At 45.3% G+C, this 144,179-nt stretch overlaps 3 protein-coding genes and 1 pseudogene across 5 annotated transcripts; 2 read left to right on the top strand and 2 right to left on the bottom strand.

Annotated features, from left to right (window-relative positions):
- Positions 1-36,564: 36,564 nt before the first annotated feature.
- LOC115119541 (carbohydrate sulfotransferase 2-like) lies at positions 36,565-39,581 on the bottom strand. Its single transcript, XM_065019266.1, has 2 exons — positions 39,110-39,581; positions 36,565-38,587 (listed from the first exon to the last, which is right to left on the bottom strand). Exon 2 carries the CDS (start codon positions 38,543-38,545, stop codon positions 37,148-37,150), a length of 1,398 nt encoding a protein of 465 aa, XP_064875338.1. The 5' UTR covers positions 38,546-38,587; positions 39,110-39,581; the 3' UTR covers positions 36,565-37,147.
- A 12,752-nt stretch (positions 39,582-52,333) lies between these two features.
- LOC115119542 (short transient receptor potential channel 1-like) lies at positions 52,334-59,852 on the top strand (annotated as a pseudogene).
- Positions 59,853-65,644: 5,792 nt separating this feature from the next.
- LOC115127232 (procollagen C-endopeptidase enhancer 2-like) lies at positions 65,645-86,988 on the bottom strand. The gene is made up of 9 exons (XM_065019265.1): positions 86,801-86,988; positions 86,289-86,397; positions 83,808-84,063; positions 81,467-81,591; positions 80,716-80,852; positions 79,861-80,024; positions 70,519-70,602; positions 68,414-68,572; positions 65,645-66,804 (listed from the first exon to the last, which is right to left on the bottom strand). The coding sequence occupies exons 1-9, from the start codon at positions 86,887-86,889 to the stop codon at positions 66,674-66,676; spliced, it is 1,254 nt and encodes a 417-aa protein (XP_064875337.1). The 5' UTR covers positions 86,890-86,988; the 3' UTR covers positions 65,645-66,673.
- Positions 86,989-91,856: 4,868 nt separating this feature from the next.
- LOC115125528 (U2 snRNP-associated SURP motif-containing protein-like) lies at positions 91,857-141,220 on the top strand. 3 transcript variants are annotated; one of them, XM_065019262.1, is made up of 25 exons: positions 91,857-91,945; positions 92,706-92,804; positions 93,125-93,236; positions 96,095-96,234; positions 96,343-96,413; positions 98,418-98,509; positions 114,935-114,970; positions 115,069-115,151; positions 115,341-115,506; positions 119,984-120,195; positions 120,689-120,732; positions 123,845-123,949; positions 124,062-124,128; positions 125,579-125,745; positions 127,035-127,197; positions 127,587-127,666; positions 127,810-127,897; positions 128,077-128,217; positions 128,466-128,712; positions 128,865-128,951; positions 137,046-137,248; positions 137,571-137,681; positions 139,561-139,694; positions 140,117-140,344; positions 140,548-141,220. In XM_065019262.1, exons 1-25 carry the CDS (start codon positions 91,901-91,903, stop codon positions 140,684-140,686), a joined length of 3,060 nt encoding a protein of 1,019 aa, XP_064875334.1. In that variant the 5' UTR covers positions 91,857-91,900; the 3' UTR covers positions 140,687-141,220. The 3 variants fall into 3 exon arrangements, with proteins under 3 accessions (XP_064875334.1, XP_064875335.1, XP_064875336.1); XM_065019263.1 differs by lacking the exon at positions 114,935-114,970; XM_065019264.1 differs by lacking the exons at positions 91,857-91,945; positions 92,706-92,804; positions 93,125-93,236 and adding an exon at positions 95,124-95,154.
- Positions 141,221-144,179: the final 2,959 nt, after the last annotated feature.

Raw genomic sequence — 144,179 nt, 5'->3', positions numbered from 1 at the left:
ATAAAACCCCTAGTAACAATGTTATTCAACCCAAATGCAGTGCTCCACGTTGAATCTATCACTCAAATTCAAGACCCTCAACTTAGCACACACCAATACAGTTGGAATGTAAATTTGCAAACGGGATCACATATAGACAGTTTTTACTACTTATGATCAGTTTTAACAATTTATCATTTGGGGCGGCAGGGTAGCCTAGTGGTTAGAGTGTTGGACTAGTAACTGGAACGTTGCAAGTTCAAACCCCCGAGCTGACAAGATACAAATTTGTCGTTCTGCCCCTGAACAGGCAGTTAACCCACTGTTCCTAGGCCGTCATTGTAAATAAGAATTTGTTCTTAACTGACTTGCCTGGTTAAATAAAGGTAAAATAAAAAATAAAAATTACAGCCCCCGTTTATCCCTGTCTTACACTGTCGTGAGTTTACACTGTCGTGAGCGGCATGTTAATGACAGATCGGTATCTCAATGCATGATAACATGCCTAAAATAACTATAAATTTAGCAGTGTGTAAACCTCCTCAATCAAACTGATACCGCAAAATAACAAATTTATACAAGTCTAAATCAATTACGGGCACAGTTGACAACCCCCGCCTTCCCCGGCATTCAATCTTCTGCCAATTCTTAATTTCTCTTCTTCAGATAGCTTCAGAGTTCAAAGTGGAAGACCCCACCACAACTCTCACCTGTACCCCATCGCAACTCTTACTATGTCTTGTCCATTTTCCAAACAGTATACCAGCAATATGAGAGAAGTTTTGGATCTCTCTCCATGCTCACTCTACGTGGACTTCTGTTGCACTCCTGAGAGAAAAGGCGATTGATAACTGCAACTGGATGCTGTACACCGGTGGCTCGCTCAGACTCGTTGAAGGTTGAAGGTTGTTGTGTGATATATAACAATAGGTTGAATGAGTCCGAACCACACAGTCAGGGCGTATTGAATGCCATTTCTTCAGCCGGTTAGAGGGGGTTTTGAGGTCCACGCCATTCGGTCACGTTATAACCCTTTCATCCATCTAGATACCATCTCCACCATAAGCTCGAGAAAGGACAAATCAGAACAACAATTCAGTTCAGTTCATATCTGATTCAGGAAATCCAGACAAATCTAATACATGACAAATTACTACTTCAGACCAATATTATTAATACAAATCTCAAAAACAAATGTCAAAGAGAATAACACATTCTGTTGATTGGTTATACTCCTCTTATCACACTGTCAACCTCATCGCAGGGTCAGGAAATGTTCCCGATCATCCACCAGACCCAATCTGGTGAGATTTATCGAAACAAAATGTAACAAACAACGCAACAATACAGTCCTTCATATATCACTCTATACATCCCTACATATCACTCAAGGTGTGTAAACTTCAATCCAAAACCCACATTTTCACATGACTCACCATAGTGACTAATGTGTATAAAAAAAACACTACTGGTTAAGAAATAAAATAGAACACATTTTAAAAACAAAATCGAATTAAAATCATTAGCCATAATAACTCCATAAAGAAACTTAATTGTGCCCATATCTTGATTCAAGGAATATAAAAATAGACTAGATAGGACTATCCATCTCGTGTTCCGAATTACACATAGAGATATTCATATTAAATATATTATAAATGTATTATAATATAATATAATACCTCCGTAATTATCATCATTACAAATGACCTTAAATCATCAACCAACCATCTCTCTGAGGGCGATCAAACCACACTAGAAAGTCAGGACAGAACAGGTCAGAGGTCATTAAAACCCTTCAAATAAATGTTGCTTTCTGTATTAGATTAATTATTTAAAAACAGTCAAACCTGTCATACATTTCGTATCCCAGGTTCCAGTTTCTTCAGTACATCCCTGATCAAACGAATACACATTTTCAATTAAAACTCAGAAAATAAAACTTCAGAAAATTCAATTTCTGTACCCCTTTGAAGATACCTTGGCTCTAACCCTTGAAAACCCACTGAAACCAAATAAAATAACCCCACACAATAAATCAAACATGGTATTGAAACACTAACAAACATTCATGATGTAGGGTAAAAACAAACAACATTTCCCTTATTTAATGTGGAAGCATCCTTAACATACTGTACATACTGTAGTGGACTTCCATCAAATCAAAGTTAATTTGTCAAGTGCGCCGAATACAACAGTGAAACGCTTACTTACAGGCTCTAACCAATAGTGTGTGTGTGTGTATGTGTGTGTGTGTGTGTGTGTGTGTGTGTGTGTGTGTGTGTGTGTGTGTGTGTGTGTGTGTGTGTGTGTGTGTGTGTGTGTGTGTGTGTGTGTGTGTGTGTGTGTGTGTGTATGTAGGTAAGTAAAGAAATAAAACAACAGTACAAATACATTTTGAAAATAAGAGTAGCAAGGCTATATACAGACACCGTTTAGTCAGGCTTATTGAGATAGTATGTACATGAATGTACAATTAAAGTGACTATGCATTTATGATGAACAGAGAGTAGCAGTAGTTTAAAAGAGGGGATGGCGGGTGGTGGGTGGCGGGACACAATGCAGATAGCCCAGTTAGCCAATGTGCGGGAGCACTGGTTGGTCGGGACAATTGAGGTAGTATGTACATGGATGTATAGTTAAAGTGACTATGCATATATGATAAACAGAGAGTAGCAGCAGCGTAAAAGAAGGGTTGAAGGGGCACACAGTGCAAATAGTCCGGGTAGCCATTTGGTTACCTGTTCAGGAGTCTTATGGCTTGGGGGTAAAAACTGTTGAGAAGCCTTTTTGTCCTAGACTTGGCACTCCGGTACCGCTTGCCATGCGGTAGTAGAGAGAACAGTCTATGACTGGGGTGGTGGATGTATTTGACAATATTTAGGGCCTTCCTCTGACACCGCCTGGTGTAGAGGTCCTGGATGGCAGGCAGCTTTGCCCCAGTGATGTATTGGGCCGTACGCACTACCCTCTGTAGTGCTTTGCGGTCCGAGGCCGAGCAATTGCCGTACCAGGCAGTGATGCAACCGATCAGGATGCTCTCGATGTTGCAGCTGTAGAACCTTTTGAGGATCTCAGGACCCATGACAAATCTTTTTAGTTTCCTGAGGGAGAATAGGCTTTGTCGTGCCCTCTTCACTACTGTCTTGGTGTGTTGGGACCATTCTAGCTTGTTGTTGATGTGGACACCAAGGAGTCTGAAGCTCTCAACCTGCTCCACTACAGCCCACTACTACAACTGACTGAGTGCGGTTTTAGTGCCAGCATCTGTCTGTGGTGGTAAATAAACAGCTACGAAAAGTATAGCTGAGAACTCTCTAGGAAGGTAGTGTGGCCAGCAATTTATCACAATATACTCTACTTCAGGCGAGCAAAATCTAGAGACTTCCTTAGATTTCGTGCACCAACTCTTGTTTACAAATATGCACCCCCCCCCCCCCCCCCCCCACGTTCTATCTTGCCGGTGCAGCGTGTATCCCGCTAGTTGAATATCCATGTCGTCATTCAGCCACGATTCTGTGAACCATAGGGTATTACAGTTTTTGATGTCCCATTGGTAGGATATTCGTGGTCGTACCTCGTCTAGTTTATTGTCCAATGATGGCACGTTGGTAGGATATTCGTGATCGTACCTCGTCTAGTTTATTGTCCAATGATGGCACGTTGGTAGGATATTCGTGATCGTACCTCGTCTAGTTTATTGTCCAATGATTGCACGTTGGTAGGATATTCGTGGTCGTACCTCGTCTAGTTTATTGTCCAATGATGGCACGTTGGTAGGATATTCGTGATCGTACCTCGTCTAGTTTATTGTCCAATGATTGCACGTTGGTAGGATATTCGTGATCGTACCTCGTCTAGTTTATTGTCCAATGATTGTACGTTGGCGAGTAATATTGACGGTAACGGCAGCTTTCCTAGTCACCTTCTGCTGATCCGGACGAGGCATACGGCTCTACTTCCTCTGCGTCGCTTACTTATGCAAATAATTGGGATATCTGCCCTGCAGGGTGTTTGATGAATATCGTGTGAGTCCTGCTTGTTGTTGTTGTTGAAAAAATCTTTGTCTAATCCGAGGTGAGTGATCGCTGTCCTGATATTCAGAAGCTCTTTTCTGACATAAGATACGGTTGCAGAAACATTATGTACAAAATATTTTATAAACGTCGCAAAAAAACAAACACATAATAGCACAATTAGTCCTGGAAGAAAGAATCTCAAAACAAAACAAAATCAGATAATATAGTTTCATTACGAGGACTAGACACCTTCCAAAGTAAACAATCCCAGAGCCCCTTTCTGGTAATCCTATCATTTTAACCTATTGCATTAGTTTAGTCAAAATATAAAACCTGTTTTAACAAATCTTGGACCTTCAAAAAGTTGGCACCGTCAGCTCAATATTCATCAGCTCAATATTCAGTACCAAAACATTCACTCTAGATACTTGCCACTGTTCCACATAATGGAAACAGCTTATCGTTTTAAATTACATTACCTTCCTGCTCAAATTCACTGGTGTTACCTAAACTACAAAACTGAGCAACAATAATCAGTAACTGTCAAAGAATGTTTCTGATTCAACTATTCAGACCTCTGCTTCCAATGTCCCACTGGGTCCCTTACAGCCTGCCCAGCGAGCACGACTGGCTTTCACCCACAGAATTAAACATGGAAATATTAGAGTCTATCCAAAAAAAACACGAATAAATAATAACATATTTCCATTCACATTATTAGAAGGCATTGTCTTAATTTCAGGCAACCCTAACAATATTACTCTGTATTTTTAATACCAACCTCCACTGGATATTCCCTTTCTACTTCACACTTATTAAATCTCTATTATTATATGGTTAACATGTAATGTGTCAAATCCACAAAATACTTCAGCCAATTCCTAAGGGAAAAGACACATTTCAATGTGAGTTAAAATAGTTCACAATACTTGAGCCTCTTTCTGCCCACAACTACAATTCAGTCAGTAACATGGACCCAATGCTATTGAATTGACCAGTATATCCCGCAAATATCCCAGTTATAATAGTTTGTGGTCTTGACATCTGGCACATAATAGCGATACAATTACCACAAAATAGCCTTAACGTTCATCCAAGTGTTTCTTTCCAAAGATTTCACATGTGCAAAGGGGATTTAGGAATCAATGAGTTGAATCGACATTCATTGATTTCGAAACAGATCTGGCAAGGTGTCAGATTCTCCCCAAGGAGATGGGGGTGTGGAGTCAGGTGCAGGAGAAAGCAAGTTCTGAATAAGGGTGTTTATTAAACAAGTCCAAATAACAGGAAACCGGACTACAACAGTAGCCTCAAAAACCACTCAGACGCAGTCCAGGGGAAAAAACACCTGTTAATAAACAGAACCCAAGAAAACGCAACCCAAAACTAACTGCCAGCAAAACGAAACAATCCCGCACACAACCAGAGGAAATGGCGAGATTAAAATATCCCCCTAATTAACCAAATAGAACACAGGTGAAACACAAAACAGACAAAAAGAAAAGGAAAAAGGATCGGTGGCAGCTAGTAGACCGGCGACGACGACCTCCAAGCGCCACCCGAACAGGGAGAGGAGCCTCCTTCGGTGGAAGTCGTGATTATATTTTCCCTTGCGACATCACATTTACTCCGTAATGATTTTGAATTTGATGGTAACCCTAATTTGGTTTCTTACGTCTTGACAAGTAACGTCTACATTCAGTGTTAATTCTCCCTAACTCTTACTGTGGAAATAAAACCACTTTTCAAGCCGTATGTGCTATTTAATTTATAGCTATTAACTGGGCCGAGAAAATCCCATAGTTTCATTGGTTAAGGTAAGTGAATTCCCCATACTTTCCTGTTATAAATGTAACAAATATTGCCTCTACACTCACTTTTCGAATGGCCCCACTACGCTTCGGTATTTTTCCGCTATCTCCGCAATATCCATGTTGATAACAGTTTTCAAACCTGCCATCAAAGCAGACGTACACATTCTATCAATATACTCACATACCCAAGTTGTGTTCAAATACCAATACTAATATGCTATATACTACATGCTTAATGAGCATATACTTCATACTATATACTATTAGTTCATTTTAGTATATTGTAACCAAACGGTAACCTTTCAGTTCAAATCAAAATCAAATCAAATGTATTTATATAGCCCTTCGTACATCAGCTGATATCTCAAAGTGCTTTACAAAAACCCAGCCTAAAACCCCAAACAGCAAGCAATGCAGGTGTAGAAGCCCGGTGGCTAGGAAAAACTCCCTAGAAAGGCCAAAACCTTGGAAGAAACCTAGAGAGGAACCAGGCTATGAGGGGTGGCCAGTCCTCTTCTGGCTGTGCCGGGTGGAGATTATAACAGAACATGGCCAAGATGTTCAAATGTTCATAAATGACCAGCATGGTCAAATAATAATAATCACAGTAGTAGTTGAGGGTGCAGCAGATCAGCACCTCAGGATTAAATGTCAGTTGGCTTTTCATAGCCGATCATTAAGAGTCTCTCTACCACTCCTGCTGTCTCTAAAAGAGTTGAAAACAGCAGGTCTGGGACAGGTAGCATGTCCGGTGACGTTGAGCTTTGCATGTCTACCAGTCTACTTTGCATGTCTACTGGAAGTTGATGCTGTTGCTATGCAACCTTTTTCTAGCTTGTTAGCATAACAAATTACTAGTTAGACATTTTACGATCATTGTTCATTGAAAACGCACAACGACTATACCATTTAGCTAAGCTAAGAATGACGTGAATAATCACATCAATAAACGTTGGATAGCATAGTTAATATACTGACAAGTTCAATACATTAGTAGCCAACTAACGTTAGGTAGCTAGGTAACATATATTACGGGTACATACTGCTGTAATGATACGCTATGCGGTTCATAAGGATAGTGTAACTAACAAATTGTCATAATTAATGCAATGGATTTGTATCCACTCTCGCATATTTCCAGTCAGCAGAGAGATGCTGCCCAATTTTATCCATGATTGGATTTTTTTTTCATATTCAAGCCGAATTGTTAGAATACCTTTGTGCTCCCTTTAGTGCCTCTATGGTTTTGCTATACTTGACCTCTTCCTGACGGTGGCCAGATAGTGCCTCTATGGTTTTGCTATAGTTGACCTCTTCCTGACGGTGGCCAGATAATGCCTCTATGGTTTTGCTATAGTTGACCTCTTCCTGACGGTGGCCAGATAGTGCCTCTATGGTTTTGCTATAGTTGACCTCTTCCTGACGGTGGCCAGATAATGCCTCTATGGTTTTGCTATAGTTGACCTCTTCCTGACGGTGGCCAGATAATGCCTCTATGGTTTTGCTATAGTTGACCTCTTCCTGACGGTGGCCAGATAGTGCCTCTATGGTTTTGCTATAGTTGACCTCTTCCTGACGGTGGCCAGATAATGCCTCTATGGTTTTGCTATAGTTGACCTCTTCCTGACGGTGGCCAGATAATGCCTCTATGGTTTTGCTATAGTTGACCTCTTCCTGACGGTGGCCAGATAATGCCTCTATGGTTTTGCTATAGTTGACCTCTTCCTGACGGTGGCCAGATAGTGCCTCTATGGTTTTGCTATAGTTGACCTCTTCCTGACGGTGGCCAGATAGTGCCTCTATGGTTTTGCTATAGTTGACCTCTTCCTGACGGTGGCCAGATAATGCCTCTATGGTTTTGCTATAGTTGACCTCTTCCTGACAGTGGCCAGATAGTGCCTCTATGGTTTTGCTATAGTTGACCTCTTCCTGACGGTGGCCAGAGTGTTTAGATGTCCTCACTCACTGCTCTCACCGCTCTACAGTTAACCATTTTCTAACGTAGTGATACTCACTTCCTGGAGAGTAGTTATGGTATTTGTGCCTTTTAATGATGTTTTACCAGTACACTGATTAATACATTTTCTTTAACAATGTTTATTTAGTTTTATTTTATTTTATTTTTTACATTTTACTTGCAGGAATAAATATATATATATATATCATAACTCGTAAACGTGTCATAACATCCCATGGCTGCTTCTCTGCTTCAACAGAGAAACACTGTCTCTAACCAGGATACTTCTGCTTCAACAGAAAAGATCCCAATCGGAGATGTCCGCTGCTCCTACAGGGTCTGTTTCTAACTAGGGGTGTCATTGCTACAACATCGTTTCTAACTAGGGGTGTTGTTGCTACAACATTGTTTCTAACTAGGGTTGTCGTTGCTACAACAAAGACATAAGGTGCACAACCTGTTCTTAGAACAGGATTTTCTATGTTCGAAAGAGAATCAGTCTCACCTAGAATTTATCTTATCTGTCCGGAATGACATATCCACTCACTGACACTCCCAGCAGGTCCGAGGTGGGTCCCCCTCTGCTTCGTTTTAGTTTGAGTGTGTGGTACCCTGAGCCACGTCTAATGCCTCTGCACGCAGTCTAGCCTCGGTCTCCTGGGAGAAATCAACAAGCAGAGTTAGCATCCCACAGAGGTCACCAAACTGTAGTGGAATATCTAATCAAAGGGAAGGGAGACTGCAGATTCTTTCAAACAACACTTTATGAAAAAGATTTGCAAAAATGGAGAATCAACTATCCACTCAACAGTGCATGGTTGAAAATGGCTATTTGTAAGTGCTATTTGACCAAGAAGGGGAGTGATGGAGTGCTGCATCAGATGACCTGGCTTCCACAATCACGCGACCTCAACCCAATTGAGATGGTTGGTCTGCAGAGTGAAATAAAAGCAGCCAACAAGTGCTCAGAATATGTTGGGAACTCCTTCAAGACTATTGGAAAAGCATTCCTCGTGAAGCTGGTTGAGAGAATGTCAAGAGTGTGCAAAGCTGTCATCAAGGCAAAGGGTGGCTACTTTGAAGAATCTTAAAATATACTTTTTTGGTTACTACATGATCCCATATGTATTATTTCATAGTTTTGATGTCTTCACTATCATTCTGCAATGTATAAAATAGTTTTAAAAATCCCTTGAACGAGTAGGTGTGTCCAAACTTTTGACTGGCACTGTACATTTATATCTTTCATATGTCTCTACTCCCTCATTTCTCTCTATCTCGCTTTATTTTCTCTTTCTGAAAGCAACTCTATGTTTCTGTTTTGTTAACTCTACCTTCTCTTCTCCCTCCCTGTTCTTTGTTTCAAATTAAATTCAAATTATTCAAAGCAGCTTTCAATACTGTATACAGTTCCAGTTTGACTAGCTAGTTGTAGCTAGCCATTACTGACGCATCTGTTCTCTGCAAATTGTCTTTCTCCTTCTCTCCTTCTCTCCTTCTCCCTTCTCTCCTTCTCTCCTTCTCTCCTTCTCCCTTCTCTCCTTCTCTCCTTCTCCCTTCTCTCCTTCTCTCCTTCTCCCTTATCTCCTTCTCTCTTTCTCCCTTCTCTCCTTCTCTCCTTCTCTCCTTCTCCCTTCTCTCCTTCTCTCCTTCTCGCCTTCTCTCCTTCTCTCCTTCTCCCTTCTCTCCTTCTCTCCTTCTCCCTTCTCTCCTTCTCCCCTTCTCTCCTTCTCCCTTCTCTCCTTCTCTCCTTCTCCCTTCTCCCTTCTCTCCTTCTCTCCTTCTCTCCTTCTCTCCTTCTCTCCTTCTCTCCTTCTCTCCTTCTCCCTTCTCTCCTTCTCTCCTTCTCCCTTCTCTCACATTAGGGACACACTCCATTAGGGAAACACTGAGGATTACCCCATTAGGGTTATTGTTAACCCATTAGGGTTATGGTTACCCCATTAGGGACATACTGAAATATATAGCTACTCTCTCCCTCCCTCCCTCTCTCTCTCTCTCTCTCTCTCTTTCTCCACCCTCCCCTCCCCTGCACCTCAATCGCAGTTCTAACAACGCAGTTAATTTTCAGAAGGCGAAGAAGAGGAGAGATGAAATTATGGTGAGCTAAAAATAATACCTCCATAAATAAGGGAGGCCATTAAGAGTGATTGGGAGGCGGAAGATTCATGTTGGGAAGGGAAGATTCATTAGTGCTCCCCACTGTCTTCCAGGGAGCTACTCCCAGTTTGTACACAGTCTATGGTCTACACAAACAGTCTACACAGACAGTCTACACAGACAGTCTACAGACTACACAAACGGTCTACACAGACAGTCTATAGACTACAGTCTATATTCTACACAAACTGTCTACAGTCTACAAAGTACCCACAGTCTAGAGACTACACAAATAGTCAACACAGACGGTCTACAGACTATACACAGACCATAGCCTACATAAAAAGTCTACATAGACAGTGGTGGCCCTCAGTGGTATTTCACCCAGTAGATATGGGAGTTTGCCAAAATTGGAATCGTTTTCAAATTCTTTGTGGGTCTGTGTAATCTGAGGCAAATATGTGTCTCTAATATGGTCATACATTTGGCAGGAGGTTAGGAAGTGCAGCTCAGTTTCCACTTACTTTTGTGGGCAGTGTGCACATAGCCTGTCTTCTCTTGAGAGCCAGGTCTGCCTATGTCGGCCTTTCTCAATAGCAAGGCTATGCTCAATGAATCTGTACGTAGTCAAAGCTTTCCTTAATGTTGGGTCAGTCACAGGGGTCAGGTATTCTGCTACTGTATGCTCTTTCTCTCTCTCTCTCCCTATCTCTCTCTCTCTCTCTCCCTCTCTCTCTCTCTCTCTCTCTCTCTCATGTGGAGAGATAACATTTCAGGTCTGATCAACATCAGAATAATAATACCCTCCCTCCCTCTCGTCCCCCCTTGTCCTCATCTTCCCCCACCTCCTCCCTTTCTTCCACATCCTCATATCTTCCCTTCTCCTCCTCCCCCCTCTTCCCACGTTCTTCCATATCTTCTTCCTCTCATTCCCTCTCCTCCTCCTCCTCCACCTCCACCTCCATCTCTCTCATTACATACCCCCTGGCAGGTGCAATTAGAACACAAGCCACCCAGGGAATAGCCTTGTTTACATCCAGCTGGGTTTATACTGTAGTGAACCCTCCGACGCCCTGACAACTAGATTTAAAAGATGTCTCCTTCGTGAATGTAACATGACTGAAAGATATTGTAGAACCAAATATCTTTAGAAATCTCGTTAAGTCTCTAAGTTAGGTCCCTCCTGTGAGGAAAGAGGGGTTTTATTTATTCCCTACCATCTCAAAGCAAGCCGTGCCGTAAATTGCTTTTCTAATGCACAAATAAATGTTATTGTGAGAAATCAATCACTCTGACTGATAATATGAGAATAACTAACTAGACTGACTGGTCTGACTAGACTGACTGGTCTGACTTACTGACTGGTCTGACTGAAATGACTAGACTAACTGGAATGACTGGTCTGACTAGACTGACTGGTCTGACTGGTCTGACTGACTGGAATGACTAGACTGACTGACTGGTCTGACTGGAATGACTAGACTGACTGACTGGTCTGACTGGAATGACTAGACTGACTGACTGGTCTGACTGGAATGACTAGACTGACTGGAATGACTAGACTGACTGACTGGTCTGACTGGAATGACTAGACTGACTGGTCTGACTAGAATGACTGACTGGTCTGACTAGACTGACTGGTCTGACTAGACTTACTAGATTAACTGACTGGTCTGACTAGACTGACTGGTCTGACTAGACTGACTGACTGGTCTGACTAGACTGACTGACTGGTCTGACTAGACTGACTGGAATGACTAGACTGACTGGTCTGACTGGTCTGACTAGACTGACTGGTCTGACTGACTGGAATGACTAGACTGACTGACTGGTCTGACTGGAATGACTAGACTGACTGACTGGTCTGACTGGAATGACTAGACTGACTGACTGGTCTGACTGGAATGACTAGACTGACTGACTGGTCTGACTGGAATGACTAGACTGACTGACTGGTCTGACTGGAATGACTAGACTGACTGGAATGACTAGACTGACTGACTGGTCTGACTGGAATGACTAGACTGACTGGTCTGACTAGACTGACTGACTGGTCTGACTAGACTGACTGGTCTGACTAGACTTACTAGATTAACTGACTGGTCTGACTAGACTGACTGGTCTGACTAGACTGACTGACTGGTCTGACTAGACTGACTGACTGGTCTGACTAGACTGACTGGAATGACTAGACTGACTGGTCTGACTGGTCTGACTAGACTGACTGGTCTGACTGACTGGAATGACTAGACTGACTGACTGGTCTGACTGGAATGACTAGACTGACTGACTGGTCTGACTGGAATGACTAGACTGACTGACTGGTCTGACTGGAATGACTAGACTGACTGGAATGACTAGACTGACTGACTGGTCTGAATGGAATGACTAGACTGACTGGTCTGACTAGACTGACTGACTGGTCTGACTAGACTGACTGACTGGTCTGACTAGACTGACTGGTCTGACTAGACTTACTAGATTGACTGACTGGTCTGACTAGACTGACTGGTCTGACTAGACTGACTGACTGGTCTGACTAGACTGACTGGTCTGACTAGACTGACTGACTGGTCGGACTAGACTGACTGACTGGTCTGACTAGACTGACTGGAATGACTAGACTGACTGGAACGACTAGACTGACTGGTCTGACTGGAATGACTTGAATGACTAGACTGACTCACTGGTCTGACTAGACTGACTGACTGACTGGTCTGACTAGACTGACTGGAATGACTAGACTGACTGGTCTGACTAGACAGACTGGAATGACTAGACTGACTAGACTGACTGACTGGTCTGACTAGACTGACTGACTGACTGGAATGACTAGACTGACTGGTCTGACTAGACTGACTGACTGACTGATCTGACTAGACTGACTGGTCTGACTGGAATGACTAGACTGACTGACTGACTGATCTGACTAGACTGACTGGTCTGACTGACTGGTCTGACTAGACTGACTGGTCTGACCAGACTGACTGGTCTAACTGGTCTGACTAGACTGACTGGTCTGACCAGACTGACTGACTGGTCTGACTAGACTGATTGGTCTGACTAGACTGACTGACTGGTCTGACTAGACTGACTGACTGGTCTGACTGGTCTGACTAGACTTACTGGATTGACTAGACTGACTGGTCTGACTAGACTGATTGGTCTGACTAGACTGACTGACTGGTCTGACTAGACTGACTGGTCTGACTAGACTTACTATATTGACTAGACTGATGTAACCCTAAGTGTGGACTGACGTAACCCTAAGTGTGGACTGACGTAACCCTAAGTGTGGACTGATGTAACCCTAAGTGTCGACTGATTTAACCCTAAGTGTGGACTGATGTAACCCTAAGTGTGGAGTGACGTAACCCTAAGTGTGGACTGATGTAACCCTAAGTGTGGACTGACGTAACCCTAAGTGTGGACTGATGTAACCCTAAGTGTGGACTGATTTAACCCTAAGTGTGGACTGACGTAACCCTAAGTGTGGACTGACATAACCCTAAGTGTGGACTGACGTAACCCTAAGTGTGGACTGATGTAACCCTAAGTGTGGACTGATGTAACCCTAAATTTGGACTGATGTAACCCTAAGTGTGGACTGATGTAACCCTAAGTGTGGACTGATGTAGCCCTAAGTGTGGACTGATTTAACCCTAAGTGTGGACTGATGTAACCCTAAGTGTGGACTTACGTAACCCTAAGTGTGGACTGACGTAACCCTAAGTGTGGACTGATGTAACCCTAAGTGTGGACTGACGTAACCCTAAGTGTGGACTGATGTAACCCTAAGTGTGGACTGATGTAACCCTAAGTGTGGACTGATGTAACCCTAAGTGTGGACCGATGTAACCCTAAGTGTGGACCGATGTAACCCTAAGTGTGGACTGACGTAACCCTAAGTGTGGACTGATGTAACCCTAAGTGTGGACTGATGTAACCCTAAGTGTGGACTGATGTAACCCTAAGTGTGGACCGATGTAACCCTAAGTGTGGACCGATGTAACCCTAAGTGTGAACTGATTTAACCCTAAGTGTGGACTGATGAAGGCAGTGTGTTTTCTGTTTCATTCCCTTCCATTCTCCTCTCCTCTTCCTCTCTGCTTGGCTTGTTGTCCGTAGATAACCTGTAACTCAGGAATCGGGGGCAGCAGGGACAGCAGGGACAAAGTGTCTAGCCAGCAGCCTTAGATGATCCCTAGAAAAGTCCTGAGGATAATAAGCTTTTGTCTGAGTGTGCGTGCACGTGTGAGAGAGAGAGCGAGAGAGAGAGAGAGAGAGAGAGAGAGAGAGAGAGAGAGAGAGAGAGGGAATGTGTACAGGTGTGTCTGTACTCCATGTGTGTGTGTGTGTGTGTGTGTGTGGTCTTTGTATAGCCTGACATTGCACCTCTGCTATTGCCCAATTAAAGCTATCATAATCCTTGCCTCCCCTGAACCAACAGCCTTCCCTCACTTTCATCACAGTCCCTGTGGCAGTGCACAGCCTGGGATCAGGGGAGAAGACATTTATATTTTAGTCTCATAGGGCTTGGAGGCCATTGAGATTGTATCGAGCCACACAGAATACCTACTGCCCGAGCCACGCGGAGGCCCTGCTAACAGAGCCAACCAGAGGCCCTCTTAACAAAGCCAACCAGAGGCCCTCCTAACAGAGCCAACCAGAGGCCCTCCTAACAGAGCCAGCCAGAGGCCCTGCTAACAGAGCCAACCAGAGGCCCTCCTAACAGAGCCAATCAGAGGCCCTCCTAACAGAGCCAGCCAGAGGCCCGCCTAACAGAGCCAACCAGAGGCCCTACTAACAGAGCCAATCAGAGGCCCTACTAACAGAGCCAATCAGAGGCCCTACTAACAGAGCCAACCAGAGGCCCTACTAACAGAGCCAATCAGAGGCCCTACTAACAGAGCCAATCAGAGGCCCTACTAACAGAGCCAATCAGAGGCCCTACTAACAGAGCCAACCAGAGGCCCTCCTAACAGAGCCAGCCAGAGGCCCTGCTAACAGAGCCAACCAGAGGCCCTCCTAACAGAGCCAGCCAGAGGCCCGCCTAACAGAGCCAACCAGAGGCCCTACTAACAGAGCCAGCCAGAGGCCCTGCTAACAGAGCCAACCAGAGGCCCTCCTAACAGAGCCAATCAGAGGCCCTCCTAACAGAGCCAGCCAGAGGCCCGCCTAACAGAGCCAACCAGAGGCCCTACTAACAGAGCCAATCAGAGGCCCTACTAACAGAGCCAATCAGAGGCCCTACTAACAGAGCCAACCAGAGGCCCTACTAACAGAGCCAACCAGAGGCCCTACTAACAGAGCCAATCAGAGGCCCTACTAACAGAGCCAATCAGAGGCCCTACTAACAGAGCCAATCAGAGGCCCTCCTAACAGAGCCAGCGAGAGGCCCGCCTAACAGAGCCAACCAGAGGCCCTACTAACAGAGCCAATCAGAGGCCCTACTAACAGAGCCAATCAGAGGCCCTACTAACAGAGCCAACCAGAGGCCCAACTAACAGAGCCAATCAGAGGCCCTACTAACAGAGCCAATCAGAGGCCCTACTAACAGAGCCAACCAGAGGCCCTCCTAACAGAGCCAGCCAGAGGCCCAGCTAACAGAGCCAACCAGAGGCCCTCCTAACAGAGCCAGCCAGAGGCCCGCCTAACAGAGCCAACCAGAGGCCCTACTAACAGAGCCAGCCAGAGGCCCTGCTAACAGAGCCAACCAGAGGCCCTCCTAACAGAGCCAATCAGAGGCCCTCCTAACAGAGCCAGCCAGAGGCCCGCCTAACAGAGCCAACGAGAGGCCCTACTAACAGAGCCAATCAGAGGCCCTACTAACAGAGCCAATCAGAGGCCCTACTAACAGAGCCAATCAGAGGCCCTACTAACAGAGCCAACCAGAGGCCCTCCGAACAGAGCCAGCCAGAGGCCCTGCTAACAGAGCCAACCAGAGGCCCTCCTAACAGAGCCAGCCAGAGGCCCTACTAACAGAGCCAACCAGAGGCCCTGCTAACAGAGCCAACCAAAGGCCCTGCTAACAGAGCCAACCAGAGGCCCTCCTAACAGAACCAGCCAGAGGCCCGCCTAACAGAGCCAACCAGAGGCCCTACTAACAGAGCCAACCAGAGGCCCTGCTAACAGAGCCAACCAGAGGCCCTCCTAACAGAGAGGAAGACTTCTAATAAGGAGCTGCTACTTTAGTTTTAGGACACAAACATACACAAACACAGATGATTTGATTAGATTGCAAACCACAGCACAATGTGCACATCATGTTGTTCTACCGAGATAATGGGTTACTCCAGCGTGTGCCTTTTTTAATTTTTCCACCATAGAGAAGGGTGTGATTCTGTTAACAAATAGGTAACTGAGCCTTTATTATGAGTGTATGTGGGCTATGGGAGTCACGACAATTGTGGGTCATTAATTGTGTCCCAACTGTCCAACAAAGGCTGTTTGTGTTTCCTGGAGTAAACTGAAATTATCTGGAGGATGTTAACTGTCCTCCCCCAACTCCACGGCACATTTCATTATTCTACACACACACACACACACACACACACACACACACACACACACACACACACACACACACACACACACACACACACACACACACACACACACACACACTCTTTCTTTGTTTGGTTCCTTCTATCTCTCTTCTGTTTCTTTTCTATATAGTTCTCTTTCTCACACACACACAATGTATGTCACTCTTATCTCACAGCGTCTCACCCAGCAGTTCAGTCAGGAAACTGGAGCTCCTATCTCTCTGTGTTCACTCTCTCTCTCTCTCTCTCCATAGACACAAAGGATTAGGTTTCACAGGGAAAGCTTCTGTTTGACCGCACTCACCTTAGTCCCTTCCTCCCTCACTCTCCCCTCCTCCCTCACCCTCCCCTCCTCCCTCTCTCTCCCTCGACTCCAATCAGTGACACAGCCTCCCTGCCTTCTGTTCTGCACTGTTCTGCTCTGTACTAAACCAAATGGGAACCAGCATGAGAGAGAGAGAGAGAGAGAGTGAGAGAGAGAGAGAGAGAGAGAGAGAGAGAGAGAGAGAGAGAGAGAGACAAAGGTGGATTTCATCTGTAGTATATTGCCATGCGAACTTGATTCATCAACGTTACAGTTTTTCTCAGTCGCTTCGGTGCATTTCTTAAATCAAAAGTGCAATTCTTGAAACTACTTGTACAAATTCCAAATCATCTCGTCACTTGTGCACATCATTAAAGCAATTTCTTATTCCTTTGGAGCAAATTGCAATTGATAATGTACACGTGTCAGCTTTTTTCCACATTATCAATTGCTCATGTCATGTTGATCAAAATGTAGTAGATGGTTCTCTGTTGAATAGTCTTACCCCTCAAAACATCTAGGCATTAGTTCCTTGCATAAGCCATTACATGCAAAATTGTTGAACTATTTGTCATAAACTGTCAAGCATAGTTTTACACATTTCTATTAGACCTTTTGTACAAAAACGTGAATTGATGAATCGTGCAGGTGAAATTGACCCTCACTCATGAAGGAATGTAAAGTGTTAGTTCAACCAACAATCAACCAGTTGTCTAAATTTCTCAAAGGTGCATCTCATGAAGAATCAATTGGCAATATATAGACAGACCAAAAACACAGAGTTGCAATTTTCCAATAATGGATGGACCAGGAAATGAACAGGGTCAACAGCCAAGAGGAGGAGGAGGAAGAGGAGCAAGAATGCATGGTGGCAAAACAGAGGAAGAGGCAGAAGAGGACATAGGCTCCACCCGGCACAGCCAGAAGAGGACTGGCCATAGCCTGGCCACCCCTCATAGCCTGGTTCCTCTCCACCCAGAACAGCCAGAAGAGGACTGGCCATCCCTCATAGCCTGGTTCCTCTCTACCCAGCACAGCCAGAAGAGGACTGGCCACCCCTCATAGCCTGGTTCCTCTCTACCCAGCACAGCCAGAAGAGGACTGGCCACCCCACATAGCCTGGTTCCTCTCTACCCGGCACAGCCAGAAGAGGACTGGCCACCCCACATAGCCTGGTTCCCCTCTAGGTTTCTTCCTAGGTTTTTGCCTTTCTAGGGAGTTTTTCCTAGCCACCGTGCTTCTACACCTGCATTGCTTGCTGTTTGGGGTTTTAGGCTGGGTTTCTGTACAGCACTTTGAGATATCACAGTTACATTGACAACATGCCTAAACATTTTGACGTCCTTGTTCGTGAACAATGACTCAATGACTTATCATTCTGATGACACTGACATGATCATTGGCATGAATATTTACTTTTGAGAGATGTACTAAGGATTTTTAGTGACTGACTAGCTTTAGAAACATATCTATTGTATATTGCAGTTTGTACATATTGTTCTGAGAAATGCACTTATTATTTTGCACATGTTAGGGATGATGTGAAAAATGCACCAAAGCGACTGAGAAAAACTGTAACTCATATCCAGCTGACTTGCTAGCTAAGTAGGATAGCTTACTTGCTAGCCCTGACTGTTGAGCTAGCTATCTTTTGGTGTTGGATAAAAAAAAGTTTAGCGGGAGATAAACTGACTGATTGTAGACATCAACCTGTACTTTGAGTGACGAGGGGGGTGGAACACGGTCCGGGAGGTTGGGAGGGAAAATACCGGGGGACCACGGCAGAGAGCCGCGGTTGCTGATCCGAGCCAAAGACCTGGGATCAGGCGGAGGATCAGGCTGCATGGTCACCTCCTAGGGTGCTGGTATGAACCCCAAAGCCAAGGTGTGGAAGGAAGCCACTGAAGCCACGGAGCACAGTGGCCCCCGGCTGACATCACTGATGGTTATTCAGAGTTTGTGCCCTCCACCGGTTGTTTTTTTTTCATATAGAGATCAGACAGACAGACAGACAGACAGACAGACAGACAGACAGACAGACAGACAGATAGATAGATAGATAGATAGATAGATAGATAGATAGATAGATAGATAGATAGATAGATAGATAGATAGATAGATAGCCTGAACAAAAGGCTTGTGCATCAGCACATTCAGAACACATACTGGGTGCAGGATATGACAAGTGGTGGGATGTTATAACAGTAATTGTGTGTTATTAGAGCTTAGTGCTGGCCTGGAGGAGTCAGCGGGAGTTGAAGTGCTCTGTCTCTCCATAGCTCAGGCCCTCACTGTGACGGTAAAGATCGGAGTGCTTGAAAAGAATATGTACAAAAGGAAACAGACGGGAAAAAAATATTGTATTAAATAAGAGAATTAAAGAGTATTAACAAAGTATCAGTGGATTCGTGTAGGATGAAGTACTTTTGAAGTACTTTTGACCAGAGCATTACAGAATGTTGTTAGAACTCCTACAATTCTTACTACTAAATAGCATGTCCAATGACTAAAAACAGAGGCCTTTAGCTTTGATGCTAGTGGTGAGACAAGGAGGAGAGTGATCATGAGAGCGAGCACTGTATACCTTCATAAAGCAGGAGTGAGATACTACCGCACACAGATACTAGAAAACTCTCATTTGTAAATGAGGCAGCTCACTGGCCTGTCACAGAACAACGGAGAGACGAGTAAGCCAGCCACTCAAGCTGAGGCTGAGCCACACCTCCAACAGTAAACATCACTGGCAGAACAAACATCTAGGGTTCTATTCAATCAAACATCTAGGGTTCTATTCAATCAAACATCACTGGCAGAACAAACATCTAGGGTTCTATTCAATCAAACATCACTGGCAGAACAAACATCTAGGGTTCTATTTAATCAAACATCACTGGCACAACAAACATCTAGGGTTCTATTTAATCAAACATCACTGGCAGAACAAACATCTAGGGTTCTATTCAATCAAACATCTAGGGTTCTATTTAATCAAACATCACTGGCAGAATAAACATCTAGGGTTCTATTCAATCAAACATCTAGGGTTCTATTCAATCAAACATCTAGGGTTCTATTCAATCAAACATCACTGGCAGAACAAACATCTAGGGTTCTATTCAATCAAACATCACTGGCAGAACAAACATCTAGGGTTCTATTCAATCAAACATCACTGGCAGAACAAACATCTAGGGTTCTATTCAATCAAACATCACTGGCAGAACAAACATCTAGGGTTCTATTCAATCAAAAATCACTGGCAGAACAAACATCTAGGGTTCTATTCAATCAAACATCACTGGCAGAACAAACATCTAGGGTTCTATTCAATCAAACATCACTGGCAGAACAAACATCTAGGGTTCTATTCAATCAAACATCACTGGCAGAACAAACATCTAGGGTTCTATTCAATCAAAAATCACTGGCAGAACAAACATCTAGGGTTCTATTCAATCAAACATCACTGGCAGAACAAACATCTAGGGTTCTATTCAATCAAACATCACTGGCAGAACAAACATCTAGGGTTCTATTCAATCAAACATCACTGGCAGAACAAACATCTAGGGTTCTATTCAATCAAACATCACTGGCAGAACAAACATCTAGGGTTCTATTCAATCAAACATCTAGGGTTCTATTCAATCAAACATCATTGGCAGAACAAACATCTAGGGTTCTATTCAATCAAACATCACTGGCAGAACAAACATCTAGGGTTCTATTCAATCAAACATCACTGGCAGAACAAACATCTAGGGTTCTATTCAATCAAACATCACTGGCAGAACAAACATCTAGGGTTCTATTCAATCAAACATCACTGGCAGAACAAACATCTAGGGTTCTATTCAATCAAACATCTAGGGTTCTATTCAATCAAACATCTAGGGTTCTATTCAATCAAACATCACTGGCAGAACAAACATCTAGGGTTCTATTCAACCAAACATCACTGGCAGAACAAACATCTAGGGTTCTATTCAATCAAACATCACTGGCAGAACAAACATCTAGGGTTCTATTCAATCAAACATCACTGGCAGAACAAACATCTAGGGTTCTATTCAATCAAACATCACTGGCAGAACAAACATCTAGGGTTCTATTCAATCAAACATCTAGGGTTCTATTCAATCAAACATCACTGGCAGAACAAACATCTAGGGTTCTATTCAACCAAACATCACTGGCAGAACAAACATCTAGGGTTCTATTCAACCAAACATCACTGGCAGAACAAACATCTAGTTTATTCAATCAAACATCTGGTTCTATTCAATCAAACATCACTGGCAGAACAAACATCTAGGGTTCTATTCAACCAAACATCACTGGCAGAACAAACATCTAGGGTTCTATTCAATCAAACATCACTGGCAGAACAAACATCTAGGGTTCTATTCAATCAAACATCACTGGCAGAACAAACATCTAGGGTTCTATTCAATCAAACATCACTGGCAGAACAAACATCTAGGGTTCTATTCAATCAAACATCACTGGCAGAACAAACATCTAGGGTTCTATTCAATCAAACATCACTGGCAGAACAAACATCTAGGGTTCTATTCAATCAAACATCACTGGCAGAACAAACATCTAGGGTTCTATTCAATCAAACATCACTGGCAGAACAAACATCTAGGGTTCTATTCAATCAAACATCTAGGGTTCTATTCAATCAAACATCACTGGCAGAACAAACATCTAGGGTTCTATTCAACCAAACATCACTGGCAGAACAAACATCTAGGGTTCTATTCAACCAAACATCACTGGCAGAACAAACATCTAGGGTTCTATTCAATCAAACATCACTGGCAGAACAAACATCTAGGGTTCTATTCAACCAAACATCACTGGCAGAACAAACATCTAGGGTTCTATTCAATCAAACATCACTGGCAGAACAAACATCTAGGGTTCTATTCAATCAAACATCACTGGCAGAACAAACATCTAGGGTTCTATTCAATCAAACATCACTGGCAGAACAAACATCTAGGGTTCTATTCAATCAAACATCACTGGCAGAACAAACATCTAGGGTTCTATTCAATCAAACATCACTGGCAGAACAAACATCTAGGGTTCTATTCAATCAAAAATCACTGGCAGAACAAACATCTAGGGTTCTATTCAATCAAACATCACTGGCAGAACAAACATCTAGGGTTCTATTCAATCAAACATCACTGGCAGAACAAACATCTAGGGTTCTATTCAATCAAACATCACTGGCAGAACAAACATCTAGGGTTCTATTCAATCAAAAATCACTGGCAGAACAAACATCTAGGGTTCTATTCAATCAAACATCACTGGCAGAACAAACATCTAGGGTTCTATTCAATCAAACATCACTGGCAGAACAAACATCTAGGGTTCTATTCAATCAAACATCACTGGCAGAACAAACATCTAGGGTTCTATTCAATCAAACATCACTGGCAGAACAAACATCTAGGGTTCTATTCAATCAAACATCACTGGCAGAACAAACATCTAGGGTTCTATTCAATCAAACATCTAGGGTTCTATTCAATCAAACATCATTGGCAGAACAAACATCTAGGGTTCTATTCAATCAAACATCACTGGCAGAACAAACATCTAGGGTTCTATTCAATCAAACATCACTGGCAGAACAAACATCTAGGGTTCTATTCAATCAAACATCACTGGCAGAACAAACATCTAGGGTTCTATTCAATCAAACATCACTGGCAGAACAAACATCTAGGGTTCTATTCAATCAAACATCTAGGGTTCTATTCAATCAAACATCTAGGGTTCTATTCAATCAAACATCTAGGGTTCTATTCAATCAAACATCACTGGCAGAACAAACATCTAGGGTTCTATTCAACCAAACATCACTGGCAGAACAAACATCTAGGGTTCTATTCAACCAAACATCACTGGCAGAACAAACATCTAGGGTTCTATTCAATCAAACATCACTGGCAGAACAAACATCTAGGGTTCTATTCAACCAAACATCACTGGCAGAACAAACATCTAGGGTTCTATTCAATCAAACATCACTGGCAGAACAAACATCTAGGGTTCTATTCAATCAAACATCACTGGCACAATGAACATCTATTCAATCTGTATTGCTGAACTTCCGCGATATGGACTGAATAAAGCCCCAAGTGTAATTGTTTTGCGGTTTGTACTTTATCAGGGTATAAAGAGTGACATTTGTTGATGTGACGGAGGAACACTGTGACTTTGATGAAACCTTTGGAAAGGTCAGTTCCAGATTGGGGGAGTTTCAGGTTTGTGTACCAAATGGCCACGTATTCCCTACATAGTGCACTACTTTTCATCAGAGCCCTGTGGGCCCTGTGGGTCCTGTGAGCCCTGTGAACCCTGTGGGCCATGTGCGCCCTGTGAGCCCTGTGAGCCATGTGAGCCCTGTGGGCCATGAGAGCCCTGTGGGCCATGTGAACCCTGTGAGTCCTGTGAGCCCTCTGGGCCATGTGAGCCCTGTGAGCCATGTGAAACCCTGTGGGCCATGTGAGCCCTGTGGGCCATGTGTACCCTGTCATGTGAGCCCTGTGGGCCATGTGAACCCTGTGGGCCATGTGAGCCCTCTGGGCCATGTGAGCCCTGTGGGCCATGTGAACCCTGTGGGCCATGTGAGCCCTGTGGGCCATGTGAACCCTGTGGGCCATGTGAGCCCTGTGGGCCATGTGAGCCCTGTGGGCCATGTGAAACCCTGTGGGCCATGTGAGCCCTGTGGGCCATGTGTACCCTGTCATGTGAGCCCTGTGGGCCATGTGAACCCTGTGGGCCATGTGAACCCTGTGGGCCCTGTGAGCCCTGTGGGCCATGTGAACCCTGTGGGCCATGTAAGCCCTGTGGGCCATGTGACCCCTGTGGAACATGTGAGCCCTGTGAGCCCTGGCCAAAAGTAATGCACTATATAGGGAATAGGGTTTGGGACTTAGACACTGAGTTGATGATCAGAGAGCTGTTTTGCAACAGGGTTGCAACCAGAGTGCTGCTGTGTAAACAGCTTCTGTCCACATTGACCAACCTTCTGCTGTGTTTAAACATAACATTTGTGGATAAATAGAAAATAGAAATAACAGGGAGTTTAAAATGATTATGTGACTGTCGCAAACTCACAAACAGATGCTCTCTCTCTCATGTAAAGCATAGTGAGATTAATTGCCTAATGTTTAATTTACACAAGGTTTCCCACTGACCTGACCCCCTCTATGCTCCTCTAGATCAGATGAACCTCTATGCTCCTATAGAACAGATGAACCTCCCCCCTCTATGCTCCTCTAGAACAGATGAACCCCCCCTCTATGCTCCTCTAGAACAGATGAACCCCCTCTATGCACCTCTAGAACAGATTAACCCCGCCTCTATGCTCCTCTAGAACAGATAAACCCCCTCTGTGCTCCTCTAGAACAGATGAACCCCCCCTATGCTCCTCTAGAACAGATAACCCCCCTATATGCTCCTCTAGAACAGATAAACCCCCCTCTATGCTCCTCTAGAACAGATAACCCCCCCCTCTATGCTCCTCTAGAACAGATAACCCCCTCTTTGCTCCTCTAGAACAGATAACCCCCTCTATGCTCCTCTAGAACAGATAACCCCCCCTCTATGCTCCTCTAGAACAGATAAACACCCCCTCTATGCTCCTCTAGAACAGATTAACCCCCTATGCTCCTCTAGAACAGATAAACCCTCCCTCTATGCTCCTCTAGAACAGGTGAACCCCCCTATGCTCCTCTAGAACAGATAACCCCCCTATATGCTCCTCTAGAACAGATAAACCCCCTCTATGCTCCTCTAGAACAGATAAACCCCCTCTATGCTCCTCTAGAACAGATACCCCCCTATGCTCCTCTAGAACAGATGAACCCCCTCTATGCTCCTATAGAACAGATGAACCCCCCCCTCTATGCTCCTCTAGAACAGATAACCCTCCCCCATGCCCCTCTCTCCTCCGTCTCCCCACTCTTCTCTCCTTTACCCTCCATCTTCCTCCTCGGTCTCTCCTTCCCCCTCTACACTCTCCATCCCCCTCTCTCCCTCCCCCTCTCTCCCTCGTTCCAGACAGTTATAAATAAATCCTGTTAGCTCACAGAATGGTGTCCGTCATTTCTCCTCCTTGTAGATTCAGTGTCTCTTTTTAAATCCCTGCTGAAGAAACACTTTTATAAAGAAGTTTTTAATGTATGACTTCAATGTATGATTTTAATTCGATATGTTGTTTCATTTTCCTTCCTCCTGTTTTTGTTTGTTTTGTTTTTGTCAGTACTTTTCTTTTATTAATTTGTGACGTGAAGCTCTTTGTTACCTGCATTGAAAAGCACCATACAAAGAAAGTTATTATTATTATTATTGATGTTGTTGTTGTTGCTGATAACAATAATGGAACGTGTGAAATGGCACTAAGGAAGCATACGGGATCAGATATATTTCTCTGTTAATTGTTGAGGTATTGACACTGCAGCCACAGCACAGCGTGAGGCCAGAGTTGACCTCTCCCTCCGATGCTCCCCATAGCCACACATTCATTATGGTGTCCACAGAGAAAATGTTTGTCCCAGCCTGACATTACAAGGGGAGCAATGTTCCTCTTTGTCTGTTTTATCCTTGATCAGTTGAAAGAGAATACAGCAGGTTTTAGTACCACCCAACTCTGTACTTCTCTATTTTCCACCAAATTCCTCCTAGGTTTTTTTGTTTTTTAAATTTAAAACTCTGTCTGCATCTCTGCTCTTGGCTTAGCTCTCCTCCCAGCGCATAGCTACACTCCAGAGTCTTCATTTGTGCCATATTTCTCATCGGTTATTAGATTTAGAGCCTTTTATTATTGATAAAAACCAGCAGACAGGGGGCAGGAATGTTTCATTAAGTTATGTATTTAGAGAGTCAGGGAAACGAGCCAGAACAGCACAATGCCTAAAGCCTTGTCTGTCTGTCTGTCTGTCTGTCTGTCTGTCTGTCTGTCTGTCTGTCTGTCTGTCTGTCTGTCTGTCTGTCTGTCTGTCTGTCTGTCTGTCTGTCTGTCTGTCTGTCTGTCTGTCTGTCTGTCTGTCTGTCTGTCTGTCTGTCTGTCTGTCTGTCTGTCTGCATGTCTGACTGACTGACTGACTGACTGTAAAACCCATTTTCTCTGCACATTCTGGATAATTGTAAAACCATGATGGAAGTCTGTGAACCCGGGGATCTCTGTGAACCCGGGGATCTCTGTGAACCCAGGATCTCTGTGAACCCGTTGATCTCTGTGAACCAGGGGATCTCTGTGAACCCGTTGATCTCTGTGAACTCTGCTGCTAGTTGGTTTTAAAGCGGGAACAACATTCAAGTCATTGTTTCTGCAAGGTCATTGTTTCTGCAAGGTCATTGTTTCTGCAAGGGCTGAGGCACAGTGGGAGAAAGAGATCTATTTATTGTATTGTTTATAGTGTTCCTCTTCCAACGTAAGCAGGAAGCGTAGGCAGTCTCTCAAAAGCAAATAATTATGTCGAAAATTATGTTTGATATGAGAAGGGAGATGTCTCTCAGTGTCTTGTACCAGTAACTCTGTAGGTTCTGGCAGTCGCCCTCCTTGTTCCTGTGTCTCAATGATTGAAGCTGATTAACCAATTAAAAGACCACTAAGACTTTAATCATCTATGACAATGTAGCAACCTGTAGAGAACCTACAGATGAAAGTCCTCGCAACTTCCTCTCTTCTAACAGACACACGTCATACACACACACACACACACACACACACACACACACACACACACACACACACACACACACACACACACACACATATCTTACAGTGCATTCGGAAAGTATTCAAAACCCTTGACTTTTTCCACATTTTCGTTACAGCCTTATTCTAAAATGTATTAAATTACATTTTTGTCCCCTGATCAGGCAATGAGGGTGAAGGAATTGTCCATAGAGCTCTGAGACAGGAATGTGTTGAGGCACAGATCTGGTGAAGGGTACCAAAATGTTTCTACAGCATTGAAGGTACCCAAGAACACAGTGGCCTCCATTAATGGAAGAAGTTTGGAACCACCAAGATTCTTCCTACAGCTGGCCACCCGGACAAACTGAGCAATCGGGGGAGAAGGGCCTTGGTCAGGGAGATGACCAATAACCCAATGGTCACTCTGACAGAGCTCCAGAGTTCCTCTGTGGAGTTCGGAGAACATTCCAGAAGGACAACCATCTCTGCAGCACTCCACCAATCAGACCTTTATGGTAGAGTGGCCAGACGGTAGCCACTCCTCAGTAAAAGGCACATGACAGCCCGCTTGGAGTTTGCCAAAAGGCACCTAAAGGACTCTCAGACCATGAGAAACAAGATTCTCTCATCTGATGAAACCAACACGGAACTATTTGGCCTGAATGCCAAGCATCACGTTTGGAGGAAACCTGGCACCATCCCTACGGTGAAGCATGGTGGTGGCAGCATCACGCTGTGGGGATGTTTGTCAACAGCAGGAACTGGGAGACTAGTCATGATCGGGGGAAAGATGAACAGAGCAAAGTACATAGAGATCCTTGGTGAAAACCTGCTCCAGAGCGCTCAGGACCTTAGACTGAAAATAGTCAAAAGTCAAGTATGACATGTGAGTTCGGGTTAGAATCATTCAGCTGTAGCTGTTTTCAAAATACTTGTTTCATAGCTGCTAATCGCACAAAGAAATACGAATCCTATATCCCACCTCGCGCAGCAACACTACCTGGCATGGTAGCTGTGCTCACTGAGTGTGCTGTTGATAGATTCATTTTTGTCTCATTCACTCGAAAGTCTACAAAGTGAGCCTTTGTCCTCATGTTTCTTGGCTATTTACATTGTTTCCGAACAGACACCCTACTCAGATCCAAAATCTCCCACACACACACACACACACACACACACACACACACACACACACACACACACACACACACACACCCGGGTTAACAGGTCTAGTTAAAATGTCCAACCCTATGACCACTCAAAACCTGCCCAAAATGTCACGCCCTGACCTTAGAGAGCCTGTTTATTTGTCAATTTGGTTAGGTCAGGGTGTGACTTGGGTAGGAAAATCTATGTGTTCTATTTCTTTGTTGGCCGGGTATGGTTCCCAATCAGAGGCAGCTGTCTATCGTTGTCTCTGATTGGGAATCATACTTAGGCAGCCTGTTTTCCACCTGAGTTTGTGGGATCTTGTTTTTGTACAGTTACTTTGTAGCGTTCAGAACGTTACATTCGTTAATATTTTGTTGTTTTGTCAGTCTTTTCAGTATTAAACATCACAAACACTTTCCACGCTGCGCTTTGGTCTCATTCATTTGACGACGGACGTAACACAAAAGGCCTGAAAACTAGCTATTCATTTGCACAGCAAGAGATTCCCGCATTTATACAATAAACCCTTTTGACGACATTACTGAGCTAATCACGATGGAATATCGACGTAACTTGTAACGATGTTAGAAGCAAGATTAGTTTGTCATCAAAATAATAATTATTGCGAGCTATGACATGACGTAATAAAGGCATTTGAATATGAGACAAGAGAAAATATCATTTGCCCTTATTTAACTCAACAGATCATTTGCCCTTATTTAACTCAACAGATCATTTGCCCTTATTTAACTCAACAGATCATTTGCCCTTATTTAACTCAAAAGATCATTTGCCCTTATTTAACTCAAAAGATCATTTGCCCTTATTTAACTCAACAGATCATTTGCCCTTATTTAACTCAACAGATCATTTGCCCTTATTTAACTCAACAGATCATTTGCCCTTATTTAACTCAACAGATCATTTGCCCTTATTTAACTCAAAAGATCATTTGCCCTTATTTAACTCAACAGATCATTTGCCCTTATTTAACTCAACAGATCATTTGCCCTTATTTAACTCAACAGATCATTTGCCCTTATTAAACTCAACAGATCATTTTCCATCAATGAATGTCGATTTAACCCATTTGACTACTGTGATTACGCAATAAGGCACAAAGTGGGGTTGGCATATGGCCAATATACCACGGCTAAGGGCTGTTCTTAAGCACGGGGCAACGCTGAGTGCCTGGATACAACCGTTAGCCGTGGTATATTGGCAATATACCACAAACCCCCGGGGTGCCTTATTGCTATAATAACCTGGTTGCCAATGTAATTAGAAAAGGGGGAAAAAGTTCATATTTGTCATACCCGTGGTATACGGTCTTATATCTCTAACCGGATGGAAACTACAAGTATAATGGCTGTGCTCAATGCAGTGGCACTTACAAATGTAGAGCCTTCAAACGTCCTCAAACATGGAAACAGATCCCAATCAAATGTGTTACCACCACTAAGGCAGGGATTTATCTTAGAACTTGTCCCGGTGGTTAAAACGATGTGGGTAACACAGTGTGGGTAACACGATGTGGGTAACACGATGTGGGTAACACGATGTGGGTAAAACGATGTGGGTAACACGATGTGGGTAACACGGTGTGGGTAAAACAGTGTGGGTAACACGATGTGGGTAAAACGATGTGGGTAAAACGATGTGGGTAAAACGGTGTGGGTAAAACAGTGTGGGTAACACGATGTGGGTAACACGATGTGGGTAAAACGATGTGGGTAAAACGATGTGGGTAAAACGATGTGGGTAACACGATGTGGGTAACACGATGAGGGTAAAATTATGGGGGTAACACGATGTGGGTAAAACAAAGCACAAATTAAAATTAACAATCTCTGAGCATCAAGAGACACCAAGTCGTGTCCCACTTTTTTGGAAGAGAACCACTTTATTTCGACCCTTTCCCATAAACGGCATCGAACACGTCACCCTCCCTAGGACTGGGTGACCTTGACAATTTATTTTTCACAACGAGAGCTCGCCTGGATCTCTAATTTAAAGAACCTTGCTCCCTCCGGGTCTCAACGTAGACTTTGATCTGAAGCCATTATTGTGATTCTACACCTGCATTGCTTGCTGTTTGGGGTTTTAGGCTGGGTTTCTGTACAGCACTTTGAGATATCAGCTGATGTACGAAGGGCTATATAAATAAATTTGATTTGATTTGATTCTTGTGATGTTGCTATTCATTGTAAATGTGTGTAGGTCTATGTAGCCACATTGTATCTATGGTCATGTGTTATCCATTCTTGTGATGTTGCTATTCATTGTAAGTGTGTGTAGGTCTATGTAGCCACATTGTATCTATGGTCATGTGTTATCCATTCTTGTGATGTTGCTATTCATTGTAAATGTGTGTAGGTCTATGTAGCCACAGTGTATCTATGGTCATGTGTTCTCCATTCTTGTGATGTTGCTATTCATTGTAAGTGTGTGTAGGTCTATGTAGCCACATTGTATCTATGGTCATGTGTTATCCATTCTTGTGATGTTGCTATTCATTGTAAATGTGTGTAGGTCTATGTAGCCACAGTGTATCTATGGTCATGTGTTCTCCATTCTTGTGATGTTGCTATTCATTGTAAATGTGTGTAGGTCTATGTAGCCACATTGTATCTATGGTCATGTGTTCTCCATTCTTGTGATGTTGCTATTCATTGTAAATGTGTGTAGGTCTATGTAGCCACAGTGTATCTATGGTCATGTGTTCTCCATTCTTGTGATGTTGCTATTCATTGTAAATGTGTGTAGGTCTATGTAGCCACAGTGTATCTATGGTCATGTGTTATCCATTCTTGTGATGTTGCTATTCATTGTAAATGTGTGTAGGTCTATGTAGCCACAGTGTATCTATGGTCGTATGATTTTGATATGTTCTATTTATATCTGTACATGAACCAATGAAATCAAGCCTCAACCGGCCATGATGACAGACGCCTGTGTGTCCTTTCAAACTATATAAACTAGAGTCCCGCAGTGTGTATCATTATATCCTGATGAAGACAGCTTGTCTGTCCAAACGTTGGTTATAAATGATTGCCACTGAGCTCCTAGAGTGTGAGGCTCTCCTTTTCATATGGTCTGATATAATACCGCTGTCAGCCAATCAGCAATTCATTTTTATTTGTGTACCTTTATTTAACTAGGCAAGTCAGTTACAAACAAATTCTTAATTTCAATGACGGCCTAGGAACAGTGGGTTAACTGGCCTAGGAACAGTGGGTTAACTGGTCTAGGAACAGTGGGTTAACTGGCCTAGGAACAGTGGGTTAACTGGCCTAGGAACAGTGGGTTAACTGGCCTAGGAACAGTGGGTTAACTGGCCTAGGAACAGTGGGTTAACTGGTCTAGGAACAGTGGGTTAACTGGTCTAGGAACAGTGGGTTAACTGGCCTAGGAACAGTGGGTTAACTGGCCTAGGAACAGTGGGTTAACTGGTCTAGGAACAGTGGGTTAACTGGTCTAGGAACAGTGGGTTAACTGCCTGTTCAGGGGCAGGACAACATATTTTTACCTTGTCAGCTCTGGGATTCAATCTTACAACCTTTCGGGTTAGTAGTCCAACGCTCTAACCACTAGGGGCGGCAGGGTAGCCTAGTGGTTAGAGCGTTGGACTAGTAACCAAAAGGTTGCAAGTTCGAATCCCCGAGCTGACAAGGTACAAATCTGTCGTTCTGCCCCTGAACAACGCAATTAACCCATCATTGAAAATAAGTATTTGTTCTTAACTGACCTAGTAAAAATAAACTACGCTACCTGCCTGGTTTGAGCATTCGGGGCTCAAACATGGTTTATAATTGTAAATAAATCTCTTTTGAGCATGTGCATAACTATATATTTTCAACAGGAGAGTTTGAGTGATTAAAGTTGGACAGAGGATCTCGAAATCACTGAGCAACTTGGAGGAATTCATTTTAAAAAAAATGAATGTCAAACTATTTTCTGACAATTGTGCTGTTATTATGTGCCAGCTGTTAAGACTACAAAGGGCCAATTTGCGAGATTGACGTGATGTTTCAATAGGCTACAGACTAAAATCTGGGCTTTATAAATTGCAAATTCAACTTTGCCATGGTTTGCTGAGCAAGGTGCAGGTAGCCTATAACCCCTGATAGGACATATCTCATTTCAGGGAAAAGTCCACAATGAAACTGACATTAAACGTGGATAATGATATATTGGCGATAGAACTGTAATCATGGTCATAATTGATAACTTCCAAGTGAATTAACTAAACATGAAGTTATAGGCCATTTGCCAGCTCCAGGTAGGCTACACAAGTGGTACAAAATCGATTTACAATGACTCCAGTGAAATCGTTTCAACATATTTATTGTATCAAATGGTAGGCTAAGTAGCCTACAATGACATAAATTAATAGCCTACTCGATGGCCAAACAGATGCAAATATATCATTCTCCACATTTAAAGTTAGTTTCATTGTGGACGTCATCCCATAACGGAAGCACGAGAGAGAGTTCCATAACTTTAATTTCAAATTAATTCTGCGCAGTGCTCGAGACCCAAGAAGTGAGCTTGCGTAAAACTATTCGCTTGATACGGTTTAAATTCGACATCAGAATAGTTTACATTAACCATCTGTGAACGAATGTATCTAAGGCTCTCTATTGCGCCTAAAGTCGTTTTCCAGTGCTTTGTTGACGTTATATCAGGTCTAGTGCGTTAATGTTTTATGGGGGGGTCTCCATGACGACCTATCTAAATAGCCTTACCTACACCTGGTAAAAAGTTAGCACGACGTACGCGCCTGCTGCTCTGTCTCCGTGCCGCAGCTGCTTGCTGAAGCGCGCTCGCAACCAGCGCTCACGACAGACACAAACCTCCGGCCCTCTCTACCACTCACTTAGTAACAGCCTGCTCACTGCCTGACAGTCAACAGCAGCACGTAACAGTTAAATATATATTTTTTGACTGGAATATTTTTTCATCTACCTGACACAGTGGCTAGCGGACCAAAAAAGTACATTTAGGCCCTAATGTTAACATTGTCCATGTATTACAATGAGCGACACTGTCTGTCTAACCAGTAATAACCCATACAGAATGTGGCAAAACCCATAGCCTGCCCAACACGTTAAAAACATCCTGTTGTGTTTACAGTCACTTACTGGCATCTAGTTACCTGTAACTTCTTGTAAAAAAAAAACAGTACATTACTGTGAAGTTTACAGTAATGTATACCAATGTTTCTTTGGAATTTACAGTAACATACTCTACCTATTTTAATTGTTTTCCATTGACTTACAGTCAACTGGCTGCCAGTAAGTTACCATTAAAAAAAACTGGATAAAAAAATTAAAAATAATTACAGTGTACTCATAACCTTTCACGTCCCTCTTTTCCTTGAGGACAACAATGCTTGTATACCTTTACTATACAATTCCTTAAATTAATATTGTATTATATTCTATTTGCAAGATCTAATTGTAGCAAGCCTGGTCCCTGATGTTTCTGCGCTTGCCATTTCCATTGCTGTCATTGTCAAGCCAAACATGTTCGGTAAGGAGCTGACAAGAGAGCAAAAGCAGACAGGCACCCAGGCTACCTTGGGACTAGCCATCGGGAAATTACAAAGAAACTGCACAATGTCTCTCTGACAGTGTAAGAGGATAAGATAAGGATATTATACCCATGACCACTGTGTTAAGGACCCAGACCCATGACCACTGTGTTAAGGACCCAGACCATGACCACTGTGTTAAGGACCCAGACCCAAGATCACTGTGTTAAGGACCCATGACCACTGTGTTAAGGACCCAGACCCATGACCAGTGTGTTAAGGACCCATGACCACTGTGTTAAGGACCCAGACCCATGACCAGTGTGTTAAGGACCCAGACCAATGACCACTGTGTTAAGGACCCAGACCCATGACCACTGTGTTTAGGACCCAGACCCATGACCACTGTGTTAAGGACCCAGACCCATGACCAGTGTGTTAAGGACCCATGACCACTGTGTTAAGGACCCAGACCCATGACCACTGTGTTAAGGACCCAGACCCATGACCACTGTGTTAAGGACCCATGACCACTGTGTTAAGGACCCAGACCTATGACCACTGTGTTAAGGACCCAGACCTATGACCACTGTGTTAAGGACCCATACCCATGACCAGTGTGTTAAGGACCCAGAACCATGACCACTGTGTTAAGGACCCAGACCCATGACCACTGTGTTAAGGACCCAGAACCATGACCACTGTGTTAAGGACCCATGACCCCTGTGTTAAGGACCCAGACCATGAACACTGTGTTAAGGACCCAGACCCAAGATCACTGTGTTAAGGACCCATGACCACTGTGTTAAGGACCCAGACCCATGACCACTGTGTTAAGGACCCATGACCGCTGTGTTAAGGACCCATGACCAGTGTGTTAAGGACCCATGACCACTGTGTTAAGGACCCATGACCCCTGTGTTAAGGACCTAGACCCATGACCAGTGTGTTAAGGACCCATGACCAGTGTGTTAAGGACCCATGACCAGTGTGTTAAGGACCCATGACCAGTGTGTTAAGGACCCATGACCACTGTGTTAAGGACCCATGGCCACTGTGTTAAGGACCCAGACCCATGACCACTGTGTTAAGGACCCAGACCCATGACCAGTGTGTTAAGGACCCATGACCACTGTGTTAAGGACCCATGACCACTGTGTTAAGGACCCAGACCTATGACCACTGTGTTAAGGACCCAGACCCATGATCACTGTGTTAAGGACCCATGACCACTGTGTTAAGGACCCAGACCCATGACCACTGTGTTAAGGACCCATGACCCCTGTGTTAAGGACCCAGACCCATGACCACTGTGTTAAGGACCCAGACCCATGATCACTGTGTTAAGGACCCAGACCCATGATCACTGTGTTAAGGACCCATGACCACTGTGTTAAGGACCCAGACCTATGACCACTGTGTTAAGGACCCAGACCCATGACCACTGTGTTAAGGACCAAGACGCATGATCACTGTGTTAAGGACCCATGACCACTGTGTTAAGGACCCAGACCCATGACCAGTGTGTTAAGGACCCATGACCACTGTGTTAAGGACCCAGACCCATGACCACTGTGTTAAGGACCCAGACCCATGACCACTGTGTTAAGGACCCATGACCACTGTGTTAAGGACCCAGACCTATGACCACTGTGTTAAGGACCCAGACCTATGACCACTGTGTTAAGGACCCATACCCATGACCAGTGTGTTAAGGACCCAGAACCATGACCACTGTGTTAAGGACCCAGACCCATGACCACTGTGTTAAGGACCCAGAACCATGACCACTGTGTTAAGGACCCATGACCCCTGTGTTAAGGACCCAGACCATGAACACTGTGTTAAGGACCCAGACCCAAGATCACTGTGTTAAGGACCCATGACCACTGTGTTAAGGACCCAGACCCATGACCACTGTGTTAAGGACCCATGACCGCTGTGTTAAGGACCCATGACCAGTGTGTTAAGGACCCATGACCACTGTGTTAAGGACCCATGACCCCTGTGTTAAGGACCTAGACCCATGACCAGTGTGTTAAGGACCCATGACCAGTGTGTTAAGGACCCATGACCAGTGTGTTAAGGACCCATGACCACTGTGTTAAGGACCCATGGCCACTGTGTTAAGGACCCAGACCCATGACCACTGTGTTAAGGACCCAGACCCATGACCACTGTGTTAAGGACCCAGACCTATGACCACTGTGTTAAGGACCCAGACCCATGATCACTGTGTTAAGGACCCATGACCACTGTGTTAAGGACCCAGACCCATGACCACTGTGTTAAGGACCCATGACCCCTGTGTTAAGGACCCAGACCCATGACCACTGTGTTAAGGACCCAGACCCATGATCACTGTGTTAAGGACCCATGACCACTGTGTTAAGGACCCAGACCTATGACCACTGTGTTAAGGACCCAGACCCATGACCACTGTGTTAAGGACCAAGACGCATGATCACTGTGTTAAGGACCCATGACCACTGTGTTAAGGACCCAGACCCATGACCACTGTGTTAAGGACCAAGACCCATGACCACTGTGTTAAGGACCCATGACCACTGTGTTAAGGACCCAGACCCATGACCACTGTGTTAAGGACCAAGACCCATGACCACTGTGTTAAGGACCCATGACCAATGTGTTAATGACAGTGGCGCATAGCCCTTTCCTGCAGTCAAATGACCTAGTGGCCTCATGGTTGGAATGTTACTAATATTTTTCATAATTCCATAATTAATTAACTTTTTTTAATTTTTATAACACAGAAAATCTGATGTTTCTATGTCAAACAGTTGTGTTATATTTCAGACTTCTATGTCATATAAAGTGTAATATTGGGTAGTAAAGTCTAAATGAAATACATTCAACTCTATATGTGTACAGGTGTCTTCTTTATTTAAGCCCATAACCACGTGTGTGAGGTGTATACTTTTGTTTCCAATTAGATTTGTTTAAAACTACCAAGAAACACACTGTGTAACCCGGATTTATCCCACTGCAGTAAAAGGTTAAATTGATTTTATATGATCTATTCTATTTTCCAGATTTAATTGTAGCATAAGTGCCATTAAACAACATTGGTCATGAGCTATCCCTGTGTTACATGGGTCAAACTTGTGACAAGACATGCTGAAATGTTTTTATTTTGTTCAAAGGGGATGCTAGAGCAACTCTGCTTCTGCAGCAGACGTTTTTTTTCAAAGCAGTTTGGCTAAATCACCTATTTGCATCAAAGAGATCTAGTCCTGTAAAAATGTCAAATGACCCCAGGCTACACTTTCAGTGACACGGATGAGAAATCCTTCCACAACTGCTGAGTCGACATGATTTACTACGAGTGTGTCAACATCAATCTTCATCTGGGATGTCCCGCTGTTATAACTAATAAACCTGAAACCTTCCTTAGAGCAACATTATAGTTATAACAGACCAGTTTAATGATTGTCTCTGAGTCCATCCATTAATCACAAAGTAACATAACCTGCTCAAACAATTACATTTTTTAATGTATTAATACTTCTTTTTTTTGCAATTTCTTCTCTCACTTTTACAGACAGTATGGATACTGGAAAACCAAGTATTTTCTCAGGTTAAAGGAACATTCAAAATAAAACGTTTGAAGTGTTTTCTTAACAATATATATGAATCATACACTGTTTGTTTCTGTAGTTGTAGTTTCAATATTCAAGTCATTGTTTATAGTTCTTCTTGATTTGTTAATAACATCCAGTTGTCCAAACTGACAAGTAGTGGTCCTGTCAAATACAACTGTCTGCAACTTAACTGACAAGTAGTGGTCCTGTCAAATACAACTGTCTGCAACTTAACTGAAAAATACAAATAAGATACATTCCAATGTGCCCCAAAAAAGTAGATTTCCTCAAAAAAACACTGATTCAAAGCGTTTTAATTTCCACGATTAACTGAACGGCACTAGATGCAACATGTACAGTCTTTGGTGGAAAAGGGAGAAGAAGAAAAAAGGTGTTTTTTCTGTCACAGTTTGGAGACAGTCAGTAAAGACTTCCTGAGGTCCTTGGCCTCCCCGGCCGTCCTGACTCTGTCGTAACCCAGGACAACCATGGAGTGATGACAGTAGTCCTCCACCTGTTTGATCTGCTGGATGCTGAGCACTGTTCTCCATGCGCTGGCAGCCTGAGTGGCGTTCCTGGAGGACACTATGAACGGCTTGGAGGACGAACTAGACCCGCCTGTCATGTTCAGAGCAAACGACTCAATGTCGTGGTTGGTGGTGAGGTTGACGAAGCTGTAGATGTTCCTCAGGATCTTCACAGGGTTCTCCACCAGGTCCTCGTAGCGCACGGCCATGTACTTCCCTTTGAGCCAACTGGGAGGGTTTAAGGCCGTCCTCAGGGTCCGCGAGGTGCGGTCACAGATCACCTCCATGGCTCCGATGGAGTGGTAGTCCGAGCCCTCCTTCTTGTTGGCTTTGTGGTTGGGGTCGACGAAGGGGATCCTGCGGAGCTTAGGGTCCCTGCTGCGGACCACCTGCAGGTTCTCCCGGATCAGCCCGTGTCGGGACTTGATCCTGGAGTTGGCCACGGCCCGGGGGTCCCTGACCAGGTGAACTACCTTCACATCCAGCGACGGGTCCTCCATGAGGGGGGCTAGAACGTTCACGTCCAGGATACGCACCCCTTTAATAACGATAGTGCTGTACTTGAGGCACTCCTCCTCCAGTAGTCTAAGGCTTTGAGGGGGACACTTTTTACACACCTTGTCGTCCACCATCCCCACCACCTCTTTCCTGTAGGCGGAGCACAGAGGGTAGGAGCACACCACTTTATTCAGGGAGGCCCCAAAGAGTCCTAGGGAGGTAAAGTTCTTTCCACCTGGGCTGTTGTACAGCTGGAACACAGAGAGATCACAGCGGTATAAAGAGCTGAGCATGTCCCTGGCTGCTCCTTGCAAAGACACAGCGTCTCCCGGGTACAGCTTCTGCCAAATGTGCCACATGGGTTCATACAGGAAGAACACTTCAGGATGTTGGTTAAACAGCTCCCCGAAAAAGGAGGACCCAGACCTCCATGTGGTCAGAACATAGACCAACTGTCTCTTCTTAGCCAGATAGGGTCTGTAGAGGTACCGGATGTCTGACCTGCCTTGATAGGAAGCGCTCCTCATCTGGTGATTGCACTGCTGGGGCACTTTAGTCCATTTGTAATTGGCCAAGTTCAGCATGGTCAGCACCAGCAGCAAGAAATAGGCTATAAACAACACAATCCGCTTTCTGCGTAGCACCTTCATCACGATGCCGGGCTGAGCTATTATCTTTGTATGGTTCCTGTGCGTTCTGAGCTTTCTCCCGTAGCCAGCATCCTTCTCCCAAGGCGCTGTCAACTTCAGTTGTCCATGGTATTGTTTCCCTCTCATCTGTAACCTAGGAGTGAGTGGCTCTGACCACTGGGCGAAAACCTATTACATTTACAATAGGCAAAGATATATGGTTATTGAATATCTCTGGTGGGAATTGGTACTCGAATCGAATGTTAAATCATGTTCACTGGGCATAGACGTTAATTCAACGTGTACTACACCTTGGTTCAACGTAATTTCATTTAAATGACATGGAAACAACGTTGATTCAACTAGTGTGTGTCCAGTGGGTTAGGTAACACATATTCGATATCCCAATCCAATTCGCAATCCAAAATAAGATAACACAGCAATGATTTTACTGCAGTGCGCAAGGCTCTTCACATGAAAGAACGATGCCATGAACATTTTTCCATTGCGGGTATTATTACAGTGCTTATTGCGGTTGGCCTGCCATCAAAATAAAAATAGTATCCCTTCATTCAAACAATGTATGCCTTCCTTGACAACATTCAGCGTAGGCATCTATGCGCAGTTAAAAACTGATTCGCCACAGTATGGATGGAGCCTGTAGGTCCACTGAACAACAGCACACAAGTACTAGCCTACGTTAGTAATTACGTTCTCCGGCTTCTTCTTGGTTCCTTTTGCCAAACGTCCCCTAGTATATCCAGAGGGGCAGTCTAATCGTCCAAATATATTTTCTTTCTTCCTGATGTGCCGTAGTTTGTATATGTAACTAATTGAAACTGGACTGATTCAATCAGAGACTACAGAAAGAAAGACCCTCCCTCCCCCAGACGCCATTGGAGCGTGATAGGATATTTGGGTTAGCGAGTCGCGCCCTTGGCTCTTCCGCACGTCTGTCAACAACGCACCGCTCTGGAGACGCCTACATTTGAAAACAATGGGCGCGTTCGAGCGTATCACCTTTACCAATGTCTGTCACCGCCTTTGAAAGTGTATACAACTTGTCCGAATTGCGACTACATGTCGACTGCATGACATTTACAACAACATTGTGATCAATGGTCATGAACGTTCTACTGCGGTCGACTGGAAATCTCGGCAGTTGCTTCTCAACAACTGCAACTTGAAGTACGAAGCAAAGCATTGTGGGAGACAACGTTTGGGTCTTTTTGGAAGCAAAATACACTACATGCTCATACACGGTTGATGTCGCCACCTATGATTGGTTATTGTCAATGCATGTTTACTTTACTTTACATAGGCCTACATCTGATCCAGATTTCTAACAGAAATAAATTATATATCTTACTTGCGACAATATAGCTAATATTTTTTATCTAAATGTTACTGTAATTGCTATTGTTATGTTGTGTTGATACCATACTGTGTTGTGATGTTGTGTTGCTACCATGCTGTGTTGTCATGTGTTGCTACCATGCTGTGTTGTCATGTGTTGCTGTGGTTGTCTTTAGGTCTCTCTTTATGTAGAGTTCTAGTGTCTCGTTTGTCCTGTTTTGCGTTTTGTCCTATATTTGTATTGAATGAATGTTTTATTTTGAATCCCAACCCCGTCCCCCTCAGGAGGCCTTTTGCTTTCTGGTCGGCCATCATTGTAAATAAGAATTGTTTTTTAACTGACTTGCCTAGTTAAATAACGCATCAATAAAGGTCAAATACATAATGTTGTCTCATGTTATATCCTACAATTTCTTTTGTCTGTTTTATTGGTGTCACCTAATTCTAATTTGTTGATGGTCTATTCAGTGTGAATATACATACTACAGGCTACACATGGTCTATTCAGTGTGAATATACATACTACAGGCTACACATGGGCTATTCAGTGTGAATATACATACTACAGGCTACACATGGTCTATTCAGTGTGAATATACATACTACAGGCTACACATGGGCTATTCAGTGTGAATATACATACTACAGGCTACACATGGTCTATTCAGTGTGAATATACATACTACAGGCTACACATGGGCTATTCAGTGTGAATATACATACTACAGGCTACACATGGTCTATTCAGTGTGAATATACATACTACAGGCTACACATGGTCTATTCAGTGTGAATATACATACTACAGGCTACACATGGGCTATTCAGTGTGAATATACATACTACAGGCTACACATGGGCTATTCAGTGTGAATATACATACTACAGGCTACACATGGGCTATTCAGTGTGAATATACATACTACAGGCTACACATGGGCTATTCAGTGTGAATATACATACTACAGGCTACACATGGGCTATTCAGTGTGAATATACATACTACAGGCTACACATGGGCTATTCAGTGTGAATATACATACTACAGGCTACACATGGGCTATTCAGTGTGAATATACATACTACAGGCTACACATGGGCTATTCAGTGTGAATATACATACTACAGGCTACACATGGGCTATTCAGTGTGAATATACATACTACAGGCTACACATGGGCTATTCAGTGTGAATATACATACTACAGGCTACACATGGGCTATTGTAGGGGATTACTACACTGGCAATTTTAGAAGCTTAATCTGTGACCGGAAACCGGCCCTTAATGAGCAAGTACCCCAGACACCAGTGGTGGGGTCAATACCAAGTACAGTTGACCTCTTTGCATATTGTTTACGGAGTAACTTATATGAACACATGTACATGTAGTATAATCAGTTTTTGTTTTTGCACGGTGACTGTTTTGTTCTTCATGTAAATTCATCTTCATCTCACTTGCCCGAGATGGCATAGCAGTTCAGACGTCTTTTGTCCTCGTCTTGTCGTGTCGTGTATATATATATATTTACAACTTTTTTCACATACATTTTATTTTTATTTTCCATCAACTCATCTTCAATACACTCTCCTGCAACCTGCCTCACCAATTGATATGTATAAATACGTATTATTTACCTCAAATCTGCAATCCTCCAAGAAGCTAGCCAGAAGCTAGCCAGAAACTCCAAGAAGCTAGCCAGAAGCTAGCCAGGAGCTAGCCAGAAGCTAATCAGAAGCTAGTTAGCTTCTTTACTGGCAACTCGTTAGTATTCAGCTAACCACGGTTTGTGGTCATCAGCTATCCTTTAACTCGAAAATCTATCGCCAGTTTTGTACGGCGCAGCGCGGCTCGGAACGGAACATAACGGACCGATTTTTCTCTCCATGTCCCTGGATTTCAACTGCTCTCTGGACATTCACTCCCGGATCTCACAGCTAGCTGGCTGCTATCCGTGTGTCTATCTGCTTTCGTCGATTCCGGAGCAAACATCAATTACTCCGGAGCTAGCCAGCTCCGTCAATCACTCCTGAGCTCCGTCAATCACTCCTGGGCTGCAGTCACCTATCCGGACCCGTTTTACTGCCTACGCGGAGCCCCACCGGGCCTTCACAACTGGACTGCCGACGTTATCTACCTGAAGGAGATCCGGCTGGCTCCTCCGTCGCGACGTTACCTGAACGCCCATCTGCGGCCTGCTAACCGTTAGCTGTCTTACCGGCTGCTCTCAGAATAGACAATCGGACAATTTATTTATTTTTATTATTATTATGTTTCTTCTTGGGCCTCTATAACTATATCTATTGTTTTTATTTTGTTGTTGTTGTGTGATTTGGACTAATCCCCTCTACAACACGGAACTCCACTAATCTACTGACGGAACGCAAGAGGTGGCTAACAACAGACCTCCATCCTATGCTAGCTTGCTACCGATGTCCTGGCTAGCTGTCTAAATCGCCGTGACCCCCAAACCAACCTCTCCACTCCCTTGACCCTTTTGATCACTCGACTAAGGATGCCTCTCCTTAATGTCAATATGTCTTGTCCATTGCTGTTCTGGTTAGTGTTTATTGGCTTATTTCACTGTAGAGCCTCTAGTCCTGCTCACTATACCTTATCCAACTTATTAGTTCCACCACCCACATATGCAATGACATCTCCTGGTTTCAATGATGTTTCTAGAGACAATATCTCTCTCTTCATCACTCAATACCTAGGTTTACCTCCACTGTATTCACATCCTACCATACCTTTGTCTGTACATTATACCTTGATGCTATTTTATCGCCCCCAGAAACCTCCTTTTACTCTCTGTTCCAGATGTTCTAGATGACCAATTCTTATTGCTTTTAGCCGTACCCTTATTCTTCTCCTCCTATGTTCCTCTGGCGATGTAGAGGTGAATCCAGGCCCTGCAGTGCCTAGCTCCACTCCTATTCCCCAGGCGCTCTCTTTTGATGACTTCTGTAACCGTAATAGCCTTGGTTTCATGCATGTTAACATTAGAAGCCTCCTCCCTAAGTTTGTTCTTTTCACTGCTTTAGCACACTCTGCCAACCCGGATGTTCTAGCTGTGTCTGAATCCTGGCTTAGGAAGACCACCAAAATTCAGAAATTTTAATTCCAAACTACAACATTTTCAGACAAGATAGAACTGCCAAAGGGGGCGGTGTTGCAATCTACTGCAAAGATAGCCTGCAGAGTTCTGTCCTACTATCCAGGTCTGTACCCAAACAATTTGAACTTCTACTTTTAAAAATCCACCTCTCTAAAAACAAGTCTCTCACCGTTGCCGCCTGCTATAGACCACCCTCTGCCCCCAGCTGTGCTCTGGACACCATATGTGAACTGATTGCCCCCCATCTATCTTCAGAGCTCGTGCTGCTAGGCGACCTAAACTGGAACATGCTTAACACCCCAGCCATCCTACAATCTAAACTTGATGCCCTCAATCTCACACAAATTATCAATGAACCTACCAGGTACCCCCCCAAAGCCTTAAACACGGGCACCCTCATAGATATCATCCTAACCAACTTCCCCTCTAAATACACCTCTGCTGTCTTCAACCAAGATCTCAGCGATCACTGCCTCATTGCCTGCATCCGTAATGGGTCAGCGGTCAAACGACCTCCACTCATCACTGTAAAACGCTCCCTGAAACACTTCAGCGAGCAGGCCTTTCTAATCGACCTGGCCGGGGTGTCCTGGAAGGATATTGATCTCATCCCGTCAGTAGAGGATGCCTGGATATTTTTTTTAAATCCCTTCCTAACAAATAAACATGCCCCATTCAAGAAAATTAGAACCAGGAACAGATATAGCCCTTGGTTCTCCCCAGACCTGACTGCCCTTAACCAACACAAAAACATCCTATGGCGTTCTGCATTAGCATCGAACAGCCCCCGTGATATGCAGCTGTTCAGGGAAGCTAGAAACCGTTATACACAGGCAGTTAGAAAAGCCAAGGCTAGCTTTTTCAAGCAGAAATTTGCTTCCTGCAACACTAACTCTAAAAAGTTCTGGGACACTGTAAAGTCCATGGAGAATAAGAACACCTCCTCCCAGCTGCCCACTGCACTGAAGATAGGAAACACTGTCACCACTGATAAATCCACCATAATTGAGAATTTCAATAAGCATTTTTCTACGGCTGGCCATGCTTTCCACCTGGCAACTCCTACCCCGGTCAACAGCACTGCACCCCCAACAGCAACTCGCCCAAGCCTTCCCCATTTCTCCTTCTCCCAAATCCATTCAGCTGAAGTTCTGAAAGAGCTGAAAAATCTGGACCCCTACAAATCAGCCGGGCTAGACAATCTGGACCCTTTCTTTCTAAAATTATCTGCCGAAATTGTTGCCACCCCTATTACTAGCCTGTTCAACCTCTCTTTCGTGTCATCTGAGATTCCCAAAGATTGGAAAGCAGCTGCGGTCATCCCCCTCTTCAAAGGGGGGACACTCTTGACCCAAACTGCTACAGACCTATATCTATCCTACCATGCCTTTCTAAGGTCTTCGAAAGCCAAGTCAACAAACAGATTACCGACCATTTCGAATCTCACCATACCTTCTCTGCTATGCAATCTGGTTTCAGAGCTGGTCATGGGTGCACCTCAGCCACGCTCAAGGTCCTAAACGATATCTTAACCGCCATCGATAAGAAACATTACTGTGCAGCCGTATTCATTGATCTGGCCAAGGCTTTCGACTCTGTCAACCACCGCATCCTCATCGGCAGACTCGACAGCCTTGGTTTCTCAAATGATTGCCTCGCCTGGTTCACCAACTACTTCTCTGATAGAGTTCAGTGTGTCAAATCGGAGGGTCTGCTGTCCGGACCTCTGGCAGTCTCTATGGGGGTGCCACAGGGTTCAATTCTTGGACCGACTCTCTTCTCTGTATACATCAATGAGGTCGCTCTTGCTGCTGGTGAGTCTCTGATCCACCTCTACGCAGACGACACCATTCTGTATACTTCCGGCCCTTCTTTGGACACTGTGTTAACAACCCTCCAGGCAAGCTTCAATGCCATACAACTCTCCTTCCGTGGCCTCCAATTGCTCTTAAATACAAGTAAAACTAAATGCATGCTCTTCAACCGATCGCTACCTGCACCTACCCGCCTGTCCAACATCACTACTCTGGACGGCTCTGACTTAGAATACGTGGACAACTACAAATACTTAGGTGTCTGGTTAGACTGTAAACTCTCCTTCCAGACCCATATCAAACATCTCCAATCCAAAGTTAAATCTAGAATTGGCTTCCTATTTCGCAACAAAGCATCCTTCACTCATGCTGCCAAACATACCCTTGTAAAATTGACCATCCTACCAATCCTCGACTTTGGCGATGTCATTTACAAAATAGCCTCCAATACCCTACTCAACAAATTGGATGCAGTCTATCACAGTGCAATCCGTTTTGTCACCAAAGCCCCATATACTACCCACCATTGCGACCTGTACGCTCTCGTTGGCTGGCCCTCGCTTCATACTCGTCGCCAAACCCACTGGCTCCATGTCATCTACAAGACCCTGCTAGGTAAAGTCCCCCTTATCTCAGCTCGCTGGTCACCATAGCATCTCCCACCTGTAGCACACGCTCCAGCAGGTATATCTCTAGTCACCCCCAAAACCAATTCTTTCTTTGGCCGCCTCTCCTTCCAGTTCTCTGCTGCCAATGACTGGAACGAACTACAAAAATCTCTTAAATTGGAAACACTTATCTCCCTCACTATCTTTAAGCACCAACTGTCAGAGCATCTTACAGATTACTGCACCTGTACATAGCCCACCTATAATTTAGCCCAAACAACTACCTCTTTCCCAACTGTATTTAATTTATTTATTTATTTTGCTCCTTTGCACCCCATTATTTTTATTTCTACTTTGCACATTCTTCCATTGCAAAACTACCATTCCAGTGTTTTACTTGCTATATTGTATTTACTTTGCCACCATGGCCTTTTTTGCCTTTACCTCCCTTCTCACCTAATTTGCTCACATTGTATATAGACTTGTTTTTTTTTTACTGTATTATTGACTGTATGTTTGTTTTACTCCATGTGTAACTCTGTGTCGTTGTATGTGTCGAACTGATTTGCTTTATCTTGGCCAGATCGCAATTGTAAATGAGAACTTGTTCTCAACTTGCTTACCTGGTTAAATAAAGGTGAAATAAATAAAAATAAAACATCTAATTCTGTTATTTACATGCTTACTGGCAAAGGCAACATAAAGGTTGAGAATGTAAGGAAATACACTGCGATCTGTAGTGACGCTGATGTGAAATCAGTTACCATACAGTAAGAGCCTTTGTGGACTTTGGCTCCCGAGTGGCGCAGCAGGCTGTATCATAACCGGCCGTGATTGGGAGTCCCATAGGGCGGCGCACAATTGGCCCAGGATGTGCCTCCCCCGATTTTAGTTGTGTTACCACTCAAAGGTACCCAAAATCTCACAGCAATGGTCGAGAATCATGCCGTTGTAATAGAAATGGAAGGGCTTCTGGTCTCTCCTCTGCCAGTGTAAGAGCGTTGTCTTGACACAGCTCCAGTCCATTCAATTATAGACTTGCTTAGCGCACTGTTATGCAACTATTAGTACAAATCTGTTACATTGTTTCTGTAAAAAAACGGCTAGCTGGAGCTCGTCTGAGCTTTCGGCTGTGAATGCCCTCACCCGCTAGCCTGCTCACCTGCTGATAGTTCAGATTGTGACTCGCTACAGGCTGTCCGGATAGAACAAGTCAGACGTGCCCACATCCAGAGTTGTATTGGCTCTTGGTCAGTACCGCACATATAGTGATCTTTGTGATACATAGGAATGGATTTGTGGTTCTCCTCAGGTAAGATACATATGACAGTATTAATATAGTTGCACAAGCAATAGGAATATATAACACGAATGAAAAGGATATTCACATGGCAGCATATACACAACAACACAAACATATGTACTGTATTTAAAGATATCTTTGGAGAGAGAGAGAGAGAGAGAAACTAATTACTATTGACGGGCTAGATTTATGGCCCACTCTCCCCCGACAGGTGGAGATCTTGTCTTATCTGCCCTGGCGACAGCAGGCCGTAAATTATTCTGCACATGCTCGAGCACCAAGAAGGGTCTCTGAAACTTCCATTAAGTTCTAGAACTCGCTATGGCATAGCACTAGCGCGAACTATGAACGCGCAGTGGTAGCATGTGCATCAACTACATGCCATACAATTACAATCTATAAACGAACATATTGATGCCTAAATAATCATGCAATTAAGGCAATGCTGGCATAGACAATATAAACAATATGCAGATGTCTGAAATATACACAAACATTAGATGCATGTTACAAACAGGTAGTGATGGAAAATGTACCCAATTGTCACACTTGAGTAAAAGGTGATACCTCAAGTAAAAGTGAAAGACACCCAGTAAAATACTACTTGAGTAAAAGTCTAAAAGTATTTATTTTAAATGCACTTGGCTATCTACTCCGATTTCAGAGCACTCTCGTCTGTGTATCAGAGCGCAGAATAAATTATGAATTTACAAACGCGCAACCACTGGTGATTATGGCCAGTGTCAGTAAACGTAGGGGGAAAAAACGTAATTAAATCGTTGCCAGCAGCACAGCAACACAGCAACATACACCAACGCTCTAGACAACATGAAAACAGCCTAACCACTTCTGCTAGGGCGAATAAAATAGTCAGAGTAAGGTATCTCATTTGTGTCTGGAAGTAGCCAGGGTACTTGACTGCCGTCGTGAGGTCAAAACGCTCGGATCAACTCCAGTCCTCAACCAAAGCGTCCAGTGTGGGCTCTGAACGCTCCTAGAGCGAAACGCTCTGAATTTATGAATGGACAACCTGACAACAAATTGACAATCTGAGAATTTAAGAACTCCCAGAGCGCACTCTGAGTGCCCTCTGACACTCCAGGCTGCAGTTAACCCAGTGGTTAGAGAGTTGGGTCAGTACCGAAAGGTTGCTGGGTCGAATCCCTGAGCTGACAAGGAAACACATCTGTCGTTCTGCCCCTGAGCAAGGCAGTTAACCCACTCTTCTCTGGGTGATGTGGATGTCGGTTATGGCAGCCGCACCCCGCACCTCTCTGATTCAGAGGTGTTGGGTTAAATGCAGAGGATGCATTCAGTTGTACTGACTAGGTATCCTGATTTGCCAACATCTGAAAAGTAATTGCAAAAATATACTTAACTTTCAAAAGTATACATCATCTCAAATTCCTGATATTAAACAAACCACACTGCACAATTATCTTGTTTTTTAAATGTATGGATGGACAGGGGCACACTCTAACACTTAGACATCATTTACAAACAAAGCATTTGTGTTTAGTGAGTCCACCAGATCACAGGCAGCAGTTATGACCAGAGATGTTCTCTGTTTAGTGAGTCCACCAGATCAGAGGCAGTAGGGATGACCAGGGATGTTCTCTGTTTAGTGAGTCCACCAGATCAGAGGCAGCAGTTATGACCAGAGATGTTCTCTGTTTAGTGAGTCCACCAGATCAGAGGCAGCAGGGATGACCAGAGATGTTCTCTGTTTAGTGAGTCCTCCAGATCAGAGATAGTAGGGATGACCAGAGATGTTCTCTGTTTAGTGAGTCCTCCAGATCAGAGATAGTAGGGATGACCAGAGATGTTCTCTGTTTAGTGAGTCCTCCAGATCAGAGATAGTAGGGAGGACCAGAGATGTTCTCTGTTTAGTGAGTCCTCCAGATCAGAGATAGTAGGGATGACCAGAGAGGTTCTCTGTTTAGTGAGTCCTCCAGATCAGAGATAGTAGGGATGACCAGAGATGTTCTCTTTCATTAGTGAGTCCTCCAGATCAGAGATAGTAGGGATGACCAGAGATGTTATCTTTCATTAGTGAGTCCTCCAGATCAGAGATAGTAGGGATGACCAGAGATGTTCTCTTTCATTAGTGAGTCCTCCAGATCAGAGATAGTAGGGATGACCAGAGATGTTCTCTGTTTAGTGAGTCCACCAGATCATAGGCAGCAGTTATGACCAGAGATGTTCTCTGTTTAGTGAGTCCACCAGATCAGAGGCAGTAGTTATGACCAGAGATGTTCTCTGTTTAGTGGGTCCACCAGATCAGAGGCAGCAGGGATGACCAGAGATGTTCTCTGTTTAGTGAGTCCTCCAGATCAGAGATAGTAGGGATGACCAGAGATGTTCTCTGTTTAGTGAGTCCTCCAGATCAGAGATAGTAGGGATGACCAGAGATGTTCTCTTTCATTAGTGAGTCCTCCAGATCAGAGATAGTAGGGATGACCAGAGATGTTCTCTGTTTAGTGAGTCCTCCAGATCAGAGATAGTAGGGAGGACCAGAGATGTTCTCTTTCATTAGTGAGTCCTCCAGATCAGAGATAGTAGGGATGACCAGAGATGTTATCTTTCATTAGTGAGTCCTCCAGATCAGAGATAGTAGGGATGACCAGAGATGTTATCTTTCATTAGTGAGTCCTCCAGATCAGAGATAGTAGGGATGACCAGAGATGTTATCTTTCATTAGTGAGTCCTCCAGATCAGAGATAGTAGGGATGACCAGAGATGTTCTCTTTCATTAGTGCCTAAATTTGACAATGTCCCTGTCCTATTAAACATCCATAATGTAACGAGTAATTTTGGTTATCAGGGGAAAAGTATGGAGTATAAAGTGCATTCTTTTCTTTAGGAATGTAGTGGAGTAAAAGTTGTCAAATATATAAATAGTAAAGTAAAGTACAGATGCCCCCAAAAAACTACATAAGTAGTACTTTTAAGTATTTTCACTTACAGTGAGGATGAGGAGGGCCGATTTATTTTTCTCATGAGCATGTCCTTATTTCTATTACAGCATATTGGATGACAGTCATTCATATTCCATTCACCCAGTTCAATGTAACATCGATAGGTTTAGATTACTACATGATACTCTAATTTGCATTCTGACACTCCTAATTGGTGGAAACCAGGAGGCTGTGATAGACACCTGAAAAGGGGAGACATCACCCTAACTGGACTGAAGGTCAGGTGCACATACATGGTCTTTTTTTAAAACAGTTTCAAAGTTACATTGCTTCTTATCAAGTATGTGTGGCACTATTTTTCAAATCAGATGTTTTGTTTCAATCTTTTTTGGGGGTGTTTTGTTTTATTGTCAGAGAGAACAGACAATAGCATACATTCAATGTCAGTCATTCATAATATAAAATCATGTGTCTCTCTACCATGTCTGTCTTTCCTTCTAATTGAAGTAATCGATAGCTCCCATGACATACATTTGTTTTGCCCGCAGTCTCAAAAGGTTACTCTAGACGCGGTTTAACGGTAGGCAATAAGCAATTCCGGTTGAGAGCCGGTCAACCCGCTACGTGAACAACCAATCCTGACCTGTCCTTTCTCTCACCGGGCAAATTGGAATCCCCGGTAATGCGACGGCTATCAGCATGGAATTGACAGAGCTGGGAAGCGATAAACCCACATGCTCAACAGACTGAAAATCATCTGCTCACGTGTGTAAACTCATGTATTATTACAACAATGGAAGCCACGAAGGGGAAGGTTTGATCATCTCTATTGGGAGTCAAGCAAGTCCTGCAGAAGTCTCAAGATTATATATAGGCGATTTTAGTTCAGTGTTAGGCTACTCTTTTCCTTAATGGATTTCCTCATGGTAAGTGTTTACTTTCATTACTCTAGGATTTTGGATATAGTCACTGCTCACTGTGTGTTCTGCAGTTGCTTTGCAAAGATTGCCATCTGTTTGTTTTTTTATAGAAAAAATAAAATGAAGAAACTGAATTGATTCATTGTGAAATGTATTCTTTGTTCTCCAGAACTAGGCCTACAATTATTCCACGAGATATGTTCACCCAGACTAGAAAAATAACAACTTTTACATGAAATACACCCAAGATGCATGTGTGTGCACCATAAATCATAGCCCCGTGTAATTTGACCATCATGAATCCCTAGTCTTCCTGGGTTAAATGGTACAATAGCATGTCCATTACCTAAAAGCTGTCTTGTATTAAATGGTGCAGTGTAATGAGTGCGTACTGGCGGCAGAGAAGTCAGGAGCAGGAGAGCGAAGACCGTGTTACAACGGTGCAGTTTAATAATACAATCACAGTGAACAAAAACCAATAAATATATACAATAGAGGGGGTGGAAACCCTTCGCACGCCAGACATAACGTGCACAAACACTACAACAAACCATTCTGGACAAGGCTATGGGGGAAACCGAGGGTTAAATAAACAACATGTAAATGATGGGATTGGAACCAGGTGTGTGGGAAGACAAGACAAAACAAATGGAAAACGAAAGGTGGATCGTCGATGGCTAGATTTCGGCGGAAGTCGTGACAGTGCAGTATTTATACCTATGTGATTTAAAAGCAACATTTATCTGTAGTTACATTATGTCCTCAAAGTCAGGCGGCTCCTACACACAGTGTTATTATATTGATCTAATATATACATATATTTTTTTAAATATTTAACCTTTATTTAACCAGGCAAGCCAGTTAAGAACAAATTCTTATTTACAATGACGGCCTACTCCGGCCAAAACCCGTCGACGCTGGGCCAATTGTGTGCCACTCTATGGGACTCCCAATCACAGCCAGATGTGACACGGCCTGGATTCCAACCAGGTAGTATAGTGATGCCTCTTGCACTGAGATGCAGTGTATTTCATTGCATTTCTGTGAAGGAAGATGCAGGACACATCACGTATAGGCACACACACACACACACACACACATGTGGTCATATAACTCCTGTCATATGAACAAATTAGAGGAAGGTTCGTTGAGATTTTATGTTATGAATGGGCAAATTGAAACATTGAGACACTTTTTTTCCAAATCTAACTGCGTATTTTATTTAGCATTATGTTTGCAGACTATGATTGTATTACTGTATTTTGGAAATACTTCAGAAGGGACCTTTTGAACTAACTGTATATCTTTGTCTCTCTAAAATATGATTATGAAATAGCCTATCCTAAACGTTCTCAGCTCTTCATCATCTGATGTAGCCTACATTCTGTGTTGGATGTAGATATTTTTTATTTCCTGAAGAATATCTCAAACAAAATGTAGCAATGGCAAAAATAGCAGCCAAGCTTGTTATGTAATTGTGGACCACTGAGGATGCTGCCTGCGCCGGCGAGATGGGAAAGCAGGTGGCTAATGTGCATGCGCAGTACCAACACTATCAGGCACATTGCGCTAAGATCCTGCGAAGCCATAAAGAAATCAGTGCTTGTATACACGCTGATGGAGATGGCTAATTATCTTTACATTTGAAGAAGAATAGCATGTGGAAAGTAAATTACGAGGAAACAACTGGAAGGTCTGTTACGCGCGCCAAACGCCGACGCTGCGTAAAAACGGAGGAAACGTTACCAATACGAATGCAAAAACAATACATGTTATTGTGCACAACTGCCGTTCTTTAGCGGGAAATAAAGTAAAAGTCTTTGTGTAGTATATGTCATACGGGCTTTCATGGTTAAATGGTCGTGGTCGCCTTGTGTTCTTCCCTACTCCTCAGTCGAAATGGCTGCTCTTTATCAGGGCACTGACGTGTCCTCTCCGGATACATTTCTGGTCCTGAAAGACACGCGGGAGGTCAAGGAGGTCACTACTCTAGACGAGAAGCTCTTCCTAATGGCCAGTGAGAAAGGTGAGTTGTTACAGGCTTTTGGGTCGATATTTATTTTTTAAATCCCAACATTTTGTAGAGGACATGGCATTGGCTAAACATGTTATGTATTACATAGAACACTGGTGTATTTAATAGTTGTAATACATTTAATAGTTTTAGGCCTCCCATAATCAATTATATTCAGTACAATCAATCAAATTAGAACCATTATGTTATTGATAGCGGTAGTAAATCATCTGTTGCAAATAGCATAATAATAACGGTGTCGATTTGCGACAGTGTGATCTAAGGTACTCTAATAGCATAATAATAACGGTGTCGATTTGCGACAGTGTCATCTAAGGTACTCTAATAGCATAATAATAACGATGTCACTTACCAGAATGCATGTAGTCCTTGGCTCAGACAGTGTAGTAGTGTGGGCTCAATAGCATCTCATTAGTGTGCAAGATCTTGAGAATCAGCTGTACATGTGATGGAAGAATGCACTGTGCATGCAGAGGGTTACAATTCCATTGAATTGGGGATAGTTCAACCAAAATATGCCACAGGACCTAGAATTGCCTTATGTGTATCCCACAGAAAAAGGTTCACTGTTATTAGCTAACTTTTTTTAATGCATTTAAGCAAACTTCCCAGGCTTAACTTCCCATTGAACATTTCTGGAAAACCCTGATTACGTTGTCTGTGTCTTGTTTGTTCCAGGCAACAGATGCTCTGTTAGTGGCCATAGCTGTTAGTGGCCATAGCTGTTAGTGGCCATAGCTGTTAGTGGTAGCTGTTAGTGGTCATAGCTGTTAGTGGTAGCTGTTAGTGGCCATAGCTGTTAGTGGCCATAGCTGTTAGTGGCCATAGCTGTTAGTGGTCATAGCTGTTAGTGGTAGCTGTTAGTGGCCATAGCTGTTAGTGGTAGCTGTTAGTGGTCATAGCTGTTAGTGGCCATAGCTGTTATTGGCCATAGCTGTTAGTGGCCATAGCTGTTAGTGGCCATAGCTGTTAGTGGCCATAGCTGTTAGTGGCCATAGCTGTTAGTGGCCATAGCTGTTAGTGGCCATAGCTGTTAGTGGCCATAGCTGTTAGTGGTCATAGCTGTTATTGGCCATAGCTGTTAGTGGCCATAGCTGTTAATGGCCATAGCTGTTAGTGGCCATAGCTGTTAGTGGCCATAGCTGTTAGTGGCCATAGCTGTTAGTGGCCATAGCTGTTAGTGGTCATAGCTGTTATTGGCCATAGCTGTTAGTGGCCATAGCTGTTAGTGGCCATAGCTGTTAGTGGCCATAGCTGTTAATGGCCATAGCTGTTAGTGGCCATAGCTGTTAGTGGCCATAGCTGTTAGTGGCCATAGCTGTTAGTGGCCATAGCTGTTAGTGGTCATAGCTGTTAGTGGCCATAGCTGTTAGTGGTAGCTGTTAGTGGCCATAGCTGTTAGTGGCCATAGCTGTTAGTGGTAGCTGTTAGTGGCCATAGCTGTTAGTGGCCATAGCTGTTAGTGGCCATAGCTGTTAGTGGCCATAGCTGTTAGTGGCCATAGCTGTTAGTGGTCATAGCTGTTAGTGGCCATAGCTGTTAGTGGCCATAGCTGTTAATGGCCATAGCTGTTAGTGGCCATAGCTGTTAGTGGTAGCTGTTAGTGGCCATAGCTGTTAGTGGTAGCTGTTAGTGGTCATAGCTGTTAGTGGCCATAGCTGTTAGTGGCCATAGCTGTTAGTGGCCATAGCTGTTAGTGGTCATAGCTGTTAGTGGCCATAGCTGTTAGTGGCCATAGCTGTTAGTGGTAGCTGTGGACATCCTCCTCAATCATTTCCCCAGGAGGTCCTCCAAGCTCTCCATCGCTGATAGTCTGTTCTCTTCTCCGCCATTTTATTACTTTATATAAAGTAATGAATTCATATTTTCCCTTACGGGATCAATTGACACATTAAACAAATAATTAAAATGAGGCTTACAGGGAGTCCTCCGGTATACTACACAGTACACACCGCATACAAAGAATGACAAATGTCGACATGATAATTATCAGTGCTTGACCTGGACTGAAATAGGTTCCTGGTACTCATTTTGGGTGCTTGTACTGTTTATATTTAGGTGCAGGAGTTCCACAATACGTTTGAGATAATATTTTATAAGAGGCACAGGAGATGAAGCAGTAGAACGTTTGAGGTGCCGGTTCTCAGCTCCGGTGAGCTCCTGCCCAAGTCAAACACTGCTAATAAATAATGTTATCCAATCAATAAAGGTAATAAATGGATCATTACCTGTTCCAACCAAATGACCTGCTGTCCTTATCCTGATCATGTTTCAGGTTTTCATCAATAATGCAACAGTCCAAAATATGTTGGAGAGCAGAAAATACTTTATTGGACAACTAAATATTTTTAGCGTATTAAAGGGGAAACATCAGGATTTAAAACGCCAGCTAACTTACTTTCTTAAAGTGTTTCCATTCACCTTTAAAGGCTGCATCAATAAAAACATGCCTATTCTCTGTGCCTCTCTCTCTGTCAGAAACGGATGCAGTGTATCCAGAACCCAGGGTATTACACCACCATCGACGTGGCTCCAGTGATCCTGGCAACTATGAGATCCTGGCTGTGTCGCTGAAGGATATCTCCCTGCCCAGGCCTCACGCTGTGGGCCGTGTTGCTGAAGCAGGATATATCCTCTCCCAGGCCTCACGCTGTGGGCTGTGTTGCTGAAGCAGGATATATCCCCTCCCAGGCCTCACGCTGTGGGCTGTGTTGCTGAAGCAGGATATATCCCCTCCCAGGCCTCACGCGGTGGGCCGTGATGCTGAAGCAGGATATCTCCCCGCTCAGGCCTCACACTGTGGGCCGTGTTGCTGAAGCAGGATATATCCTCTCCCAGGCCTCACGCTGTGGGCTGTGTTGCTGAAGCAGGATATATCCCCTCCCAGGCCTCACGCGGTGGGCCGTGATGCTGAAGCAGGATATCTCCCCGCTCAGGCCTCACACTGTGGGCTGTGGGCTGTGTTGCTGAAGCAGGATATCCCCTCCCAGACCTCACGCTGTGGGCCGTGTTGCTGAAGTAGGATATCTACCTATGGGCTGTCTCTACTCTCTGTAACACCAAGAACAAGAAGGACAGCCTTCAACACTCTAGGTAAGATCCTATAGACACACACACACACACACACACACACACACACACACACACACACACACACACACACACACACACACACACACACACACACACACACACACACACACTTTTCCAGCTAGGAGGTTCTCTGTGTGGGGTATTTCCTCTGTAGAGAAGTGAGTTGGCCTTTCTGGGAAGAATGGAATAACCAGGCAAGTGTTCATTAATACTCCTAACCACAGTATAACTTCAGTCAATACTCCTAACCAACCACAGTACAGTCTGTGGTGGGACCACTAAGAGGCTGTGTCTGCCATGTGGTCATGAGTGTGTGAGGCAGTGGCAGTCAGTGACGTTTAACATGAGGGAGGACAATTTTTTCTCCATAAGCTAGGCCTTGTTTCTATTACAGCTTATCGGATGACTCTATGCGCTCTCCTCCTCTCACCTTGTTCTTTCGCTTGAGGACTTCAATGCACAACACATCAGCTGTATGTGACCAGGAGAACAGACCTTTTCCAAGCCAAGCTGCTACACACAGACCAAATCGTTGTCCCCATTTTAGCTAGAGTAATGTTATAGTCAACATAGCTAATAGAACTAACGCGTTAAGTAAACCTGCTACAATCATGCAGTAACGTTAGTGTACAGTCAGTAAGCAGTTTAACACTTACACCAGCGGGTCCAGGTTCCAGTGTTGTGTTGGATAGTTATAGCCAGCTAGCTAACATCCCTCTGTTTGAGCAGGGTGTTTCACTAGGCTAAACTAGCTAGCTGCATTTGCTGAAAATGTTTTCGAAATCTCTCTCTATATTTCTCTCTTGCTTCTCCTTCATTTTGGAATAAATGAATTTGTTCAAAACTACTCACCACATTTTATTCACTGCAGTGCTAGCTATCTGTAGCTTATGCTTTCAGTACTAGATAATTCTCTGATCCTTTGATTGGGTGGACAACATGTCAGTTCATGCTGAAAGAGCTCTGATAGGCTGGAGGACGTCCTCTGGAAGTTGTCATAATTACAGTGTAAGTCTATGGAAGGGAGTGAGAACCATGAACCTCCTAGGTTTTGTATTGAAGTCAATGTACCCAGAGGAGGTCGGAAGCTAGCTGTCCTCCCTCCCTCCTTACCCCAACTACCTTTTCTCTCTCTTCCTCCCTTTCCTACCCCTCCCTCCTTACCTCACCCCTCCCCCAGGTTTCGTCTGGAAATCTACAGCTGCCTGGCCAGCCCATCTCTGTTCATGCTGACTGTGGAAGGCCCCATCCTCAGGGCTCTACAGCTGTCTGGCCAGCCCATCTCTGTTCATGCTGACTGTGGAGGGCCCCATCCTCAGGGCCTTTGAGCTGAGTGCTGACCGAGGAGGGCTCAGCCTGGTGGAGATCGAGTTTAGGTATGCTACAAACACACACACACACACACACACACACACCCTCAAAGCCTGGGGGTGGAGTTCAGGTGAGAGCTTATATCAGGACACTGAAAGGCCCTCTTCCGTAGCCTTCTACAACAGCTTGTTCATTTTGTTTCTGCTGGTCTATGGCTGGTTTCTGTTCTATATGACTGGTTTCTGTTCTATATGACTGGTTTCTGTTCTATATGACTGGTTTCTGTTCTATATGACTGGTTTCTGTTCTATATGGCTGGTTTCTGTTCTATGTGACTGGTTTCGGTTCTATGTGACTGGTTTCTGTTCTATATGACTGGTTTCTGTTCTATATGGCTGGTTTCTGTTCTATGTGACTGGTTTCGGTTCTATGTGACTGGTTTCGGTTCTATATGACTGGTTTCTGTTCTATATGACTGGTTTCTGTTCTATATGACTGGTTTCTGTTCTATATGACTGGTTTCTGTTCTATGTGGCTGGTTTCTGTTCTATGTGACTGGTTTCGGTTCTATGTGACTGGTTTCTGTTCTATATGACTGGTTTCTGTTCTATATGACTGGTTTCTGTCTATATGACTGGTTTCTGTCTATATGACTGGTTTCTGTTCTATATGACTGGTTTCTGTTCTATATGACTAGTTTCTGTTCTATATGACTGGTTTCTGTTCTATATGACTGGTTTCTGTTCTGGTTTCTGTTCTATATGACTGGTTTCTGTTCTGGTTTCTGTTCTATATGACTGGTTTCTGTTCTGGTTTCTGTTCTATATGACTGGTTTCTGTTCTATATGACTGGTTTCTGTTCTATATGACTGGTTTCGGTTCTATGTGACTGGTTTCTGTTCTATATGACTGGTTTCTGTTCTATATGACTGGTTTCTGTTCTATGTGACTGGTTTCGGTTCTATGTGACTGGTTTCTGTTCTATATGACTGGTTTCTGTTCTATATGACTGGTTTCTGTTCTATATGACTGGTCTCGGTTCTATGACTGTTTAATGAAAGGCTGGATGGGTATTGAACACAAAGACTGTTGGTCTAAAAATAAAGGAAATTCACATGAGCACCAGAATGCCTACTCCACCCATACTCTACCAAGGGTTTCCAGCAAACAGCTTTGACCTACTACAGTAGCTATGGTGGTACTGTACTTCAAACTATGTAGGCAGGTTGCATAGGATTCAAACCTTCTCAAACAGCCTTGACCTTGGCTAAATAAATACAATTAAATGCTAACCACTTAAGCTGTTTTAATCATTCTCTTTGACACCCACACTTATCTTCCTCCTCCTCTTATCTGCTCTCCTTTCCTCTCTTCTTCTCTCATTTCCTCTCTGCTCTCCTCTTCCCCCTCTCCTCTCCTCTCCCCCCTCTCACCCCTCTCCTCTCACCCCTCCTCTCACCTTCCTCCTCTCCTTTCCTTTTCCCTCTCCTCTCCCCTGTCTCCTCTCATCTTCCCTCCTCTCATCTTCCCCCTCTCCTCCCCCTCTTCTCTTATCTTCCCCCTCACCTCTTCCTCCTCCCCCTCTCTGCTTCCTCTTCTCTCCTCTTCCCCCTCTCCTTTACGCTCCTCTCCTCTTCTCTTATCTTCCCCCTCTCCTCTCCTCTTCCTCCTCTCCTTTCTTCTTCCCCCTTTCCTCTCCTCTTCTCCCTCTCATTTACTCTCCTCTCCTCTTTCTCCTCTCCTTTACTTTCCTCTCCTCTTCCCCCTCTCCTCTCCTTTACTTTCCTCTCCTCTTCCCCCTCTCCTTTACTCTCCTCTCCTCTTCCCCCTCTCCTCACCTCTCTTCTCCATAGTACCAGGAATGACTATGAGGAGTTAGCTAAGCAGTGTAAGATGTTTGCTAAGGACCTCCTGGCCCAGGCAAGTAACTCCAGGGAGCTGGAGGTGATCCTCAACCACACGGCCAACGAAGTCACGGTGGACAAGAGAGGCTTGATGGAGGAACGCATGAACCTCAGCCGACTCAAACTGGCCATCAAGTACAACCAGAAAGAGGTGATGCCTCATCCTCCTCCCTTCACCCTCCTCAACCTCCTCCCTTCACCCTCCTCGACCTCCTCCTCACCCTCCTCTATACCACCCTATGTGGTACTGTAACAACAGTCTGCTATCACGAGGACATAATCCTTCAGGAGAGTCAGAACATCAGCTGTTTTCATGGGGGTGATGGAGCGACTTCTAGAGTCATAGATAGCTTTAATTGTCGGCATAAATGTGGATTTCCTGTGCCTTATCCGTCCAGCATAAATCCTGTAGTTTCAATTTTTCCCAGGAGCCTCTCTGTGGGGTAATTTACGGCATTCCATGTTCAATCTTGAAGTCATTGTGAAATGTCAGAAATTAGAACATTCCGGGGGTGAACACAACATTCCTTTCCCGTTCCTCTGTTCATGTCTCTGTATGGTTGTTGTTACTTCCTGCCCTCCCGGACGTGAAGACTCTATGGTACTTTCCCTATAGTCTGTTTGGTGACACTAAATTCCTTCCTGAACCTCTAGGTGTGGTGTGGTCGGACGTGAAGACTCTATGGTACTTTCCCTATAGTCTGTTTGGTGACACTAAATTCCTTCCTGAACCTCTAGGTGTGATCGGACGTGAAGACTCTATGGTACTTTCCCTATAGTCTGTTTGGTGACACTAAATTCCTTCCTGAACCTTTAGGTGTGGTCGGACGTGAAGACTCTATGGTACTTTCCCTATAGTCTGTTTGGTGACACTAAATTCCTTCCTGAACCTCTAGGTGTGGTGTGGTCGGACGTGAAGACTCTATGGTACTTTCCCTATAGTCTGTTTGGTGACACTACATTCCTTCCTGAACCTCTAGGTGTGGTCGGACGTGAAGACTCTATGGTACTTTCCCTATAGTCTGTTTGGTGACACTAAATTCCTTCCTGAACCTCTAGGTGTGGTCGGACGTGAAGACTCTATGGTACTTTCCCTATAGTCTGTTTGGTGACACTAAATTCCTTCCTGAACCTCTAGGTGTGGTGTGGTCGGACGTGAAGACTCTATGGTACTTTCCCTATAGTCTGTTTGGAGACACTAAATTCCTTCCTGAACCTCTAGGTATGGTCGGACGTGAAGACTCTATGGTACTTTCCCTATAGTCTGTTTGGAGACACTAAATTCCTTCCTGAACCTCTAGGTGTGGTCGGACGTGAAGACTCTATGGTACTTTCCCTATAGTCTGTTTGGTGACACTAAATTCCTTCCTGAACCTCTAGGTATGGTCGGACGTGAACACTCTATGGTACTTTCCCTATAGTCTGTTTGGTGACACTAAATTCCTTCCTGAACCTCTAGGTATGGTCGGACGTGAAGAGTCTATGGTACTTTCCCTATAGTCTGTTTGGAGACACTAAATTCCTTCCTGAACCTCTAGGTGTGGTCCGACCTTAAGACTCTATGGTACTTTCCCTATAGTCTGTTTGGTGACACTAAATTCCTTCCTGAACCTCTAGGTATGGTCGGACGTGAAGACTCTATGGTACTTTCCCTATAGTCTGTTTGGTGACACTAAATTCCTTCCTGAACCTCTAGGTATGGTCGGACGTGAAGACACTATGGTACTTTCCCTATACTCTGTTTGGTGACACTACATTCCTTCCTGAACCTCTAGGTGTGGTCGGACGTGAAGACTCTATGGTACTTTCCCTATAGTCTGTTTGGTGACACTAAATTCCTTCCTGAACCTCTAGGTGTGGTCGGACGTGAAGACTCTATGGTACTTTCCCTATAGTCTGTTTGGTGACACTACATTCCTTCCTGAACCTCTAGGTGTGGTCGGACGTGAAGACTCTATGGTACTTTCCCTATAGTCTGTTTGGTGACACTAAATTCCTTCCTGAACCTCTAGGTGTGGTCGGACGTGAAGACTCTATGGTACTTTCCCTATAGTCTGTTTGGTGACACTTACATTCCTTCCTGAACCTCTAGGTGTGGTCGGATGTGAAGACTCTATGGTACTTTCCCTATAGTCTGTTTGGTGACACTAAATTCCTTCCTGAACCTCTAGGTGTGGTCGGACGTGAAGACTCTATGGTACTTTCCCTATAGTCTGTTTGGTGACACTAAATTCCTTCCTGAACCTCTAGGTATGGTCGGACGTGAAGTGTCGATGATACGAGGTCTTGAAGGACTTCCTGGATGAGGAATCAGCTGAGCTTCGTCATGAACTCCCTCTACCTGTCCACCTTCGCCCTCGAGATAGTGGCCCACAGCAAGGTGTGTGTGTGTGTGTGTGTGTGTGTGTGTGTGTGTGTATTAATGTGATCTCCTCTGCCAGTTTAAGAACGTGGAGGACACAGAGCGAGGAAGAATAAGGATGCCTTCCACCCCATTCTAACGTCCTGAGTTACCTACAAACTATTCTTCATGTACACCACCAACTCCATAATAGGACCACTGCAGGTACACACACACACACACACACACACACACACACACACACACACACACACACACACACCAGGCAGCACTAGCAACAGAAGGAACACAAATCACCATCATTCTATCATCACCTCACATGGAAACTATCTCCCTGGTGAACATCCTAATTGATAAAGCAAGGCTTCCAGACCTCCTCTCTGTCTTATGATTGTCTCATTCCCAATCAGTGGATTCATTTTGCCGTTGTTCCTCCTCTCAACACTGTCCAAAAGTCTGTTTTGAATTTCCATCTGGGGTTTCTGTAGAAACAGCAGTTGGGTAGAGTAGATGACTTGATTTATTTCATGAGAGAAACCTTCAACCTGTCCCTCACTGTCTCAGCTTGCCAGCTGCAGTCACAGCTTCTCTTCACAGTGTGTATTTCCTATGTTGCTCTGCCCAACGTTTTCTATTTCTCTGGCTATATTTGTGGAAATACTGTAATATGGTAATTCATTATCACTCCAACCCAACCTCAACCAGTGGTTAGAGCGTTGGACTAGCAGCCGAAAGGTTCCAAGTTCAAATCCCCGAGCTGACAAGATACACATCTGTCGTTCTGCCCCTGAACAGGCAGTTAACCCACTGTTCCTAGGCCGTCATTGAAAATAAGAATTTGTTCTAAACTGACTTGCCTAAATAAACAAAGGTAAAAAGAATAATAAAAAATGAGTGGAATTCTTCCTGTTATTATGTGAAATTGTTCGTTTTTTCTATTGAACAGCAGAACTCTACTGTGGATTGTCAGGGGCCTGCTAGGCTTCAGAACCTCCAAGTACGCCATGTTCTACGCACGGAGCTAGGACTGATCTGGTCTCAACCTAACCTCAACTTCAACCCAACCATGTTCTACCCACGGAGCTAGGACTGATCTGGTCTCAACCTAACCTCAACTTCAACCCAACCATGTTCTACCCACGGAGCTAGAACTGATCTGGTCTCAACCTAACCTCAACTTCAACCCAACCATGTTCTACCCACGGAGCTAGAACTGATCTGGTCTCAACCTAACCTCAACTTCAACCCAACCATGTTCTACCCACGGAGCTAGGACTGATCTGGTCTCAACCTAACCTCAACTTCAACCCAACCATGTTCTACCCACGGAGCTAGAACTGATCTGGTCTCAAACTAACCTCAACTTCAACCCAACCATGTTCTACCCACGGAGCTAGAACTGATCTGGTCTCAACCTAACCTCAACTTCAACCCAACCATGTTCTACCCACGGAGCTAGGACTGATCTGGTCTCAACCTAACCTCAACTTCAACTCAACCATGTTCTACCCACGGAGCTAGGACTGATCTGGTCTCAAACTAACCTCAACTTCAACCAGGTCACATGATCCTACAACCCCCCCTGCATACAGGTCACATGATCCTACAACCCCCGGCTGCATATGGGCAGGCAATATGATTGTGCTTGTTCTGGACTCCAGAGAAGTGACAACGTGATGTAATATCCCTAGTTGATACTTGACTGCTAACATGAATGACTTTCATCTCAAAATGCAGGTGTAAAACACAGTTTATTTCTGCACAGTGCTTTTTGAAAATGCGCCACTGTTTTTATGGCTGTTGTGACAGGCTACATTTCTGTAGCTATTGTGCTTGTGTCGCATAAGCTTTGAACACCTACTTTTTGGGGGTTGCATGTCAAAAAGTATGAAAACTGCTGAGCTATAGAAACACTGTACAGCTATAGAAACAGGTGAGAGAGGATTGCCATAGAAACAGGTGAGAGAGGATTGCCATAGAAACAGGTGAGAGAGGATTGCCATAGAAACAGGTGAGAGAGGATTGCCATAGAAACAGGTGAGAGAGGATTGCCATAGAAACAGGTGAGAGAGGATTGCCATAGAAACAGGTGAGAGAGGATTGCCATAGAAACAGGTGAGAGAGGATTGCCATAGAAACAGGTGAGAGAGGATTGCCATAGAAACAGGTGAGAGAGGATTGCCATAGAAACAGGTGAGAGAGGATTGCCATAGAAACAGGTGAGAGAGGATTGCCATAGAAACAGGTGAGAGAGGATTGCCATAAACGAAAATGCAGTTTGGTCATCAAGAATATGAGCTGTTTATTTTGCAAGCTCACCAGCGATGGGGAATCAGGCAACAATTACTAGCATAGACCTACTGGTCTTTTGCTATGTACAAATTGCTTGAAATTGATCATTTACTTATGAAGCTTGCATTTGGAATTTGTTGTTACAATTATTATTAGGCTACATAAACAAAATGTGTTGTAGACAAAATAATGAAAGGCATGTCTGGTAGCCTCAATAAATATGACAAGATTTTTAGTTTATGATAGGGGCTGCACCAAACGATTGATATATTATAATAATTGATTATGTTTATTTTGTATTAATAGAAGGGGAAGGGCTATAAGACCACTCCCTCACTACATGTATAGGGTCCTGGACTACAGATTACCTATCTATATATATATATATATATATATATATATATATATATGCATTATAAGGTTTAATATTGTTCGACAGTTCTTTTCTAGTCTCTGCTTCTCATTATGAACGGTCTGAGAAATGTGTGAGTTATTGCAGTCAAAACAGGGATTCTGGGGGAAACCGCCTCAAGGCTAAAAGAGATTAATAGACACAGAACCCTGCAGGGGAGCGAAAGAGATAAGAGACAAGTCAGACATACCACTATAAAGCAACCTGGGGTGTGGAAAATTACTGCTGAGCCCTTAGAAAACACTGGAACTATTGTTCTCTCCTGCAAGTTTGTATTACTGTATATACATGGGCTTGGTCTCATGAGTAGAAGGTGTTGATGTAGGCAGTTACATCACTAGGGGTTGACTGCAAGCATATTAAAACAACTTGGACCTTTTTTATGTTGCAGAACTTACTCGGAAACATGCATGCTATGTTATCGTTGTCAACTTCTGTCTGCAATTGCATTAATAAAGGTTTTAGATTGATTTACTTAAATATATTGTCTGATTGCTGATTTCACCAATAAGCAAAATGATTGACAAGGAACCTACCCCAAAAGTTGAACAAGTCATTGTCTGTACAGATAAAACAACAACAAAAATACTTGGCTTGAGACTGACATGAAAGAGAACTCGTGACTCGACTACAATGCACGACATGGACTTGACTCGAGACTCGACCCATTCTGTTTGGGACTCGACCCGTTCTGTTTGGGACTCGACCCGTTCTGTTTGGGACTCGACCCGTTCTATTTGGGACTCGACCCGTTCTATTTGAGGACTCGCCCCGTTCTGTTTGGGACTCGACCCGTTCTGTTTGGGACTCGACCCGTTCTATTTGGGACTCGACCCGTTCTATTTGAGGACTCGACCCGTTCTATTTGGGACTCGACCCGTTCTATTTGGGACTCGACCCGTTCTATTTGAGACTCGACCCGTTCTATTTGAGACTCGACCCGTTCTATTTGGGACTCGACCCGTTCTATTTGAGGACTCGACCCGTTCTATTTGAGGACTCGACCCGTTCTATTTGGGACTCGACCCGTTCTATTTGAGGACTCGACCCGTTCTATTTGAGGACTCGACCCGTTCTATTTGAGGACTCGACCCGTTCTATTTGAGACTCGACCCGTTCTATTTGAGACCCGTTCTATTTGGGACTCGACCCGTTCTATTTGGGACTCGACTTGAGACTTTGACCTCGTTACTTGAGACCTGCTTGTGACTCGAATAATAGTGACTTGGTCCCCGCCTCTTCTATTTGGGACTTTTTTTGAGACCTTGGGAGATCCGTTCTATTTGGGACTCGACCCGTTCTATTTGGGACTCGACTTGAGACTTTGACCTCGTTACTTGAGACCTGCTTGTGACTCGAATAATAGTGACTTGGTCCCGCCTCTGCTTTTTTTACCTTGGAGAAACGATTAGAGACTAAATATTGAGTTGCATCCCACGCTTGGGAAAATACTTGAAAACAGAATATTATTTTCTCACAGAGAGCTGGCTGTGAGGAGGAGACAGTTGGTTTTAATAGTGGCATCTGAGTGTTTTTCTCACTGTTCAGCGCCAGCATATCCCTGGTTAACACAGAGCATTCAGCCTTACCAACAGCTGTCTCCACACCTGATCATTCCCAGTGCTCAATGGAGCATTCAGCCCGACCAACAGCTGCCTCCACACCTGGCCAAAGTTACCACTAACTCTATGTAGATAAAATGGTTATTTATCTTCATATATACAATGTTAACATGACAAGTTACTACTGGTCAATTAATTAAAGATGACATTCCATATGAAGAATCACCTCATAATAATACACTTCAGTTTTATTTTTTATTTGGTCAGAAGAAAATAATAAAATATAAATAACATTTACTAATTGTTTCATATGAAAATACTTTATATTGATTAAAGGAAAACTCCACCCAAAAACGATCTTTTGGCAAAATGCATCATACCGGTTGTATTTCGGTATTTTGAAAGTTATATATCTTGAAAAAGTGATTTAAAAAAGTGACATTATGGGACTATATCAACAATGGACTAATGAAACAAATACTAAAATATGGTTTTTGAGAGGAATTGTCCTTTGAGTTCACATCTCTACTTTTTATTACAAACATTACATTTGAATGAAAGGCGACAAAAACCAAGCTGACATAATGAGAAGGAGTGCTATTGTTGTATCCATTCATCGTAAACGCTTTGGCTAATAAGTGACAGTACTAAACAGAACACCAGTTTGACACTAAATCATTCCATTGGGAATAGTATATATTAAACTATTGCACTTTTCGACCCCACATAAAATACCTCCCATATCCAAAGTGAACATAGAGGATAAAGAGCAGTTAGTAAACACTGTCCTTAAAACTACAACACCCAGTCCTCAATAATGTACTTCCTGTAACCAAAACCCCATGTTTGATCCAAGCCAACACTCATCGTGACATTTGGCGGTTTTTAGTGGCCTTGAAACGTCAGAAAATGTGTGGGTTTTTTTTTAAATAGAAAAAAAAGAGAACTAACTTAGGTATTAGCATATTACAAAACATTTTCTCCTGTTTCGTTCCAACTGGTACTCTCTATCTTCCTCTCCTCCTTCAATTATTACACTCACATCTTCACATTGTGCTCAAAACAGGTCCAGCTCAGAGGAGAGGAAAACAGCATGGGAAAAGAAAGAGAAACAAACAGCCAATCACAGCCTGAGATCTGTAGACTAGTCCTGTGGTGACGGATGAGAGGCGATGAGGGGCGGAGCCAGGGTATGCTGGGCGGAGACTAACGAGAATGGCGTTACATGGTGGTGGTGGGCTGGAGTCTCAGGCAGCATGTAGCTGATCTCAGCAGCGTTTGGTCTTCAGTACGTTGAGGCCCCTCTGGTTCTTGGCTTTGAAGGCCATAACGAAGTGATGTGGGGCGATCTTCCCCTTCCCATCCTCGTCCGCTGAGCCCATGAAGATGTAGTTGAGGCCTAGTGAAATCACAAAGACAGAGGCTGAATGCACTGGCGGAATGGCTGAGACATTCAGGAAGGTAGCACATCAGCGTCTATTCAGGTAGCCTAGTGGTTAGAGCGTTGGGCCAGTAACCAGCAGGTAGCCTAGTGGTTAGAGCGTTGGGCCAGTAACCAGCAGGTAGCCTAGTGGTTAGAGCATTGGGCCAGTAACCATCAGGTAGCCTAGTGGTTAGAGCATTGGGCCAGTAACCAGCAGGTAGCCTAGTGGTTAGAGCATTGGGCCAGTAACCAGCATGTAGCCTAGTGGTTAGAGCATTGGGCCAGTAACCAGCAGGTAGCCTAGTGGTTAGAGCGTTGGGCCAGTAACCAGCAGGTAGCCTAGTGGTTAGAGCGTTGGGCCAGTAACCAGCAGGTAGCCTAGTGGTTAGAGCGTTGGGCCAGTAACCAGCAGGTAGCCTAGTGGTTAGAGCGTTGGGCCAGTAACCAGCAGGTAGCCTAGTGGTTAGAGCATTGGGCCAGTAACCAGCAGGTAGCCTAGTGGTTAGAGCATTGGGCCAGTAACCAGCAGGTAGCCTAGTGGTTAGAGCGTTGGGCCAGTAACCAGCAGGTAGCCTAGTGGTTAGAGCGTTGGGCCAGTAACCAGCAGGTAGCCTAGTGGTTAGAGCGTTGGGCCAGTAACCAGCAGGTAGCCTAGTGGTTAGAGCATTGGGCCAGTAACCAGCAGGTAGCCTAGTGGTTAGAGCATTGAGCCAGTAACCAGCAGGTAGCCTAGTGGTTAGAGCATTGGGCTAGTAACCAGCAGGTAGCCTAGTGGTTAGAGCATTGGGCCAGTAACCGAAAGGTTGCTGGATTGAATCCCTGAGATGTGACAAGGTAAAAATCTGTTGTTCTGCACCTGAGCAAGGCAGTTTCCTGTTAAGATATCAGAGGGGTTGGGTTAAATGCGGAAGACACATTACAGTCGAAGGCATTCAGTTGTACAACTGACTAGGTATCCCCCCTTTCTCCTCTGGGTTCCACAGACAGTGTGTTGATGCATATCATGGTGAATGTCTATCGTGGACTAATACCTGGTGCTATCATGTATATCATGGTGAATGTCTATCGTGGACTAATACCTGGTGCTATCATGTATATCATGGTGAATGTCTATCATGGACTAATACCTGGTGCTATCATGCATATCATGGTGAATGTCTATCATGGACTAATACCTGGTGCTATCATGTATATCATGGTGAATGTCTATCGTGGACTAATACCTGGTGCTATCATGCATATCATGGTGAATGTCTATCATGGACTAATACCTGGTGCTATCATGCAGATCATTGTGAATGTCTATCATGGACTAATACCTGGTGTTATCATGCAGATCATTGTGAATGTCTATCGTGGACTAATACCTGGTGCTATCATGTATATCATGGTGAATGTCTGTTACTAAACCAAGTCAAACTGATTAATATATCCAGGGGAGAGTGTATCCCCTAGTAGTGGTCCACATAGATCTGGTCCTGGGCTATACGGGCACTTCTTCAAGCCCATAGACCATATAAAACCGTTCGAGCCGCACATAACATACTGGACCAGAGCTGCGGCTCGTTGTTGTACGACTACACACCTCGTCTGATGAACGGACACTTCTTGCAGAGGACGATGATCTTGGTGCTCATGGTTTTGCCGGCCTGCTGGATGGCCAGGTTGCTTTCTTTGTAGACGTTGATGATGGAGATGGTGGCGTACACGCTGCCTCCTCGCACCACCGCCGTGATGACAGTTCCTGTTATCACTGTCACAGAACAGAACCACAGGGAGTTTAGAGGGCTGGGATTGGTGTGCTGAACAGAACCACAGGGAGCTAAGAGGGCTGAGATTGGTGTGCTGAACAGAACCACAGGGAGCTAATAGGGCTGAGATTGGTGTGCTGAACAGAACCACAGGGAGCTTGGAGGGCTGGGATTGGTGTGCTGAACAGAACCACAGGGAGTTTAGAGGGCTGGGATTGGTGTGCTGAACAGAACCACAGGCGCTCAACAAAACCCGCTTTCGATTTATAGTCTGAAACGGTGTTTCGGATTGGTGTGCTGAACAGAACCACAGGCGGTTCTGTGTGAGCGGCTCTGTGTGAGAACCGGCTCTGTGTAGTCGGAAAACTGTGTTATCGGCTCTGTGAAATGGTGGTGAGTCAGAACTAGACAATATTAAGTCCCGTCGGCTCTGTGTGAGTCGGCTCTGTGTGAGTCGGCTCTGTGTGAGCCTTGACACTCGTCACGAGTAGGATTAAGATTGAATATCTTTCAATGCGAATACTGTGATGCTGGGACGTTTGTGAGCCTGCCTCGTCACGGGGATTAAGTTTATCTTTCAATGCCGTGATGGGACGTTTCCTGCCGTGGGGGCTGTTTCCTGCCGTGGGGGCTGTTTCCTGCCGTGGGGGACGTTTCCTGCCGTGGGGGCTTTCATCAAAATGTACTGGTTGAATAGGACATAAGGAAAACCATGTGTAAACAGGAAGGAAAAGACGTGTCAGTCCAGTTGTCCGTTAGGTCCTTTTGTGTCTAGCCTAGTCATCAGAACGTGTGACGTAACGCTCTTGGCTTGATATGACTGCAGCTTGTCTGCCAATGTATTATACAATAACATGTTCCACCAACGCCACATTACTGGGCTTCACTGACAGCCAGTGAGCCAGAACCCTTTTCCCATGCAAATATCTGACCTAATCTCCCTGAGAAAAAAAAAGCATGAATAAAATACCTGCCTCATTCCATCAACAATCTGTTCAGAGAAAAAGTAACGAATAGAGGTAGTCTGAAGGACGGGGCAGCAAACTGAGGTCATGGAGTATGTTGGAGTATGTTGGAGAATGTTGGAGAATGTCGGGAGTATGTTGGAGTATGTTGGAGTATGTTGGAGAATGTTGGAGTATGTTGGAGTATGTTGGAGAATGTTGGAGTATGTTGGGAGTATGTTGGAGTATGTTGGCTGAATTAACACTTTCTGTTAGCAACAGTTTTCCTTCTGTTTACTCTGTGAGAAGAGAACTCTGTCTGTCCCACTTCCCATTCACTGCCCTCTCAGAAAACACTCAAGGAAGCTTCTGTGACGCGCTGAAACAACCCAGAAGGCCATGGGTAGTGTGTCATGACAACATGGGCTTGTTGTGGGAGGGATGGTTCATATGGACTGGGATTAATGTTAATGTGGGATTAATTAATGTTGGGAGGATTTTCTGTCACCCCCCCATTGCTACTACTCACTGTTTATTATCTATGCATAGTCACCTTACCCCAGCATACATGTACAAATGACCTCGACTAACCTGTACCCCCGCACATTGACTCGGTACCTGTACCCACTGTATATAGCCTCGTTATTGCTATTTTATTGTGCACTTTTTTACTTTAGTTTATTTGATAAATATTTTCTTAAATTTTGAACTGCACTAAGAGTTAAGGGCTTGTAAAGTAAGCATTTCACGGTAAGGTCTACACTATTCCACGCATGTGACAAATAAAGTTGGATTTGATTTGACTGACACACACACACACACACACACACACACACACACACACACACACACACACACACACACACACACACACTGTTGACCTGTTATTGTTTGTTCCTGCTAAGTATTTGTGACAGTAGTACTGGCAGCTTTAGGTAGGGCAGCCATAGTAACAGATGTAGCATTAGCTGTAGGGAAAATAGTATTTCTCTTACCGAAGTCACTGCTACAGTAGTTGCTCTCAGCGGTTCCACTTCTTTTGCATTTCTGCTGGCACAGACCTACAGAGTACTTCAGAGCTGGGGAGACATAGAGAGAAAAAGAGAACACAGTCCCTTAATTCACATTCTTCCACATTCGGGTGATGCTAGCAAGTAGGATTTGGGTTGATTTTATTTAACCTCGAGACAATTCAGGGAATGCATTGAAATCAAACATAGGCTAATTAATTAGTATAAACACGTCCCATTGAAAACTGTAAGTAACTTCGAATCCTACCAGTGGAGGCTCCCGAGAGGAGGACAGAGGAGGAAAGGGAGGACCATCTTAAATAGTGAAACATTTTGAGATAAAACTACAGTTAAATATATTCAAGTCACCAAATCATTTATTAAAACACACTATTTTGCGATGAATGTCTACAGTAGCCTTTAATTAACAGCAGTCTGTAAGGTAGCACCTTGGTGTCGCCGGAGGACAGCTAGCTTCTCTCCTCCTCTGGGTACACTGACTTCGATACAAAATGTGTCAATGATGGTGGCTGTGTATAGCGGTCATGATATGAAGGTTTGGCTTGGAAAGTTTTTTTGCCTGTTCACAGACAGCTGATGTGTTGTGCACTGAAGTTCACAAGCGAAGGGAAAAGGTGAGAGGAGGAGAGCGCGTAGATAGATACGAGAATGAATTATATATACAACCAGCTATTTGTATGTGGCTGCTATGAAAGTGAACTGTGTTTGCATGTGATCAAGGGTGTAATCATTGTCCCGATTCTGTTGAAAAACGTTTCTTAAACGGAATGAAATTAGGGATAAACATACCTGAATTTATCCAATAGAAACTCTTGTTTGCAACAGTTAGACTAATGATTACAATCTAGATCAGCTAGATGCAGGCAAGAGTGTGCAAGTCAGTATTGAATGTGTCACTGTCTATTACCTTGATTACTCTAATTTCTCTCGACCTGTGTGCACCTACGTTGTAAACTTTCATTCGTAGGTTAGGTTGTAGCAACCTCATGATGGGTATAGGGAAAATTAGAGTATCATGTGGTAGCCCTAAACCTATCAGTGTTACATTGAGCTGGGTGAATGGAATATGAATGGCAGTCATCCAATATGCTGTAAGGTGATGTTCATTAAAAAATGTTAATCCTCCCTCATCTTAAAACGGCACCGACCACCACTGAATCCTACATAACAGATCACATTATTATTTTAAAACTTTATTAAGTTAAGAACAAATTCGTATTTACAATGACGGCCTTGCCTTGTTCAGGGGCAGAAAGACAGATTTTGACCTTGTCAGCTTGGGGATTTGATCAAGCAACCTTTGGTTTAGTGGCCCAACGCTCTAACCACTTGGCTACCTGCTGCCCCACATAATATTAATATTCATAATATTCATAATAATAACACATTTAATTTGAAAAACACTTTTCTTACACCCAAGGAGCTAAAAATATGAATAATAATATTAATAAAAACAATCAAATAATGATGTACTGTTCATGCTCAAAGTATAGGTGTGCTGCCCCAGCATGTAGCCTAGTGGTTAGAGCTATTGGACTCATAACCAAACATTTGCTAGATCAAATCCCCAAGCTGACAGTTTTTTTGCCTGTTTCAACAGTAACTATCATTGTTGGATACTTCAACTGTAAGTCCCTGGCCCCAGGAAAACTAGGTGACTAGGAGGAGACTTCGCGTAGTAACTATCATTCCTTACGAGGAATGAACTTAACTATATACAACCAGCTATTTGTATGTGGCTGCTATGAAAGTGAACTGTGTTTGCATGTGATCAAGGGTGTAATCATTGTCCCGATTCTGTTGAAAAACGTTTCTTAAACGGAATGAAATTAGGGATAAACATACCTGAATTTATCCAATAGAAACTCTATTGAACAAAACGGCTGAAAGATAAGCCAATCTGAAGCGGTCATCACAGGGCCCAGATTACATCATGGTGGAGGGCTGCCAAGGCTATCATCTGACTAGGGATTTGATATTGTGAGTACTGGCCTCAGTGATGGAAAAACAATAAAGGGTTGTGTGTGTGCCCCCCAAAAAAAATGACTTACCCCAGGATACTTCAACTAGTAACTATCATTCCTTACCCCAGGATACTTCAACTAGTAACTATCATTCCTTACCCCAGGGTACTTCAACTAGTAACTATCATTCCTTACCCCAGGATACTTCAACTAGTAACTATCATTTCCTTACCCCAGGATACTTCAACTAGTAACTATCATTCCTTACCCCAGGATACTTCAACTAGTAACTATCATTCCTTACCCCAGGATACTTCAACTAGTAACTATCATTCCTTACCCCAGGATACTTCAACTAGTAACTATCATTCCTTACCCCAGGATACTTCAACTAGTAACTATCATTCCTTACCCCAGGATACTTCAACTAGTAACTATCATTCCTTACCTCAGGATACTTCAACTAGTAACTGTAGTGACTATCATTCCTTACCTCAGGATACTTCAACTAGTAACTATCATTCCTTACCCCAGGATACTTCAACTAGTAACTATCATTCCTTACCCCAGGATACTTCAACTAGTAACTATCATTCCTTACCTCAGGATACTTCAACTAGTAACTATCATTCCTTACCCCAGGATAGTAACTATCATTCCTTACCCCAGGATACTTCAACTAGTAACTATCATTCCTTACCCCAGGATACTTCAACTAGTAACTATCATTCCTTACCCCAGGATACTTCAACTAGTAACTATCATTCCTCCCCAGGATACTTCAACCAGTAACTATCATTCCTTACCTCAGGATACTTCAACTAGTAACTATAGTAACTATCATTCCTTACCCCAGGATACTTCAACTAGTAACTATCATTCCTTACCCCAGGATACTTCAACTAGTAACTATCATTCCTTACCCCAGGATACTTCAACTAGTAACTATCATTCCTTACCCCAGGATACTTCAACTAGTAACTATCATTCCTTACCCCAGGATACTTCAACTAGTAACTATCATTCCTTACCCCAGGATACTTCAACTAGTAACTATCATTCCTTACCCCAGGATACTTCAACTAGTAACTATCATTCCTTACCCCAGGATACTTCAACTAGTAACTATAGTAACTATCATTCCTTACCCCAGGATACTTCAACTAGTAACTATCATTCCTTACCTCAGGATACTTCAACTAGTAACTATCATTCCTTACCCCAGGATACTTCAACTAGTAACTATCATTCCTTACCCCAGGATACTTCAACTAGTAACTAGTAACTATCATTCCTTACCCCAGGATACTTCAACTAGTAACTATCATTCCTTACCCCAGGATACTTCAACTAGTAACTATCATTCCTTACCCCAGGATACTTCAACTAGTAACTATCATTCCTTACCCCAGGATACTTCAACTAACTATAGTAACTATCATTCCTTACCCCAGGATACTTCAACTAGTAACTATCATTCCTTACCCCAGGATACTTCAACTAGTAACTATCATTCCTTACCCCAGGATACTTCAACTAGTAACTATAGTAACTATCATTCCTTACCCCAGGATACTTCAACTAGTAACTATCATTCCTTACCCCAGGATACTTCAACTAGTAACTATCATTCCTTACCCCAGGATTCAACTTCATTCCTTACTAGTAACTATAACTATCATTCCTTACCCCAGGATACTTCAACTAGTAACTATCATTCCTTACCTCAGGATACTTCAACTAGTAACTATCATTCCTTACCCCAGGATACTTCAACTAGTAACTATCATTCCTTACCTCAGGATACTTCAACTAGTAACTATCATTCCTTACCCCAGGATACTTCAACTAGTAACTATCATTCCTTACCCCAGGTATATCATTCAACTAGTAACTATCATTCCTTACCCCAGGATACTTCAACTAGTAACTATCTATTCCTTACCCCAGGATACTTCAACTTCAACTAGTAAACTAGTAACTATCATTCCTTACCCCAGGATACTTCAACTAGTAACTATCATTCCTTACCCCAGGATACTTCAACTAGTAACTATCATTCCTTACCCCAGGATACTTCAACTAGTAACTATCATTCCTTACCCCAGGATACTTCAACTAGTAACTATCATTCCTTACCCCAGGATACTTCAACTAGTAACTATCATTCCTTACCCCAGGATACTTCAACTAGTAACTATCATTCCTTACCCCAGGATACTTCAACTAGTAACTATCATTCCTTACCCCAGGATACTTCAACTAGTAACTATCATTCCTTACCCCCGGGTACTTCAACTAGTAACTATCATTCCTTACCTACTAACCTAGTAACTATCATTCCTTACCCCAGGATACTTCAACTAGTAACTATCATTCCTTACCCCAGGATACTTCAACTAGTAACTATCATTCCTTACTACTTCAACTAGTAACTATCATTCCTTACCCCAGGATACTTCAACTAGTAACTATCATTCCTTACCCCAGGATACTTCAACTAGTAACTATCATTCCTTACCCCAGGATACTTCAACTAGTAACTATCATTCCTTACCCCAGGATACTTCAACTAGTAACTATAGTAACTATCATTCCTTACCCCAGGATACTTCAACTAGTAACTATCATTCCTTACCAACCTAGGATACTTCAACTAACTAGTAACTATCATTCCTTACCCCAGGATACTTCAACTAGTAACTATCATTCCTTACCCCAGGATACTTCAACTAGTAACTATCATTCCTTACCTCAGGATACTTCAACTAGTAACTATCATTCCTTACCCCTTCAACTAGGATACTTCAACTAGTAACTATCATTCCTTACCCCAGTAACTATCATTCCTTACCCCAGGATACTTCAACTAGTAACTATCATTCCTTACCCCAGGATACTTCAACTAGTAACTATCATTCCTTACCCCAGGATACTTCAACTAGTAACTATCATTCCTTACCTCAGGATACTTCAACTAGTAACTATCATTCCTTACCCCAGGATACTTCAACTAGTAACTATCCTTATTCAACTTACCCCAGGATACTTCAACTAGTAACTATCATTCCTTACCCCAGGATACTTCAACTAGTAACTATCATTCCTTATCAGGATTCCTAGTAACCATTCCTTAGGATACTTCAACTAGTAACTATCATTCCTTACCCAGGATACTTCAACTAGGGATACTTCAACTAGTAACTATCATTCCTTACCCAGGATACTTCAACTAGTAACTATCATTCCTTACCCCAGGATACTTCAACTAGTAACTAGTAACATTCCTTACCCCAGGATACTTCAACTAGTAACTATCATTCCTTACCCCAGTAACTATCATTCCTTACCTCAGGATACTTCAACTAGTAACTATCATTCCTTACCCCAGGATACTTCAACTAGTAACTATAGTAACTACTTCACCCCAGGATACTAACTAGTAACTATCATTCCTTACCCCAGGATACTTCAACTAGTAACTATCATTCCTTACCCAGGATACTTCAGGATACTTCAACTAGTAACTATCATTCCTTACCCCAGGATACTTCAACTAGTAACTATCATTTCCTTACCCCAGGATACTTCAACTAGTAACTATCATTCCTTACCCCAGGATACTTCAACTAGTAACTATCATTCCTTACCCCAGGATACTTCAACTAGTAACTATCTAGTAACTATTCCATTACCCCAGGATACTTCAACTAGTAACTATCATTCCTTACCCCAGGATACTTCAACTAGTAACTATCATTCCTTACCCCAGGATACTTCAACTAGTAACTATCATTCCTTACCCCAGGATACTTCAACTGGTAACTATCATTCCTTACCCCAGGATACTTCAACTAGTAACTATCATTCCTTACCTCAGGATACTTCAACTAGTAACTAACTCATTCCTTACCTCAGGATACTTCAACTAGTAACTATCATTTCCTTACCTCTAGGATACTTCAACTAGTAACTATCATTCCTTACCCCAGGATACTTCAACTAGTAACTATCATTCCTTAGGATACTTCAACTAGTAACTATATTCCTTACCCCAGTACTAACTAACTCATTTCCTTACCCCAGGATACTTCAACTAGTAACTATCATTCCTTACCTCGGGATACTTCAACTGGTAACTATCATTCCTTACCTCAGGATACTTCAACTGATAACTATCCAGGATAATAAAGAAAAGGAGCACTCTGTTGCTGCATAATTCTGGAAGAAACAAACAATTGGCTTAAGTTCCGGCATGAAGCACCTTCATCAGATCCTTTGTGTGTGTGAGAGAGAGAGAGAGAGAGAGAGAGAGAGAGAGAGAGAGAGAGAGAGAGAGAGAGAGAGAGAGAGAGTGGGTGTCCAAACAAACATGAACATGTGCCTTTAGGAGGTTTGTTATGTACAGAGTCAACAGAATGTAGGAGGTTTGTTATGTACCGTGTCAACAGGATGTAGGAGGTTTGTTATGTACCGTGTCAACAGGATGTAGGAGGTTTGTTATGTACAGAGTCAACAGGATGTAGGAGGTTTGTTATGAACAGAGTCAACAGGATGTAGGAGGTTTGTTATGAACAGAGTCAACAGGATGTAGGAGGGTTGTTATGAACAGAGTCAACAGGATGTAGGAAGTTTGTTATGTACAGAGTCAACAGGGTGTAGGAGGTTTGTTATGTACAGAGTCAACAGGATGTGGGAAGTTTTTTATGAACAGAGTCAACAGGATGTAGGAGGTTTGTTATGAACAGAGTCAACAGGATGTAGGAGGTTTGTTATGAACAGAGTCAACAGGATGTAGGAGGTTTGTCATGTACAGAGTCAACAGGATGTGGGAAGTTTGTTATGTACAGAGTCAACAGGATGTGGGAGGTTTGTTATGTACAGAGTCAACAGGATGTAGGAGGTTTGTTATGTACAGAGTCAACAGGATTTAGGGCTCCAGGACATCTAGTTTGTCTATCTATAAGAAGGAACAGGGTGTCTCTTTGGGGTGTTTACCTGCCCCCCCTTCCCCTTAGCTCTGTCCTAGTTGACAAATCACAGGTGTAAAAATACTAGAAGAAAGTGATAACATGTAGGGGACTGATGTTATGACTGGCTTCCAATCTACAAAGAGATGAACTGCCATCCAGCCTTGGTGTGTGCTCCATTGCCTTTCATCCTGGGCAACAGACACTACCACAGTGGATTTGATCTGAGACCAGGCTAATACCACAGTAGATCTGATCTGGGACCAGGCTAATACCACAGTGGATTTGATCTGAGACCAGGCTAATACCACAGTAGATTTGATCTGGGACCAGGCTAATACCACAGTGGATTTGATCCGGGACCAGGCTAATACCACAGTAGATCTGATCTGGGACCAGGCTAATACCACAGTGGATCTGATCTGGGACCAGGCTAATACCACAGTAGATCTGATCTGGGACCAGGCTAATACCACAGTAGATCTGATCTGGGACCAGGCTAATACCACAGTGGATTTGATCTGGGACCAGGCTAATACCACAGTGGATTTGATCTGAGACCAGGCTAATACCACAGTGGATTTGATCTGAGACCAGGCTAATACCACAGTAGATCTGATCTGGGACCAGGCTAATACCACAGTAGATCTGATCTGGGACCAGGCTAATCTGGGACCACTAGTAGATCTGATCTGGGACCAGGCTAATACCACAGTAGATTTGATCTGGGACCAGGCTAATACCACAGTAGATCTGATCTGGGACCAGGCTAATACCACAGTAGGTCTGATCTGGGACCAGGCTAATACCACAGTGGATTTGATCTGAGACCAGGCTAATACCACAGTGGATTTGATCTGAGACCAGACTAATACCACAGTAGATCTGATCTGGGACCAGGCTAATACCACAGTAGATCTGATCTGGGACCAGGCTAATACCACAGTAGATCTGATCTGGGACCAGGCTAATACCACAGTAGGTCTGATTTGGGACCAGGCTAATACCACAGTAGATCTGATCTGGGACCAGGCTAATACCACAGTAGATCTGATTTGGGACCAGGCTAATACCACAGTAGATCTTATCTGGGACCAGGCTAATACCACAGTAGATCTTATCTGGGACCAGGCTAATACCACAGTAGATCTGATCTGGGACCAGGCTAATACCACAGTAGATCTGATCTGGGACCAGGCTAATACCACAGTAGGTCTGATTTGGGACCAGGCTAATACCACAGTAGATCTGATCTGGGACCAGGCTAAAACCACAGCAGATCTGATCTGGGACCAGGCAAATACCACAGTAGATCTTATTTGGGACCAGGCTAATACCACAGTAGATCTTATCTGGGACCAGGCTAATACCACAGTAGGTCTGATTTGGGACCAGGCTAATAGCACAGTAGATCTGATCTGGGACCAGGCTAATACCACAGTAGATTATTGGTAAAAGCTGCAGCTACTCTTTCTGGGGTCCACAAAAAACATGACATAATACAGAACATTAATAGACAAGAACAGCTCAAGGACACATGTAGCCTACATATCAATACATACACACAAGATATCTAGGTCAAATAGGGGAGAGGCGTTGTGCCGTGAGGTGTTGCTTTATCTGTTTTTTTTAAACCAGATTTGCTGTTTATTTGAGCAATATGAGATTGTTAAGGGTTTCAGTGACTTCATTAGCTGTGGTTGCTGATGCGTATATGGTTGAATCATCAGCATACATGGACACCCATGCTTTGTTTAATGCCAGTGGCAGGTCATTGGTAAAAATAGAAAAGAGTAGAGGGCCTCGTGAGCTGCCCTGCGGGACACCACACTTTACATGTTTGACATTAGAGAAGCTCCCATTAAATAAAACCATTTGAGTTCTATTAGATAGATATCTCTGAATACACAATATGGCAGAGGTTGAAAAGCCATAACACATGTTTTTTTCAACAGGAGGTTGTAGTCAATAATATCAAAGGCTGCACTGAAATCTAACAGTACAGCTCCTACAATATTCTTATTATCAATTTCTCTATAAGCATGCTGAAAGTCTGTTGTTAGTTTGTTTACAGAGAAATAGCATTGTATTTGGTCAAACACATTTTTTCCAACAGTTTGCTAAGAGCTGGCAGCAAGCTTATAGGTCTGCTGTTAGAACCAGTAAACGCCGCAGGCTAATGCCACAGTAGAACTTCAAGCCACATGTGTGGCCTGAAGAAGATAATGATGATGAAGATGATGATGATGATTCTGAATTGGAATTCTGTAGTGCTAAAAGCTTTTTATATTGTAACAACAAGACTTTAATGTGATGGACAAGAGTAAATATATCTCCTGCTTGGATTAAACAGAGGAAAGAGAGTTACCTACGTATGGGTCTGGTGGTAGCAGCTGGGGTGGTGGTGGTCAGTGGTACCGGGGTGGTGGGTAACTTCTTAGGTCTGAACTTGTAGTGGCCGATGAACCCATCTGCAGTCAAACTGAGGTCTGAGAGGAACTGGATCAGGAGCTGGTTACCTTCAGAGAATACTGGACTGAAGGGGGGGAGAGAGAGAGAGAGAGAGAGAGAGATCACATAGGCTAATGAATACATTGTGCATCCTGTTTACCATCTATCCTGATTGCCTAGTCACTTTTACACCCACCTACATGGGAAGATTACCTCAATTACCTCAACGACCTCATACCCCTGCACATTGACTCAGTACTGGTACTTGTATATAGTCTCATTACTACCTGGTACCCCTGCACATTGACTCAGTACCCTGCACATTGACTCAGTACTGGTACACCTTGTATATAGTCTCATTACTACCTGGTACCCCTGCACATTGACTCAGTACTAGTACTCCTTGTATATAGTCTCATTACTACCTGGTACCCCTGCACATTGACTCAGTACTGGTACTCCTTCTATATAGTCTCATTACTACCTGGTACCCCTGCACATTGACTCAGTACTGGTACTCCTTCTATATAGTCTCATTATTGTTATTTTATTCTCTTACTGTTTCCTTTTTATTTTTTGGGGTAGTTTCTGTCTTACTTTTTAACTCTGCATTGTAGGGAAAGGGCTCGTAAGCATTTCACGGTAAAGTCTACACCTGATGTATTTGGTGCATGTGACAAATCAAATGTGAATTGATTTGTTGATCAAGATCAAAACGATAAGCGGTAGCTACATTAGCAAGATAAATGCGGAGTATAAACAGGTGTGTGACGTACGCTGGGGGGCTATCGCCACAGTACTTCCCGATCCTCTTGGCATCGTTGACCTCTGCCCCGTTGAAAATGGCCACGTAGTCGTAGCGACAGTAGTTGTCTCTTTCCACATCGAACTTCTCAAACTTCACCTCAATGATCTGTGTTAGTGGACAGGTTACATAGAACACAGGTTACATAGAACCCAGGTTACATAGAACCAGGTTACATAGAACACAGGTTACATAGAACCCAGGTTACATAGAACCCAGGTTACATAGAACACGGGTTATATAGAACACAGGTTACATAGAACCCAGGTTACATAGAACACGGGTTACATAGAACCCATGTTACATAGAACACGGGTTACATAGAACACGGGTTACATAGAACACAGGTTACATAGAACACAGGTTACATAGAACACAGGTGACATAGAACCCATGTTACATAGAACCCAGGTTATATAGAACCCAGGTTACATAGAACCCGGGTTACATAGAACACGGGTTACATAGAACACGGGTTATATAGAACACAGGTTACATAGAACCCAGGTTACATAGAACACATTACTTTCATCCGACATTCTAAAGGTGTATTACACTGTGCAGCACTAAACATGAGAAAACCACAAAGCAATGATGTGAAAACCTCAAACGATCTCAATCATTCTCAGTGGTGTCATTCGTCAAGTTGAACTGTGAGTAGTAGTAGTATTTGTTAGGATCCCCAATTAATTACTGCTGAGGCATCTGGTAGTAACACTCACCTGGTTCTTAGGAGCCACTATGTGCCATGAGCAGGTGACCCCAGCGGGGTAGTCCTTCTCAGGCCAGTTAGGGGTTTTAATTGACCCGAACGGTTTATCCAGATGACCTCCACAGTACTGGTCCCCTGATGGGTGCAAAGTCAAACCACAATGTTTAGTTATAGTCCCTGGCAGATAATACTGCTTCACATGCTGTTACTTTAAAGAACTACTGAACATCGTTCTTTATTGTGCAAAATATCTCTTCCTCTTTAACGTCAAAGGATGGAATGTTGTGCATGAAATAATTCTATAATGAGACCTAGAATGTTCTAATCAGTAGGCTAACTCTCATCTCATGCTTCCTTTGTGATTTACGAGTAACTAAAAAAGACAGTTGTCTGTCTCTATGCCTTGGTCCCCTGCTGGAATGTGTTGTTAACAGGAAGTCTACCCGCTAGGCAAGCCATCACACATCGGAGAGAGACCACGTCAGCCTACCACACATCAGAGAGAGAACACGTCAGCCTACCACACATCAGAGAGAGAACACGTCAGCCTACCACACATCAGAGAGAACACGTCAGCCTACCACACATCAGAGAGAGAACACGTCAGCCTACCACACATCAGAGAGAGAACACGTCAGCCTACCACACATCAGAGAGAGAACACGTCAGCCTACCACACATCAGAGAGAACACGTCAGCCTACCACACATCAGAGAGAGAACACGTCAGCCTACCACACATCAGAGAGAGAACACGTCAACCTACCACACATCAGAGAGAGAACACGTCAGCCTACCACACATCAGAGAGAGAACACGTCAGCCTACCACAGAGAGAGAACACGTCAGCCTACAGAGAGAGAACACGTCAGCCTACCACACATCAGAGAGAGAACACGTCAGCCTACCACACATCAGAGAGAGAACACTTCAGCCTACCACACATCAGAGAGAGAACACGTCAGCCTACCACACATCAGAGAGAACACGTCAGCCTACCACACAAGCTGCTTTGGACTGGCAAGAGATCTGTGGATCTTTAAAAAAAACACTGTTGGATCTCCTGTAACATGCAGTTTAGTGACTAACAGTGTTTCCACTACAGCTGAGCTCCCATACTCATGGCTGGCAGACGACGGCGAGTGCAATTTGTCTGAGTAACTAAAATAGACATTGAGCCAATGGAAGAGGGCTGTGTGGTATTTTCAGTTTTAACTACTCCCAGGAACGGGGAGACAGAGGGCTGTGTGGTGCTTTTCAGTTTTAACTACTCCCAGGAACGGGGAGACAGACAGAGCAACCACAGTCCATCTGCTCCAGCATCAGGTATGTGAAGAACACCAGTCTATCTAAACTGACAGACCCAGAGACATTCTAGCTGTCAGCTACTGTAGAGGTACGGAGACAAGAGAGAAGGTATACAAAATACAACCAACCATTAAAATTCCACAAACTAATTCAGGGAGACGTCACCTGGTGAGAAGAGGACGGGACGGCGCTGACCCGTCTGCCTCTAGAGCTCTCCTCCGGGAAAAACAAGCCGTGACAAATTCCTCGTCCTACTGTGAAATGTGTCGAGACGTTCCTGTTTTTCATTCACCTCGTCCTCGAGCAAGCTTTAAGTCAATAGGTCTCGTCTTAAACTACATAAGAAGTCTGAACTTTTCCTTCCACTCACCTGCTATCCGTTGGGAGTGATTTATCAAGGTACAACTGCCTTTTTTGTTCTCAGATGTAAACAATTCCCCTCTCAGATATCTCCATCTGGGTATTGTATCATTACTAGGGGCAGCTAGAGGAGGTTAAGAGGCACGTTAATTAGCTTGTTAAAATGTGACCTTTGGCCCTAAACACACAAACACTCACTGACATCGGATGTCTTTACGATGTGTCAGATGTGTCAGAGAAGAGTCACGGCTAGGACTCAGCGTCTAAGGCTTCGCTGAACAGGCTTGGGTAGAGGCTGGATACAGGTGACTACAGTGTTCCCTACACACTACACCTAGGGCTACAACAGCTTAGAGATGGCACAGCCCCTCTTCAACCCACACAGTGGATCCTGGCCCGGGAGGTAGCCTAGACAACCGGTGAGAATCTTAAATCTCAAGTTTAAATAGAGCAAATCAAATCAAATGTATTTATATAGCCTATCTGCTGATATCTCAAAGTGCTGTACAGAAACCCAGCCTAAAACCCCAAACAGCAAGCGATACAGGTGTAGCAGCACAAATAGACTCCCCTATAGCATCCTAGATCCATCTCCTGCCACCGTGCGCTGGAGTAAGACATGTAAAACCCTTAAAAACGAGTATGGTATTATTCTATTCTTCGTCTATATTCTATTCTGCTTACCTCTCTCGTGCGGCTCGGCAGCCGAGTACACCGCCAGGAAGCCACTCCCAGCCGTGTTGGCATCAGACACCATCTGAATTAGCATCTTGTTGCCGGTGGAGACCAAGGCGCCTGGCCTGAAGGTCCCACAGAAGCGGCCCAGCCTCTGGCCACTCGCATGGCCGCTGTACACATCTACGTAGTCATAGCGACACAGGTTGTCACTCTCCAGGTCAATGGAGCGGAAGGACAGGACCACCACTTTACCCTCAGGGACCTGAGACAACATACAATCACATACAGTATACAGTACAATTTATACAATCACATTCAGTATACAGTACAATCTATACAATCACATACAGTATACAGTACAATCTATTCAATATACAGTACAATCTATACAATCACATACAGTATACAGTACAGTCTATACAATCACATACAGTATACAGTACAATCTATACAATCACATTCAGTATACAGTACAATCTATACAATCACATACAGTATACAGTACAATCTATACAATCACATACAGTATACAGTACAATCTATACAATCACATTCAGTATACAGTACAATCTATACAATCACATACAGTATACAGTACAATCTATACAATCACATACAGTATACAGTACAATCTATACAATCACATACAGTATACAGTACAATCTATACAATCACATTCAGTACAATCTATACAATCACATACAGTATACAGTACAATCTATACAATCACATACAGTATACAGTACAATCTATACAATCACATTCAGTATACAGTACAATCTATACAATCACATACAGTATACAGTACAATCTATACAATCACATACAGTACAATCTATACAATCACATACAGTACACAGTACAATCTATACAATCACATACAGTATACAGTACAATCTATACAATCACATACAGTATACAGTACAATCTATACAATCACATTCAGTATACAGTACAATCTATACAATCACATACAGTATACAGTACAATCTATACAATCACATTCAGTATACAGTACAATCTATACAATCACATACAGTATACAGTACAATCTATACAATCACATTCAGTATACAGTACAATCTATACAATCACATACAGTATACAGTACAATCTATACAATCACATTCAGTATACAGTACAATCTATACAATCACATACAGTATACAGTACAATCTATACAATCACATACAGTATACAGTACAATCTATACAATCACATTCAGTATACAGTACAATCTATACAATCACATACAGTATACAGTACAATCTATACAATCACATACAGTATACAGTACAATCTATACAATCACATACAGTATACAGTACAATCTATACAATCACATACAGTATACAGTACAATCTATACAATCACATACAGTATACAGTACAATCTATACAATCACATACAGTATACAGTACAATCTATACAATCACATACAGTATACAGTACAATCTATACAATCACATACAGTATACAGTACAATCTATACAATCACATACAGTATACAGTACAATCTATACAATATACAGTACAATCTATACAATCACATTCAGTATACAGTACAATCTATACAATCACATACAGTATACAGTACAATCTATACAATATACAGTACAATCTATACAATCACATACAGTATACAGTACAATCTATACAATCACATACAGTATACAGTACAATCTATACAATCACATTCAGTATACAGTACAATCTATACAATCACATACAGTATACAGTACAATCTATACAATCACATACAGTATACAGTACAATCTATACAATCACATACAGTATACAGTACAATCTATACAATCACATACAGTATACAGTACAATCTATACAATCACATACAGTATACAGTACAATCTATACAATCACATTCAGTATACAGTACAATCTATACAATCACATTCAGTATACAGTGCAATCTATACAATCACATAAGGGGCCTATCTGACAACTCAATATAATAGGAAACAGATCTTCCTCTGATATGCAATGAATGAACCTATATGAAACTCTTCCCCTTTTAAAAACACCAAACTGCAATCGACAGTCAAATCATTCAAAGTCTAAATCTAGCAGGGATACACATGTTATTAACAAGTAAGAAACATCCCGTTTTTCTTTAATTACAGGACTTTGCTGTTGTTGGTGAGTATTTCCTTGATTTACCATTCATTCCAGCCACGTGACCAGACTGCATGTTGAAAATACCAAGCAGGCAGCTCAAAGTGCCCGAGGGGGTGCTGTAGCCACTAGCCAAATACCAGACTACCAATTACACACTTAAGATGTGTGGATTGGTATACCATTGAAGTGTATTACAAGAATCATTTTAGTTCACTGATATTGCTTCTCGTTCTGTCTGCCATGGCGCTGGGAAAGTAATAGCCTTCAGTAGCTAATTAGGAACACACTAAGTTGATAACTGTTCAACAAGAATCATGTATTCACAGTAGGCCAAAAGTATGCTTGGCTCACCGTGATTCTCCAAACACATTTGGTATTTGGGGGATACACCCCTGGATAACCCAGGCTCCCAACGATCCCAGAATCCTCCGTTATATTGCCTCCGCATGTAAACGTTGGTCTGGAAACATGAGAAAAAATATTTGTGACAACTTCTCATTCTAATACAAAATGTCTACCAGGGAATCTTTGAAAGGAGAAAAAAACCTAGACGTAAAGGTGTTGTTGGTGTTTATTATGGGATTTTCTCGGCAATGCGCCTGTGTGCGTCCTTATGCCTACAGCGCACACTGCAGATTCCTCCCAAATAATAACTCCCGGGTGGTGATGATGATAAATGATGATGATGATTGATGCGGTTCCTTCAGCATTGTGCTGTAGACTAACGTATCATTGACAACTCGTGATAAGGCTTTGTACAGTAGGCTAGTGCTACACAGTTGTATTTCCTGACCAATAGCTTAACATAGAGCCCAAAAAAACTAGAGATTGTTAGATTAAAGTGAAGGGAAAAGGTAACCTACCTCCGTCGTGACCGCAGTAGAGACTGCGCGCAGACCTCTGTCAAAGACAGGACACCCCAAGCGCAAAAAATACTGCATATTCTCCACATTGTCGGGTGAACGGACCAGGCACCAGTTCGCCTGTTTTCGCTCCGGTGGCATGAATGACATTCAGTGGCTCGAGCAGTGGGGAAAAGTACCCAGGGAAGTTCGTGGAGGGAGTTTCGCAGGCTGCAAGCTGGAACACAGACTGAATATAACAATTGTTCTGGTGGTAGGAGGGAGCAATCGGCAGGCAGCTGCCTTTTTCCAAAACCTGGGATCAAAGACGCACTGGAAGTATTGGGGTGGGAGGAGTATGGGGGAATGGGGACTCTTGCTTTAATTTAATACCACACCTGGCATAATAACTTTACCTTCGATAGAATCATGTGAATATCCTTAGTGAAAGATTTGTCCAGGGAACAAAGTTCCACATGAACAAAATGTATGCACTTTGAAAATAGACTGTTTCTACGTGGTCTTCAGAATGACATGCGTTTAAACAAAAGTGAATAATTGAATACATCAATGCAAAATATGCCTAAACAACTAAAATAGTCTATAAGTCTTTTTTATTTATTTTTTAGATAAGACTCTTACAGTAGGCTTTTTACACGTCACTTTTTACACATTTTGTTATGTTAGAGCCTTATTTGAAAGTGGATTAAAAGTTTTTTTCCCTCATCAATTTGACAAAGTAAAACAAGTTTTTAGAACATGTTGCTAATTTATTAAAATGAAAAACTGGAATATCACATTTACCCAAGTATTCAGACCCTTAACTCAGTACTTTGTTGAAAACCTTTGGCATCGATTACAGCCTCAAGTCTTCTTGGGTATGATGCTACATGCTTGGCACTCCTGTATTTGGCTAGTTTCTCCCATTTTTCTCTGCAGATCCTCTCAAGCTCTGTCAGGTTGGATGGGGAGTGTCGTTGCACAGCTATTTTCAGGTCTCTCCAGAGATGTTTATTCGGTTTCAAGCCCTGTCTCTGGTTGGGCCACTCAAGGACATTGAAAGACTTGTCCTGAAGCCACTCCTGCGTTGTCTTGGCTGTGTGCTTAGGGTCGTTGTCCTGTTGGAAGGTGAACCTTGACCCCAATCTGAGGTCTGGAGCGCTCTGGAGCAGGTTATTACTTTGCTCCATTCATTTTTCCCTCGATCCTGACTAGTCTCCCAGTCCCTCCCCACAGCATGATGCTGCCACCAGTATGCAAACTCCAAGCGGGCTGTCATGTGCCTTTACTGAGGAGTGGCTTCCGTCTGTCCACTCTACCATAGAGGCCTGATTGGTGGAGTGCTGCAGAGATGGTTGTCCTTCTGGTAGGTTCTCCCATCTCCACAGAGGAACTCTGGAGCTCTGTCAGAGTGACCATTGGGTTCTTGGTCACCTCCCTGACAAACGCCCTTCTCCTCCAATTGCTCAATTTGGCTGGGAGGCCAGCACTAGGAAGAGTCTTGGTGGTTCCAAACTTCTTCCATTTAAGAATGCCGGAGGCCACTGTGTTCTTGAGAACCTTCAATGCTGCAGACATTTTTTGGTACCCTTCCCCAGGAGCTAGGAGCTCTACGGACAATTCCTTTGACCTCATGGCTTGGTTTTTGCTCTGACATGCACTGTCAACTGTGGGAACTTATATAGACAGGTGTGTGCCTTTCCAAATCATGTCCAGTCAATTGAATTTTCAACAGTTGGACACAAATCAAGTTGTAGAAACATCTCAAGGATGATCAATGGAATCAGGATGTACCTGAGCTCCATTTTGAGTCTCATAGCACAGGGTCTGAATACTTGTGTAAATAAGGTATTTCTGTTTTATAATTTTAATACATTTGTGCAAAAAAAAATCTAACCTGTTTTTGAATTGTGATTATGGGGTGTGTGTAGATTGATGAAGATTTTTTATTTAAAAAGAATCAATTTTAGAATAAGTCTGTAGTGGAATAAAATGTGGGAAAAGTGAAGGGGTCTGAATACTTTCTGAATGCCCTGTATGTTACAGTATTTACAGTACATATTCCAAAATGTGCCCTTATGCACCATACGAACAGTACACCATATGTATCCTCTATACCAGAGGAAGGTCCTAAAAAAGCATCTCAAAATTGGAGGCCCTAAAAAAGCCTCTAAAAAATTGAAGGCCCTAAAAATTGCCAGAATCCACCCAAGTCTTAGTCTGTTCTCTCTGCTACCGCATGGCAAGCGGTACCAGAGCATCAATTCTGGGACCAAAATGCTCCTGAAGCCATAAATAAGACTGCTGAATAGTTATTAATCAAATGGGTACCTGGACTTTCTGCTTTCACCCTACCTACATGTACATATTACCTCATTCAATCATCCCAACTACACTACATGACCAAAAGTATGTGGACACCTGCTCGTCAAACATCTCATTCCAAATTCATGGGCATTAATATGGAGTCGTTCCCCCCCTTGGCTACTATAACAGCCTCCTCTCTTCTGGAAAGGCTTTCCACTAGATGTTGCAACATTGCTGCAGGGACTTGCTTCCATTCAGCCACAAGAGCCCTAGTGTGGTCGGGCACTGATGTTGGGCGATTAGGCCTGGCTCGCAGTCGGTGTTCATATTCATCCCAAAGGTGTTTGATGGGTTTGAGATCAGGGCTCTGTGCAGGCCAGTCAAGTTGTTCCACACCAATCTCGACAAACCATTTCTGTATGGACCTCGGGGGCATTGTCATGCTGAAACAGGAAAGGGCCTTACCCAAACTGTTGCCACAAAGTTGGAAGCACAGAATCGTCTAGAATGTTATTGTATGCCGTAGCGTTAAGCTTTCCCTTCACTGGAAGTAAGGGGCCCAAACCATGAAAAATAGCCCCAGACCATTATTCCTCCACCAAATTTTACAGTTGGCACAATGCATTGGGACAGGTAGCGTTTTCCTGGCATCCACCAAATCTACATTTGTCTGCTGGACTGCCAGAATGTGAAGCGTGATTCATCACTCCAGAGAAAGCGTTTCCACTGCTCCAGAGTCCAATGGCGGCGAGGTTTATGCCACACCATCCGGCGCTTGTCATTGCACATGGTGATCTTAGGCTTGTATGCGGCTGCTCGGCCATGGAAATCCATTTCATGAATCTCCCAGCAAACACCGTTGCTTCCAGAGGCAGTTTGGAACTCAGTAGTGGGTGTTGCAACCGAGGACAGACCATTTTTACATGCTACGTTTTACAGCACTCGGCGGTCCCGTTCTATGAGCTTGTGTGGCCTACCACTTCACAGCTGAGCCGTTGTTTCTCCTAGATGTTTCCAATTCACAATAACATAATTTACAGTTGACCGGGGCAGCTCTAGCAGGGCAGAAAGCTGATGAACTGACGTGTTGGAAAGGTGGCATCCTATGAACGTCACTGAGCCCTTCAGTAAGGCCTTTCTACTGCCAATGTTTGTCTATGGAGATTGCATGGCTGTGCTCTCGATTTATATATCTGTCAGCAACGGTTGTGGCTGGAATAGCCGAATCCATATCCCAGGTATTCCTCGTATATAGACTGTATACCAGTGGTGTAAAGTACTTAAGCTCAAATACTTTAAAGTACTACTTAAGTAGTTTTGGGGGGTATCTGTACAATACTTTACTATTTATTTTTTTTGCCAACTTTTACTTCACTACATTCCTAAAGAAAATAATGTACTTTTTACTCCATAGATTTTCCTTGACACCCAAAGTACTCAATACATTTGTGGTGTATTTCCCAGTTCATGGACACTCTTGCTGACAGTTGTGGCTGCTTTGTGTGATGTATTGTTGTCTCTACCTTCTTGCCCTTTGTGCTGTTGTCTGTGCCCAATAATGTTTGTACCATGATTTGTGCTGCTACCATGTTGTGTTGCTGCAATGTTGTTTTTATGTTGTGTTGCTACCATGCTGTGTTGTGATGTGTTGCTGCCTTGCTATGTTGTTGGCTTTGGTCTCTCTTTATGTAGTGTTGTGTTGTCTCTCTTGTTGTGATGTGTCTTTTGTCTTATATTTTATTGCATTTTTTTATTTTTTATTATCCAAGGCCCCCGTCTCCCACGGGAGGCCTTTTGCCTTTTGGTAGGCCGTCATAGTAAATAAGAATTTGTTCTTAACTGACTTTCCTAGTTAAATAAAGGTTAAATAAAAATAAATAAAATAAGCATTTTGACAGGAAAATGGTCCAATTCACACACTTATCAAGTGAACATCCCTGGTCATCCCTTCTCCTTCTGATCTGTTATTGTTTTTTTAAAACCTAACATTAACCCTGACCCTAACCCTAAAATTAACCCTAGCTCCTAACCCTAAAACGAACCCTAGCTCCTAACCCTAAAACGAACCCTAGCTCCTAACCCTAAAACGAACCCTAATCTTTAATGTAATTCTAACTCTAATTCTCACAACACTAAAACCCTAGATAAAAGTTGGTCAAATTTGAGATATTTTAACACGTACACACGCACACACACAGAGAGGTTTGGCTATAAATGGCTCCATCTGGTGTAGCAAATGAAGCATCGCTTCTCAAATACATGTTTTCAGGTTGTCTGAATGTGTGATTTTGGCTTGAAAAGCCATGTGTCAACAGGTCGTCAATAGACAAGTTGGGTAATGCAATTTAAACCGTGGTGAATAAAATACTCAGCTATCATACTTGAGTAAAAGTAAAGATACCTTAATAGAAAATGACTAAAGTAAAGGTGAAGGTCACCAAGTAAAATACTACTTGAGTAAAAGCCTAAAAGTATTGGGTTTTAATTATACATAAGTATCAAAAGTAATTGTAATTGCTAAAATATACTTAAGTACTTTACACCACTGCATTTAAATATGGAGTAGGCACCAACCCTACAAAAAAGAAATAACGACTGTGATTTACAGTTGGATGATTAATTAACAGTTCTAGTTGTTGTTGTTTTTTATCCAGAAGCGTATTATTGCAAGGCCACCATTTAGGTAGTAGGCCATTCAAACCACAACAAAGCCATGCAAACAGTCATCGATATTTCTTTATTCGACTATTTTGGACTAGGTTAAAAAAAAACGTATCCCAAAATCGGTAATTGATTAGCGTTAGCACAACCAAGATGGCGGACCGAACGCCAGGTGGTTCGCAGAAATCTAGCGCAAAGGTGAATTTATTAATCGACATTTACTTGATGCATTGGCAATTAAACTCTATACGAACGGTCTATTGTAGTTTGTGTGGTTATAAACGTTGTGCAGTTATTGCCATACGTGTTCCTAATTATAAGGGGCGTTTGTGTACGAAACGACCACTTAGCTAATTAACGCTAGCTAGCTAGCTAGCTACTGTAAGGGCCTGATACACCGGTATTTTTCCTGTTTTCAAACATTGGACTGATTTCGCCATGTGTTTATCGAGTTAGCTGATTACTATTATAGCATTTGGCTCCATTTAGCTAGTTGCTGTGAGTTGGTGCTTGTTTTTGGTTGTTGCACCAGCGTGGTGAATAAATAAATACTGGCTAGCTAACAATAGCCTCCACTAGTCCTTTGCCGTTTTGAGGCTGTAGCTGGTGGACAAAAATCATTGGACCCGCCGTAGGCCTCCTGACAGACTGTGATAACTACCTTAGTTAGCTAAGCTACTGACAAACTCAACATTTCGATCATTCCAATTCAACAACACATCAATACTATCCACAGTATTAGGAAATAGCCAGTTGGCTATTAGCTAGCTAGCAACAACCTGTCATTTCACCAGTTAGCATACTGTAAGCTGGCTGTTTCTCAACTGTGTCTGTCAGGTCAGCGTGCAACCTCAAGGAAAATGCACAAATGAGTAATCTCTTAACTGTTATTGTAATGAGACATGTGAGTTTATTCAATTCTTTAGCTATCGAAGTTGTCTTTTATTTACATTTGTAGGCGCTACTAGAGAGCAAGTTGAAGTCCTTCAGCATTGGCAAAACGGTCGTGCCCAAGAGGACCCTAAGCAAGAAGGAACAAGAGGAAATAAAAAAAAAGGTAAATATAAGTGTCAAAAATGTATTTCATGTTACAAGTTACAAGTTGTGGCCCAAACAAGGGATCAAATTGAAATCTGGATATGCCCTCGTGTTTGTTTTGGGCAACATCCTAATGCACCTTGCATTTTCGATAAACTTGATCATTCCAATGTGGATTCCTGTAGCCTTAACTGTCTGTGTTTAAATTAGATTGTTGAATCAGTGTCGTGTATATTAGAGAAAACGGAAAGTACAATAAAGTATTTATTATTGGACAAGTGCTCTGGTATTGTGCTCTGGTATTGTTGTGAGAGATGTTGATGGTCTGGTCCTTGGCAGGAAGATGAGCGGGCAGCTGCAGAGATCTATGAAGAGTTCCTGGCTGCGTTCGAGGGAGGAGAGGGCAAGGTCAAGGCCTTTGTCCGGGGAGGCATTGCTAATGCAACTAAAGGTAAGTAGAACCAACTCAAACTGCACAAAACTATCAGGGATATTTTTTAGCTAAATATTAAATGTGTAGTTACAGTTGATGTCAGAAGTTTACATACACCTCAGCCAAATACATTTAAACTCAGATTTTCACAATTCCTGACATTTAATCCCAGTAAAAATTCACTGTTTTAGGTCCGTTAGAATCACCACTTTATTTTAAGAATGGAAATGTCAGAATAATAGTAGAGAGAATTATTTATTTCATCTTTTATTTCTTTCATCATATTCCCAGTGGGTCAGAAGTTTACATACCCTCATTGCCTTTAAATTGTTTAACTACGGTCAAACGTTTTGGGTAGCCTTCCACAAGCGTCCCACAATAAGTTTGGTGAATTTTTTCCTTGCTCACACACGCTTTTTCAGTTCTGTACACACATTTTCTGTACGATTGATGTCAGGGCTTTGTGATGTCCACTCAAATACCTTGACTTTGTTGTCCTTAAGCCAGTTTGCCACAACTTTGGAAGTATTCTTGGGGTCATTGTCCATTTGGAAGACCCATTTGCGAGCAAGCTTTAACTTCCTTACTGATGTCTTGAAATGTTGATTCAATATATCCACATAATTTTCCTTCCTCATGATGCCATTTCATTTGTGAAATTCACCAGTCCCTCCTGCAGCAAAGCACCCACACAACATGATGCTGCCACCCCTGTGCTTCACGGTTGGGATGGTGTTCTTCAGCTTGCAAGCATCCCCCTTTTTCCTCCAAACATAATGATGGTCATTATGGCCAAACAGTTCTATTTTTGTTTCATCAGACCAGAGGACATTTCTCCAAAAAGTACGATCTTTGTCCCCAATGTGGAAATGTATTTATACTTGCATGCTATTGTTTGTACAGATGAACGTGGTACCTTCAGGGGTTTGGAAATTGCTCCCAATGATGAAGCAGACTTGTGAAGGTTTACAAAAAAATTCTGCGGTCTTGGCTGATTTCTTTTGATTTTCCCATGATGTCAAGCAAAGAAGCACTGAGTTTGAAGGTAGGCCTTGAAATACATCCACAAGTACAACTCCAATTGACTCAAATTATGTCAATTAACCAATTCGAAGCTTCTCAAGCCATGACATAATTTTCTGGAATTTTCCAAGCTGTTTAAAGGCACAGTCAACTTAGTGTATGTCAACTTCTGATCCACTGGAATTGTGATACAGTGAATCTTAAGTGAAATAACTTCTCTAGGGTAGTGGACAGCATTGGGAATTTTGGATGAATAGCGTGCCCAAATTAAACTGCCTGCTACTCAGCCATAGAATATGCATATATTTAGTAGATTTGGATAGAAAATACTCAGAAGTTTCTAAAGCTGTTTGAATTATGTCTGTGACTATAACAGAACTCATATGGCAGGCAAAAACCTGAGAAAAATCCAACCAAGAAGTGGGAAATCTCAGGTTTGTAGTTTTTCAACTCTTGGCCTATCGAATGCACCGTGTCTATGGGGTCATATTGCACTTCCTAAAGCTGGCAACAGTCTTTAGAACCTTGTTTGAGGCTTCGACTCTGAAGTGAATGAGAGGGGAATGAGTCAGAGGTCTGCCAGAGAGAACGAGCTGGCCAGGCTCGTTCACGTGAGAGTTAGCTTGCGTTCCATTGCAATTCTACAGACAAAGGAATTCTCCGGTTGGAACATTATTGAAGATTTATGTTTAAAAACATCCTAAAGATTGATTCTATACATCGTTTGACATGTTTCTACGGACTGTAACGGAACTTTCTGCTTCTAGTGATCACGTGTCATGAATTTGGATTACTGGGCTAAACGCGCGAACAAAAAGGAGGTATTTGGACATAAATGATGGACATTATCAAACAAAACATTTATTGTGCAACTGGGATTCCTGGGAGTGCATTCTGATGAAGATCATCAAAGGTAAGTGAATATTTCTAATGCTATTCTTGACTTCTGTTGACTCCAACATGGCGGATATCTGTTTGGCTTGATTTGTTGTCTGAGCGCTGTACTCAGATTATTGCATGGTTTGCTTTTTCCGTAAAGCTTTTTTGAAATCTGACACAGCTGTTGCATTAAGGAGAAGTGGACCTAAAATTCCATGCAAAACAGTTGTATTTTTATCAATATTTATTATGAGTATTTCTGTAAATTGATGTGGCTCTCTGCAAAATCACCGGATGTTTTTGAACTACTGAACGTAACGCGCCAATGTAAACTGAGATTTTTGGATATAAATATGAACTTTACCAAACAAAACATACATGTATTGTGTAACATGAAGTCTTATGAGTGTCATCTGATGATCATCGAAGGTTAGTGATTATTTTTATCTCTATTTCTGCTTTTTGTGACTCCTCTCTTTGCCTGGAAAAATGGTTGTGTTTTTCTGTGACTTGGCTCTGACCTAACATAATCGTTTGGGTTGCTTTCGTCGTAAAGCCTTTTTGAATTCGGACACTGTGGCTGGATTTACAACAAGTGTATCTTTAAAATTGTGTAAAGTATAGTTGTATGTTTGAGGAATTTTAATAATGGGATTTCTGTTGTTTTGAATTTGGCGCCCTGCAGTTTCACTGGCTGTTGACGAGGTGGGACGCTAACTTCCCACATAACCTAGTGAAGACAGATGGTTACTAGTTTGTTAACAAGAAATTTGTGTAGTGGTTGAAAAACAAGTTATAATGACTCACACCTGTATGTATGTAAACTTCTGACTTCAACTGTACGTTGGGGAGTCAAATGACCATTTTCCATTGTCTCTGTGTATTGGATAAATACAGTTGTGAGGTATTGTACATTCTAGTAAAAAAGAAAAACTAGACTCTCGTGTTGACATACTGTATGCTTTTTCCTACAGAGGAGGCTGCTTCCGATGACAAGAAGGGCAAGCTGTATAAACCCAAGTCTCGCTTCGAAACAACAGCAGCAGCACCAGCGAAAAGCAGCTTCCTGCCTTTGGATATCCCTCCACAGTTTTTAACATTAGATAAAAAACATGTATGTATTATTGCAACAAGCATTTATTAACCAAAATAGGTAGTCCTTTTACTGGCTTCTTCAAAAATGAAGAAAAATAAACTTACAAAAAAACAAAAAACTTTTCAGACACTGAAGAAAACAACTGAAAAGGGAAAGAAGAAAAGCAACCTAGAGCTCTTTAAAGAAGAACTGAAACAGTAAGCCATTTTCACATCCCTCGTCTTTTGCTCCATGTTGTCACGAAAAGGGACACAACGTGGAGATAAGGAATAACAAAATAATGATTAACTAAAGTAAACTAAATACAATTAACAATGGTGTCAGTAATCAGTGGTGTAAGTGAGTGTTTGCGTGTATAAATGTGATAATGAGGGGTGTTAAAAAGGTGTCAACGCAAACAAACAAAACAGCCACAAACAAAATCTATCAGGGTGTCTGCATGGAGAGAGTCTCCTCAGTGAATGGGGAAGAGGTGTATTTATCCCAAGCCCAGGTGTGTCCCATGTCGCTGACGACCCTCCCGGCTCCGCCCCACCGACATCCTAAGAGCAAAGAGAGAGAATTCGGCAGACAGAGTGGGAGGGTCATCAAAATGTACAGTCGTGGCCAAAAGTTTTGAGAATGACACAAATATTAATTTTCACAGTCTGCTGCCTCAGTTTGTATGATGGCAATGTGCATATACTCAAGAATGTTATGAAGAGTGATCAGATGAATTGCAATTAATTGCAAAGTCCCCCTTTGCCATGCAAATGAACCGAATCCCCAAAAAACATCTCCACTGCATTTCAGACCTGCCACAAAAGGACCAGCTGACATCATGTCAGTGATTCTTAAAACAGGTGTGAGTGTTGACAAGGACAAGGCTGGAGATCACTCTGTCATGCTGATTGAGTTCGAATAACAGACTGGAAGCTTCAAAAGGAGGGTGGTGCTTGGAATCATTGTTCTTCCTTTGTTAAACATGGTTACCTGCAAGGAAACAAGTGCCGTCATCATTGCTTTGCACAAAAAGGGCTTCACAGGCAAGGATATTCTTGACCGTAAGATTGCACCTAAATCAACCATTTATCGGATCATCAAGGACTTCTAGGAGAGTAATTCAATTGTGAGGAAGGCTTCAGGGCGCCCAAGAAAGTCCAGCAAGCGCCAAGACAGTCTCCTAAAGTTGATTCAGCTGCGGGATGGGTGCACCACTAGCTAGTACAGAGCTTGCTCAGGAATGGCAGCAGGCAGGTGTGAGTGCATCTGCACGCACAGTGAGGCGAAGACTTTTGGAGGATGGCCTGGTGTCAAGAAGGGCAGCAAAGAAGCCACTTCTCTCCAGGAAAAACATCAGGGACAGACTGATATTCTGCAAAAAGGTACAGGGATTGGACTGCTGAGGACTGGGGTAAAGTCATTTTCTCTGATGAATCCCCTTTCCCATTGTTTGGGGCATCCGGAAAAAAACTTGTCCAAAGAGGACAAGGTGAGCGCTACCAACAGTCCTGTGTCATGCCAACAGTAAAGCATCCTGAGACCATTCATGTGTGGGGTTGCTTCTCAGCCAAGGGAGTGGGATCACTCGCAACTTTGCCTAAGAACACAGCCATGAATAAAGAATGGTACCAACACATCCTCCGAGAGCAACTTCTCCCTACCATCCAGGAACAGTTTGGTGATGAACAATGCCTTTTCCAGCATGTTGGAGCACCAAGCCATAAGGCAAAAGTGATAACTAAGTGGCTCTGGGAACAAAACATTTATATTTTGGGTCCATGACCAGGAAAGTCCCCAGACCTTAATCCCATTGAGAACTTGTGGTTAATCCTCAAGAGGCGGGTGGTCAAACAAAACCCCACAAATTTAGGCACTCCAAGCATTGATTATGCAAGTGGGCTCAGGATGTGGCCCAGAAGTTAATTGACAGCATGCCAGGGTGGATTGCAGAGGTCTTGAAAAAGAAGGGTCAACACTGCAAATATTGACTCTTTGCATCAACGTCATGTAATTAGTCAATAAAAGCCGTTGACACTTATGAAATGCTTGTAATTATACTTCAGTATTCCATAGTAACATCTGACAAAAATATCTAAAGACACTGAAGCAGCAAACTTTGTGAAAATTTATATTTGTCATTCTCAAAGCTTTTGGCCACGACTGTACTTGCTTATTGCATTAGATTGCATAATATCATATTCTCTGTCTGTATCTCTCAGAATACAGGAGGAGAGAGATGAAAGACACAAGATAAAAGGCAGAGTCAGTCGATTCGAACCTCTCTCTGGGATGGAGGGAAAACGCTCCTCAAGTAAGTGTCTTCTGTATGACTACTGACAGGGTAAGGTTAGGCTGGAGTCCAAACTCATTTGTTCTGTTTCAATGGTTAAACAGAGCATGTCAGTTAAGATTTCAGGCTAGGAAACCGCTAGACTATCTAAAATACAAAAATACCTTTTGGCTGACTGGCCCCCGCCTCTCAGACCCGTTGGCTGACTGCCTAGAACCCCCCACACACACACACACACACTGTCTCGAATCCCCCCATACTGACTGTCTCGAATCCCCCCCATACTGACTGTCTCGAATCCCCCCATACTGACTGTCTCGAATCACCCCATATATTGACTGTCTCAATCCCCCCATACTGACTGTCTCGAATCCCCCATACTGACTCTCGTCCCCCTCCTCCTCCTCATACTGACTCTCCTCCCCCCCCTCATACTGACTCTCGTTCATCCTCCTCCTAATACTGACTCTCGTACCCCTCCTCCTCATCATACTGACTGTCCCCCCCTCCTCATACTGACTGTCCCCCTCCTCCTCCTCATACTGACTGTCGTCCCCCTCCTCCTCCTCATACTGACTGTCGTCCCTCCTCCTCCTCATACTGACTCTCGTCCCCCTCCTCCTACTGACTGTCCCCCTCCTCCTCATACTCTCCCCCCTCCTCCTCATACTTTCGTCCCCCCTCCTCATACTGACTCTCGTCCCCTCCTCCTCCTCATACTGACTCTCGTCCCCCTCTCCTCATACTGACTCTCGTCCCTCCTCATACTGACTCTCGTCCCCCTCCTACTGACTGTCCCCCCCCATCCTCCTCATACTGACTCTCGTCCCCCTCCTCATACTGACTCTCGTCCCCCTCCTCCTCCTCATACTGACTCTCGTCCCTCCTCCTCCTCATACTCGTCCCCCTCCTTATACTGACTGTCCCCCTCCTCCTCATACTGACTCTCGTACCCCTTCCTCATCATACTGACTCTCGTCCCCATCCTCCTCATCATACTGACTCTCGTCCCCCTCCTCATCATACTGACTCTCGTCCCCCTCCTCATCATACTGACTATCGTACCCCCTTCTCATCATACTGACTCTCGTACCCCCTCCTCCTCATCATACTGACTCTCGTACCCCCTCCTCCTCATCATACTGACTCTCGTCCCCCTCCTCATCATACTGACTCTCGTCCCCCTCCTCATCATACTGACTCTCGTCCCCCTCCTCATCATACTGACTCTCGTACCCCCTCCTCATCATACTGACTCTCGTACCCCTCCTCATCATACTTACTCTCGTCCCCCTCCTCCATACTGACTCTCGTCCCCCTCCTCCCCATACTGACTCTCGTACCCCTCCTCCTCCTCCTACTGACTCTCGTGCCCCTCCTCCTCCTCATACTGACTCTCGTCCCCCTCCTCCTCCTCATACTGACTCTCGTACCCCCTCCTCCTCATCATACTGACTCTCGTCCCCCTCCTCCTCATCATACTGACTCTCGTCCCCCTCCTCATCATACTGACTCTCGTCCCCCTCCCCATACTGACTCTCGTCCCCCTCCTCCCCATACTGACTCTCGTACCCCTCCTCCTCATACTGACTCTCGTCCCCCCTCCCCATACTGACTCTCGTCCCCCTCCCCATACTGACTCTCGTCCCCCTCCCCATACTGACTCTCGTCCCCTCTCCCCATACTGACTCTCGTCCCCTCTCCCCATACTGACTCTCGTCCCCTCTCCCCATACTGACTCTCGTCCCCCCCCTCCCCATACTGACTCTCGTCCCCCTCCTCATCATACTGACTCTCGTACCCCCTCCTCCTCATCATACTGACTCTCGTCCCCCCTCCTCATACTGACTCTCGCCCCCTCCTCCTCATACTGACTCTCGTCCCCCTCCTCCTCATACTGACTCTCGTCCCCCTCCTCCTCATACTGACTCTCGTCCCCCTCCTCCCATACTGACTCTCGTCCCCCTCCTCCCCATACTGACTCTCGTCCCCCTCCCCATACTGACTCTCGTCCCCCTCCTCATACTGACTCTCGTCCCCCTCCTCCATACTGACTCTCGTCCCCCCCCATACTGACTCTCGTCCCCCTCCTCATACTGACTCTCGTCCCCCCTCCCCCTACTGACTGTCCCCCTCCTCCTCCTCCTACTGACTGTCCCCCCTCCTCCTCCTCCTACTGACTGTCCCCCTCCTCCTCCTACTGACTGTCCCTCCTCCTCCTCCTACTGACTGTCCCCCCCTCCTCCTCATACTGACTGTCCCCCCCTCCTCCTCATACTGACTGTCCCCCCCCTCCTCCTCCTCATACTGACTGTCCCCCTCCCCTCCTCCTCCTACTGACTGTCCCCCCTCCTCCTCCTCATACTGACTGTCCCCCCCTCCTCCTCTACTGACTGTCCCCTCATACTGACCTCCCTCCTCCTACTGACTCTCCCTCTTCCTCCTCCTACTGACTCTCGTCCCCCTTCTCCTCCTCCTACTGACCTCGCCCCCTCCTACTGACTCTCGTCCCCCTCCTCCTCCCTCATACTGACTCTCGTCCCCCTCCTCCTCATACTGACTCTCGTCCCCCTCCCCATACTGACTCTCCCCCCTCCCCATACTGACTCTCGTCCCCCTCCCCATACTGACTCTCGTCCCCCTCCCCTCATACTGACTCTCGTCCCCCCCTCCCTACTGACTCTCGTCCCCCTCTCCCCATACTGACTCTTGTCCCCCCTCCCCATACTGACTCTCGTCCCCCTCCCCATACTGACTCTCGTCCCCCTCCTCATACTGACTCTCGTCCCCCTCCTCCCCATACTGACTCTCGTCCCCCTCCTCCTCCTCATACTGACTCTCGTACCCCCTCCTCCTCCTCCTGCTGACTCTCGTACCCCTCCTCCTCCTCATACTGACTCTCGTCCCCCTCCTCCTCATACTGACTCTCGTCCCCCCTCCTCCTCCTCATACTGACTCTCGACCTCCTCCTCCTCATACTGACTCTCGTCCCCCTCCTCCTCCTCATACTGACTCTCGTACCCCCCCTCCTCCTCCTCATACTGACTCTCGTACCCCCTCCTCATCATACTGACTCTCGTCCCCCCTCCTCATACTGACTCGTACCCCTCCTCCTCCTCATACTGACTCTCGTCCCCCTCCTCCTCCTCATACTGACTCTCGTACCCCCTCCTCCTCCTCTGTCCCCTCTCTCCTCCCCTCCTCCCTCCTCATACTGACTCTCGTCCCCCTCCTCCTCCTCATACTGACTTTCGTCCCCCTCCTCCTCCTCATACTGACTCTCGTCCCCCCCTCCTCATACTGACTCTCGTCCCCCTCCTCCCTCATACTGACTCTCCCCTCCTCCTCCTCATACTGACTCGTCCCCCCTCCTCCTACTGACTGTCCCCCCTCCTCCTCATACTGACTCTCGTGCCTTCCTCATCATACTGACTCTCGTCCCCCATCCTCCTCATCATACTGACTCTCGTCCCCCATCCTCCTCATCATACTGACTCTCGTCCCCCTCCTCCTCATCATACTGACTCTCGTCCCCCTCCTCATCATACTGACTATCGTCCCCCTCCTCATCATACTGACTATCGTACCCCTCCTCATCATACTGACTCTCGTCCCCCCTCCTCCTCATCATACTGACTCTCGTCCCCCTCCTCATCATACTGACTCTCGTCCCCCTCCTCATCCACTGACTCTCGTCCCCCTCCTCATCATACTCTACTCTCGTCCCCCTCCTCATCATACTGACTCTCGTACCCCCTCCTCATCATACTGACTCTCGTCCCCCTCCTCATCATACTGACTCTCGTCCCCCTCCTCATCATACTGACTCTCGTCCCCCTCCTCATCATACTGACTCTCGTCCCCCTCCTCATCATACTGACTCTCGTCCCCCTCCTCATCATACTGACTCTCGTCCCCCTCCTCATCATACTGACTCTCGTCCCCCTCCTCATCATACTGACTCTCGTCCCCCTCCTCATCATACTGACTCTCGTCCCCCTCCTCCTCCTCATCCCCCCTCCTCATGCACTCTCGTCCCCCTCCTCCTCATACTGACTCTCGTACCCCCTCCTCCTCCTCATACTGACTCTCGTACCCCCTCCTCCTCCTCATACTGACTCTCGTCCCCCTCCTCCTCCTCATACTGACTCTCGTACCCCCTCCTCCTCCTCATACTGACTCTCGTACCCCCTCCTCCTCCTCATACTGACTCTCGTACCCCCTCCTCCTCCTCATACTGACTCTCGTACCCCCTCCTCCTCCTCATACTGACTCTCGTACCCCCCTCCTCCTCCTCATACTGACTCTCGTACCCCCTCCTCCTCCTCATACTGACTCTCGTCCCCCTCCTCCTCATACTGACTCTCGTCCCCCTCCTCATACTGACTCTCGTCCCCCTCCTCATCATACTGACTCTCGTCCCCCTCCCCATACTGACTCTCGTCCCCCTCCCCATACTGACTCTCGTCCCCCCTCCCCATACTGACTCTCGTCCCCCTCCTCCTCATACTGACTCTCGTCCCCCTCCTCCTCATACTGACTCTCGTCCCCCTCCTCCTCCTCATACTGACTCTCGTCCCCCCTCCTCCCCATACTGACTCTCGTACCCCCTCCTCCTCCTTATACTGACTCTCGTACCCCCTCCTCCTCCTCCTCCTCATACTGACTCTCGTACCCCCTCCTCCTCCTCCTCATACTGACTCTCGTACCCCCTCCTCCTCCTCCTCATACTGACTCTCGTACCCCCTCCTCCTCCTCCTCATACTGACTCTCGTACCCCTCCTCCTCCTCATACTGACTCTCGTACCCCCTCCTCCTCCTCATACTGACTCTCGTACCCCCTCCTCCTCCTCATACTGACTCTCGTACCCCCTCCTCCTCCTCATACTGACTCTCGTCCCCCTCTTCCTCATCATACTGACTCTCGTACCCCCTCCTCATCATACTTACTCTTGTCCCCCTCCCCATACTGACTCTCGTACCCCCTCCTCCCCATACTGACTCTCGTACCCCCTCCTCCTCCTCATACTGACTCTCGTGCCCCTCCTCCTCCTTATACTGACTCTCGTCCCTCCTCCTCCTCCTCATACTGACTCTCGTCCCCCTCCTCCTCCTCATACTGACTCTCGTCCCTCCTCCTCCTCATCATACTGACTCTCGTCCCCCTCCTCATACTGACTGTCCCCCCCTCCTCCTCATACTGACTCTCGTGCCCCTTCCTCATCATACTGACTCTCGTCCCCATCCTCCTCATCATACTGACTCTCGTCCCCCTCCTCCTCATCATACTGACTCTCGTCCCCCTCCTCATCATACTGACTCTCGTACCCCCTCCTCATCATACTGACTATCGTCCCCCCCTCCTCATCATACTGACTCTCGTACCCCCTCCTCCTCATCATACTGACTCTCGTCCCCCTCCTCCTCATCATACTGACTCTTGTCCCCCTCCTCCTCATCATACTGACTCTCGTCCCCCTCCTCATCATACTGACTCTCGTCCCCCTCCTCATCATACTGACTCTCGTCCCCCTCCTCATCATACTGACTCTCGTCCCCCCCTCATCATACTGACTCTCGTCCCCCTCCTCCTCATACTGACTCTCGTACCCCCTCCTCATCATACTGACTCTCGTCCCCCTCCTCATACTGACTCTCGTACCCCCTCCTCATCATACTGACTCTCGTCCCCCTCCTCATCATACTGACTCTCGTCCCCTCCTCCTCCTCATACTGACTCTCGTACCCCCTCCTCCTCCTCATACTGACTCTCGTACCCCTCCTCCTCCTCATACTGACTCTCGTGCCCCCTCCTCCTCCTCATACTGACTCTCGTACCCCTCCTCCTCCTCATACTGACTCTCGTCCCCCTCCTCATACTGACTCTCGTCCCCCTCCTCATACTGACTCTCGTCCCCCTCCTCATCATACTGACTCTCGTCCCCCCTCCCCATACTGACTCTCGTCCCCCTCCCCATACTGACTCTCGTCCCCCTCCCCATACTGACTCTCGTCCCCCTCCTCCTCATACTGACTCTCGTCCCCCCTCCTCCTCATACTGACTCTCGTCCCCCTCATACTGACTCTCGTCCCCCTCCTCCCCATACTGACTCTCGTACCCCCTCCTCCTCCATACTGACTCTCGTACCCCTCCTCCTCCTCCTCCTCATACTGACTCTCGTACCCCTCCTCCTCCTCCTCATACTGACTCTCGTACCCCCTCCTCCTCCTCCTCATACTGACTCTCGTACCCCCCTCCTCCTCCTCCTCCTCCTCATACTGACTCTCGTACCCCCTCCTCCTCCTCATACTGACTCTCGTACCCCCTCCTCCTCATACTGACTCTCGTCCCCCTCCTCCTCCTCATACTGACTCCCTGTCCCCCTCCTCCTCCTCATACTGACTCTCGTACCCCCTCTTCCTCATCATACTCTCGTACCCCTCCTCATCATACTTACTCTTGTCCCCCTCCCCCATACTGACTCTCGTCCCCCTCCTCCCCATACTGACTCTCGTACCCCCTCCTCCTCCTCATACTGACTCTCGTCCCCCTCCTCCTCCTCATACTGACTCTCGTCCCTCCTCCTCCTCCTCATACTGACTCTCGTCCCCCTCCTCCTCCTCATACTGACTCTCGTCCCTCCTCCTCCTCATACTCTCGTCCCCCTCCTTATACTGACTGTCCCCCCTCCTCCTCATACTGACTCTCGTACCCCTTCCTCATCATACTGACTCTCGTCCCCATCCTCCTCATCATGACTGACTCGTCCCCCCTCCTCCTCATCATACTGACTCTCGTCCCCCCTCCTCATCATACTGACTCTCGTCCCCCTCCTCCTCATCATACTGACTCTTGTCCCCCCTCCTCCTCATCATCCCCATACTGACTCTCGTCCCCCTCCTCATCATACTGACTCTCGTCCCCCTCCTCATCATACTGACTCTCGTCCCCCTCCTCATCATACTGACTCTCGTCCCCCTCCTCATCATACTGACTCTCGTACCCCCTCCTCATCATACTGACTCTCGTACCCCCTCCTCATCATACTGACTCTCGTCCCCCTCCTCATACTGACTCTCGTCCCCCTCCTCATCATACTGACTCTCGTACCCCCTCCTCATCATACTGACTCTCGTCCCCCTCCTCATCATACTGACTCTCGTCCCCCCTCCTCATCATACTGACTCTCGTCCCCCCTCCTCATCATACTGACTCTCGTACCCCCTCCTCCCATACTGACTCTCGTACCCCTCCTCATCATACTGACTCTCGTACCCCCTCCTCATCATACTGACTCTCGTTCCCCCTCCTCCCCATACTGACTCTCGTCCCCCTCCTCCTCCTCATACTGACTCTCGTACCCCTCCTCCTCCTCCCATACTGACTCTCGTACCCCCTCCTCCTCCTCATACTTACTCTCGTACCCCCTCCTCCTCCTCATACTGACTCTCGTACCCCCTCCTCCTCCTCATACTGACTCTCGTACCCCCTCCTCCTCCTCATACTGACTCTCGTACCCCTCCTCCTCCTCATACTGACTCTCGTACCCCCTCCTCCTCCTCATACTGACTCTCGTGCCCCCTCCTCCTCCTCATACTGACTCTCGTACCCCCTCCTCCTCCTCATACTGACTCTCGTACCCCCTCCTCCTCCTCATACTGACTCTCGTCCCCCTCCTCCTCATACTGACTCTCGTCCCCCTCCCCATACTGACTCTCGTCCCCCTCCTCCCATACTGACTCTCGTCCCCCTCCCCATACTGACTCTCGTCCCCCTCCCCATACTGACTCTCGTCCCCCTCCCCATACTGACTCTCGTCCCCCTCCCCATACTGACTCTCGTCCCCCTCCTCCCCATACTGACTCTCGTCCCCCTCATCATACTGACTCTCGTACCCCCTCATCATACTGACTCTCGTGCCCCCTCCTCCTCATCATACTGACTCTCGTCCCCCTCCTCATACTGACTCTCATACCCCCTCATCACTGACTCTCGTACCCCCTCCTCCTCCTCATACTGACTCTCGTACCCCCTCCTCATACTGACTCTCGTACCCCCTCCTCCTCCTCATACTGACTCTCGTCCCCCTCCTCCTCATACTGACTCTCGTCCCCCTCCTCCTCATACTGACTCTCGTCCCCCTCCTCCTCCTTACTGACTCTCGTCCCCCTCCTCCTCATACTGACTCTCGTCCCCCTCCTCCTCATACTGACTCTCGTCCCCCTCCTCCTCATACTGACTCTCGTCCCCCTCCTCCTCATACTGACTCTCGTCCCCCCCCTCATACTGACTCTCGTCCCCCCCTCCTCATACTGACTCTCCTCCCCCCTCCTCATACTGACTCTCCCCCCTCCTCATACTGACTCTCGTCCCCCCTCCTCATACTGACTCTCCCCCCTCCTCATACTGACTCTCGTCCCCCCTCCTCATACTGACTCTCCTCCCCCTCCTCATACTGACTCTCGTCCCCCCCCCCCATACTGACTCTCGTCCCCCCTCCCCATACTGACTCTCGTCCCCCTCCCCATACTGACTCTCGTCCCCCCTCCCCATACTGACTCTCGTCCCCCCTCCCCATACTGACTCTCGTCCCCCTCCCCATACTGACTCTCGTACCCCCTCCCCATACTGACTCTCCCCCCCTCCCCATACTGACTCTCCTCCTCCTCATACTGTCCCCCTCCCCATACTGACTCTCGTCCCCCTCCCCATACTGACTCTCGTCCCCCTCCCCATACTGACTCTCGTCCCCCTCCCCATACTGACTCTCGTCCCCCCTCCCCATACTGACTCTCGTCCCCCTCCCCATACTGACTCTCGTCCCCCCTCCCCATACTGACTCTCGTCCCCCCTCCCCATACTTCCTACTGACTGTCCCCTCCTCCTCCTCCTACTGACTGCCCCCCTTCTCCTCCTACTGACTGTCCCCTCCTCCTCCTCCTACTGACTCTCGTACCCCCTCCTCCTCCTCCTACTGACTCTCCCCCCCTCCTCCTCCTCATACTGACTCTCGTACCCCCTCCTCCTCCTCCTCATACTGACTCTCGTACCCCTCCTCCTCCTCATACTGACTCTCGTACCCCCTCCTCCTCCTCATACTGACTCTCGTACCCCCTCCTCCTCCTCCATACTGACTCTCGTACCCCCTCCTCCTCCTCATACTGACTCTCGTACCCCCTCCTCCTCCTCATACTGACTCTCGTACCCCCTCCTCCTCCTCATACTGACTCTCGTCCCCCCTCCTCATACTGACTCTCGTCCCCCCCTCCTCATACTGACTCTCGTCCCCCCTCCTCATACTGACTCTCCCCCCTCCTCATACTGACTCTCCTCCCCCCTCCTCATACTGACTCTCCTCCCCCCTCCTCCTCCATACTGACTCTCGTCCCCCTCCCCATACTGACTCTCGTCCCCCCTCCCCATACTGACTCTCGTCCCCCTCCCCATACTGACTCTCGTCCCCCCTCCCCATACTGACTCTCGTCCCCCTCCCCATACTGACTCTCGTCCCCCCTCCCCATACTGACTCTCGTCCCCCCTCCCCATACTGACTCTCGTCCCCCCCTCCCCATACTGACTCTCGTCCCCCTCCCCATACTGACTCTCGTCCCCCCTCCCCATACTGACTCTCGTCCCCCCTCCCCATACTGACTCTCGTCCCCCCTCCCCATACTGACTCTCGTCCCCCCCTCCCCATACTGACTCTCGTCCCCCCTCCCCATACTGACTCTCGTCCCCCCTCCCCATACTGACTCTCGTCCCCCTCCCCATACTGACTCTCGTCCCCCTCCCCATACTGACTCTCGTCCCCCTCCCCATACTGACTCTCGTCCCCCCTCCCCATACTGACTCTCGTCCCCCTCCCCATACTGACTCTCGTCCACCCTCCCCATACTGACTCTCGTCCCCCTCCCCATACTGACTCTCGTCCCCCTCCCCATACTGACTCTCGTCCCCCTCCCCCATACTGACTCTCGTCCCCCCTCCCCATACTGACTCTCGTCCCCCCTCCCCATACTGACTCTCGTCCCCCTCCCCATACTGACTGTCCCCTCCTCCTCCTCCTACTGACTCTCGTACCCCCTCCTCCTCCTCATACTGACTCTCGTACCCCCTCCTCCTCCTCATACTGACTCTCGTACCCCCTCCTCCTCCTCATACTGACTCTCGTACCCCCTCCTCCTCCTCATACTGACTCTCGTACCCCCTCTTCCTCCTCATACTGACTCTCGTACCCCCTCCTCCTCCTCATACTGACTCTCGTACCCCCTCCTCATCATACTTACTCTCGTCCCCCTCCTCATACTGACTCTCGTACCCCCTCCTCCTCCTCATACTGACTCTCGTACCCCCTCCTCCTCCTCATACTGACTCTCGTACCCCCTCCTCCTCCTCATACTGACTCTCGTACCCCCTCCTCCTCCTCACTCTCGTCCCCCTCCTCCTCCTCATACTCTCGTCCCCCTGACTCCTCCTCCTCATCCTCTCTGACGTCCCCCTCCTCCTCCTCATACTGACTCTCGTCCCTCCTCCTCCTCCTACTGACTCTCGTCCCCCTCCTCCTCCTCCTCATACTGACTCTCGTCCCTCCTCCTCCTCATACTCTCGTCCCCCTCCTTATACTGACTGTCCCCCCTCCTCCTCATACTGACTCTCGTACCCCTTCCTCATCATACTGACTCTCGTCCCCCCTCCTCCTCATCATACTGACTCTCGTCCCCATCCTCCTCATCATACTGACTCTCGTCCCCCTCCTCCTCATCATACTGACTCTCGTCCCCCTCCTCCTCATCATACTGACTCTCGTCCCCCTCCTCCTCATCATACTGACTCTCGTCCCCCTCCTCCTCATCATACTGACTCTCGTCCCCCCTCCTCCTCATCATACTGACTCTCGTCCCCCTCCTCCTCATCATACTGACTATCGTCCCCCTCCTCATCATACTGACTATCGTACCCCCTCATCATACTGACTATCGTCCCCCTCATCATACTGACTCTCGTCCCCCTCCTCATCATACTGACTCTCGTCCCCCTCCTCATCATACTGACTCTCGTCCCCCTCCTCATCATACTGACTCTCGTACCCCCTCCTCTCATACTGACTCTCATCATACTGACTCTACCCCCTCCTCATCATACTGACTCTCGTCCTCACCCCCTCCTCATCATACTGACTCTCGTCCCCCTCCTCATCATACTGACTCTCGTACCCCCTCCTCCTCTCATCATACTGACTCTCGTACCCCCTCCCTCCTCCCTCCCCATACTGACTCTCGTACCCCCTCCTCCTCCCCTCATACTGACTCTCGTACCCCCTCCTCCTCCTCATATTGACTCTCGTACCCCCTCCTCCTCCTCATATTGACTCTCGTACCCCCTCCTCCTCCTCATACTGACTCTCGTACCCCCTCCTCCTCCTCATACTGACTCTCGTACCCCCTCCTCCTCCTCATACTGACTCTCGTACCCCCTCCTCCTCCTCATACTGACTCTCGTACCCCCTCCTCCTCATACTGACTCTCGTACCCCCTCCTCCTCCTCATACTGACTCTCGTACCCCCTCCTCCTCCTCATACTGACTCTCGTACCCCCTCCTCCTCATACTGACTCTCGTACCCCCTCCTCATCATACTGACTCTCGTCCCCCTCCTCCTCATCATACTGACTCTCGTCCCCCTCCTCCTCATCATACTGACTCTCGTCCCCCTCCTCCTCATCATACTGACTCTCGTCCCCCTCCTCCTCATCATACTGACTATCGTACCCCCTCTCCTCATCATACTGACTATCGTACCCCTCATCATACTGACTATCGTACCCCCCTCATCATACTGACTCTCGTCCCCCTCCTCATCATACTGACTCTCGTCCCCCTCCTCATCATACTGACTCTCGTCCCCCCTCCTCATCATACTGACTCTCGTACCCCCTCCTCATCATACTGACTCTCGTACCCCTCCTCATCATACTTACTCTCGTCCCCCTCCTCATACTGACTCTCGTACCCCCCTCCTCATCATACTGACTTTCGTACCCCCTCCTCATCATACTGACTCTCGTACGCCCTCCTCATCATACTGACTCTCGTACCCCCTCATCATCATACTGACTCTCGTCCCCCTCCTCCCCATACTGACTCTCGTCCCCCTCCTCCCCATACTGACTCTCGTACCCCCTCCTCCTCCTCATACTGACTCTCGTACCCCTCCTCCTCCTCATATTGACTCTCGTACCCCTCCTCCTCCTCATATTGACTCTCGTACCCCCTCCTCCTCCTCATACTGACTCTCGTACCCCCTCCTCCTCCTCATACTGACTCTCGTACCCCCTCCTCCTCCTCATACTGACTCTCGTACCCCCTCCTCCTCCTCATACTGACTCTCGTACCCCCTCCTCCTCATACTGACTCTCGTCCCCCTCCCCATACTGACTCTCGTCCCCCTCCCCATACTGACTGTCCCCCTCCCCCCATACTGACTCTCGTCCCCCTCCCCATACTGACTCTCGTCCCCCTCCCCATACTGACTCTCGTCCCCCTCCCCATACTTCCTACTGACTGTCCCCTCCTCCTCCTCCTACTGACTGCCCCCCTTCTCCTCCTACTGACTGTCCCCTCCTCCTCCTCCTACTGACTCTCGTGCCCCCTCCTCCTCCTCATACTGACTCTCGTCCCCCTCCTCCTCCTCATACTGACTCTCGTACCCCCTCCTCATACTGACTCTCGTACCCCCTCCTCCTCCTCATACTGACTCTCGTACCCCCTCCTCCTCATACTGACTCTCGTACCCCCTCCTCCTCCTCATACTGACTCTCGTACCCCCTCCCTCCTACTGACTCCTCATACTGACCTCCTCCTCATACTGACTCCTCCCCCCCTCCTCATACTGACTCTCGTCCCCCTCCTCCTCATACTGACTCTCGTCCCCCTCCTCCTCATACTGACTCCCCCCCCTCTCATACTGACTCCCCCCCCCTCCTCATACTGACTCTCGTCCCCTCCTCCTCATACTTACTCTCGTCCCCCCTCCCCATACTGACTCTCGTCCCCCCTCCCCATACTGACTCTCGTCCCCTCCCCCATACTGACTCTCGTCCCCCTCCCCATACTGACTCTCGTCCCCCTCCCCATACTGACTCTCGTCCCCCTCCCCATACTGACTCTCGTCCCCCCTCCCCATACTGACTCTCGTCCCCCCTCCCCATACTGACTCTCGTCCCCCTCCCCATACTGACTCTCGTCCCCCTCCCCATACTGACTCTCGTCCCCCTCCCCATACTGACTCTCGTCCCCCCCCCCATACTGACTCTCGTCCCCCTCCCCATACTGACTCTCGTCCCCCTCCCCATACTGACTCTCGTCCACCCTCCCCATACTGACTCTCGTCCCCCTCCTCATACTGACTCTCGTCCCCCTCCCCATACTGACTCTCGTCCCCTCCCCATACTGACTCTCGTCCCCCTCCCCATACTGACTCTCGTCCCCCTCCCCATACTGACTGTCCCCTCCTCCTCCTCCTACTGACTGCCCCCTTCTCCTCCTACTGACTGTCCCCTCCTCCTCCTACTGACTCTCGTCCCCCTCCTCCTCCTCCTACTGACTCTCGTACCCCCCTCCTCCTCCTCCTCACTGACTCTCGTCCCCCTCCCTCCTCCTCCTCATACTGACTCTCCCTCCTCCCCCTCCTCCTCCTCATACTGACTCTCGTCCCCCCTCCTCCTCATACTGACTCTCGTACCCCCTCTTCCTCCTCATACTGACTCTCGTACCCCCTCCTCCTCCTCATACTGACTCTCGTACCCCTCCTCATCATACTTACTCTCGTCCCCCTCCTCATACTGACTCTCGTACCCCTCCTCCTCATACTGACTCTCGTACCCCCTCCTCCTCCTCTCATACTGACTCTCGTACCCCCTCCTCCTCCTCATACTGACTCTCGTACCCCCTCCTCCTCCTCATACTGACTCTCGTACCCCCTCCTCCTCCTCATACTCTCGTACCCCCTCCTCCTCATACTGACTCTCGTCCCCCTCCTCATATCATACTCTCGTCCCCCTCCTCCTCCTCCCATACTGACTCTCGTCCCCCTCCTCCTCCTCCTCCTCATACTGACTCTCGTCCCTCCTCCTCCTCATACTCTCGTCCCCCTCCTTATACTGACTGTCCCCCCCTCCTCCTCATACTGACTCTCGTACCCCTTCCTCATCATACTGACTCTCGTCCCCCTCCTCCTCATCATACTGACTCTCGTCCCCCTCCTCCTCCTCATACTGACTCTCGTCCCCCTCCTCCTCATCATACTGACTCTCGTCCCCCTCCTCCTCATCATACTGACTCTCGTCCCCCTCCTCCTCATCATACTGACTCTCGTCCCCCTCCTCCTCATCATACTGACTATCGTCCCCCTCCTCATCATCATACTAACTATCGTCCCCCTCATCATACTGACTATCGTACCCCCCCCTCATCATACTGACTCTCGTCCCCCTCCTCATCATACTGACTCTCGTCCCCCCTCCTCATCATACTGACTCTCGTCCCCCTCCTCATCATACTGACTCTCGTCCCCCTCCTCATCATACTGACTCTCGTCCCCCTCCTCATCATACTGACTCTCGTACCCCCTCCTCATCATACTTACTCTCGTCCCCCTCCTCATACTGACTCTCGTACCCCCTCCTCATCATACTGACTTTCGTACCCCCTCCTCATCATACTGACTCTCGTCGCCCTCCTCATCATACTGACTCTCGTACCCCCTCATCATCATACTGACTCTCGTACCCCCTCATCATCATACTGACTCTCGTACCCCTCCTCCCCATACTGACTCTCGTACCCCCTCCTCCCCATACTGACTCTCGTACCCCCTCCTCCTCCTCATACTGACTCTCGTACCCCCTCCTCCTCCTCATACTGACTCTCGTACCCCCTCCTCCTCCTCATACTGACTCTCGTACCCCCTCCTCCTCCTCATACTGACTCTCGTACCCCCTCCTCCTCCTCATACTGACTCTCGTACCCTCCTCCTCCTCATACTGACTCTCGTCCCCTCCTCCTCATACTGACTCTCGTCCCCCTCCTCCTCCTCATACTGACTCTCGTACCCCCTCCCTCCTCATACTGACTCTCGTACCCCCTCCTCCTCATACTGACTCTCGTACCCCCCTCCCTCCTCATACTGACTCTCGTCCCCCTCCCCATACTGACTCTCGTCCCCCTCCTCCTCATACTGACTCTCGTCCCCCTCCCCATACTGACTCTCGTCCCCCTCCTCCCCATACTGACTCTCGTCCCCCCCCTCCTCCCCATACTGACTCTCGTCCACCCTCATCATACTGACTCTCGTACACCCTCCTCCTCATCATACTGACTCTCGTCCCCCTCCTCATACTGACTCTCGTCCCCCTCCTCCTCCTCATACTGACTCTCGTACCCCCTCCTCATACTGACTCTCGTACCCCCTCCTCCTCATACTGACTCTCGTCCCCCTCCTCCTCATACTGACTCTCGTGCCCCCTCCTCCTCATACTGACTCTCGTACCCCTCCTCCTCATACTGACTCTCGTCCCCCTCCTCCTCATACTGACTCTCGTCCCCCCTCCTCATACTGACTCTCGTCCCCCTCCTCATACTGACTCTCGTCCCCCTCCTCATACTGACTCTCGTCCCCCTCCCCATACTGACTCTCGTCCCCCTCCCCATACTGACTCTCGTCCCCCCTCCCCATACTGACTCTCGTCCCCCTCCCCATACTGACTCTCGTCCCCCTCCCCATACTGACTCCTCCCCTCCTACTGTCCCCCTCCCCATACTGACTCTCGCCCCCCCCCCATACTGACTCTCGTCCCCCCTCCCCATCCTACTGACTCTCGTCCCCCTCCCCATACTGACTCTCGTCCCCCCTCCTCCTACTGATTGTCCCCTTCTCCTCCTCCTACTGACTGTCCCCCCTTCTCCTCCTCCTACTGACTGTCCCCCCTTCTCCTCCTCCTACTGACTGTCCCCCCTTCTCCTCCTCCTACTGACTGTCCCCCTTCTCCTCCTCCTACTGACTGCCCCCCCTTCTCCTCCTACTGACTGCCCCCTTCTCCTCCTACTGACTGCCCCCTTCTCCTCCTACTGACTGTCCCCCCTCCTCCTCCTCCTACTGACTGCCCCCTTCTCCTCCTACTGACTGCCCCCCTTCTCCTCCTCCTACTGACTGCCCCCCTTCTCCTCCTACTGACTGCCCCCCTTCTCCTCCTCCTACTGACTGCCCCCCTTCTCCTCCTCCTACTGACTGCCCCCTTCTCCTCCTCCTACTGACTGCCCCCCTTCTCCTCCTCCTACTGACTGTCCCCCCCTCCTCCACGCCCCTCGTGCCAACTGCCTCCCTCCTCCTCCCACCCCATTTCCACTTCGCTGGGAAACAACATTTATCCTGCTTTTCTGCTTTTTTTAGTGGATGTTTCTTCAAGAAGAAACCGTCCGTCCAGTGGTAATTTGATAACTTAATACCGTGGGTTGCTTTTAATATCTACGTCGCACTAAGTTTATCTATTATAGAAGGACTTCTCTGCTCTGCTCTCTCTGCAGTTCTGGACGACTCGGCACCTGGTTCCCATGACGTTGGAGACCCCTCTACGACTAACTTATATCTCGGAAACATCAACCCACAGGTAAACCTTTTTTGTGGTTTAGAAATTGCTTCTAAATGTGTTGTATGAATGTATTATATTCCTAATTGAATATTTTAGTCACTGAATTGCTACTAATATATTGTATTACTGAGGATATTCCTATGTAAAACGACACCAATAACAACAAGTCCCTGCCTCCCCCTCTGTGTTCTTCTGGTTGCTGTATAGATGAACGAGGAGATGCTGTGTCAGGAGTTTGGGCGTTATGGCCCTCTGGCCAGCGTGAAGATCATGTGGCCGCGGACGGACGAGGAGAGGGCCAGGGAGAGGAACTGTGGCTTTGTTGCCTTTATGAACCGGAGGGATGCGGAGAGAGCTCTGAAGAACCTCAACGGTATTCAAGCTTTAGTTATCATCACACCACTGACCCACAATGCAACTTCACTTACATTACATCAATTAACGCTTCTGCTTCCTGGGCTTTCCTTTTGCACTCTGGGACATGGGAGTTGTAGAGTACACCAGCAGGTATCACATGTACTGCCCCCTGGGCTTTCCTTTTGCACTGTGGGACATGTGAGTTGTAGAGTACACCAGCAGGTATCACATGTACTGCCCCCTGGGCTTTCCTTTTGCACTGTGGGACATGTGAGTTGTAGAGTACACCAGCAGGTATCATATGTACTGCCTCCTGGGCTTTCCTTTTGCACTGTGGGACATGTGAGTTGTAGAGTACACCAGCAGGTATCATATGTACTGCCTCCTGGGCTTTCCTTTTGCACTGTGGGACATGTGAGTTGTAGAGTACACCAGCAGGTATCATATGTACTGCCTCCTGGGCTTTCCTTTTGCACTGTGGGACATGTGAGTTGTAGAGTACACCAGCAGGTATCACATGTATTCACCCCCCTTTTGACTTTTTCCATATTTTTCCATATAAAATGGACTAAATTAAGGGTTTGACACTGGCCTACACACAATACCCCATAATGTCAATGTGGAATTATGTTTTTATACATTTTTACAAGTTGTTAAAAAAATGTATAGATGAAATATCTTGTCAATAAGTAATCAATTCCTTTGTTAAGGCAAACCTAAATAAGTTTTGGAGTGAAAATGTACTTAACAAATCACGAAGTAAGTTGCATTGACTACCCCATCTCTGTACCCCAAACATACAATTATCTGTAAGGTCCCTCAATTGAGTATTGAATTTCAATCACTCTTAAACCACAAAGACTAGAGACATTTTCCAATGCCTTGTAAAGAAGGGCACTGATTTGTAGACGTGTAAAAATTATATATATATATATTAATATATATTAATAATGAAACTGAATATCCCTTTGAGCATGGTGAAGTTATTAATTAGGGTTTGGATGGTGTATCAATACACCCAAAAATACAGGTGTCCTTCCTAACTCAGTTGCCGGAGAGGAAGGAAACCGCTCAGGAATTTCACCATGTGGCCAATGGTGACATTTAAAACAGTTAAGAGTTTAATGGTTATGATATGAAAACTGATAATGGATCAAAAACCTTGTCAACATTAACGCTTGTCCTCTTGCCCGCGGGGGCAAGTGAAAACATTTGTTGGACAAGCAGATTCTAGATTTAATTTTGTCCGGTTGGACAAGCAGATTCTAGATTTAATTTTGTCCGGTTGGACATACAGATTCTAGATTTAATTTTGTCTGGTTGGACATACAGATTCTAGATTTAATTTTGTCCGGTTGGACAAGTAAAACAAATCATGCAAAAAATCACTATCAAATAATTAGGCTCCGATCATAATTGGATCAAAGTGTCCTCTTGATGCAGCGTTTTGCTCACTGTCCTCCCAATCGCTGCAGAGTGCATCACAGTATAACGATTGTAGGCCTTGCATTGACAGGCACGAGCTGTCTTTCAATCATGCAGTCGCAAGATGCGTTTTTGAGATCAAAGCGCATTTGTTGTTGATAATTGCTAGCGAGTTATTTGCCCAGTCATAGCACGTTTTTGGTCAGCAATTAAAATCCTTGAAAATTCATGCTGTGTGCATCACCTGCGTGTGTGCCAGTGGGCCTGTAGCTAGAGGAGAGAGAGGCATTGTGCATCACCTGCGTGTGTGCCTGTAGGCCTGTAGCTAGAGGAGAGAGAGGCATTGTGCATCACCTGCGTGTGTGCCTGTAGGCCTGTAGCTAGAGGAGAGAGAGGCATTGTGCATCACCTGCGTGTGTGCCTGTAGGCCTGTAGCTAGAGGAGAGAGAGGCATTGTGCATCACCTGCGTGTAGGCCTGTAGCTAGAGGAGAGAGAGGCATTGTGCATCACCTGCGTGTGGGCCTGTAGCTAGAGGAGAGAGAGGCATTGTGCATCACCTGCGTGTGTGTCTGTAGCTAGAGGAGAGAGAGGCATTGTGCATCACCTGCGTGTGGGCCAGTGGGCCTGTAGCTAGAGGAGAGAGAGGCATTGTGCATCACCTGCGTGTGTGCCTGTAGGCCTGTAGCTAGAGGAGAGAGAGGCATTGTGCATCACCTGCGTGTGGGCCTGTAGGCCTGTAGCTAGAGGAGAGAGAGGCATTGTGCATCACCTGCGTGTGTGCCTGTGGGCCTGTAGCTAGAGGAGAGAGAGGCATTGTGCATCACCTGCGTGTGTGCCTGTAGGCCTGTAGCTAGAGGAGAGAGAGGCATTGTGCATCACCTGCGTGTGTGCCTGTAGGCCTGTAGCTAGAGGAGAGAGAGGCATTGTGCATCACCTGCGTGTGTGCCTGTAGGCCTGTAGCTAGAGGAGAGAGAGGCATTGTGCATCACCTGCGTGTGTGCCAGTGGGCCTGTAGCTAGAGGAGAGAGAGGCATTGTGCATCACCTGCGTGTGTGCCTGTAGCTAGAGGAGAGAGAGGCATTGTGCATCACCTGCGTGTGTGCCTGTAGGCCTGTAGCTAGAGGAGAGAGAGGCATTGTGCATCACCTGCGTGTGTGCCTGTAGGCCTGTAGCTAGAGGAGAGAGAGGCATTGTGCATCACCTGCGTGTGGGCCTGTAGGCCTGTAGCTAGAGGAGAGAGAGGCATTGTGCATCACCTGCGTGTGTGCCAGTGGGCCTGTAGCTAGAGGAGAGAGAGGCATTGTGCATCACCTGCGTGTGTGCCAGTGGGCCTGTAGCTAGAGGAGAGAGAGGCATTGTGCATCACCTGCGTGTGGGCCAGTGGGCCTGTAGCTAGAGGAGAGAGAGGCATTGTGCATCACCTGCGTGTGGGCCTGTAGGCCTGTAGCTAGAGGAGAGAGAGGCATTGTGCATCACCTGCGTGTGTGCCTGTAGGCCTGTAGCTAGAGGAGAGAGAGGCATTGTGCATCACCTGCGTGTGTGCCTGTAGGCCTGTAGCTAGAGGAGAGAGAGGCATTGTGCATCACCTGCGTGTGTGCCTGTAGGCCTGTAGCTAGAGGAGAGAGAGGCATTGTGCATCACCTGCGTGTGTGCCTGTAGGCCTGTAGCTAGAGGAGAGAGGCATTGTGCATCACCTGCGTGTGTGCCTGTAGGCCTGTAGCTAGAGGAGAGAGAGGCATTGTGCATCACCTGCGTGTGTGCCTGTAGGCCTGTAGCTAGAGGAGAGAGAGGCATTGTGCATCACCTGCGTGTGGGCCTGTAGCTAGAGGAGAGAGAGGCATTGTGCAGCAGATCAATTATTTCTTTAAAATGATGATACACAACAGACTCACTAGATAACCAGCCAAACTACACAATATATTTAGAATTGTCTATCTGGCTAGTTAGCTATTAGCATGCATTAATGTCATGTCCCATGTCCTAAAATAACAGAGGCCAACACGCAGTTGATACGGGTGCGCAGTTGACGAAACCAATGTTGCATACTCCGGTTGTAGAATCGTCTCTCAAGCGATCATAATGGGCTAGGATTCGACTCTATTCAATACTGGCCATGTAATTTTGACAAAGTAAAAAATAAAATTAAAGTAAAAAACTTTCTTAGAATAGCCATATTTGACAATTAACGCCTATGCTGTCATGATCTCCCCTGAACACTGAATATTTTAACCTTACAAATAAATAAACATCTTCGTTATTACACTTCACCCACCTTAGCCTGCTTCATTGAAATATTTTATAATTATTTTTATAAGGACAATGTATTTGGTGGTAATTGCAATGTTGCAGGGTGGCCAACCCTCCTCCTGGAGAGTCCAGGAGAGCTGCTGAGCATGCAGGGTGGCCAACGCTCCTCCTGGAGAGTCCAGGCGAGCTGCTGAGCATGCAGGGTGGCCAACCCTCCTGGAGAGTCCAGGAGAGCTGCTGAGCATGCAGGGTGGCCAACCCTCCTCCTGGAGAGTCCAGGAGAGCTGCTGAGCATGCAGGGTGGCCAACCCTCCTCCTGGAGAGTCCAGGCGAGCTGCTGAGCATGCAGGGTGGCCAACCCACCTCCTGGAGAGTCCAGGAGAGCTGATGAGCATGAAGGGTTTTACTCCAGCCCTGCTCGAACATACCACATTGTAAAAAAAAATATATATATATATCTGCTCAACAGGACCTTGATAAGCTGACTCTGTGTTTGAGCAGGGTTTGATCAAAAGCCTGCACCCCCAGTAGCTCTCCAGATGGAGGGTTGACGGATCAGATTTATCAGTGCAGTGTTTTTACTTTGGGGGGGGTTTAAGTGTCTTGCTCAAGGCCAGAACGGAAGGACATATGATGCATGGGATCAGCAGCCTTCCATTGTCAATGCCAGTGATAATAATGGTTATTTTGTGACGTGGTTCCTTGTACCATACAACATGACCGTGACATATTGATTCGGTAGAATCGCTAGTAAGATCAGATGTGGAGGAAGGTTACTAGTGTTTTTATTTTTAAGATAATATTTTTGTGCTGCATCCAGGGAAGATGATGATGAACTTTGAGATGAAGCTGGGCTGGGGTAAAGGTGTACCCATCCCACCTCACCCAATCTACATCCCCCCGTCCATGGTGGAGAACACCCTCCCTCCGCCCCCCTCCGGCCTGCCCTTCAACGCACAGACCCGCGAGAGGCTGAAGAACCCCAACGCCGTCATGCTCCCTCCGCCCAAGAACAAGGAGGAATTCGACAAGGTAATTCGCCGTGTCTGGGATGTTGCTGTATTAGGCCTGTGTGAACCAGTGTTTTAGAAGTATTTTGGTAGACCTAGGCCTACTTAGGCCATTGGCCAGCCAGTGACGTTTTTTGGGGGGGCATATCGTCTACTAGTCATAGGTTTGTTCCAATTTTTTTAAATGTCTACTTTTAATTGAGGTAAGATTTTGAACTTCTGTTTTCCTAGCTGGGCTAGAAGGAAAGTCATTTAAGATGACAATACAGGAACAATGGCTGTATAGAGAGGTCTGTGTTTAGTCTAAATAAAAAAACGCAGTGGTAAGTTGTGTGGGAATTTTAAGAACTGTACATTTGACCTTTTAGTAAAAATTGACAGCAGTAAAAAATGGAAAGTTGTTTTTCATATGATGCAGTTTATAATGCATTTTATATTTTATATCTTTCACCTGTTGCCTTTTTAATAATACTCACATATTCTATGTTTATTATCTGATGTGACTTCATATACAGACTCTGTCCCAAGCCATAGTCAAAGTGGTTATCCCAACAGAAAGGTACATGTTTTTACTTTTTAAAATTGGTTTAAAAACGTATAAAAACAACCCGTAATGAATAAACCCACATTTTTTAAAGTTTGATCAATTACATCTCTGCATGCTACGGGTGTCGTTCAGTATGGGTGAGCAATGGTTGAGGCAAGCACAAGTAGGCTTATGACCCCATGAGGTTTAATGCTAGCAGACGTAGCCTTATAGTCCCATCAGGTTTAATGCTAGCAGACGTAGCCTTATAGTCCAATCAGGTTTAATGCTAGCAGACGTAGCCTTATAGTCCCATCAGGTTTAATGCTAGCAGATGTAGCCTTATAGTCCCATCAGGTTTAATGCTAGCAGACGTAGCCAAAGAGCCCCATCAGGTTTAATGCTTGCAGACGTAGCCTTATAGTCCCCTCAGGTTTAATGCTAGCAGACGTAGTAGCCTTATAGTCCCATCAGGTTTAATGCTAGCAGACGTAGTAGCCTTATAGTCCCATCATGTTTAATGCTAGCAGACATAGCCTTATAGTCCCATCAGGTTTAATGCTAGCAAACGTAGCCAAAGAGCCCCATCAGGTTTAATGCTAGCAGGCGTAGCCTTATAGTCCCATCAGGTTTAATGCTAGCAGACGTAGCCTTATAGTCCCATGAGGTTTAATGCTAGCAGACGTAGCCTTATAGTCCCATCAGGTTTAATGCCTTAGGCGTAGCCTAGTCCCATCAGGTTTAATGCTAGCAGACGTAGCCTTATAGTCCCATCAGGTTTAATGCTAGCAGACGTAGCCTTATAGTCCCATCAGGTTTAATGCTAGCAGACGTAGCCTTATAGTCCCATCAGGTTTAATGCTAGCAGACGTAGTAGCCTTATAGTCCCATCAGGTTTAATGCTAGCAGACGTAGTAGCCTTATAGTCCCATCATGTTTAATGCTAGCAGACGTAGCCTTATAGTCCCATCAGGTTTAATGCTAGCAGACGTAGCCTTATAGTCCCATCAGGTTTAATGATAGCAGACGTAGCCAAAGAGCCCCATCAGGTTTAATGCTAGCAGACGTAGCCAAAGAGCCCCATCAGGTTTAATGCTAGCAGACGTAGCCTTATAGTCCCATCAGGTTTAATGCTAGCAGACATAGCCTTATAGTCCCATCAGGTTTAATGCTAGCAGACGTAGCCTTATAGCCCCATCAGGTTTAATGCTAGCAGACGTAGCCTTATAGTCCCATCAGGTTTAATGCTAGCAGAGGTAGCCTTATAGTCCCATCAGGTTTAATGATAGCAGACGTAGCCAAAGAGCCCCATCAGGTTTAATGCTAGCAGACGTGGCCAAAGAGCCCCATCAGGTTTAATGATAGCAGATGTAGCCTTATAGTCCCATCAGGTTTAATGCTAGCAGACGTAGCCAAAGAGCCCCATCAGGTTTAATGATAGCAGACGTAGCCAAAGAGCCCCATCAGGTTTAATGCTAGCAGACGTAGCATTATAGTCCCATCATGTTTAATGCTAGCAGACGTAGCCTTATAGTCCCATCAGGTTTAATGCTAGCAGACGTAGCCTTATAGTCCCATCAGGTTTAATGCTAGCAGACGTAGCCAAAGAGCCCCTTCAGGTTTAATGCTAGCAGACTGCAAGATGCTCATTCCTACAGCACACCATTGGCTTCCTGCCACCACAGTGTCCATATGCTGTTCTCTTCACACATTTATCCAACTCTCCCTGCAAACATCAATACAGTCCGTGAACCACCATGCCATTACTTGTTTGATGGTATAGAGGACATCAAATGCATTTTCACTACACTATATCACCACTCGCATGCATAGGCTAATAATATCCATGTTATGACGCTAGCTACATATTACACTCTCACATGACGTACATACCATACCATTCTGGTAGTAGTTGGGTTCTTTAGAGTGACCGGTCCTGCCCTCTGACTATTGCTCACTCGCACCGACACGCCCCCTTGGCCTCTGTCATCCAATCACGGGCTCAGCAACACCTGGCCCCAGCTCAGACATCCAATCCAAACCTCCCATTAGTCTCAGTGACCTTTGACATTGGCCTTGGTGAGCAGAACAAGTTGAACTGTCTGCGGCAGCGAGGGACCTGAAAGCATCATGGGATGGATTGGGAAAGTATACAGAATTTTACCCACCATGCATTGGTAGGATCAGCTCCAATACTATCTCATCAATGTGATTTGTGTTGTCTACAAATAAATTAAAGACATCCTGTGTTTTTTTTTGTTGGCCACTAATTTGTCCAACATGCACCAATATTAGATTACTCTTGAGGCCTAATTCACCCATTTACACATTGGTATTTATTCATACATCATTAACTAGTGATTCATAATGACCAATAGAGGGTCTTTTTGTTATGTAGCCTATTTAGACCAACAATCCTGTACTGCTTTGGTTCTTCCAGCCAGTCAGGAGTTCAGGGTGGATTTGACAGGCACTGTATTGGCTGATACGTCACTCAATAAAGAGTCACTCAAACCTCTCTATCACACTTGTATTATTATCCAGCTTCTCTGTCCTCCCTTCCTTCTAGTCTTTACTGTGGGGAGATGGTAGTTAGCATTGCCTGTTATATTGATTCATAAAGGCCCATGCATGCTTATGTAACTAGTAGTAATAACTAGTGTTTTGTTTTTAGACTGTTAATGGCTCTTAAAATTGATTTGAAGGTCTTTTTATAATATCAGAAATGCTAAGGTCAAACATTTAGGAAGAGGTTTCTTCCATCATTCTTACACATTAGATTACTTCATGTAGTCAAAACAATACAATGTAAGAAATAGTTCAAGTTTAATCGTCTAGTACAGCTTTTCCCAAACTCAGTCCTGGAGACCCCCAAGGTGTGCACGTTTTGGGGGCACTACACAGCTGATTCAAGTAATGAACTCAAAGCTTTGATTATTTGAATCAGCTGGAGCAAAAAAAGAAAAACCTGTACCCCTTAGGGGGGTCTCCAGGACCGAGTTTGTGAAACCCTGGTCTAGTACATCTGGATGTGTTGTGAAGCCAAGAGGCTGTTTCTAGGTCTCACAAGCAGACAGACAGGCCTCAGGAGAAGAAGGGTCGTCTGCTCTGAATCCGTTTTGTTTTAACTGTGTTTTTCTTCTAGGAATTTGCTCTCTCTCATCCACCGAATGATCGAGTTTGTGGTGCGTGAGGGCCCCATGTTCGAAGCCATGATCATGAATCGAGAGCTCAGCAATCCCATGTACCGGTATGTTTGCGTGTCTCCTATGATCACCGGTTTGATTATGTCATGTACCATAGTGTATTTTGTTCGTCAAACAAGTTGACTTGTTAGTCATTGTGTTGCCTCTGTTGGGCAGGTTTCTGTTTGAGAACCAGAGCCCAGCGCATGTCTACTACCGCTGGAAACTCTATTCCATACTACAGGTCAGTATGGACCAGCCACCTTCTCCTGCATCACATCCTCCCCTTTTACCTTCTCCTTTATCACCTCTGATGTCTGTCCTTTTTTAAAAACATTTATTTAACTAGACAAGTCAATTAATTAAGAGCAAATTCTTATTTTCAATGACGGCCTAGGAACAGTGGGTTAACTGCCTTGTTCAGGGGCAGAACGACAGATTTTTTTTACCTTGCTGCCTTTAAATGATTGGTTAGGTCAAACATGTCTGTCCTCTCATGATTGGTTAGGTCAAACATGTCTGTCTGTCTAATGATTGGTTAGGTCAAACATGTCTGTCCTCTCATGATTGGTTAGGTCAAACATGTCTGTCCTCTCATGATTGGTTAGGTCAAACATGTCTGTCCTCTCATGATTGGTTAGGTCAAACATGCCTGTCCTCTCATGATTGGTTAGGTCAAACATGTCTGTCCTCTCATGACTGGTTAGGTCAAACATGTCTGTCCTCTCATGATTGGTTAGGTCAAACATGCCTGTCCTCTCGTGATTGGTTAGGTCAAACATGCCTGTCCTCTCGTGATTGGTTAGGTCAAACATGCCTGTCCTCTCGTGATTGGTTAGGTCAAACATGCCTGTCCTCTCATGATTGGTTAGGTCAAACATGTCTGTCCTCTCATGATTGGTTAGGTCAAACATGTCTGTCCTCTCATGATTGGTTAGGTCAAACATGTCTGTCCTCTCATGATTGGTTGGGTCAAACATGTCTGTCCTCATGATTGGTTGGGTCAAACATGTCTGTCCTCATGATTGGTTGGGTCAAACATGTCTGTCCTCATGATTGGTTAGGTCAAACATGTCTGTCCTCATGATTGGTTAGGTCAAACATGCCTGTCCTCTCATGATTGGTTAGGTCAAACATGCCTTTCCTCTCATGATTGGTTAGGTCAAACATGCCTGTCCTCTCATGATTGGTTAGGTCAAACATGCCTGTCCTCTCATGATTGGTTAGGTCAAACATGCCTGTCCTCTCATGATTGGTTAGGTCAAACATGCCTGTCCTCTCATGATTGGTTAGGTCAAACATGCCTGTCCTCTCGTGATTGGTTAGGTGCAACATGCCTGTCCTCTCGTGATTGGTTAGGTCAAACATGCCTGTCCTCTCGTGATTGGTTAGGTCAAACATGTCTGTCCTCTCATGATTGGTTAGGTCAAACATGTCTGTCCTCATGAATGGTTAGGTCAAACATGCCTGTCCTCTCATGATTGGTTAGGTCAAACATGTCTGTCCCCTCATGATTGGTTAGGTCAAACATGCCTGTCCCCTCATGATTGGTTAGGTCAAACATGTCTGTCCTCTTAATATTGTCACATTGAAAAGGAGGGAGAAGAGGCATTGTTCAACTTGCTACTGTTTGATACCCTGAACAATGTCCTTGTTGTCTAATCTAATATGAATGATGTCCTAACCCCCCACAGGGAGAAGCGCCAACAAAATGGCGGACGGACGAATTCCGCATGTTCAAGAACGGCTCGTTGTGGCGCCCTCCTCCCCTCAACCCCTACCTACACGGCAACTTTGAAGAGGGGGAGGAGCCAGAGGAAGAAGAGGAGGAGCCTGGGAAGAAAGGATGCTTAAAAGAGGAGTATGTTCCGTGTTTGTAATGTCATTAACATATTGGTATTCTCTAATGAACAAATGCACAAAGAATCTGGTGAAGCAACGAGTCAAACTTGGCCTTCGTTAGTCCACACAGAAAGACCTGGAGAAACTCCCGGCACATAGGCATTGGCTTAATCAGCTTATTCTACCAACCAATCATCTCCCACAACACCCTCCCCGTACGCAAGCATAGAGCCATGCCTTGCAGTCATGTGATTCGCAAAATTTTTATTATGACAAATTATTTACTCAGTAGGTCAGTCCCATATAATTCAATGTTCACTAAAGCTAACTTTCAATTTCTTGATGTACCAGGCTTAAATGTGCTGTGCACAATAGCATGTGGTTGAAGTTACTCTCACCGTGACACTAAAGACCCTGAGATAGACTAGTGTCCTGTCCAGGGGGTGTCCTGTACATCACGCTGCCTCACACTACAGAAACAGGAGATAGACTAGTGTCCTGTCCAGGGGGTGTCCTGTACATCACGCTGCCTCACACTACAGAAACAGGAGATAGACTAGTGTCCTGTCCAGGGGATGTACTGGTACATCACGCTGCCTCACACTGCAGAAACAGGAGATAGACTAGTGTCCTGTCCAGGGGATGTACTGGTACATCACGCTGCCTCACACTACAGAAACAGGAGATAGACTAGTGTCCTGTCCAGGGGATGTACTGGTACATCACGCTGCCTCACACTACAGAAACAGGAGATAGACTAGTGTCCTGTCCAGGGGGTGTTCTGTACATCACGCTGCCTCACACTACAGAAACAGGAGATAGACTAGTGTCCTGTCCAGGGGATGTACTGGTACATCATGCTGCCTCACACTACAGAAACAGGAGATAGACTAGTGTCCTGTCCAGGGGATGTACTGGTACATCATGCTGCCTCACACTACAGAAACAGGAGATAGACTAGTGTCCTGTCCAGGGGGTGTTCTGTACATCACGCTGCCTCACACTACAGAAACAGGAGATAGACTAGTGTCCTGTCCAGGGGATGTACTGGTACATCATGCTGCCTCACACTACAGAAACAGGAGATAGACTAGTGTCCTGTCCAGGGGATGTACTGGTACATCATGCTGCCTCACACTACAGAAACAGGAGATAGACTAGTGTCCTGTCCAGGGGGTGTCCTGTACATCATGCTGCCTCACACTACAGAAACAGGAGATAGACTCCTCTGTGCGTCATTCGGGGTCGGACAAGGCTACTAACTTTAAACATAAAAAATGATGTTGAACTACTTATCCCCCCCTCCAGAGAGCGTGATCAGCTAGAAGAGCTGTTGAGAGGCCTGACTCCTAGGAAGGGTGACATAGCAGAGGCCATGTTGTTCTGTCTGAGTCATGCCGAGGCTGCAGAGGAGATCGTGGAGTGTGTCACAGAGTCTCTCTCCATCCTCAAGACACCACTCCCCAAGAAGGTAAACAGGATGAAATCCAGGCGTCTGTTTGGTGACATACTATGTGAAATAGACATCTTCCTTTTTCCATTGCATGTATATTAGATTGTTTTGTATGCTTACCTCACCCAAATGAATTTCCATGTAAATGGGTGACTAAATATACTTGATCGTGTCGTAGGTACAACTTTGTTTTTTGCGTTCACCCATGTTTGTTTCTTTGTAAACTTCCTTTTTTGCCTTGTGGTGTTTGGTTTTCAGAAAGAGCCTCGAGTGGCTTGTGTAAAAACGTGCCGTAAAATGAGTACCGGTACTATTTATCGTAGTTATTTCATTTAAATCAGGGAGGACTGGCCAGTTTGTCTGAAATGTTTTTTTGTTTTTTTTTGTATTATTCCTTGTTTTTCCAGATTGCACGTTTATATCTCGTGTCTGATGTGCTGTACAACTCGTCTGCTAAAGTAGCCAACGCGTCGTACTACAGAAAATAGTAAGTAGTTGAGTTTGGGTTCGGTGGTTGTGATGTTTGCTTGTGACTGTGGGTTTTGGTTTGCATAGCTTTCCAGTGTATATATTGGCATTGAAGATGTTTTCCAACACAAGTTAATCATGTTGACCGTGTCCCTCACACAGCTTTGAGGCCAAGCTCTGCCAGGTCTTCTCAGACCTCAATGCAACATACAAGTCGACACAGGGTCACCTCCAATCAGAGAACTTCAAGGTATATTCAATTGTATTCATTTTCCTCTGTTTTAATCATGTTACCTACACCTATCTTTCAGAACTACACAGGGCCTAGGCTAGGGGGTAGGACCTGGGTTTTAGGGGCTATAGGGTTTGCTTCTGGACAGGGTTTTACCGTTTCACATTTCTAAAGTAGTATTTTCTCTTGGCCCACAGCAACGAGTAATGTCGTGTTTCCGTGCGTGGGAGGACTGGGCCGTGTACCCAGATCCCTTCCTCATCAAGCTACAGAACGTCTTCCTGGGTCTAGTCAACTTGTCAGCTGAGGAGGCGGCTTCCACTCCCATCACAGTAGAGGTCAGCTAGCCTACCTTCCCCCGTCTTGTCCTCTTTCTCGTGGTTCTGCTAACGAATGCTTGCTAATCTTATTATTACGTAGCTACGATTTGAAAATGTTGCCGTGGTTTGACAATATTGTGTGACTATTGGAAATGTTACGATTTGATAATGTTGGTGATGTGTAATGTCATCCACTCAGCACTAATAACTTCTGGAAGCTTCTTTTTGTTTTAATACCTAAACCTCTCCACTTCTCCTCACTACAGAAACTGCCGTTTGAACATCTGGCCCCTAGTCTGTTGGCCCAGAATGAGCCAGTGGAGGACATCGACGGGGCCCCCATTGGGGAGGACATGGATGGGGCCCCACTGGAGGACGTAGATGGGGTTCCTATAGGACTGGACGGGGCTGCCGTGGTGCCCGGCGCCCCTCTGGACGGAGCTTCCCTGGGGCTGGATGATCTGGATGGAGTGCCCATCAAAGCCCCGGAGGAGGACATAGACGGACTGCCCTGTGGGTGACCATTTAACCTTTACACATCCACATACGGACACGTTGATTATTAAAGGGAGACTTCATATTTGTTTCCTTACCTTGGAAGAGGTCTATGGACTCAACCCGAACGTCAACAGGATAGTTTTCTAATCAACCTCCTTGTCTTTTAGTGGATCGTGCTGCGGCCAAAGCTGCATCCTTTAAAGTAGCCCCTTCAAAATGGGAAGCAGTGGACGAGTCTGAGCTGGAGGCACAGGGTGAGACCACGACTACAGGCTACTGTCTACCAAGATAGGAGTCCACTGTCTACCAAGCTAGGATTCCACTTGAATAGGCTACTGTCTACCAAGCTAGGATTCCACTTGAATAGGCTACTGTCTACCAGGCTAGGATTCCACTTCAATAGGCTACTGTCTACCAAGCTAGGAGTCCACTTGAATAGGCTACTGCATACCAAGCTAGGATTCCACTTCAACAGGCTACTTTCTACCAAGCTAGGAGTCCACTTCAATAGGCTACTGTCTACCAAGCTAGGATTCCACTTCAATAGGCTACTGTCTACCAAGCTAGGATTCCACTTCAATAGGCTACTGTCTACCAAGCTAGGATTCCACTTCAACAGGCTACTTTCTACCAAGCTAGGAGTCCACTTCAATAGGCTACTGTCTACCAAGCTAGGATTCCACTGTCTACCAAGCTAGGATTCCACTTCAATAGGCTACTGTCTACCAAGCTAGGATTCCACTTGAATAGGCTACTGTCTACCAAGCTAGGATTCCACTTCAATAGGCTACTGTCTACCAAGCTAGGATTCCACTGTCTACCAAGCTAGGATTCCACTGTCTACCAAGCTAGGATTCCACTTGAATAGGCTGCTTTCTACCAAGCTAGGATTCCACTTGAATAGGCTACTGTCTACCAATGCTAGGATTCCACTTTCTTCCAAGCTAGGATTCCACTTGAATAGGCTGCTTTCTACCAAGCTAGGATTCCACTTGAATAGGCTGCTTTCTACCAAGCTAGGATTCCACTTGAATAGGCTGCTTTCTACTGTTCTTGAATAGGCTACAATGCTAGGATTCCACTTTCTTCCAAGCTAGGATTCCACTTGAATAGGCTACTGTCTACCAAGCTAGGATTCCACTTGAATAGGCTACTGTCTACCAATGCTAGGATTCCACTTTCTTCCAAGCTAGGATTCCACTTGAATAGGCTGCTTTCTTCCAAGCTAGGATTCCACTTGAATAGGCTGCTTTCTACCAAGCTAGGATTCCACTTGAATAGGCTACTGTCTACCAAGCTAGGATTCCACTTCAATAGGCTACTGTCTACCAAACTAGGATTCCACTTCAATAGGCTACTTCCACTTGAATAGGCTACTGTCTACCAAGCTAGGCTACTTTCTACCATTCCACTTGAATAGGCTACTGTCTACCAAGCTAGGATTCCACTTCAATAGGCTACTGTCTACCAAGCTAGGATTCCACTGTCTACCAAGCCACTGTCTAGCTAGATTCCACTGTCTACCAAGCCACTGTCTAGGGATTCCACTTCCACTTGAATAGGCTGCTTTCTACCAAGCTAGGATTCCACTTGAATAGGCTCCACTTTCTTCCAATGCTAGGATTCCACTTTCTTTTCTACCAAGCTAGGATTCCACTTGAATAGGCTACTGTCTACCAAGCTAGGATTCCACTTGAATAGGCTACTGTCTACCAATGCTAGGATTCCACTTTCTTCCAAGCTAGGATTCCACTTGAATAGGCTGCTTTCTACCAAGCTAGGATTCCACTTGAATAGGCTACTGTCTACCAAGCTAGGATTCCACTTGAATAGGCTACTGTCTACCAGGCTAGGATTCCACTTCAATAGGCTACTGTCTACCAAGCTAGAATTCCACTTGAATAGGCTACTGTCTACCAATGCTAGGATTCCACTTGAATAGGCTACTGTCTACCAAGCTAGGATTCCACTTGAATAGGCTACTGTCTACCAGGCTAGGATTCCACTTCAATAGGCTACTGTCTACCAAGCTAGGATTCCACTTGAATAGGCTACTGTCTACCAAGCTAGGATTCCACTTGAATAGGCTACTGTCTACCAATGCTAGGATTCCACTTTCTTCCAAGCTAGGATTCCACTTGAATAGGCTGCTTTCTACCAAGCTAGGATTCCACTTGAATAGGCTACTGTCTACCAATGCTAGGATTCCACTTTCTTCCAAGCTAGGATTCCACTTGAATAGGCTACTGTCTACCAAGCTAGGATTCCACTTGAATAGGCTACTGTCTACCAATGCTAGGATTCCACTTTCTTCCAAGCTAGGATTCCACTTGAATAGGCTGCTTTCTACCAATCTAGGATTCCACTTGAATAGGCTGCTTTCTACCAATCTAGGATTCCACTTGAATAGGCTACTTTCTACCAAGCTAGGATTCCACTGTCTACCAGGCTAGGATTCCACTTCAATAGGCTACTGTCTAGCTACTGCATACCAAGCTATTCCACTTCAACAGGCTACTTTCTACCAAGCTAGGATTCCACTTCAATAGGCTACTGTCTACCAAGCTAGGATTCCACTTCAATAGTCTACCAAGCTAGGATTCCACTGTCTGTCTACCAAGCTAGGATTCCTTCAACAGGCTACTTTCTACCAAGCTAGGAGTCCACTTCAATAGGCTACTGTCTACCAAGCTAGGATTCCACTTCAATAGGCTACTGTTCCACTTCAATAGGCTACTGTCTACCAAGCTAGGATTCCACTTGAATAGGCTACTGTCTACCAAGCTAGGATTCCACTTCAATAGGCTACTGTCTACCAAGCTAGGATTCCACTGTCTACCAAGCTAGGATTCCACTGTCTACCAAGCTAGGATTCCACTTGAATAGGCTGCTTTCTACCAAGCTAGGATTCCACTTGAATAGGCTACTGTCTACCAATGCTAGGATTCCACTTTCTTCCAAGCTAGGATTCCACTTGAATAGGCTGCTTTCTACCAAGCTAGGATTCCACTTGAATAGGCTGCTTTCTACCAAGCTAGGATTCCACTTGAATAGGCTACTGTCTACCAATACTAGGATTCCACTTTCTTCCAAGCTAGGATTCCACTTGAATAGGCTACTGTCTACCAAGCTAGGATTCCACTTGAATAGGCTACTGTCTACCAATGCTAGGATTCCACTTTCTTCCAAGCTAGGATTCCACTTGAATAGGCTGCTTTCTACCAAGCTAGGATTCCACTTGAATAGGCTACTGTCTACCAAGCTAGGATTCCACTTGAATAGGCTACTGTCTACCAGGCTAGGATTCCACTTCAATAGGCTACTGTCTACCAAGCTAGAATTCCACTTGAATAGGCTACTGTCTACCAAGCTAGGATTCCAATAGCTACTGTCTACCAAGCTAGGATTCCACTTGAATAGGCTACTGTCTACCAGGCTAGGATTCCACTTCAATAGGCTACTGTCTACCAAGCTAGGATTCCACTTGAATAGGCTACTGTCTACCAAGCTAGGATTCCACTTGAATAGGCTACTGTCTACCAATGCTAGGATTCCACTTTCTTCCAAGCTAGGATTCCACTTGAATAGGCTGCTTTCTACTGCTACCAAGCTAGGATTCCACTTGAATAGGCTACTGTCTACCAATGCTAGCTAGGATTCCACTTGAATAGGCTACTGTCTACCAAGCTAGGATTCCACTTGAATAGGCTACTGTCTAGGGATTCCACTTTCTTCCAAGCTAGGATTCCAAATAGCTGCTTTCTAGGATTCCACTTGAATAGGCTACTTTCTACCAAGCTAGGATTCCACTGTCTACCAAGCTAGGATTCCACTTCAATAGGCTACTGTCTACCAAGCTAGGATTCCACTTCAATAGGCTACTGTCTACCAAGCTAGGATTCCACTTGAATAGGCTACTGTCTACCAAGCTAGGATTCCACTTCAATAGGCTACTGTCTACCAAGCTAGGATTCCACTTCAATAGGCTACTGTCTACCAAGCTAGGATTCCACTCTCTACCAAGCTAGGATTCCACTGTCTACCAAGCTAGGATTCCACCGTCTACCAAGCTAGGATTCCACCGTTCACCAAGCTAGGATTCCACCGTCTACCAAGCTAGGATTCCACCGTCTACCAAGCTAGGCTTCCACCGTCTACCAAGCTAGGATTCCACTCTGAATAGGCCACCGTCTACTTCCACTGTCTAAGCCAAAGCTAGGATTCCACCGCTGCCAAGCTAGATTCCACCGTCTGAATAAGCTACTGTCTACCAAGCTAGGATTCCACTTACCAAGCTAATACTGTCTACCAAGCTAGGATTCTGGCTACTGCATACCAAGCTAGGATTCCACTTGAATAGGCTACTGCATACCAAGCTAGGATTCCACTTGAATAGGCTACTGTCTACCAAGCTAGGATTCCACTTGAATAGGCTACTGTCTACCAAGCTAGGATTCCACTTGAATAGGCTGCAAGCTAGGATTCCACTAATAGGCCTGTCTAAAGCTAGGATTCCACTTGAATAGGCTACTGTCTACCAAGCTAGGATTCCACTTGAATAGGCTACTGTCTACCAAGCTAGGATTCCACTTGAATAGGCTACTGCATGCCAAGCTAGGATTCCACTTGAATAGGCTGCTGTCTACCAAGCTAGGATTCCACTTCAATAGGCTACTGAATAGGCCACTTGAATAGGCTGTCTACCAAGCTAGGATTCCACTTGAATAGGCTACTGTCTACCAAGCTAGGATTCCACTTGAATTACTGTCTAAAGCTAGGCCACTTGAATAGGCTGCTTTCTACCAAGCTAGGATTCCAATTGAATAGGCTACTGTCTACAATGCTAGTTCCACTTTCTTCTACCAAGCTAGGATTCCACTTGAATCTCTCCAAGCTAGGATTCCACTTGAATAGGCTGCTTTCTACCAAGCTAGGATTCCACTTGAATAGGCTACTGTCTACCAATGCTAGGATTCCACTTTCTTCCAAGCTAGGATTCCACTTGAATAGGCTACTGTCTACCAAGCTAGGATTCCACTTGAATAGGCTACTGTCTACCAATGCTAGGATTCCACTTTCTTCCAAGCTAGGATTCCACTTGAATAGGCTGCTTTCTACCAAGCTAGGATTCCACTTGAATAGGCTACTGTCTACCAAGCTAGGATTCCACTTGAATAGGCTACTGTCTACCAGGCTAGGATTCCACTTCAATAGGCTACTGTCTACCAAGCTAGAATTCCACTTGAATAGGCTACTGTCTACCAAGCTAGGATTCCACTTGAATAGGCTACTGTCTACCAAGCTAGGATTCCACTTGAATAGGCTACTGTCTACCAGGCTAGGATTCCACTTGAATAGGCTACTGTCTACCAAGCTAGGATTCCACTTGAATAGGCTACTGTCTACCAAGCTAGGATTCCACTTGAATAGGCTACTGTCTACCAAGCTAGGATTCCACTTGAATAGGCTACTGTCTACCAATGCTAGGATTCCACTTTCTTCCAAGCTAGGATTCCACTTGAATAGGCTGCTTTCTACCAAGCTAGGATTCCACTTGAATAGGCTGCTTTCTACCAAGCTAGGATTCCACTTGAATAGGCTACTGTCTACCAATGCTAGGATTCCACTTTCTTCCAAGCTAGGATTCCACTTGAATAGGCTACTGTCTACCAAGCTAGGATTCCACTTGAATAGGCTACTGTCTACCAATGCTAGGATTCCACTTTCTTCCAAGCTAGGATTCCACTTGAATAGGCTGCTTTCTACCAAGCTAGGATTCCACTTGAATAGGCTACTGTCTACCAGGCTAGGATTCCACTTCAATAGGCTACTGTCTACCAAGCTAGGATTCCACTTGAATAGGCTACTGTCTACCAAGCTAGGATTCCACTTGAATAGGCTACTGTCTACCAAGCTAGGATTCCACTTCAATAGGCTACTGTCTACCAAGCTAGGATTCCACTGTCTACCAAGCTAGGATTCCACTTGAATAGGCTTCCACTGTCTACCAAGCTAGGATTCCACTTCTAATAGGCTACTGTCTACCAAGCTAGGATTCCACTGTCTACCAAGCTAGGATTCCACTTCAATAGGCTCCACTTTCTACCAAGCTAGGATTCCACTTGAATAGGCTACTGTCTACCAAGCTAGGATTCCACTTCTTCCAAGCTAGGATTCCACTTGAATAGGATTCTTTCTGCCAAGCTAGGATTCCACTTGAATAGGCTTGTCTACCAAGCTAGGATTCCACTCTGAATAGGCTACTGTCTACCAAGCTAGGATTCCACTTCTACCAAGCTAGGATTCCACTGTCTACCAAGCTAGGATTCCACTGTCTACCAAGCTAGGATTCCACTTGAATAGGCTACTGCATAGCTAGGATTCCACTTGAATAGGCTACTGCATACCAAGCTAGGATTCCACTTGAATAGGCTACTGTCTACCAATGCTAGGATTCCACTTTCTTGTCCAAGCTAGGATTCCACTTGAATAGGCTACTGTCTACCAAGCTAGGATTCCACTTGAATAGGCTACTGTCTACCAATGCTAGGATTCCACTTGAATAGGCTTCTACAAGCTAGGATTCCACTTGAATAGGCTACTGTCTACCAAGCTAGGATTCCACTTGAATAGGCTACTGCATGCCAAGCTAGGATTCCACTTGAATAGGCTACTGTCTACCAAGCTAGGATTCCACTTCAATAGGCTACTGTCTACCAAGCTAGAATTCCACTTGAATAGGCTACTGTCTACCAAGCTAGGATTCCACTTGAATAGGCTACTGTCTACCAAGCTAGGATTCCACTTGAATAGGCTACTGTCTACCAGGCTAGGATTCCACTTCAATAGGCTACTGTCTACCAAGCTAGGATTCCACTTGAATAGGCTACTGTCTACCAAGCTAGGATTCCACTTGAATAGGCTACTGTCTACCAATGCTAGGATTCCACTTTCTTCCAAGCTAGGATTCCACTTGAATAGGCTGCTTTCTACCAAGCTAGGATTCCACTTGAATAGGCTGCTTTCTACCAAGCTAGGATTCCACTTGAATAGGCTACTGTCTACCAATGCTAGGATTCCACTTTCTTCCAAGCTAGGATTCCACTTGAATAGGCTACTGTCTACCAAGCTAGGATTCCACTTGAATAGGCTACTGTCTACCAATGCTAGGATTCCACTTTCTTCCAAGCTAGGATTCCACTTGAATAGGCTGCTTTCTACCAATCTAGGATTCCACTTGAATAGGCTACTTTCTACCAAGCTAGGATTCCACTGTCTACCAAGCTAGGATTCCACTTCAATAGGCTACTGTCTACCAAGCTAGGATTCCACTTGAATAGGCTACTGTCTACCAAGCTAGGATTCCACTTGAATAGGCTACTGTCTACCAAGCTAGGATTCCACTTCAATAGGCTACTGTCTACCAAGCTAGGATTCCACTGTCTACCAAGCTAGGATTCCACTGTCTACCAAGCTAGGATTCCACTGTCTACCAAGCTAGGATTCCACCGTCTACCAAGCTAGGATTCCACCGTTCACCAAGCTAGGATTCCACCGTCTACCAAGCTAGGATTCCACCGTCTACCAAGCTAGGATTCCACCGTCTACCAAGCTAGGATTCCACCGTCTACCAAGCTAGGATTCCACCGTCTACCAAGCTAGGATTCCACCGTCTGCCAAGCTAGGATTCCACCGTCTGCCAAGCTAGGATTCCACCGTCTGCCAAGCTAGGATTCCACCGTCTGCCAAGCTAGGATTCCACCGTCTACCAAGCTAGGATTCCACCGTCTACCAAGCTAGGATTCCACTGTCTACCAAGCTAGGATTCCACTTGAATAGGCTACTGCATACCAAGCTAGGATTCCACTTGAATAGGCTACTGCATACCAAGCTAGGATTCCACTTGAATAGGCTACTGTCTACCAAGCTAGGATTCCATTTGAATAGGCTACTGTCTACCAAGCTAGGATTCCACTTGAATAGGCTACTGCATATCAAGCTAGGTTCCACTTGAATAGGCTACTGTCTACCAAGCTAGGATTCCACTTGAATAGGCTACTTTCTACCAAGCTAGGATTCCACTTGAATAGGCTACTGCATGCCAAGCTAGGATTCCACTTGAATAGGCTACTGTCTACCAAGCTAGGATTCCACTTCAATAGGCTACTGCATACCAAGCTAGGATTCCACTTGAATAGGCTACTGTCTACCAAGCTAGGATTCCACTTGAATAGGCTACTGTCTACCAAGCTAGGATTCCACTTGAAAGTATCCTGAACCTGTTTTTTTTGTGGCAATTTCTATCAAGCTATGATTTTGTCTTAATTGTGTATTTGTTTCCTCCTCAGCCGTGACCACCTCAAAGTGGGAGATCTTTGAGCAGCCAGAGGAGGAGAATAAGGACGAGGACGACAGTGATGATGAGGACACCAAGAGTTCTCGTTCAGAGGAGCCTCCCAGTTACTCCAACCCCATCAGAGACGACTTGGACTCCAAGACCAAGCACTCTGAGATGAATGAGGACAGACGCACCAAGCTACGGGAGATAGAGGTAAACATGGCAGCATTTTACTGGAGCTCAGTTGGTGGAGCACATGGATAGTGGGTTCGATTCCTGGGACCACCCATATGTAAATAAACAATACATTTGCGCTTGACTGTGTCTGCTAAATGGCTAATAATAATAATAAATAATATTATTATTATCAGATAAACAGAAATAAACAAGTACAACTCACATGAGGCTCGGAGTTGTTCATTTTAATAGTATAGTAAGGAAACCAAGACATTTGGTTTCCTCCACATGTTCAATGGCCACATCATGTAAGTTGACCCTTTTTTTCTACATGTAAAAAATAATCTGTTTTCTTCAGGTCAAAGTGATGAAGTTCCAGGACGAGCTGGAGTCTGGGAAAAGGCCCAAGAAGTCTGGCCAGAGTCTCCAAGAACAGGTGGAACACTACAGAACCAAACTGTTACACAAGGTATTACGTATGAACTAAATCCTCTTGGTTCCTGACGGAACATAAAGTATTCAGACCCCCTTGACTTTTTCCACAATTTGTTACGTTACAGCCTTATTCTAAAATTGATTACATTGTTTTTTTCCTCCATAAATATACACACAATACCCCATAATGACATCACAATACCCCATAACAACTAGGCAAAAACAGGTCTGTATTTTTTTTCTACAGTTAAATTTAGAAAAAATGAAATCACATTTACATAAGTATTCAGACCCTTTACTCAGTACTTTGTTGACGCACCTTTGGCAGCGATTACAGCCTGGATTCTTCTTGGGTATGATGGTACAAGCGTGGCACATGTATTTTGGAGAGTTTCTTCCATTCTCCTCTGCAGATTCTCTCAAGCTCTGTCAGGTTGGATGGGGACCGTCACTGCACAGCTATTTTCAGGTCTTTCCAGAGATGTTGAATTGGGTTCTGGCTGGGCCACTTAAAGACATTCAGAGACTTGTCCCGAAGCCACTCCTGCGTTGTCTTCGCTGTGTGCTTAGAGTCGTTTCCTGTTGGAAGGTGAACCTTCGCCCCAGTCTTAGAACCTGCTCCAGAGCGCTCAGGACTTCATCAAGGATCTTTCTGTGCTCGGTTCATCTTTCCCTCGATCCTGACTAGTCTCCCAGTCCCTGCCGCCCAAAAACATCCCCACTGCTTGATGCTGCCACCATGCTTCCCCGTAGGGACTGTGCCAGGTTTCTTTCAGACGTGACGCTTGGCATTCAGGCCAAGAGTTCAATCTTGGTTTTCACCAGACCAGAGTAGCTTGCTTCTCATGGTCTGATAGTCTAAAGGTGCCTTTTGGCGAACGCCAAGCGGGCTGTCATGTGCTTTTTTCTGAGGAGTAGCTTCCGTCTGACCACTCTACCATAAAGGCCTGATTGGTGGAGTGTTGCAGAGATGGTTGTACTTCTGGAAGGTTCTCCCATCTCCACAGAGGAACTCTGGAGCTCTGTCAGAGTGACCATCGGGTTCTTGGTCACCTCCCTGACCAAGGCCCTTCTCCCCCGATTGCTCAGTTTGGCTGGGCGGCCAGCTCTAGGAAGAGCCTTGGTGGTTCCAAACTTCTTCCATTTAAGAATGATAGAGGCCCTGTTATCATCGTGACCTTCAATGCTGCAGAAATGTTTTGGTACCCTTCCCCAGATCTATGCCTCGACGCAATCCTGTCACACAGCTCTACGGACAATTCCTTCCACCTCATTGCTTGGTTTTTTTCCTCTGACATGCACTGTCAACTGTGGGACCTTTTTATGTAGACAGGTCTGCGCCTTTCCAAATCCTATCCAATCAATTGAATTTATCCCAGGTAGACTCCAATCAAGTTATAGAAACATCTCAAGGATGATAAATGGGAAACAGGATGCACCCGAGTCTCATGCAAAGGGTCTGAATACATATGTGTAAATAAGGTATTTCTGTTTTTTTTATATATTTGCACAAATTTCTAAAAACCTGTTTGCACTTTGTCATTATGGGATATTGTGTGTAGATTGAGTATTTTCTATTTATTTAATCCATTTTAGACTAAGACTGTAACGTAACAAAATGTGGGAAAAGGGGAAGGGGTCTGAATACTTTACGAATGCAATGTTGGAGCTGTACTATTGTTTCCCAATGTAATTTATTACATGAATTATATACCTCAAATTATCTGAAGTTTACATCTGAAGGACATATCCTAGAGGATACTTCAGATGTTGACATATTTAATAGCCCAGTACTCCCTGGAGAACAGTTCCAATTGTTACTGGGTGTACTATCATAGCTGAATAAAGGAAAATATGCATCATGTCACTTTCCATTCAGTAATATAACTTAAAGCCTCTTTTTTTTTTTTCAGGAAAAAGAAAAGGAGAAACTGGAACGAGAGAAAGAGCGGGAGAAAGAGAGGGAGAAAAAGGATAAGGAGAAAAGCGAAGCTCGTTTAAAAGACGTCAAGAAGGAGAAGGAGTCTACTCCGACCAGGAGAGACAGGTTAGTCCCTCGTAGTTTTCATGATGCATTCATTAGACTTAATGACATTAGTGGCTCTATTAATCAATCAAGCTTTATTTATAGACCACATTTATTACAACAAATGCCTTTCAAAGTGCTTAAGAAATAAAATAAAACGAGGTGAGAAAGATGAAACAAAACATTTCTATACAAATCTAAAATGAATAATGGTTGGATAGCAAGAGCAAACTTAGTGATAGAGCTATGTGATGGGTTCCTATCAGATCCTAGGAAAGCACTCCCTATTAGGATTAAATACCATTCATATGCACCCTTGAAAAGCCTGGCAGTTCAGGGCTTCCTTGACAGAGATTCATATCTCACTGGGATTCAAATTAAAAACCGATAGCCAGTTGTTTTATTTATTATTATTATTCTGTCAATTTGATCATCTCTGCCAGGCGCGGTCTGTCTCCTGTGGTTGCTAAGAAACGGCGTCACAGCGGCTCGCCCGGCAGCCCCCCGAGGAGCAGCAGCAGACGGGCTCGCTCCCCGTCCCCCCGCTCGGAGAGGTCAGAACGTTCCGAACGCTCGGACCGCTCCTACTCCAAGGACGTAGTGTCGTCACGATCCCGCTCCTCCCACAAAGACTCCCCTCGCGTCACCACCAGCAAGAAGTTGTCCAAAAGGTCAGGAAGCATTTTCAAAACATTCTTCTAGAAGTATGTTGTTCTGCTTTTCCTTTTACCTTTGCCAAACAGTTGTTCTTCCTCTCAATCAAATATCTGATCCTTCTATCTTTGTGGATAACTTTCAGAAACGTCCTTAAAGGCCGTTACAGCTTGGCTCTCCAGTTCTCTTTAACTCTCCTGTGTGTGTGCTTTCTCCCCAGGTCTCCCTCTTTACCCCGCACGCCCAAACGGTCCAGGAGATCGCGCTCCAGAACACCCAAGAAATCCGCTAAGAAGTCACGGTCAAAATCACGGTCTCCGCATCGGTCCCACAAGAAATCAAAGAAGAGCAAACACTGACAAATCACATCCCTGTTCACTCTCCCCTATACACCCTCCCCCCCCAACCTCCACTATACACACCCTCTCCCGTGATGGATAAATAAAAGAATGAACTGGAGTGGCAGCTCCGTTCCCTGCCTGAATGTTCCTGTGAAGAAGAGGATGATGAAGAGGAGTAATGGGTATTCCATGTTGGGTCTCGATGGATCCAGCCTGGTTGCCAGGTGATGTGTGTCTGGGATCTAGCCGTGTTGCCATGTTGGTACTCAATGGATCCAGCAGGGTTGCCATGTTGGGACTAAATGGATCCAGCAGGGTTGCCATGTTGGGACTAAATACATTTTGCCAGAATGGATCTAACCTGAATAATAAGAAAATATGAGCTGGATATGTGTCCTGCCCACTCTTCCACCGCCCAATGGGGTTAATCCTTGTAGTAGACCACACTCCCAGTGTGATGATGTAGTCTTTTCTTTCCTCATGATATCCTTTTCTTTTTTTCACTAATTAATAAAAAGGATTCATAATAAAAAAATATAATTTGTCCTTTAACTTTTTGCAACGCAAATAGTTTCAGACAAGTCGTAGAAGTCCGTTAACTCTATTTTGACACAAACCAAATATGCATTATCTGTCTACAGACAACACCAGAATGAATTTGAGGTCAGTTAGAAGTTATAACTGTTAGAAGTTCAACAGATAATAGATCAAACAAACAGTCAGTATTTTCTGATAGACAGGAATCCTAATGTACAGTAAAGGGAAAAAAGGTATTTGATCCCCTGCTGATTTTGTATGTTTGCCCACTGACAAAGAAATGGTCAGTCTATAATTTTAATGGTAGGTTTATTTGAACAGTGAGACACAGAATAACAACAACAAAGTCCAGAAAAACGCATGTCAAAAATGTTATGAAGTGATTTGCATTTTAATGAGGGAAATAAATATTTGACCCCTCTGCAAAACATGACTTAGTACTTGGTGGCAAAACCCTTGTTGGCAATCAGAGGTCAGACGTTTCTTTTAGTTGGCCACCAGGTTTGCACACATCTCAGGATGTCCCACTCCTCTTTGCAGAACTTCTCCAAGTCATTAAGGTATCGAGGCTGACGTTTAGCAACTCGAACCTTCAGCTCCCTCCACAGATTTTCTATGGGATTAAGGTCTGGAGACTGGCTAGGCCACTCCAAGGTATTAAACATATGGCTGTTCTGTGCCTGAGGACACCCCAAACAGAGAGTTCTGTTCTGTGCCTGAGGACACCCCAAACAGACGAAGATTCTTGCTCAGTCTGTAATGACAGTGGTGGAAACGGGGGAAAGTTTGGAAGTCGATTTAACGATTGAACCGTTTTTCAAGGTTGAGAGCCATGCGTCCTCCGAAACACAACCCAACCAAGCTGCACTGCTTCTTGACACAATGCCCATCCAACCCTGAAGCCAGCCGCACCAATGTGTCGGAGGAAACACCGTACACCTGGCGACCTGGTCAGCATGCACTGCGCCCGGCTCGCCACAGGAGTCGCTAGTTCGCCCTGAGACAAAGATATCTCTGCCGGCCAAACTCTCCCTAACCCGGACGATGCTGGGCCAATTGTGCGCCGCCACATGAGCCACCCGGCTCGTGTCCGGCTGCGACAGAGCCTGGACTCGAACCCAGAATCTCTGGTGGCCTTAGACCACTGCGCCACCCGGGAGGCCCTAATGTTTTTCAAGGTTAAACAAAGTTGGTTGAGTTCATTCCTCGCTGGGTGTAGAGTTCATTCCCCGCTGGGTGTAGAGTTCATTCCCCGCTGGGTGTAGAGTTCATTCCCCGCTGGGTGTAGAGTTCATTCCCCGCTGGGTGTAGAGTTCATTCCCCGCTGGGTGTAGAGTTCATTCCCCGCTGGGTGTAGAGTTCATCTGGGTGTAGAGTTCATTCCCCGCTGGGTGTAGAGTTCATCTGGGTGTAGAGTTCATTCCCCGCTGGGTGTAGAGCTCATCTGGGTGTAGAGTTCATTCCCCGCTGGGTGTAGAGTTCATTCCCCGCTGGGTGTTTACTCCATAGGTGTGTCCGTGCTTTCACTGTGCCGGATATATGGACACTACATCAGATGGTGAACTCTGCTACTCCGTTGTCATGGTCTACATAAGTACATTTGAATAAATATCTACTCTGGTTACACTTGAGGGAACAGGGATATATCCACGAGTAATGGTATAGAAGATGATATCCAGAACGTTCTGCCACACAGCTTGTTTTTATTAAACTACATATCCACTAGGTGACAGTATGATGCTGCTTTAAAGGTTCACAATTCTAGAGACTTCTAACAATCCTGTATTGTGTTACTCGTTTGTTTTTAATGTTGTTGACCTTTTTTTTTAAAGTTGCCTACATATCAGCATCTCAAGCACAGAAGTCTTGCCATCAATTCTCAGTCCCACTCGGTCGTGTTCCTGGGAAAAAACAGATGGATGTACTGATAAATGTGTGCATACACACTCTCTCTTTCTTTCCCTCTCCCCCTTCTCTCTTTCTTACTTTCTGTCTCTCACTGGGGTTACCTAACACTACCTAACACTGTAATTCGTCTTACATATCGCTCACTATGTGCTACGAGCCTCGGTGAGAAAGAACCTTTGTCTTTGCCAGGATAGGATTCGGGGTGTTTGCTGTGTAACTGTCCCATGGGAAAGCCCCGTGCTGAAGGAATGATGTGCTGTCAGTTTCTCTAATCTATCTGTTTGTCTGTCTAAGCTATCTGGAATAGAGTCCTTGCTTGTTTAGTGCCCTGCATCTGTCCTCACAGATCCCCAGTGGAGTTTAGCCAAAGATACAATGGTAAACTGTCTCCATGATGCCGGATGTGTTGAGTCCCATCCATGTGTACAATACTGGGAGAGAGAGTCTGTCTTGCTAAGACACTGCATGGCCATTAAGGCTGGCTCGGACCACTCCTCCTCAGGAAGTAAAAACCTAAAGCACAGATCTATAGAGGATGACCTCACGGTTAAAGACATGGGAACACTGCGTGTGTTTGACCTCTTGGATAAAGACGTGGGAACACTGCGTGTGTTTGACCTCTTGGATAAAGACGTGGGAACACTGCGTGTGTTTGACCTCTTGGATAAAGACGTGGGAACACTGCGTGTGTTTGACCTCTTGGATAAAGACGTGGGAACACTGCGTGTGTTTGACCTCACGGTTAAAGACGTGGGAACACTGCGTGTGTTTGACCTCTTGGATAAAGACGTGGGAATACTGCGTGTGTTTGACCTCTTGGATAAAGACGTGGGAACACTGCGTGTGTTTGACCTCTTGGATAAAGACGTGGGAACACTGCGTGTGTTTGACCTCTTGGATAAAGACGTGGGAACACTGCGTGTGTTTGACCTCTTGGTTAAAGACGTGGAACACTGCGTGTGTTTGACCTCTTGGATAAAGACGTGGAACACTGCGTGTGTTTGACCTCTTGGATAAAGACGTGGGAACACTGCGTGTGTTTGACCTCTTGGATAAAGACGTGTGG

Source organism: Oncorhynchus nerka, linkage group LG6, assembly GCF_034236695.1.
Source record: "Oncorhynchus nerka isolate Pitt River linkage group LG6, Oner_Uvic_2.0, whole genome shotgun sequence".
Lineage (NCBI taxonomy): Eukaryota > Metazoa > Chordata > Actinopteri > Salmoniformes > Salmonidae > Oncorhynchus > Oncorhynchus nerka.
Note: the sequence above shows the minus strand (reverse complement) of the source record. Positions and strands in the feature narration are given on the sequence as shown.

What these genes read in the sequence shown, in the direction of transcription:
- LOC115125528 (XM_065019262.1), top strand. Translation starts at nt 91,901, where the DNA reads ATGGCGGACCGAACGCCAGGTGGTTCGCAGAAATCTAGCGCAAAG. An exon ending in CGCAGAAATCTAGCGCAAAG is followed by an intron (nt 91,946 to 92,705) that starts GTGAATTTATTA and finishes TTACATTTGTAG; the next exon opens with GCGCTACTAGAGAGCAAGTT. An exon ending in TTTAAAGAAGAACTGAAACA is followed by an intron (nt 96,414 to 98,417) that starts GTAAGCCATTTT and finishes TGTATCTCTCAG; the next exon opens with AATACAGGAGGAGAGAGATG.
- LOC115119541 (XM_065019266.1), bottom strand. Translation starts at nt 38,545, where the DNA reads ATGAGAGGGAAACAATACCATGGACAACTGAAGTTGACAGCGCCTTGG.
- LOC115127232 (XM_065019265.1), bottom strand. Translation starts at nt 86,889, where the DNA reads ATGTGGAGAATATGCAGTATTTTTTGCGCTTGGGGTGTCCTGTCTTTG. An exon ending in TGTGGCGATAGCCCCCCAGC is followed by an intron (nt 80,025 to 80,715) that starts GTACGTCACACA and finishes CCCCCCCTTCAG; the next exon opens with TCCAGTATTCTCTGAAGGTA. An exon ending in TGCTACCACCAGACCCATAC is followed by an intron (nt 70,603 to 79,860) that starts GTAGGTAACTCT and finishes ATGTCTCCCCAG; the next exon opens with CTCTGAAGTACTCTGTAGGT.